The 114883-nt window shown below is 41.0% G+C and overlaps 2 protein-coding genes, 1 long non-coding RNA gene and 1 other non-coding gene across 8 annotated transcripts; 3 read left to right on the top strand and 1 right to left on the bottom strand.

Moving 5' to 3' along the window:
- Positions 1-11293: 11293 nt before the first annotated feature.
- NXPE3 (neurexophilin and PC-esterase domain family member 3) lies at positions 11294-64772 on the top strand. 4 transcript variants are annotated; one of them, XM_019923228.3, is made up of 9 exons: positions 11294-11425; positions 12174-12305; positions 14626-14813; positions 15458-15569; positions 16871-17159; positions 38018-38772; positions 43025-43098; positions 59882-60088; positions 63227-64772. In XM_019923228.3, exons 5-9 carry the CDS (start codon positions 17067-17069, stop codon positions 63775-63777), a joined length of 1680 nt encoding a protein of 559 aa, XP_019778787.1. In that variant the 5' UTR covers positions 11294-11425; positions 12174-12305; positions 14626-14813; positions 15458-15569; positions 16871-17066; the 3' UTR covers positions 63778-64772. The 4 variants fall into 4 exon arrangements, with proteins under 4 accessions (XP_019778787.1, XP_019778788.1, XP_033711762.1 ...); XM_019923229.3 differs by lacking the exon at positions 15458-15569; XM_033855871.2 differs by lacking the exon at positions 59882-60088.
- TRNAR-CCG (transfer RNA arginine (anticodon CCG)) lies at positions 37323-37395 on the top strand. Its single transcript has one exon. It is a non-coding gene; the product is annotated as a tRNA-Arg (tRNA).
- A 1679-nt stretch (positions 64773-66451) lies between the features above and the next one.
- Positions 66452-68764, bottom strand: LOC141278594 (uncharacterized). The gene is made up of 3 exons (XR_012331543.1): positions 68651-68764; positions 68403-68528; positions 66452-67507 (listed from the first exon to the last, which is right to left on the bottom strand). It is a non-coding gene; the product is annotated as an uncharacterized lncRNA (long non-coding RNA).
- An 18767-nt stretch (positions 68765-87531) lies between these two features.
- NFKBIZ (NFKB inhibitor zeta) lies at positions 87532-99240 on the top strand. 2 transcript variants are annotated; one of them, XM_004328768.4, is made up of 12 exons: positions 87532-88037; positions 90383-90522; positions 91045-91075; positions 91198-91301; positions 91399-92177; positions 93117-93222; positions 93612-93758; positions 93951-94014; positions 94305-94474; positions 95363-95473; positions 95604-95771; positions 98070-99240. In XM_004328768.4, exons 1-12 carry the CDS (start codon positions 87749-87751, stop codon positions 98121-98123), a joined length of 2163 nt encoding a protein of 720 aa, XP_004328816.1. In that variant the 5' UTR covers positions 87532-87748; the 3' UTR covers positions 98124-99240. The 2 variants fall into 2 exon arrangements, with proteins under 2 accessions (XP_004328816.1, XP_019778325.1); XM_019922766.3 differs by lacking the exon at positions 87532-88037 and adding an exon at positions 88083-88884.
- Positions 99241-114883: the final 15643 nt, after the last annotated feature.

The raw sequence follows: 114883 nt of genomic DNA, 5'->3' as shown, positions 1-114883 counted from the left end.
TATCACTTGTATTCATTGATTAGTTCTAATGGCTTTTTGGTAGCATCTTTAGGGTTTTTTTTTTTTTTTGTATAGGATAATGTCATCTGCAAACAGACTGTTTTACTTTTTCCTGATTTGGATACTTTTTTTTTCCTTTTTCTTGCATGATTGCATTGGCTAGGACTTCAGTATTATGTTGAATAGGAGTGGTGAGAGTGGGCACCCTTATTCCTGATGTTAGAGGAAAAGCTTTGAGCTTTTCACTATTGAGTATGATGTTGGATATGGGCTTGTCATACGTAGCATTTATTATGTTGAGGTATGTTCCTTTTTTAAAAATAAATTAATTAATTTATTTAATTTTTGGCTGCATTGGGTCTTCCTTGCTGCACGTGGGCTTTCTTCAGTTGCGTTGAGCATGGGCTAATCTTTGTTGCAATGCGTGGGCTTCTCATCATGGTGGCTTCTCTTGTTGTGGAGCACAGGCTCTAGGCATGCAGCCTTCAGTAGTTGCAGCACGTGGGCTCAGTAGTTGTGGCTCACGGGCTCTAGAGAGCAGGCTCAGTAGTTGTGGTGCACGGGCTTAGTTGCTCTGGCATGTGGGATCTTCCAGGACCAGAGCTCAAGCCCGAGTCCCTTTCATTGGCAGGCAGATTCTTAACCACTGCCCCACCAGGGAAGTCCTGAGGTATATTCCTTTTATACTCAGTTGGTTGAGAGTTTTTTGTCATGAATAGATGTTGATTTTGTCAACTGCTTTTTCTGCTTAAATGATCATCTGATTTTTGTCTATCATTCTATTAATGTGATGTATCACATTTATATTTTAAATTATATATTATATATGTTTATATATATAATATATATTTGTATATATTTATATATAATTATTATGTATATCATATGTAATATATAATTATTATATACAGTTGACACTTGAACAACACAGGAGTTAGAGGTGCCAACCCCCCTGCAACGGCAAAAATCCTGGTATAACTTTACAGTCAGCCCTTTGTATCCACAGTTCCACCTCGGAGGGTTCAACTAACTGAGGATTGCGTAATACTGCAGTATGTATTTATTGTAAAAATCCTGTGTATAAGTGGACGGACGTATGCAGTCTAAACCCGTGTTGTTCAAGGGTCAACTGTATATATAAACGTGAAGTATCATATTTGTATTTTATTCTATTCTATTTTTATTTTTTTGGCCACGGTGTGCAGCATGCAGGATCTTAGTTCCCCGACCAGTGGTCAAACCCATGCCCCCTGCAGTGGAAGTGCAGAGTCTTAACCACTGGACCACCAGGGAAATCTCTTATATTTGTATTTTAAATTATATAGTATATATAAATTATATATTTGCATATATCATTTAATTATATATTATACATTATATAATACATATAATTATTTAATAATATATAATTATAATAATGTCAGGTATATATACATACATATTATATATTTGTATGTTATATAATTATATTTATGTAATATTTATGTAATATATAAATAAATATCTATTATATATAACTTATATATATTTGTGTTTGTTGAAAGATCATCCTTGCATGGTGTATGATCCTCTTATTGTACTTTTGAATTCAGTTTGCTGGTATTTTGTTGAGGAAATTTTCACCTATATTCATTAGGGATATTGGCCTGTAGTTTTCTTTGCTTGTATTCTTATCTGCATTTGGTATCAGCACAAAGCTGGCTTCATAAAGTGAGCTTAGGAGTGTCTTCTCTTCAACTTTTTGGAAGAGTTTGAGAAGGATTGGAATTAATTATTTAAATGTTTGATAGAATTCACCAGTGAAACCATCTGGTCCTAGACTTTTCTTTGTTGGGAGGTTTTTGATTACTGATTCAATCTCCTTACTCATTTTTGGTCTTCTCAGATGTCTTCTTAATTCACTCCTGCTAGATTTTATGTTTCTAGGAATTTCTCCATTTCTTCTAGGTTGTCTAATTTGTTGGTGTATAATTGTTCATTTTAGTCTCTATGATCCTTTGTATTTGTGTGGTATCAGTTGTAATAAGTTTTGGTATTTTGCCTTTTCATTTTCATTTGTCTCAAGATATTTTTTAATGTGCCTTTTCAGGAGTGTGTTGTTTAATTTCTATATATTTGTGAATTTTCCAGCTTTACTCCTGTGCTTGATTGCTAGTTTCATTTCACTGTGGTTGGAAAAAATACTTGATATAATTTCTATCTTATTTAATTTGTTGAGAATTGTTTTGTGACCTAACCTACGATCTATCCTAGAAAATGTTCCATGTGCACTTGAGAAGGACGTGTGTTCTGTCACTGTTGGATGGAATGTTCTCTATGTCTGTTAGATCTATTTGGTCTATAGTGTTGTTCAAATCTGCTGTTTCCTTATTGATTCTTTCCATGGATGATTTATCCATTGTTCAGAGCAGAGTATTAAAATTTCCAACTATTATTGTACTATTCTTTATTTCTCTTTTTAGTTCTGTTTGTATTTGCTTTATATATTTAGGTACCACGAAGTTAGATGCATAAATACAGTTATGTCTTGGTGATGAATTGACCCCTTTATCATCATATAATGAACTTCTTTGTCTCTTTTGACCATTTGTATCTTAAAGTCTATTTTGTCTTAAGTATAGCTACTTGTGCTTTCTTTTGGTTACCATTTGCTTGAAATATCTTTTTCCATTCCTTCACACTGTGTGTGTCCTCAAAACTAAAGTGAGTCTCTTGTAGGCAGCATGTCATTGAATCTTGTTTTTTAATCCATTCAGCCATTCTTGGTCTTTTTTTTTTGGCTGCACCTCGTGGCATGTGGAACTTCCCCGACCAGAGATTGAACCTGTGCCCCCTGCAGTGGAAGCTTGGAGTCTTAACCACTGGACCACCAGGGAAGCCCCATTCTCTGTCTTTTGATTAGAGAATTAAACCATTTATATTTAAAGTTATTATTGATAGGTAAGGACTTATTATTGCCATTTTATTAATTGTTTTCTAACTGTTTTGTAGATTCTTTTTTCCTTGCTTCGTCTTTCTATCTTCCTTTGTGATTTGATGACTTTTTTTGTGGTGGTGTGCTTTAACTCCTTTATTGTAATCTTTTTTGTGTTTACTACAGTTTTTCTTTTGTGTGTGATTACTATGAAGCTTACATAAAGTGTCTTATATTTTTAACATTCTGTTGTAAGCTGATAATCATTTTGATAGCATATAGAAACTTTATACTTTTAGTATACTTTTAGGTAACCTCACATTTAGGTTATTGATGATACATTTTTAACATTGTATATCCAATAAGAAATTTTGGTACTTACGGTTTTTGTATTTTTTTTTTGTTACAAAGCATTTAATTTCTGGCACATTGTAAGAATTGACATTTAAAAATGAAATTATTATAACATTTTTCTAAATGTCTCATGAGAAATCAAATGCTATAATTTTATAACTACCATAATCCATTTAAAATACATTAATACACTCTTTCATAAGAATTAGAAAATTTCCATTGTTCCTTTTTTATTAATTCATATTTCTATTCCACTATACTCCCAAAGATATTTATCCTAGAATAATATATTTTGTGTTTGAAAATATTTTGTTGATCATCATATCATGCTTATCTGTAACAATATATGCATATAAGTTTAAATTTTAATTTTTAATTTTCTCTAACCATGAGAATTTAAATATTCTGAATTTTTTTCTGGATTAAGTTACCATTATCATTTTTAGTAATGCATTCTTTTTCATTTATTTATTTTTAAAATTTACTTAATTTTTTATTGATGTATAGTTGATATACAATATTATATAAGTTGCAGGTGTACAATATACTGATTCACAATTTTTAAAGGTTATATTTCATTTATAGTTATTATAAAATATTTGCTATATTCCCCATGTTGTACAGTATCCTGTGGCTTATTTTATACCTAATAGTTTGTACCTCTTAATCCCCTACCCCTATATTGCCCCTCCCACCTTCCCTCTCCCCACTGGGAGCCACTAGTTTGTTCTCTGTGAATCTGCTTCTTTTTTGTTATATTCACTTAGTTTGTTGTATTTTTTAGATTCCATATATAAGCGATATCATACAGTATATATCTTTCTTTGTCTGACTTATTTCACTTAACATAATGCCCTCCAAGTCCATCCATGTTGCTGTAAATGGCAAAATTTCATTTTTTATGGCTAAGTATTCCAGTGTGTGTGTGTGTGTGTGTGTGTGTGTGTGTGTGTGTGTGTATGTATGTACATATAAACTTCTTCTTTATCCATTTATCTGTTGATGGACACTTAGGTTGCTTCTGTATCTTTGCAATTGTAAATAATGCTGCTATGAACATTGGGGTGCATGTATCTTTTCGGATTAGTGTTTTTGTTTTTTTCAGATATATACCCAGGAGTGGAATTGCTGGGTCATATGGTTGTTCTATTTTTAGTGTTTTGAGAAACCTCCGTACTGTTTTCCACAGTGGCTGCACCAATTTACATTCTCACCAACAGTGTAGGAGGGTTCCCTTTTCTCCATATCCTCACTATCGTTTGTTGTTTGTGTTCTTTTTGATGATACCCATTCTGACAGCTGAGAGGTGATAATCTCATTGTGGTTTTATTTCTCTGATGATTAGTGACCTTGAGCATCTTTTTATATGCCTGTTGGCCATCTGCATCTCCTCTTTGGAAAAATGTCTATTCAGTTCTTCTGCCCATGTTTTAATTGGTTTGTTTGTTTGTTTTTTGATGTTGAGTTGGATATTAATCCCTTATTGGTCATATCATTTGCAAATATTTTCTCCCATTCAGTGGATTGTCTTTTTGTTTTGTCATTATGGTCATTTTTAGTACATTTCCTTTTTCACTTTTTTTTTTTTTTGGCTGCACCACTCAACTTCTGGGATCTTATTTCCCTGACCAGGGATTGAACCCAGGCCATGGCAGTGAATGTGCTGAGTCCTAAACACTGGACCACCAGGGAATTCCCTCCTTTTTAACTTTTAAACTACAGTTGTAAGTAAATTACACAACAACATTGAAATATTAGAGAATCTTATTTTGACTATAGCATTACCAGTGAGCTTTACACATTCATGTTTTTACGATGTCAGCATCTTTTTGTTTCTGCTTGAAGAATACCCTTTACTATTTCTGGTAAGGCAGGTCTCGTGGGGATGAACTCACACACCTTTTGTTTGTCTGGAAAAATTTTTTTCCCAGTTTTATTGAAATATAATTGACATATAACACTGTATAAGTTTAAGGTATACAGCATAAGAATTTGACTTAACATTTATCGTGAAATGATTGTCACAATAAGTTTGGTGAACATCCATATAGACACAAACTTCAAGAAAAAAATTTTTTCCTTGTGATAAGAACTCAAGATTTACTCCTTTAACCACTTCCGTACATAACATACAGCTGTGTTCACATTACCTCCCTGGTACTTATTTATTTTATAACTAGACCATCTTTATCCAGCACCCCCTCCCCTGACTTCCCACCTCTGGTAACTGCAAATCTGATCTCCTTTTCCATGAGTTTGTTTTTAAAATATAACTAGATTCTATTCTATTCCATTATTTATTTGTTTATATCAGTACTACACTATATTGATTACTATAGCTTTACACTAAGTCTTGAAACCAGGTTATTTATTTATTTATTGCCATCAGAATAAAGCTCTTTATTCATCTTCCTTGTTTCAAAGAGTCATGGTAGTTCTTACAGTACAGATATCATTTATAGCACATGGTAGCACAGAGCCAAGGCACGCTCAAACACGCTGAGCCCCAGCATCTCCCTGGAGGCGGTCAGTTACAGAAAATCCAAATAGGGACAGAGGGGAAATGCCAGTGAAATGAGAACCCTAGGTCAAGGCTCGGCTTTAGACCTGGGCTGTGATCCTGGGACATCCAGGCAGGACCAAGCTCAAGCCAGAGAGCAGGTCATTCCCAGGAAGTACTGTGACTGGCCTGGATACAGGCCCCCACAGAGAAGACTCATTTAGGAGTATTCAGCAGGCTGAGAGTGCAAGCCACAGAGGGACACAACTTGCTTCTCCCTTGGGGAAACTTGCTCTGGCCTCTCAGCTCCAGAAGGCCAAGGCCTTTGGCTCCTTTGTTCATTCAGCATAACTTTACTGTTGTCTACTCTGTGCCAGGCCCTGTGCCGGGTGCAGTGGACAAAGAGAGGAATCGGACACAGTCCTTACTTGCAGGGAATTCAGAATATAATAGAAAAATATATTTATAAATAAGTTGTCGTGATTCAAGGTAAAAAGGATGCAGAAAGGAGTCAGACAAACTTGGCCCTCAAGGAGTTCACAGCCTAGCAGAGGCCTAGGCTAGGTCAGAACATGGACAATAACACAGGGCAGCCTGTGATAAGGACCAAAGAGAGGCTCAGGCCATGTGCTCTGGCAGCACAGGGAAGGATGACACAACAGCCACTGGATGACGCAGTGGAGAAAATTCACAGTTTATCAGAGAAGACTGAGCAGCCTAATCTGGCCAAAGTGGAAGTAATGAATCCTACTGCCTTGGGGAGGGGATTGTGCAGCCTCAGGCTGACCTTTGTGCATCCCTTGGGCTACCCAACAGGCAGGGTGCAAGGTCTCTTACCCATGGATGCAGCTGCATGATACCCTGTGGATATCTGAGGGGAGACTGGTGACCAGGGGGAACAGGTCCAGATAACAAGGGCCCATGGTAAAAGTTAGGAGCCTAGGAATGAGTGAACCAGGAGGGCCTCGGGGGTCAGAGGACCGCAGCCTACACAGATCCCACATGTCATGGAGCAACTAAGCCCGTGCGCCACAACTACTGAGACTGTGCACCACAACTACTGAAGCTCATGAGCCCTAGAGCCCGTGCACTGCAACTACTGAGCCCACACGCTGCAACTGCTGAAGCCCACGTGTCTAGAGCCTGTGCTCCGCAACAAGAGAAGCCACCACAATGAGAAGCTCATGCACTGCAACAAAGAGTAGCCCCCACTCACTATAACTAGAGAAAGCCCACATGCAGCAATGAAGAACCAGCACAGCCAAAGAAAAAAAAAGAAAACAGAGGGGATTGAAAGCAAGTCAGCAGAATAACACGGCTTTCTGTGTACTTTCTCTTTTGTCTTTGAAGGAAAAGAAAATCTTTTTGCACCTCAAAAAAGATTCTTCTAGGGGCTTCCCTGGTGGTCCAGCGGTTAAGACTCCACACTTCAACTGCAGGGGGCACAGGTTCGATCTCTGGTTGGGGAACCAAGATCCTGCATGCCACATGGTGCGGCCAAAAAAAAGATTCTTCCAAATTTAGATAATTTAACATACAGAGCTGAGAGAAGAGTCCTTTTAAAATGCTGTAAATTGAAGCTGACTCCCAATTTGGTGATTAGGTGGATATTGGTAATTGTTTTAGATATATCTGAATCAGCAAGAGTAATCGTTTCCAAACTTTTGCTAATCAAAATATTGGGAGTACATATTGCATGATTCCATTTATATGACATTCTGGAAAAAGGCAACACTATAGGGAGAGAAAACAGGATTAGTGGTAGCCGAGAGTTGAGGGCAGGTGAGGCTGCTCGTGGGAATTTTTAGGTGATGAAACTATTCTATACAGTACTGTGGCTGTGGATACACGATTCTAGATATTTGTCAAAACCTATGCAGCAGTACACAAAGACTGAAGTTTTACTATATGCAAATTTTACCCCCCATCTTAACTAGGATATCAGGGGATCTCAAGATGCAATGAGGACTATGACAAATGAATATTTTTTTTTTTTTTTTTTTTTTTTTTTCGGTACACGGTCCTCTCACTGTTGTGGCCTCTCCCGTTGCGGAGCACAGGCTCCGGACGCGCAGGCTCAGTGGCCATGGCTCACGGGCCCAGCCGCTCCGCGGCATGTAGGATCTTCCCGGACCGGGGCACGAACCCGTGTCCCCTGCATTGGCAGGCGGACTCTCAACCACTGCGCCACCAGGGAAGCCCCAAATGAATATGTTTTACAGATGTATGACATAAACTCACTGAAGGGGATAGGAAAAAGGGAGATGACCTAAGTAACTTTGGAAAATTGTTTTGACTGTATACTGTGTCAGTCCGTTTGGGCTGCTATAACAGAATACCATAGACTGGGTGGCTTATAAACAACAGAAATTTATTTTTCAGTTCTGAAGGCTGGAAATCCAAGAACAAGGCATTCAGTGTCTGGTGAGGGCCAGCTTCCTGTTTCATAGATGGCCATTTTCTCACTGTGTCATCATATGGTGGAAGGGGTGAAGGAACCCTCTGGGGAGAGTGGAGCAAAGGAATACGCATTAAGTCTGAAACAGGGAAAAATACTCCCAAACAAGGCAACAAGCTCAGCACAAGCCACAGGCTTTTATCTCTTGGTCAGGAAGTGTTCCAAGCCAAAGCCTCATGCCTGAAAGACTGCCTTTCCCAACAAGAGGCAATTAAGGTTAAATGAGATCATAAGGCTGTGGCCCTAACCTGATGAGAATGGTGTCTTTATAAGAGGAGGCAGAGACACCAGAGAGTTCTCATTCTCTCTGCCATGTAAGGACACATTGAGAAGGCTTATCTACAAGCCAGGAAGGGAACTCTCACCAGGAACTGAATCAGCTGGCATCTTGAACTGGGGCTTCCAGCCTCCAGAACTGTGAGAAAATAAATTTCTGTTGTTTAAGCCACTCAGCCCATGGCACCCTGAGCAGACTAATACAGGCACCAAATACCTCTTCTAGTCTCCACCCTTGGCAGCATCCTCTCACTGTCTGTGGTGTTTTGGAATAAGGTGGTTGGTATCCAATGTGACAGCAGTCACTTATTTTGAACAATGGCTTGATGGTTCTTCTGGCCCAAATTTCAGTCACTTGTTCAAAAAGAGGAAGCAAAGGAACTGAATCAGGAGCTGACATGGACTCAGGAGTGCTTATGCAGCAAGCTTCTGCCATCAGAGATGGAGCCAGACTTGCTGGTGAATACCTCTCAAGTTAGCTGCATCATAAACAAGCTTAATTTGCTTTTGTTTATCTAAACTTAGAATCCGTTCTTTGTTTTACTTAGAGAAATAAAATTTAGTAACATTAGCATCTAAACCATTTCTGCAGACAGGTCAGAAATGACCAGTTCCTTTGGTTTCATAACAAAATGTACAAACCTATGTTCTCATTTTTTTCTCCCAGCTCAAAGTTAGGTTATCATAAATGCAACATTTAGAAATTCCTTATGCTATGTCATGACCTGAGATAGGGAATTCAACAGGAAGAGATTTGGGACACTCTTTTAGGTACTTTTCATTTGTCTTCTCACTTATTCCTAAGTGCAGGTGGTGTTGCCCCTAATTTACAGTTGAGGAAATGAACTCAGAGAAGTTAAGTACTTTGTTTGGGATGGCACTGCTAATAAGAGACAAAGCTGTGAATTAGACTGAGTCAGGCTAGGATCCAAAGTGCATGTTTTTTTGTACAGTAGTACTCTCCACTGGGAGTGTGGTGGCTTTGCAGTCAGAGATCTTTTAAGAATCTAGTAGTGATGGACAGGCATCTCTGGTCCCTGCCACTCTTGTTTGTGTCTGTAATAACTGTAAAATATAAGATCACTAAAATGCCTTAGGGTTCTGAGTGCCTGTGTGAATGGGGGTTAATAAGGCTCACCAATGGTCCAAATTCATGACTAGGAGCCAGCATGTCCTATTTAAGTATTAGCCACTTGCCAGACAGCCAGACTGTGAAAGACAGGTGGCAGGGAGTCCACCTACTGGAAGATGGGACTTAGAGCAGAAGCCTATTATATGGGGCTGTTGATCATTAGGCACAGAGGCAATGGAAACCACCTTTTACGAGTCCAAAAGGCTGATCCTCGAGAAAGAAGAATGAAATGATTACTCCAGAAGAGACTGCCCCACGTAGAACCTTTTATTCCAGTCATATGGGTTACCCATGCATGCAGGTCTGACATGAAAACTTCTGAATGAGCACATAGAGTCCGTTGTGGTCAGTAAATGTCAAATATTTTGACCTTGGAACAATAGTCTTGGGCAGTCTACTTTTTTTTTTGTTGTTGTTGTTTGTCTTTTTGGCTGTGTTGGGTCTTCGTTGCTGTGAGCAGGCTTTCTCTAGTTGCAGCGAGTGGGGGCTACTCTTCGTTGTGGTGTCCGGTTTCTTGCTGTGGTGCCTTCTCTTGTTGTGGACCATTGGCTAGGGCCAGGGCTTCAGTAGTTGCAGCACACCTGCTCAGCAGTTGGCAAGGGAGGGCCCTAGAGCGCATGGGTGGGCAGTCTACTTTTAGAGGCTGCGTTTTGCTGGGATAAACTGGGGTTAATCCCACTGTGTTCCCAGCCCTGAGGAACACAGAGCACCCCTGCCATCTCTTCCGGTTTCCTGAGCAAGTGCTTCTGTCTTCGAAGGACTCTCAGTTCCTGAATTTCACATAGTTGCTACAGATGTTTCACTGCTTAGAAGAAAGTCCAAAAAGGATTACCTAGAATTCGGGTGTGTGTGGGGTGAGTATTCAGGTCTTTTTGCTGGAAGACCCATGTCACGTACAGGGCGAGTAAAAGCAAAAGGGTTGTTTTAAGGGCTAACAGAATACGTCCACTAATTTCAAGCAAGGAAAGATTCAAGGACCCAATGGCTCTCTGCTGGAGCTTGGCAAATCTTTTTTTTTAATTAATTAATTTTGGCTGCCTGGGGTCTTCATTGCGGTGCGCAGGCTTCTCATTGCAGTGGCTTCTCTTTGTTGTGGAGCATGGGCTCTAGGCACGCAGGCTTCAGAAGTTGCAGCACGCGGGCTCAGTAGTTGTGGCTCACAGGCTCTAGAGCGCAGGCTCAATAGTTGGGGTGCACGGGCTTAGTTGCTCTGCAGCATGTGGGATCTTCCCGGACCAGGGCTGGAACCGTTGTCCCCTGCACTGGCAGGTGGATTCTTAACCACTGCGCCACCAGGGAAGCCCCAGCTTGGCAAATCTTATTTCTCTGTTGCAGGGAACAAAACATTGCGCCACTGAGCGGAAACACGGCCCAAGTAGGGGCATCTGGGGTTTGGTCACTTAGGCAGAGAAGACAAAAGCTTCGAAATGGATGCTCCCTGGGGAAACCCTGATGTCTGAGGGCGACAGGAGCTGGGGTCCTGATAGGGGCCAGAGCTCAGACCACAGGGCGACAGCAGCAGGACACCCTCGTGCGTGAGCCCAGTGGTGCGGAGCCCGACAGGCGCCAACTCTGCGTCCTTGCTCCGGGGGACGCTTGCGCTCCAAGCCCGCGGCTGTCAGTCAGCGCCCTCGGTCCGCCCCTCCCAGAGCTTAACCAATCGCAGCCGGGGGTCGGGGGTGAGGCGACACAGCTGGTCCCGGAAGCCGGGGCCAGGCGGCCTGGTGCAGCTGCGGCGGGCGTTGGGGTACCCGGCAGCCGGAGAGCGCACGTCGGGAGGCCAGAGCGGAGGTGAGTGCCAGCTTGCGGCTTGTGCTCCAGGGCCGGGCCGGGCCGAGCCTCTGCCGCCCGAGCGAACCATTGCCTGGCTCCTCCCGGGCGCCTCTCGGCTGCTAAGCCCCTTCCTCCGCGCTTTGGCTCTCGAGCTCCCGGCCCGGTGCAGAGGAGCTGCAGCCCCGGGGTCATGGCTGGGGCATCTGAACCTGGAACGGGAGGCTCCGGCCCAAGGCGGGGCAGAGTTAAAGCCACCGGCTGCCGCAGCCTTGGTCCGGAGTAGCCCGAGCTGTAGCCGGTCCCTGGGCGGGGCTGGGCGCGAGCATCTCCATCCTCAGCTTTCTCGACTTGCTGCAACACCCGCAGGAGCAGCCGCAGCGCGGCGGAGCCCAGACTTCCGGGCCGCTAAAGACCCCTTCCCCTAACCCCTTTTCTAAGCGAGTGCGGGGCACTTGGAGACGCCTCCCTCCTCTGCCCGCATCTCCAGTCTCATCGCTGCTCCGAGACCCAGCTGCCTCTTGGCTGGCGGTCCTCTAATGCGTTGGACTATTCTGGTTTTACTGAGCTGCCGTTTTGGGACATCAGATTGAGGTCACTTGGGTAAAGTGTGATTCTACAAGGTGTGATGTGGAGACTCTGCCTGGCCTGTCGCTCATCTCCACTTGATCAAAGACCACTAGTGTGGTGGTAAGAGGGATTCACAGGATTTATACAAAATTTGTAATTGTCCGTAAAATTTTCCTTGCTTTCATTATTTATTCTAAAGGAGGATTGTTGCCACGTTTTCTAAAGAATAAAGGATCTCGCTGCTCTGATGGATCTCTCCCCTTCTCACTGTGGTTAATTATCATTTGGAACATCAGCGTGCTCTTGAAGCTGGCGGCACTCCCAGACCCTGGTAACTGTCTCAGTCCACGCAGTAGAACAGCACACTGTTCCTCCATAGTGTTTGGGCTCCGCTTTCCTTTGACTGTGTTTAACATCTTCTGTGTCTTTCATCCTCACAATCTCTCTGGGCCTGATACAGTGCAGTTATTTGTTATTGAGAAAGGAAACGAAGGGATAGATCCCTGAAGTAGGGTTGGCTATCCCCATTGACCCAGAATCGGATTGTCCTGGAGGGACAATGTAAGTTACAATTCAAGCATCATTTCTGAAAGGCCATCCCTGAGCAATTTGTACAAATAAGACCCTCTGGCCACTCTATACCATTGGTTCTCCTACCTGGCAGTGTATTATAATTATCTGCAGACCTTAAATAAAAACTGTTTCTCGGACCCTACTCCTATGGATTCTGACCCAGTTGGTTGAGTGGAATGCAGGCATTGGTATTTTTATAAGCTTCTGGGATGATAATTAATGGGCATGCAAGGTTAAAGACCACCGCCTATCAACATGCCCTATTTTTTTCTTATAGCACTTATTGCTTTGTGACTTATTTAACTGATTTGTTTACTTCTCTACCCTACTGCCCCCGGGTATTATGAAAGCATTGGGGTGCTGCTTTGAAAGAAGAGCAGCCCTAGGTGAGTCAGCATTTTGGGCATGTGAGATGGGGGTACATGAAAGAGAAATGGAATGGAATATGGGGAAACAAGTCTTGTAGACTTCTGTCCCTGTGTAAACTCCTGTCCCTGCTTCATTTTTATCCAAGGATTGATCTTATTTGGTTGACCCATCATCACCATGGTCTTGGATGAGTCTCCAGTTCTTTCTCTAGACGTTCCCCTGTTAAGTTTCAAGGTTTTACTCAGCACCCTATGAAATACAGCTGATCTTTGGAAAGTTCAAGATATGAACATTTAAGTTGGGATATATTCCATGTAAATCTGTGCTTTTGTCTTTTATGTGTGGGGTCCTTGTATTCTGAATTAAAATTCCAGATACTTGCTCTGACAAGTACATCTATGTGGCTGGCAGGTCAGAGTATTTAGGATGGGGACTATTCCAGAAACCGGGTGTGTGGTTGTTCAGTAATGTATTGTTTTTGTGTAGTGCTTGTCTAAGAACGTTAGCACCCCCGGAGGGTGGGGTTGCTGCCTAATTTTTATTTATTTATATTTGGCTGCGTTGGGTCTGTGTTGCTGAGCGCGGGCTTTCTCTAGTTGCGGCGAGCAGGCTTCAGTAGTTTAGCACGCGGGCTCTAGAGCGCAGGCTCAGTAATTGTGGCACACGGGCTTCATTGCTCCGTGGCATGTGGGATCTTCCCGGACCAGGGCTGGAACCCGTGTCCCCTGCATTGGCAGGCGGATTCTTAGCCACTGCGCCACCTGGGAAGCCCCTAATTTTCTTTTTAGTACTGAACTCAAGTATTTCATTTGTGTTACTGACAATTGTAATTCCAAGTGATATAAGCAATCACTTTGTAATTCTCTTGTGAGATGGGGGTAGGAGGTCAGGTACCTAATGGCAGTATAGGGTTGTTGCCACAGGCCATAAAGAATTTAGATTGGCTGGTAAATAGTCTTAATCAAAATTTGGCAAAACAGACCCAGCAGACCATGGATTTTACTTTTTGCTTGTCATTTGAACATAAATATGAAGCATGAATAAGTGGTGCTCTAACATTTCAGAAAGATTTGAAAACAAGACTGCTCAAGTTGAGATTCCTCATGGAGTGATCACAACTTTTAGATGTGTCCATATACTTCTTGTTTTCTCTAGTGGTAGGATGGGTCATTGAACTACATGATTATTCTAGTCTATAAGAAAATAAGGACCTACTGTATAGCACAGGGAACTCTACTCAGTACTCTGTAATGGCCTATATGGGAAAAGAATCTAAAAAGGAGTGGATATATGTATATGTATAATTGATTCACTTTGCTGTACCCCTGAAATCAGCACAGCATTGTAAATCAACTATACTCCAATAAAAATTAAAAAAAAAAAAGAAAAATAACATATGGAGCTTTTATCTGTGGTTTATATTTTTTCCAGTTATGTTGCTATTTATAAGGTTTTGACCTTTAGCTCAGATCTGAGAATAATTTGCCCTATGTAAGTTCATGAATATAAATAGCCACTTATTGTTGGTTTTTTTTTCTATTTATTACTAGGAAAGGAAATGTTCCTATCCTTATTCCGCCCACTACTTTGTACTGAAATCTATGTACATCTCTTTGCTATAAAATTGTATTCTTGATTTCAAATATATTTTCCTTTGCTTCATTTTCAGTATCTTTAACCTGTATTTCATGTGCTTATCTCTGTTGCAGCAGGAAGAATGGTATAAAAATGAAAAACTTCAACATGTGCTTCGAATGTGACAAGAAAAGAATAAGGGCTCTCACGATTGCTTGAGTTCAGATTTTACACTGGAAGGAAAGTTAGATGTAAACCCTAATTTCTTAGTTCTAATAAGTATCTCTTCTTGGGAACTGGAAATGTCCAAAAAAAAAAAAAGGTAAATTAAATTCAATTATATTTTTTTATTTTTTGGTTGATCTAGGAAACTTTTTTTTTAGAGTCATTCCTATCTAGCACTGTTGTTCTTACTCAATTCTAAGGCAATTTGAGATACCAAATGATATTTTCCTGCTCTCTTTGCAAATAGATTTCTTGCTATAATGCCTAGGTTTTATACTTGTAGGAAAAACCCAGAAATCTGTTACAGATTTCTTTTTTCACTTTGGAATCTTTCATTTTAAATTTGTTTTCTCATATCTGATTTAATGCCTTGTTTCTCCTTATAAGCCCATCTTTAATTATTACTTTTAGAAACCAGCTTTTTTCTTTATATTTGTGAGTTTTATTTCCTGGTGAAGATGAAGGAGAAAAATAAAAACCACCCAGAGGTGACAACCATCAACATTTTAGTATGTGTCTTTTCAAAGAGAGGTCTGTCTAGTACACCTCATCTAGTAGTACACCTGTATCTATTTAGGTGTACAGATGGATCTCTCAATCTCAGTGTTCCACCTACTTGTAGCAGGAAGTCAGATCTTTTCCTGGCATGACCTTCCATAATGATTTTTATAAGAAGTCCCTGGCTGTGAGGGGCTTCTTGCATGTTTGCATTGCTGCCTATAAGGCCTTTCGTTCCTTTAGCTCTGAAGTCTGCTGCCCTTGGGCCGTCCTTCTGCGCCACTGACCATTGCTGTGCTGCTGCTGAACAGCTCTGAACCACACTGACGTCCTCTGAGCTGCTGGCCTTTCCACAGTACGTAGACCACGGCTACCGTGGTGCAGTGGAGTATTATCTTTGGTATATCATGTAAAGAGCTAAGTACTGGGAAGGAATCAAAAAGTATGATACATTGTTATCCTTAAGTTGCTTTTCTCTGATTTATAGTTTCTGTTTTTTTTTTTTTTTTTAAATATAGTCTTAATTGGTATAGAGTAGTTGGGGAGATGAGAAATGCATAGAAGTACAGAGATCAGCTGAGAAGTGAAAAACGTAAGTGTTGTGGGAATTCTGAGGATGGAAAGCATACTGGAGTAGCTTAGCCTTGTCTCCTTTATGAAGCTGGGGTGAGGAAGTGTTGTTGTATGTCCTTGTGGTATGGGAACGTATTAGACCAAAAGAGTGGAGGAGTGAGGGAAGAGGGGGCTTGCCAGGTCCAACACAAAACTGTAGGAGTATTGGTGCAGCTGAGGGAGTCTGAGGTCCTCTGCACCGTGGTTATGCACCCTTTTCACCTTTACCTCTCTATCCTGCCTTGCATGGAAAGCCTCACTGGGAACTAAACACTAACATTTTCACTGCTTACCTATATCATAAAAGCAGCTGGGGAGAGCATTTTAAAATAATTACGTGGAAGAACAGTTAGGAGCCACATACTCTCAAGACTTCTGCCTCTAGCAGGTGTGATGAAGGATTTCGGTGAGCTGTTACTCCTGAAGCTTAGCTTTCCTCTCCTACATCTTCAGGGCAGGTGTCTTTCCTCCTGTGCCTTGTTACTCAGCTGAGGGACCATCAGAACCACATGTGTGGTGAGGGAGCCAGAAACCCAAAGGGTGTTTCCTGTCTCCTGCCATACAGAGGGATGGCATCCCTGTTTTCCAGAGGTTATCAGAATGGTTTGCACCTAATCCCAGATCTTCTCATAAAATCACAGGTTTTCTTCTTACTGCCTTTAAATATAATTACTCTAGTAATGTAATAAAACTTAAACTGTAAGGGAAGGGAAGTGGTTTTATTTACTTAGACCTCTTTAGAAAATTAACACTTGAATTTTGTAATTTCTAAGGGTTTGAAGATATTCTTCTTTGCTCTCTTAAAAGTTAAAACCTAAATAGGTAGTAGGACAAATATCTCTGTATTTACACAGAAGCCTGGAGCTGGGTTTAAGTAAATTGTCCGGATATGGAATAGATGTTACTGTGCTCTGTTTCTTTGCTTTCTCTTATGACTTTGGGTCTTCAGTAAGGTTAAGGAAGAGGAAATATGGTGTCTTTCCTTTTACTCCACTCTAAGCTGTTGTAATTGGTAATCTGTTTTCTCATCTCCCCTCTTCGAAGGAGTCCTTTGGAGAAAAATGTGCTTCTTAAATCAACCTCAGTTGCTCTTTTATACAAAGAACTCGTAAGTAAACTAGCAGAAAAGAAGCAAGTCAAACTGAAAGCTCATCTGCAGCTCAGAAAAACAAAGACATGGCGTTTTAAGGACTGAAGGGAGCATGGTGTCGGCCATGGGTGATCAAGACACAGCCAGACAATGTGGATCAGTTTCTTCAAACTACGTTTTTTCTGCTGTCTGCTTGCAGTATTGATGGTGGTAGTGCTGGTCATCAATGTCACTCAGGTGGAGGTGAGTACTCAGCATGCTGCTTCATAACTAAGGGAACCAAGTCGAGGGATTTGGGGCTAACTAGCCTGGAAAATGTTGATCATCCAGAAACTTAGTCACAGTTCCTGTTTTCATTCATTCAATAAGTGTTTGAGTGCCTTCAACGGTTATATACTGTGCTAGTCACCAAAGGTGCGGTGGTTTCTTCACTATGGAGTTCGTATTCTAAATGTGCATGGGAGAAAATAAGAGTAATAAGTAATCATAGAATATAATAATAAATGATAATTAGAAATTGTGAGAAGTACTGTAGAGAAAAGAAAGTGGGTTCTCTAGAGTAGCTTTAGAGTGATGAAAGAAAGTCTTTTCAAGAAGGGGACCTTTTAGCCGACTCCTGGCAGAAAGCTGGAGTATTTCAGGGGAGGGAGATGATGATGTCTGTTTGTTTTTTGTTGTTTTTAAATTTATTTATTTTTGGCTGCTTTGGGTCTTTGTTGCTGTGTGCAGGCTTTCTCTAGTTGCGGCGAGCAGGGGCTACTCTTCCTTGCGGTATGCGGGCTTCTCATTGCGACGGTTTCTCGTTGCGGAGCACGGGCTCTAGGCATGCGGGCTTCAGTAGTTGTGGCATGCGGGCTCAGTAGCTGTGGCTCACAGGCTCTAGAGTGCAGGCTCACTGGTAGTTGTGGTGCACAGTAGTTGTGGTGCACGGGCTTAGTTGCCCTGCGGCATGTGGGATCTTCCCAGATCAGGGCTCGAACCTGTGTCCCCTGCACTGGCAGGCGAATTCTTAACCACTGCGCCAGCAGGGAAGTCCGATGAGTCTGTTTTGAAGACTGGGTGTGGTGCTCAGGACAGGGACCATATCTTATTGAACCCTCACAAGTGCCTGGCACCGAGAAGGTACTTAGTAGTAGTCGCCTCTCCCCCTCTCTTCCATTCCCTTCATGAACTCACATATCACCAAAATTTGTGGAGTATTTTTTATCTAAACTGATGCTGTACTTTTAATTTTGTTGGCTTGTGGTACTTCTTAGGTTATAGGTCGAACTTAATTACAGTATTTTTTTGGTTTTTGGATTTTGCTGTAAACTGAATGTTTGTGTCTCTCAAACATCCTGGCCCTGTGGGAGCTCAGGTTACTGTTTTCTCTCATGGTTTCGTGTGGTTCTTTCCCCAGCCTCCAGGAGTTTCCTTACACACATGTGCTCTTCAGTACTCTGCTGAATACTTAATTAGGACTCTCTGTAGATCTCCTGAGTTCTGTGTGCAGCTGTCTCCTACTGTTACTGTCCTGTGGATTCTAATCAGCTTGGTCTTCTAAGACTCTCAGCTCATCTCCTCAATTTAGGGGGTTCTCCAGGCTCCACCTGCGTTCCCCTCTTGCTGCTGCAGCCTGGAGATGCTCTCAAGGCTGTAAGCAAAGGGCAATCAGTCATAGGGATCACTTCCTGTATTTCCATCTTTCAGGCATCATGTCTTTTGTTGTCTGATGTGCAGTGTCTGGAAAACCACTGTTTCAGGTGGAGGAGTGGATCTCACTGTTTCTGTATCTTGGCTGCAAGTGGAAGTCTGAGGGACTTGCATTTGAGGGGAAAGAGTTCATAGAGGAGCTGGAGAGAAGGATTAATGGACCAAGGGGAGGAGGAGAGGATGGGACCTAGAGTACAGATGGAGCAATAACTATGTAGAATGAGGGACATGGTACATTGTGAGTGTTCTTGTTATCATTTTATTATTAATTATGTAGGAGGAGCCATGCTCCTTCCTCTGACCTAAGAGGGAAAAATGTCATAATGGTTGGCAATGTAGATACATTTGCTGCTGGAAGGTAAGACATTGAGGGAGTTCTTGCTTAGACAGGAGGTGGAAGGTGGAAGGAGGGTGGAGCCCAGGAGGTTGGTACATAGGGGCTTGAAAGAATGGGGGTGGAAGATGGAGCTGACCCTGCACGATGATAGAGGGGCAATAACTTTCAAGATCATATGTGTGCATGGCGCTTACTTGCGTTGGTTTTGTGAGTGTGTGTTTTGTTTTACCACGTTCAACAGCCTGGGTGTAAGAAAAGAGAGGATAGTTGTGTAGGTCTAGGATGGCCGAGGAGGTAGGAGAAAGAGAGACTTGAGAGGTTAGGCCATAGTCCCACATCGTTATTGTCATTATACTCAGGAAGAAATGTTAGGAATTATTCTTAGGAATTCCCCTAATAGCCCTGCTGTAGTTCTTGGAAACTTCTGGAGAATGTCCGCTAACAGCTGTAGCTATCTGCACGAACACAAACTGAACAATAATGGAGAAGGGAGGTACCAGTAATATAAATGATGTAGGACAATTTTAATATTGAAAATATAAATAGATCTTTTAGTGGAGTGTGGTGAGACACTTCCCCTCGTCTAAAGAGGTTATCTTGTCCAGGCTGAGAGTACTGTTATGACTTTTAAACTGTTCAATTTATTACTATGATGATAATTGTTAAAGAAGCTTGGGGTGGGGAGTGGGGAGTGGGAAAGGCTCTGAACCTTGGCCGTCTCCCGTCCCTTAATCCCTGGTCTGTCCTAGGCTTCTGATCCTGATTGTACTCTCCTTGCAATTACAGTATCTGAGTATTTTCTAAAAAGCACAGATTCAATTTTAATTAAAAATATCACATAAGAAAATTAACCATCACAGGTGGTAAGGGGAGAAAAAGCATTTTCAAATATGCCAAATTCAGAGTTGGTTAAGATAAACAAAGAAAACAAACAAACAACACTAAATGCAGCAAATATTCTTTCCATTGGTAACAGGTCTCTTTCATGTTTTTGTTTCCTCATCTCATGCTCACGTTAGTCTCCCTTATATTGTATATGCGGAGTTTTTTGAAATTTAAGAAAGGAATATTTCCTTTGTCACGACTATTACATTTTTACTTAGTTTTCCAACATAAAATGTGGTTAGATACTTTAAATTCTTCAGCTTCTGAAACATTAATAAAGATTTATTGAATGAAAGTTGAATAAATTTGAAATAATTCATGGATGTTTAAAAAATACAAATCCTGGGGCATCCCGTCTGCTCCATCTCAGATGTATCACACCAAAATCCCCACATTTCCTAAGATTTGGCCAAATTCAGTTAAACAAATAGAGGAACAAATAAGATCCACAAACTAGCAAAACCTCTCTAGTTAGGTGATTGTGAGTAGAGCAACTACTATAGTGAATTCACAGATTTCTGAATTTCTAGACGTCTCCGAATGTAAAGGACTTATTATCATGTTGGTATATACGGTAGGCTGAATAAAGCCCACAAAGATGTCAGTGTTTGAATTCTCAGAACCTGTGAATATGTTATCTGATAAAAGAGACTTTGCAGACAAGTTTAAGTTAAGAATCTTGAGATAAGGATATTATTCAGGATTATTTGGGTGGGCCCAATATAATCACATGGGTCTTTATAAGAGAGTGGCAAGAAGGTGGCGGTGATATGTTGATGGAAGTGGAGATTAGAATGATGCAGGTAGGAACCATGGGAGAAAAAATATCACATATGAGAAGGAGATGTATATCAACATCTAGCAAAAGTTTGTAGGGAGAATTCTCTGTTAGTTCTCTGTTAACCTCTCATTGAGCATGGCCTGTATTTATTTGTTTTTTCCTTATTCATTGATATTTTAAATATATATGTTTTCTGATTATGAAAACAATACCAGTGTATTAGGGCTTTTGGCTGCAAATAAAGCTGATTCAATCTGGCTTTAATATTAAGGAATAATATTCATTTAGAGTAGAAGTCAGGAGGTATAGTTGGGCATAATTCATTTTGCTACGTTGAGCATAGTTCAGGCTCCATTTCTCTGTAAGTCTCTCTCAGCTGTGCCCTCTGTGCATTAGCTTTGTCTATGGCATCCTCTTTCATGGTTGGATTTTAGGTTGCTGCCACAGCAACAGGTGGTTGCTTTCTTGTACATGTCCAGCTTGAGATACAATTTTTTCCCCAAAAATATTCTCAAGAGTTACTTGCATTTTTTTCATTGGCAAGTAAAATTCAGAGAGCTGTTCCCAGAGTACTGGTGGTGTCTGGATTCGGGTGCATGAATCCATCAGAAACATGCAGCAGCTTTTCATAGAACAGAATTGGGTCACAGGCCCATTCCTGAATCAGTCACTTGGGATTATTCTTTGATCAGTCAGGCCCGCCCCTGAGCTGACAGGTCAGTAAACAGCAGTGTTGTGTTTCAGTAGACAGGAGTAAAACAGGCCTGTGGAACAGGCAAGCATAGTGTTCATTCCAGTCCACACCTTACAGTGGCTCCAGGAGTGACCATTAGTGTTTCCTCTTGGCTCTGAATCTAAAAAGATGGCAGACCTTGAAGCTGCCCTTGTTACTGGCCTAGAATAGGGTTATCATTTGGGAAAATTAAGTAAATTGACATTTTTGCATTCTTTTTCATTTTTAAGTAAAATTCAGGTGACTTAGCACCAAGCATCTGGTGATTCTTGGATTGGGCTGTATGGGTCAGTTTGCTGGCCTTGAGTTGGTAGCTGGTGGCTACCCAAGGAACAAGAGTGACCATGGGAGAGGAAGAGAGGAAAAAGAAAGGAGAAGGAGGCATGCTGTGAGCACACAGTGCATGGTTTGGTCCTTAGTGGTTTGTCATAGCCTCACAACAACTAAAAAGGAGAGGGAGGCTGGAATATTTCCTAAAACGTAATCAGTAGGTAAGGGAAATTTTTCTGTTTTTAAAAAATTGAGATATAATTTACATATAACGTTGTGTAAGTTTAAGGTGTATGATGTGTTGATTTGATACATTTATATATTGTAATATGATTACCACTATAGTGTTAGCTAGCACTTCTATCATGTCACATAATTATCATTTCTTTTTATGGTGAGAACAATTAAGATCTTGTTTGTTAGCAACTTTGAAGTTTGTTACATAAACTTATTATATTTATATTAATACAATAATACACTATTGTTGACTACAGTCACTACGCTATGCGTTTGATCTCTAGGACTTATTTATCTACTAGTTGCAAGCTTGTACCCTTAAACAATATCTCCCTAATTCCCCAATCCCCTAGCCCCTGATAATCATTTTATTCTTTGTTTTCACGAGTTCAGCTTTTTTTTTTTAACACTTTATTCCTTTTTTTTTTTGGCCGCACCATGTGGCTTGTGGGATCTTAGTTCCCCAACCAGGAATTGAACCCGGGCCCTTGGCAGTGAAAGCATGGAGTCCTAACCACTGGACTGCCAGGGAATTGTGGAGTTCAGTTTGTTTAGATTTCACATATAAGTGATAGTGATATGGGGTATTTGTCTTTCTCTGTCTGACTCATCTCACTTAGCATAATATTCCATTGTGTGTGTGTGTGTGTATATATATATATATACACACACACTGCATTTTCTTTATTCATCCATCAGTGGACTTAGGTTCTTTCCATATCTTGGCTATTGTGAATAATGCTACAGTGAACATGGGTGTGCAGATATCTTTTTTTATACCTTTTTTCATTTCCTTAGGATATACACCCAGAAATGGGATTGCTGGATCATATGATAGTTCAATTTTTAATTTTTTGAGGAACCTTCATGCTGTTTTCTGTAGCAGCTGAACTAATTTACATTCCCAACAACAGTGTATAAGGGTTCCCTTCTCTCCCTATCTTCTTTATCTTCCTTATGGTAGCCATTCTAATAGGTGTGATGTGATATCTTATCATGGTATTGATTTGCATTTCCCTGATGATTAGTGATGTTGATCATCTTTTCATGTACCTGTTCACCATTTGGATGTCTTCTTTGGAAAAAATGTCTATTTAGTTCCTCTGCCCGTTTATTTATTTATGTATTTTTGGCTGTGTTGGGTTTTTGTTGCTGTGCACAGGTTTTCTCTAGTTGTGGCAAGTGGGGGCTACTCTTTGTTGCAGTGCATGGGCTTCTCATTGTGGTGGCTTCTCTTGTTGCGGAGCACGGGCTCTAGACACGTGGGCTCAGTAGTTGTGGCTCGTGGGCTCTAGAGCGCAGGCTCAGTAGTTGTGGTGCATGGGCTTAGTTGCTCCACGGCATGTGGAATCTTCCCGGACCAGGGCTTGAACCTGTGTCCCCTGCATTGGCAGGCGGATTCTTAACCACTGTGCCACCAGGGAAGTCACCCTCTGCCCATTTTTAAAATTGGATTTTGTTGTTATTCTTATTGAGTTGTATGAGTTCTCTATATATTTTAGACAGTCACCCTTTATCTGATATATAGGTTGCAAATATTTCTCCCATTCCATAGGTTATCTTTTCATTTTATTGGAGCTATCTATTGCAGTGCAGAAGCTTTCTAGTTTGATATAATACCCCTTGTTGATTTTTGCTTTTGTTGCTTGTGCTTTTGGTGTCATATCTAAAAAAATCATTGCCAAGACCGATGCCAAGACACTTCTTCTTCTAGTATTTTACAGTGTCAGATCTTATGTTTGTTTTTAATCCATCTTGAGTTCATTTTTGTGAGTTGTGTAAGATAGGGGTTCAATTTCATTTGTTTATTTGTGGTTAACCAGTCTTCCCAGCACCATTTTTGAAGAGACTATGCTTTCATCATTGAGTATTTGTTTGCTCCCTTATCAAATATTAGTTGACTGTTTATGTGGAGGTTTATTTCTAAACTCTTGATTGTATTCCATTGGTCTATATGTCTGTATTTATGCCAGTACCATACTGTTTTGATTACTATAGCTTTGTAGTGCAGTTTGAAATCAGGACGTGTGATACCTTTAGATTTGTTCTTTTTTCTCAGGATTGCTTTGGCTATTTGGGATCTTTTGTTGTTCCACATAAATTTTAGGATTGTTTTTTCTATTACTGTGGAAAATGCCATTGGAATTTTGATAGGGTTTTCACTGGATCTATAGATGACTCTGTTAGTATAGGTGTTTTAACAATATTAATTCTTCCAATCTATGAACATGGGCTCTCTTTCCATTTGTTTATGTCTACTTCAGTTTCTTTCATCAAAGTTTTCATTGTATAGATCTTTCACTTCCTTGGTTAAATTTATTCCTAATTATTTTACTGTTTTTGATGCTACTGTGAATGGGATAGTTTTCTTTATTTTTTTCCAGATGTTTTGTTGTTAGTGTATAGAAATGCAATTTATTTCTGTATGTTGATTTTATATCCTGCAGCTTTACTGAATTTGTTGATTAGTTCCAGCAGGTTTTTGATTGAGTCTTTAGGATTTTCTAAATACAGGTGACCCTTGAACAAGATGGGTTTAAACTGTATGGGTTCACTTATACATGGATTTTTTTCAGTAGTAAATACTACAGTACTACATAATCCACAGTTGGTTGAATCTATGGATGTGGAACTGCAGATATGGAGACATTGTGTATAAGGAGGGCTGACTATAAGTTATATGCAGATTTTCTACTGTGTGGAGGGTAAGTGCCCCTAACCTCTGCATTATTCAAGAGTCAACTGTATGAGATGATATCATCTTCAAATAATGACAATTTTACTTCTTCATTTCTGATTTGGATGCCTTTTATTTCTTTGTCTTGCCTAATTACTCTAGCTGACACTTATAGTACTATGTTGAATCAGAGTGGTGACTGTGGACATCCTTGTCTTGTTCTTGATTTTAGAATAAAAGCTTTTAATCTTTCACCATTGAGTGTGATATTAGCTGTGGGTTTGTTGTAAATAGCCTTTATTAAATTTACCTTCTATACCCAGTTTGTTGCGATGTTTTTATCACGAAAGGATGTTGTATTTTATCAAATACATTTTCATTCTATTAATATGGTGTATCACATTTATTGTTTTGTGTATGCTGAATCATACTTTCATCCCAGGGATAAATCCCACTTGGCCATTCTACTTCCCTGAGGTGTAAAGTTAGGTTGCATGAGATAGATCTGTTTTCTTAATATATACATTTGTTGCTATGAACATCCCTCTCAGAACTGCTTTTGTGGTAGGTTTTCCATAGGTTTTAGTATGTTATTTCCAGCTTCATTTGTTTTGAGATATTTAAAAATATTCTTTTTCAACTTATTCTTTGATCTATTGGTTGTTCAGGAGTACGTTGTTTAATTTCTACATATTTGTAGATTTTCCAGCTTTCCTCTTGTTGTTGATGTCTAGTTTCATACCACTGTGGTCAAAAAGGATAGTTGGTATGATTTCATTCTTCTTAAATTTGCTAAGACTTGCTTTGTGGCCTATCATGTGATCTAAAGTGGGGCATGTTCCATGTGCACTTGAGAAGAATGTGTATTCTACTGCTGTGATTGAATGTTCTATAAACGTCTCTTAGGTTCATTTGATCTAATATATGTTTCCAGTCCAATGCTTCTTTATTGATTATCTGTCTGGGGGATCCATCCATTGCTGAAACTGGGGTATTGAAACCCCCTACTATTACTATATTCATGTGTATTTTTCCCTTCAGTTTTGTTGGTATTTGTGTAATAGATTTAGGTGTTTTGACATTGGGTAGGTATAGATTTATGATTGTTATATTTTCTTGATGTATTGACCATTTATCATCATATAATGATCTTTATCTCTTGTTACTGGTTTTGGTTTAAAGCCTATTTTGTCTCATATAAGTATAGATAACCCCCTTTCTTTTGGTTTCTATTTGCATGTAATGTCTTTTTCCATCCCTTCATGTTGAGTCTTTTTGTGTCATGAAATCTAAAGTGAATCTAGGCTGCATGTAGTTGGGTCTTATTTTTTTATTCATTCAGCCACTCTGTGCCTTTTGGTGAATTCAGTCCACTTACATTTTGAGTATTTATTGATACATTAGGACTTATTAATGCTAGCTTATTAATTGCTTTCTATTTGTTTTGCATTTTCATTGTTTCTTTTCCCCTCTGTTTGTGCCTTCCTTTTTTTGTAAATTAGTGATTTTCCATGGTGGTATGCTCTGTTTTCATTTCTTTCGCTTTTGTGAATTTTCTTTATGTTTTTGTTTCATGGTTACATAAAACATTTCATAGATAAAGCAGACCATTTTAGGCTGATAACAGCATAACTTCAATTGCACACAAAGCTCCACCTTTTTATTCCCTCCCTTTTATATTTTTGATGTCACAGTTTACCTCTTTTTGTACTGTGTATTTGTTAACAAGTTATAGTAGCTGTAGTTATTTTCTTTAACCTTTATACTATAGTTAAGTGGTTAACACACCATCCTATTACAGAATTAGAGTTTTCTAAATCTGTATATTTATCTTCACCAGTGTGTTGTATACTTTTGTATGTTTTCATATCACTAGCATCTTTTCATTTCAGCTTGAAGAACTCCTTTCAGCATTTCTTGCAAGGCAGGTCTAGTGGTGATGAACTCCCTCAGCTTTTGTCTGTCAAGGAAAGTCTTTATTTTTCCTTCACATCTGAAGGATAACTTTTCTGGGTATTCTTGACTGGCAATTTTTTTCTTTCAACACTTTGGATATGTCATCCACTCTCTCCTGGCCTGTAGGTTTTCTGCTTAGAAATCCACTGAGAGCTGAATGGGCATTCTTTTGTAGATTACAATAATTTTTCCTTTGGCTGCGTTTAGGATTCTCTCTTTACACTTGTTTTTTGACAGTTTCATTATAATGTGTCTTGGAGAAGGTCTTTTTGCATAGAGATAATAGGGTGATCTCTTAGCTTCTTGAACTTGGTTGTCCAAGTATATCCCTAGGTTTGGGAAGTTCTCAGCTATTATTTCTTGAAATAAACTCTGCCCCCTTTTCCCTCTCTCCTCTCTCTCAAACCCTGATTATTCTAATATTTGTACATTTGGTGGCATCGCATAGATCATGTAAGCTTTCTATGCTCTTTTTCATTCTTTTTTTCCTGCGTTCTCTTCTGATTGGTTTATTTCAAAGTTCCTGTCCTCTAGCTCCCTTATTCAGTCTTCCATTTGATCTCCTTTGCTATAGATGCTCTCTATTGCATTTTTTTCATTTTATTCATGGAATTTTTCAGCTCCAAAATTTCCATTTGCTGCTTCTTTATGATTTCTATCTCTTGGTAAGTTTCTGATTTTGTTCATGTATATTTTGACTTGTTTGTCTCTGTTTCATTGTAGCTCATTGAGTTTCCTCAAACAGCTATTTTGAATTCTTTATCTTCTAGGTTGTTAATTCTGTGCCTTTGAGCTTGGTTATTGGAGGATTATTGTTGTCTTTTGGTGATGACATGTTTCCTTGATTCTTTATAGTTCCTTGTACATTTGCATTGCTGCTTTCACACTTGAAATAGCAGATACCTCCTCCCGTCTTACTAGTTGCCTTTGGATGGGATGAAATGTTCACTAGTCCTGTTTTATCTGTGGTTTTTTCTGCCCTTGTACGGGTACACTTGCTTCCCATGTCTTGCTTCTTCTTGTGGCGCAGTTCTTAACCTTTTCTTACAATCCACCAGGCTAGCTGCTGTTAAGCTTTTGTTTTCCAGAAGGAGGCACTATGGCTTAAGTTTGTATTTCTCCCTTGTCCACAGAGACTGATAGTGTCCTGTTTAGCAGAGTCTCACTTACTGCCTCATTTGGGAGCATGCACAGGAGCTGCTGGTTCCAGAGTGTGGGGAGGTGTGGGTTTAGCACTCAGGGCATTGGGAGTGCCCGTGGGCTCTGTGGAAAGATTGTCGGGTGAGGGTCTCCCATGGGCTCGTGGGCGGACTCCCTGCTAAAGTCCTGAGCACAGTTAGCAGGAACTGCATCCCTTCAGTGCCCTTTGGTATTCTTATCTGCCTCTTTCCTGATCCCTTCCCTCCCTCCAGTCATGGAGATCCCACCTCAGTACTTGGGGTGCTGCTGAGTTAAGTGGGTTTCTCTCATAGTGGGGGTAGCTGGGCACTAACTTGCCACTCTCCTTTTCCCTCTTGGAAGAGAGCGCTCCTGGGTTGTTCAGCCCTGGGCTTGTTATGTGTGGGGAGGGGCAGTGCTGGCAAAGTTCCTCGTACCCTCTTAGTCACATCCAAACTTGTATTTTTTTTCTTTCTGGGATTTCCCCTTGGGAAGACTGGATTTCTACAAATTCTTTCTCATCTGTTGGTATCTGCCTGGGTCAGCACTCTCCAGGTTTTCCCTGACTATGGCCAAGAGGGATTGGGACAAGTTCACTGGCTATGCTGTCTTCACTGAGGTTTATCTGCCTGTTACCAGATACACATGTGGTCGAGACTCCTCCTAGGTCCCTTGGCATGTGGTACTGGATCCCTCAATTCCCACAGAGGCACTTTTGTCTTTTGGATGGGTGCCTAATTTGTTGTTAAAAAGGAGGACAAAAAAGGAGGAATGTCTTATGCCATGTCATGGCGCTGATGTCAACTCTGCCAGGGAAAAATTTTCAAAGTCATTATTACCCTTTTTTTTTTTTTTTTTTTTTTCTGTACGCGGGCCTCTCACTGTTGTGGCCTCTCCCGTTGCGGAGCACAGGCTCCGGACGCGCAGGCTCAGCGGCCATGGCTCACGGGCCCAGCCGCTCCGCGGCATGTGGGATCTTCCCGGACTGGGGCACGAACCCGTGTCCCCTGCATCGGCAGGTGGACTCTCAACCACTGCGCCACCAGGGAAGCCCCATTATTACCCTTTTTAATGAACAAATAATACTGTGTGTTCCTTTAAAATGAAGGAGCCCAATGAAATTCTTCCAGTTGAGAGTGTCTGGATACAAGTGTAAAATGAAAGGGAAAAAAATACAGAATCTAAGAAGATCATTAAAAATCCTTTTGTATTTTGGGATTATTTTTACCTTGTTTGGCATTACGTTTACCTCGTATAGGATTTTTTTTTTTTACATCTTTATTGGAGTATAATTGCTTTTCAATGGTGTGTTAGTTTCTGCTTCATAACAAAGTGAATCAGTTATACATATACATATGTTCCCATATCTCTTCCCTCTTGCGTCTCCCTCCCTCCCACCCTCCCTATCCCACACCTCCAGGCGGTCATGGGGAGCCTGAGGCCTTGTTTAAGTGGTTTATAACAGGTAATACTAGCTATTGAGGAGAGTGATTTTCAGTTTTGCTTTGCTGTTGTTGTTTTCCCTTGCAATTTAACTTATTGCATAATGTCAGATGCAGTTCCCTGGGTTAGGTACTAAAGAGGTCCTACACCCAATTTCCAATGTGGGTAGGGGAGATTTTTCCATACCACCAGGCAATTCTTGGACACCAGCAGGGTGACCTACAGTTCAAATCAATTCTGACACTGTAACTGAGCAGGACCCTATGGGCCCTTCCTGGACAGACCCCCTCCCCCAGGTCCTCTGCCTGCCTCTCCTTTGTAGAAAAGCTGTAGTTTCTCAGGCCTCCCGAGAGTCACAAAAGCCTGGCCCAAGAATTAATGATTGAAAGGACAATATAGTGACAAAAATAGCAGTTGGGCCAGGAGAACTGGTAACAATTGAAACAATAAATCAGCCACATGGCAGTCCATAGTTCCTCCCTGGAATACATAGATAACAGTATCTGATCCACATTCCTGAGTTGTTTTACAGATGCTAAAACCCCCACCAGATGGAAGAAGTTAACTGTTTGATGATCATGAGCACATAGCCCCCAGACCATCTGGAACCTGAAGATTGGTAACGTTAACCTCTGTGACACCACCTTGCTACCACACCATCAGCCAGTCAGAGAATTGTGCACGAGCGGATCATATACTCTGTGACTCCCCTCCCTCACCTTTCCTTTAAAAATGCTTTCCTGAAACCCATTCGGGAGTTGGGGTGTTTCTGAGCACTAGCTGCCCTGGACTCCTAGTTGGGCGCTTTACGATAAACGCTGCACTTTACTTCCCCACAACCTGGTGTCAGTAGATTGGCTTTACTGTGGGCAGGCGAGTGGACCCAAGTTTGGTTTGGTAACAACACTGTCTATCTGGAGATGGCATCAAATCCCACAGGTTCAGGGCTCAGTCCTATAAGACTCTCCCCCAAGCCCAGCTTCAGATGCCAGTCACAAGTCCAGGTTGTCACCTGTGCTTCTGACTGACTGTAGATCAGAAGTTCCAATGGTCTCTGCCTTGGCTTCAGTTGATTTGCTAGAGCAGCTCACAGAAATCAGAGAAACATTTTACTTACAAGATTACTGGTTTATTATAACCAATTATAACTCAGGAACAGCCAGGAGGAGGAGATGCATAGGGCAAGGTATATGGGAAGGACATAGAGCTTCCATGCTCTGAGTGCACCATTCTCCTTGAATCTCCATGTGTTCACCAACCCGGAAGCTCTCCAAACCCCATCCTTTTGGGTTTTTATGGAGGCTTTATTCCATAGGTGTTATTGATTCAGCCTCCAGGGATGGAGGTCCAGGATGGGACTGAAGGTTCCAACCCTCTAATCATGGTTGGTTCTCCTGACAACCCAACCAGCCCCCATCCTCAGGAGCTTTCCAAAAGCCACCAAAGTAACATACACCCTGCTGTGGTGGAAAGGGGCTTGTAACGAAGAACAAGGCACCCATTTCCCCTTTATGACTCTGAAGTGTTTTCAGGAACTGAGGACACGAAACCAAATATTACAGCAAAAGATGCTCCCATTGCTCTTATCGCTGCCAAGGATTTTGGGAGCTGTGAGCCAGGAACTGTGGATGAAGACCAAATGTATATTTCTTACAAATCACAGTATTGCAGGTACATAGCTATTTTTCCCATCCATGTGTTCACCTGTCCTTCTGTCTATTAAGAAAATAATTAATGAAAAGTATAAACCACTTGAAAAAATAGAGAGTGGTATTAAGTACATAAATGAATTCCCTCCCCAGTCGTCACTCTCAATGTTGTTTCTTGGATGTAACTGCTTGTTTTTAATTATTTGCTTAGTTAGTGCTAACTACACATTACACAGTTATATCTTGTTTTGTCAGCTTTACACTGTACCTTCTGACCTTTCCACATCAGGCAGTACAGCATGGATGGTTAAGTTAAAACACAGACCGAACTCAGACTGCTTGGGTTCTAGTCCAGGTTTGCTGCTTCTAACCTATGTGACCTTGGGCAAATTATCAAGCCATTCATTGCCTCAGTTTCCCTGTCTATCATATGGCATAATAATAGGACTTATCTCATGGGATAATTTAAACATTGTATTAAAAGATTTATGTAAAGTCTTCAAAAGAGTGTCTGGCACATAGGTGCTTAGTACATGTTGGTTGATACTGCTGTTCCTGTTAAGATAATGAAAGGTGAGGTCTTCTGCTGACTCACACTTTCTGTCACTCTCTTTCTAAACTTTATAAAATTATTTTTATTTCTGTGCATTAGAATAATGTATTTAGACCTTTTCTTTCCCTAATAGCATTAGATAGCACATTTTAACTCCCTCCTGTAAGTGAGGAAGAAAATCACTTCTGCATTATTTTACATTTGACTTCCGTTAGCTAGCATATAACTTTTGCATCATCAGGCTTTATAACCTTTAGTTTTGTTGCTCTAACTATAATTAAGGCTAACGTGTAGCCTTAATTATATCAATCTTTATGGATTGATTCTTTTTTTTTTAAAATTAATTAATTTAATTTATTTATTTTTGGCTGCATTGGGTCTTTGTTGCTGCACACGGGCTTTCTCTAGTTGCGGCTAGCGGGGGCTACTCTTTGTTGCGATGCACGGGCTTCTCATTACGGTGGCTTCTCTCATTGTGGAGCACGGGCTCTAGGCACGCGGGCTTCAGTAGTTGTGGCACGCAGGCTCAGTAGCTGTGGTTCACGGGCTCTGGAGCACAGGCTCAGTAGTTGTGGCACACAGGCTTAGTTGCTCCATGGCATATGGGATCTTTCCAGACCAGGGATTGAACCTGTGTCCCCCGCATTGGCAGACAGATTCTCAACTACTGTACCACCAGGGAAGCCCTGGATTGATTCTTATACTTAAAAAAAATAACATTATGATAATCATGTAAATGTTAGTCAATATAGAACATGATCCTTTGAAACCAAATCTATATCTCTTGGTGGAGAATTTCCCAAACATCAAGGTCAAATGGATCTTTTTTATACACTACCTCAGTGGCTTAATCATGCTGCATTTTAATTTGCTTCATATTTTAATGATGACTTTCTTATGCTTCTTCTTGTTTTTTTTTTTTCTGGAGTGCTAATTGCTTTTTTTTTCTGATGAGAGAGAATACCACCTTCTGTAACATGTCATGAGGATTTTCCTTCATATGATTTGTTGAATTGAATCCACTTGCTTCTTCTCCTTTTTTTTTTTTTTGCGGTACGCGGGCCTCTCACTGTTGTGGCCTCTCCTGTTGCAGAGCACAGGCTCCGGACACGCAGGCTCAGCGGCCATGGATCTCGGGCCTAGCCGCTCCGCGCCATGTGGGATCCTCCCGGACTGGGGCACGAACCCGCGTCCCCTGCATCGGCAGGCGGACTCTCAAACACTGCGCCACCAGGGAAGCCCCTGATGTGGACCATTTTTAAAGTCTTTATTGAATTTGCTACAATATTGCTTCTGTTTCATGTTTTGGTTTTTTGGCCGCGAGGCATGTGGGATCCCAGTTCCCTGACCAGGGATCAAACCCACACCCCCTGTATCGGAAGGCGAAGTCTTAACCACTGCACTGCCAGGGAAGTCCCTCCACTTGCTTCTTCAAGGCATTTTGGTTCTTTTTCCTCAGAGCCCTCTATCTTCCTGTTTCAGTGTTCACTGATTATTGTCTTGACCTGTTGCCCAGCTGTTATTCTGAGTTTGCTTTTCATTGAATTCCTCGGTTGGTTACACTCTTGCTCATGTCTTTCACTTCCTTGGATTTTTCTTTCCATTTTACTGGGTTAAATCTTCAAATAATGTTTTTCTGAAAGGGCACATGGGAACAAAGCTTACATGTCTGAAACTGTCTTTATTTTGCCCTCATGTATGATTTGTATTTAGAACGCTGTATTCAAAATCCTTTTCCCTCAGAACCTTACAACTTTGCTCTACCATCTTCTAGTGTCCAGTGTAGCAAAAGACAAGGCTAATGCGAATCTAATTCTTGTTTTTTTATTGGTAACATTGTTCTCCTTTCTGGAAGCTATTAGGACCTTTTCTTTACCTGTGAAATTTTACAAGGCTCTAAGGTGAGGTTTTTTTTTTTTTTGGTAGAAAACTTTATTGTCAAACAGGCAGATCTGCTCACTAATAAGAAAAGAGCTTAAACATCTGAAATTTAGAGATAGAGTATAAAATTTTGAGATACAAAATATTAGAAAGCCATTGTGTTGTACGATATATAGAGCAAAATGCCACAATATAAATAGCAATTAATGTCCAAACTAGAAAAGACTGAAGTCCTTATAAGGTTGTCTTCTAAGCAGAAAGGCCAAAGTGAAGATTAAGGACCAGTTCTAAGAGGGTGTAAGACATGGTCTTTGGGAAGCACTGGAGTTCTATTAAGGCACTTTCTTGCATACCTGGGATAAATCTCACTTGGTCATGGTGTATAATTCTTTTTACACATTGTTGGATTTGATTTGTTAATATTTTGTTGATGATTTTACATCTGTGTTTATGAGGGAAATTTGTCGTTTTCTTGTAATGTCGTCTAGTTTTGGTATTAGGGTAATGCTGGCTTTATAGAAAGAGTTGAAGTATTCCCTCTGCTTCTGTATTCTGACAGAGAGTGTAGAGAATTGATACAATTTCTTCCTTAAATATTTGGTAGAATTCATCAATGAATCCCACCTGGACCTGGTGGTGTCCGTTTTGAAAGGTCATTAATTATTGATCCAGATTCTTTACTAGAGATTATAAGCCTATTCAGATGATCTGTTTCTTCTTGCATAAGTTTTGGCAGAGTGTATCTTTCACGGAATTGGTGCATTTCATCTCAGTTATCAAATTTGTGGGTATAGAGTTGTTCGTGGTATTCCTTGATTACCTTTCTTTAAAAATTAATTAATTTATTTACCGATTTATTTTTGGCCGTGTTGGGTCTTTGTTGCTGCGCACGGGCTTTCTCTGGTTGTAGTGAGCGGGGACTACTCTTGGTTGTGGTGCGCGGGCTTCTCATTGCGGTGGCTTCTCTTGTTGTGAAGCATGGGCTCTAGACATGCAAGCTTCAGTAGTTGTGGCTCGCGGGCTCTAGAGCGCAGGCTCAGTAATTGTGGCGCATGGGCTTAGTTGCTCCACAGCATGTGGGATCTTCTCTGACCAGGGCTTGAACCCATGTCCCCTGCATTGGGAGGCAGATTCTTAACTACTGCACCACCAGGGAAGTCCCTTGATTATCCTTTTAATGTCTATGGAATCTATAGTGATGTCTCTTCTTTCATTTCTGATAATGGTAATTTGTGTCCTGTCTGTTTTCCATAGTTAGCCTTGCTGCAGGCTTATTGATTTTATTGATATTTTCAAAGAACCAGCTTCTGGCCTCATTGTCTTTCCTCTATCGATTTCCTGTTTTCAGTTTCATTGATTTCTGCTCTAATTTCTAATTTCTTTTCTTCTCCTTACTTTGGAGTTGATTTGCTTTTCTTTTTCTAGTTTCCTAAGGTTGGAGTTTAGATGATTGATTTTAGATCTTTCCTCTTTTCTAATAATGTGCATTCAGTGCTGTAAATTTCCCTCTAAGACCTACTTTTATGGCATCCCATACATTTTGATAAGTTGTGTTTTCATTTTCATTTAACTAAAAAGATTTAAATTTTCTATTGATATTTCTTCTTTGACCCTTGTTTTATTTAGAAGTGTGTTGTTTGTTTTATTATTTATTTATTTATTTATTGGGCACCCCTCGTGGCTTGTGGGGTTTTTTAAGTTCCCCAAGCAGAGATTGAACCTGGGCCCTCATCAGTGAGAGCATGGAGTATTAAGCACTGGACTGCCAGGGAATTCCCAGAAGCATGTTGTTTAATTTCCAGGTATTTCCAGGCTTGTGGGGTTTTTTAAGTTCCCCAAGCAGAGATTGAACCTGGGCCCTCATCAGTGAGAGCATGGAGTATTAAGCACTGGACTGCCAGGGAATTCCCAGAAGCATGTTGTTTAATTTCCAGGTATTTTGGGATTTCCTAGCTATCGTTCTGTTATTAATTTCTACTTTAATGCCATTGGAGTCTGAGAGCAGACATTGTATGGTTTCTGTTCTTTTCAATTTTTTATGGTATATTTTATGGCCCAGAATATGATCTGTTTTTGTGCATCTTTCGTGTGAGCTTGAGAAGAATGTGTATTCTGCTGTTGCTAGGTAAGTAGTTTATAGATGTCCATCATATCTAGTTGATTGGTGGTGCTGTTGAGTTCAACTGTGTCCTCACTGACTTTCTGCTTGCTGGATCCATCCATTTCTGATAGTGGGGTATTGAAGTCTTTAACTACAATAGTGAATTTATCTATTTTTTCTTGCAGTTCTATCAGTGTTTGCCTCACATATTTGACTTTCTGTTGTTAGGCACATACATGTTAAAGATTGTTATGTCTTCTTGGAGAATTGACCCTTTTATTATTATATAATATCCTTCTTTATCTCTGATGACTTTCCTCGTTCTGAAGTCTACTCTGTCTGAAGTTAATATAACTATTCCTGCTTTCTTTTGATTAGTGCTAGCCTGGTATATCTTTCTCCATCCACTTACTTTTAATCTATATAAGTCTTTATATTTAAAGTAAGTTTCTTAGAGACACCATATAATTGAGTCTGACAACCTCTGTCTTCTAACTGGTGTCTTTAGTCCATTGGTGTTCAAGGTGATTATTGATATAGTTGGATTAATATCTACCATAGTTGTTACTGTTTTCTATTCATTGTCCTTGTTCTTTGTTCCTATTTTTGTCTTCTGCTCTTTTTCTGACTCTTGTGGTTTTAATTGAGCATTTAAAAAAAATACTTATTTTATTTATTTATTTTTATTTTTGGTTGCATGGTGTCTTAGTTGTGGCATGAGGGATCTTTCGTTGCTGCACGCAGGCTCTTCTTGCAGCACGAGGGCTACTCTCTAGTTGTGGTGTGCGGGCTACTGTCTTGTGGCGTGCGTGCGGGCTTCTCTCTAGTTGTGGTGCATGGGCTTCTCTCTAGTTGTGGTGCGCAGGGTCCAGAGCGCGTGGGCTCTGTAGTTGTGGCCTGCGGGCTCTCTAGTTGAGGTGCTTGGGCTCAGTAGTTGTGGCCATGGGCTTAGTTGCCCCGCAGCATGTGGGATCTTAGTTCCCCGACCAGGGATGGAACCTGTGTCCCCTGCATTGGAAGGCAGTATCTTAACCACTGGACCACCAGGGAAGTCCCTAATTGAACATTTTATAGATTCCATTTTGTCTCCTTTCTTAGTGTATCAGTTATACTTCTCATTTTGCTTTAAGTGATTGCCCTAGAGTTTTCAGTATGCATTTACAAGCAACTCAAGTCCACTATCAAATAATACCATACTGCTTCATGGGTAGTGCAGGTACATTACTAATAACAAAATATTCCTAATTCCTCCCTCCTGTCCCTTGATAATTGCTGTATTTTTTTCCTTTTAGTATGTCTTGTAATTTTTGTTGAAAGCTGGACATGACGTACTGGGTAAAACGAACTCCAGTAAATAGGCTTTTAGTGGTGTGGGGGTGAGGTGTAAGGGAGGTGAAACATTTTATAGTCCTATGATCCTCAGTCCTTTAGTGAGTCTGTGAACTTCAGAATTGTTTTTTAGTCTTACCCCCAACCCTTAAATTGGATAGAATGGTTAGAGTGGGCTGGAGTTGGGTATGTTCCTTACCTCAGTTTGGTTAGGCTCTGATAAAACCTCAGTAGGTTAGGCTCTGGTAAAACTTCAGTAGGTTAGACTCTGGTAAAATAGTTTGGCTTGAGGGCAGGCCTTGTTAAGAAGAATGGAATACTCTGGTATTCAGTACTCCCTCCATCCACTGTCTTGCTTTCTGTGGTGTCATTTACCCATGGTCAACCATGATCTGAAAATATTATATGGAAAATTCCGGAAATGAACAACTTACCAGTTTGAAGTTGTGCATTGTTCTGAGTAGCGTGATGAAATCTTGTGCCGTCCTGCTGTTTCCCACCCAGGATCCTCAACCACTGACATCACTGTAGCTCAATCCACGATCACCTGACACAGATGATCCTTCTTCTGATGTGTTGTCAGAAGGTCAGTAGTAGCCTAACACTACGTCACAATGCCTACATCATTCACCTCACTTCATCTCATCACGTAGGCCTTTTATCCTTTTACGTCATCACAAGAAGAAGGACAGTACACCAATAAGATGTTTTTGAGAGAGGGACTTCCCTGGTGGTCCAGTGGCTAAGACTCTGTGCTCCGAATGCAGGGGGCCCGGGTTCGATCCCTGGTTGGGGAGCTAGATCCCACATGCATGCTGCAACGAAGACTTCGCGTGCTGCAACTAAGAGTTTACATGCTGCAACTGAAAAATCCTGCACACGGCAATGAGGACCCTGCACACGGCAACAAAGATCCTGCATGCCGCAACTAAGACCCAGCGCTGCCAAATAAATTTAAAAAAAAAGATATTTTGAGAGAGATCTCATTCACATAACTTTTATTCTAGTATATTATTATAATTGTTCTATTTTATTATTATTGTTAATTTCTTACTGTGCCTAATTTATAAATTAAACTTTATCATAGGTATATATGTATAGGAAAAAGCAGTATATATAGGGTTTGATGTGACGCAGTTTCAGGCATCCACTGGGGGTCTTGGAAATATCTCCTGTGGATAAAGGGGGACTACTGTCCTTCAAAATGATTCCTTTTCCCTTTCTCCTTCTGGAAGCACCAAAGGGATTTTTCTCTGATATTTGCTGTGGGAATCTGTAAAACTGGTGAGCTGTGGTTTTTGAAACAATGTCATCTCAAGTAAGTTTTATTAAAATTTAAGCTGAAGCAGGGATTTATTTGTTGACTATAAGGAGATTTATTGTAGCTGTGGTTTCTGTTGTTTGTGTCTTTCTCTTCAGTACTTGGACCATGAGACTGCATCAGCCACATTCATTGACAGTGGTGGACAGTTTGTTTTCTCCCAGGTGACAGGAATTAGCCGGAATCCTTACTGTGGCTATGAGCACCAGACTCTGTCCAGCCGGGAGCGCCTGGAGGAGGACTCCTTGTTGGCCGCCTTACAGTGGCAGGTGCCTGATGTGGGCCCAGTCCCCTTTTTGAAGAGCACTGACCCTTCTTCCAGCTACTTTGTCATCTTGAACTCTGCAGCCTTCTTCAAGGTGGGAAGCCAGCTAGAGGTGCTGGTTCATGTACAGGATTTTCAAGGAAAGCCCAAGAAGTATGGTGGAGACTACCTGCAGGCCAGAATTCACTCCCCTAAGCTGCAGGCAGGGGCCGTGGGTAGAGTGGTGGACTACCAGAATGGGTTTTACAAGGTCTTTTTTACTCTGCTCTGGCCAGGCAGAGTTAAAGTGTCCATATCTCTGGTCCACCCCAGTGAAGGAATCAGAGTTCTTCAGAATCTACAGGAAGAGAAACCAGACAGGGTCTATTTCAAGAGCCTCTTCCGTTCAGGAAGAATTTCTGAAACTACAGAGTGTAATGTGTGTCTTCCTGGGAGTCTTCCCCTGTGCAACTTTACAGATCTCTATACTGGAGAACCCTGGTTCTGCTTCAAACCAAAGAAGCTCCCTTGCAGTAGCAGAATTAACCATTTCAAGGGCGGATACCTGAAGGGCCTCCTAACTGCTGCAGAGAATGCTTTCTTCCAGAGGTACGTGCTCCTTGCTCTAGGGGGTAATTTAAGAGGTCCCTTTTCATTGTCTTTGTCCTACTTAGGAGACTTTCTTGTTTTGGTTATGTGCTTCTTATATCTTTCTGAACTTGGCCCAATTCAAGAGAGGTGGTAAGAAAATAAATATATTTTGTGATTAGTGTGCTTATTTCAGTTCAAATTAATGACCTTAAATTTTTGTTCTTTTACCCTAATATCTTTAACTTCAGAATTGCATAGTATATCTGTATAAGCAAGATCACTTATTCACAGAACAGATAAAAAAAATCATCCAAGAACAGGGCTGCTAGAGGTCTTATAGTCAGGGTAGTGTTTTAGCTTCATGTCTAATAAACTGAAAAAAGTTTTATATAGTCAGGGTAGTGTTTTAGCTTCATGTCTAATAAACTGAAAAAAGTTTTAAGTGACATATTATTAGTTGTTAAAATCATATAAACATTTATGGATAGGAAAAAGACTATGAATATGGTAACATTGCTGGACTGATATAATGATAAGCATGGGAAGCCAGGAATACCACAGCAAACTGTATTTTTGAAGGTTAATAGTTGTTGAAATTATTGCATTCCATATAGTTCTGAAATAAAATAACATTCTTAAGGAATAAAAAGAAAAATAACATAGAAAGTACAATTACTTGAGAGAATGTAAAACATTTTTTATTTTTAAATGAAATCTGTACTTTAAAAATATTCCCTTGGGCTTCCCTGGTGGCGCAGTGGTTAAGAATCTGCCTGCCAGTGCAGGGGACACAGGTTCGAGCCCTGGTCCGGGAAGATCCCACATGCTGCGGAGAAACTAAGCTCGTGCGCCACAACTACTGAGCCTGCGCTCTAGAGCCCATGCTGCACAAGAGAAGCCACCGCAAAGAGAAGCCGGCGCACTGCAACGAAGAGTAGCCCTCGCTTGCTGCAAGTAGAGAAAGCTCGCACGCAGCAGCAAAGACCTGACGCAGCCAAAAATAAAATAAAAATAAAAAATAAAAAAATTTATATAAATAAAATTCCCTTGTAGAGAGGGATCACATAAGATGTGTGGTCTGTATGAGCTTCTAAAATAAAACTCTGATTTTTTACTCCCTGAGTCAGCTTTTGGTGGTAACAGTTTTAAGTACATATTTGATGCCATGCTTTCAGAAGGCCAGCAGAGGGAGCACTACTCCCAGTGTATTCACTGTACTCTTGAGGGGACTGCCTAGCTTTTTGTGGCTCCGTACAAAAGGACTTTAGGTTTATTCTTGGGTTCAGATCTTAGACACATTATTTATCAATGACTATGAGCAGATGATTTTATTTCTGTGTACTTTTTGCCTATGTATGAAGACTTTTCAGTTACCCCCTTTTATTTTATTTTAAATAACTTTTTTTAAAGTTTTTTTTTTTTTTTATGTGGACCATTTTTTAAAGTCTTACTCCCTTTTAGAGTTGCGTTGTCAGTCTACTTAGTGGCTTAGCAAAGAGGAGGAAGCATAGCATGTAATTTACTGAAATTCCACGTGGAAAAAAGTGGGAAAAAGGTTAGAGAATTAAGTTCGTGTAAAATTTAAAATGTTCCTAACACTAAATCCTACCATTAAAACCAAAGAACACCTGTGAATCCAGAAGGATAAAATAATGTCTGCCCCTGCCTTTACTTGCATATCCTGGATGAGGCTGGCTGAGGGTACTTTGTAGTAGAATCATTAAAAAAGGTTCTACTTACCTGGAAGTTTTCCGGGAAAGCATTTGAGGTGGCATAAGTTTTTGGAAACCAAACATTTGACAGAGTCCTGATACAGATTTTTTTTTTGCATTGTTTGCTCTGTTAAAAATCTGAAATTTTGCATTAGGCTAACTGAAAAGAAAAAGAGAAAGATTGAAATTGATCATTTGAGGGATCTTTGAGTGCAGTATTTTGAGCTCATGGCCTGAATATGTTAAGCTACGCTCATTTTTACCTCTCTTCCTTGGTGGCTCGTAATGTTTAATTCAGAAAGGATTAAGAAGCTTAGCCTTGGTCTTTGGTTCCCAAATGACAGTTGGACAATTAAGGTGATCTAATCTCTCGAGGAAAAAAAAAAAGTGTTGGTTTTAGAAAGAACCATAATACTTTGCTTAAAAGATTCTGATAATAAGAGGACGTCTTTTGAAAGAATGAGCTTATCACATTAAAAGCTTCCCTTTTATTTTAGCATGATTTATACTCTTTTTTTCTTTCTAACTTTGTATTAAAAATGTTCAGGGGCTTCCCTGGTGGCGCAGTGGTTGAGAGTCCGCCTGCCGATGCAGGGGACACGGGTTCGTGCCCCGGTCCGGGAAGATCCCACATGCCGCGGAGCGGCTGGGTGCGTGAGCCATGGCCGCTGAGCCTGCGCGTTCGGAGCCTGTGCTCCGCAACGGGAGAGGCCACAACAGTGAGAGGCCCGCGTACCGCTAAAAAAAAAAAAAAAAAAAAAAAAATGTTCAAATCTGTAGAACCCCTGCAGGAATAACAACAGTGAGCACCCATATACCTTTAACTTAGACTCACCATTGTTATGTTTTGCTGCATTTGCTTTCTCTCTTTCTATGTGTTTATATGTGTGTATTTGTGTATAATTCTTTCCCCTCAGACCATTTGAGAGTAAGGTGCAGACATCATGGCACTGCACCCCAGGCGTATGCATCTCCTAGGACCTTCTCCAACGTATAACCATGACACAGTGATCACACTTGGGCCTTTTATCATTGACACAACATTGTTATTTAATATGCAGTCTATATTCAAGTTTATCCAGTTGTCCCAATAATATCCTTTATTGCTATCTCTTTTATTTTAACTGAGTCTCTGATCACACACAATCTTTTTAGTTGTCTCTTTAATCTTTTAGTCCAGAAGAGTTCTCTAACTTGTTTTGGTTTTTACGACATTGACAATTTTGATGTTGCTGTTTTTGTAGAATATTGCTTAAATTGGATTTGCTGCTTTATTGTTTCTGCGTGATTAGATTGAGAGTAAACATTTTTACAAGCAAATTACAGTGGTGAAGGTTTCTTCTTTTCCTTACCTTAAAGCTTTAAACTCATGAAAGTAGTTTATATGTGCTCTCTTAAAGTCATGTATATTAATTGTCTCTTTTATAATCTATGAAATGCTGTTATTCTCTAACATAGCCCCCTATAATTCTCCCTCATTCATTAGAATGTCAGTGCCATGAAGGAGGAGATGCTGTTTTTTTTTTTTGTTTGGCTGTGCCACTTGGCTTGTGGGATCTTAGTTCCCCAACCAGGGATCGAACCTGGGCCCTCGGCAGTGAAAGCCTAGAGTCCTAACCACTGGACCTCCAGGGAATTCCTGATGCTATGTGTTTTGTTTACTGTTATATCCCTAGTAGCTAGAATAGTGCCTGGCACATAGTAGAAGCTTAAGAATTATTTAAGAACAAACCTGTTTTGAATTGATTTTTGATGAAATGAAATATCGTGACTGCAAGTTCCCATATCGAGTTTGGAAAGTTAACATTTTATTGTTTTGTTTGTTTTTGGTCTAAGTGCAAGAGGCCTAATTATTATGAGCCAGTTTCTGGAATAGTTACACCATGTTTTCAGTATACTTCTCCTGGACTCCACTGTCCCCCACCTTTTCACACAGCCCTCTATCAGATATTTTCTGAGCATGGACTCTAGTCCAGGGCCTGTGCTAAGTACTGAAGATGAAAGATGAATGGGACATAATCCATGTCTTTGAGGAGTACATGTTTTATTAAGGGGAACAGACACTACAGAGCCATAGTAATGATGAACAGAGTACATGCATGAGCACATATCTGGGGACACATGTCCCTAGGTAGGACTCAGCTCTGGGCAAGGCCTAAGGAATCTGACGTATTACTTAATGCTCCGTAGTCTTGCAGCCTGAAAACTAAGTAGTGACAAAATAGACATTCTCATCAGTGTGAGCCATTCTCTGAGTCCAAGGGAGGTAAGTAATTCAAACAGAATTTGTCATTTTGGAGTTTGCACTCTAAGGGTGAAGCAGTGAAAAATTAAAAACTTGTTTAATTCTTATTCAGTTTATGTATCCATATAACCTGCTTATTATAATATACCTAGTTTATTAATTATCAATTTTATTGAGTAACATTTATAAGAATATTTCATCTTAGTAAAGCTTTGTGAAATCCTGTCCATTTAAAAATTTGAAAATAAAGATACATATTAGAAAATAAATGTTCCTGAATCTAAGCTTGTACTCTTTTTATTCCTCTTTCAAGTGGTGTCAATATCAAAATGCCAATCAACTCCAGTGGACCTGATTGGGTGACTGTGATTCCCAGCAGTATAAAAGGTAAAAAGGAATGAGCTTGATGATTTGTTGTTTTTCCTGCTAAGTGTGTTGAGGCTCTGTAGTTACACTGATGTTACAAAGCCCTTTTTTTTTTTCCTTTTTTAATATGTCCCGGTTACTGCTGGGCACGGTTTTAACTGTGTTTTAACAAACGTTCCAGGTGATTCTGATCCATTGTGTAGGATACTATTAAGAGTAAAAGAATGAAATTTAGAAGAGTAAATGTATGTGTTTTGTTTTTGCATAATAGGTATAATGAGCTATAGTGACTTGTAGAAAGAAAGGATGAACATTATTAAGGAGGTTATGCAGATGGAAGGTGATCACTCCTTGGCCTTTTGGCTAAGATCAAGTGCAGATGGCAGACGAGGTCCTTTTAGCTGTTGAAAGCATGTATGTAGTATCCTACAGAGCAGATAGTGCCAACACCAATGCCACAGGGATGAGGTATATAACACATATGAACCCACCAGTGTGGGTATTGACCCACACTGGAACTGCAGAGCAAGGGCCATCTAAAGGGGGAGCTGCAGAGCAAGGACCATCTAAAGGGGGAACTGCAGAGCAAGGACCATCTAAAGGGGGAACTGCAGAGCAAGGACCATCTAAAGGGGGAACTGCAGAGCAAGGACCATCTAAAGGGGGAACTGCAGAGCAAGGACCATCTAAAGGGGGTGTCCGCTCAGTTCCTATGTTGCTATGCAAACATTGTTGCTATGCAAAAATGTAGACCCAGCATAGCCAGATCTATAGATTTTTTCCATGAAAAACCAGAAATCAATTTTTGAATGTTAATATCTCCAGATTTCAAAACATTGGCATCCAGTTAAAAACTTTAAAACTATTGTGTGGGCTAAATAAAATTTGAGGCCCAGATGCAGGCAGGACACTGTCAGTCTGTATCTCTGGTGTTCACTGTCATGTGCCACAAGAAATCCTGATCTTTTCCTAGTGAAGAGCTGTATTTGATTTACTTGAACCCAGTAAGTTACTAATTTTAGAGGGTACGTATGCGAAACTTCGTTAATAGAAATTGCTTACCTTTTATCTGCCTGGCCCTTAACCCCACAGCCGAGATATCAGTAAACATGGGATCACCCAGTAGTGCTCAACCCTTCATATCCTCACATCTGACACCTCCGGAGACCCCGTCCCACTACCAGATCTATCCCCCTCTTCCACAGCCCTGGTTATCTGGCTCACCCACCTTGTGATTCCCTGGCTGTCCAGTGGGAGGAGCTTTGGGTGGTTTACTTGCACCTGACAGGTCTTGGGATTCAGCCAGGAAGTGGTTGTGGGTTTGTGATGTACATTCTGTTTAGAGAGAAGAAAGATTCAGTAACTAGTGGGGCTTTTGATGGATTTTTAGAGGAAGAAAGAAACCATGAATCAGTAGGAGCAGGGTAGCCTGGCTTTGATAAAACTGTCTCAGAGCAGGTAAATAATTGGAAAGAAAAGAGGAGGACAATTACTTTATAAATCAACGAAGTCCGGCTTGGGGGAACTTCACCTAAATTCACCTTAGTGACCAGCAGGGGGCACTCAAAGATGCTAAACGAAGGGCTCACATTCTTCCTTCTTTAATTCCTTCCTTCTTCCCTCTCTCCCTGCCTTCCTCTCTTAATTCCTTCATTCCCTTTGTTCTCTTTTTAAAATCTTTTGTTTTCAGATAATTTTAGACTTAAGGAAGAGTTGTGGAAATAGTACAAAGTGCCCATATAGCCTTCACCAAGTTTCCCTTATGCTAATTTCTGATTAATCGATTAATTGCTTGGCTGTGCTGGGTCTTCATTGTGGCATGCGGGCTCTCTAGTTGAGGTATGTGGGATCTTAGTTCCTGACCAGGGATCGAACCCAGGCCCCCTGCACTGGGAGTGTGGAGTCTTAACCACTGGACCACCAGGGAAGTCCCCCCTTATGCTAACTTCTTAAGAAATCACAGAACACTTATCAAAACCAAGAATTTAACATCCATATAATGTTATTAACTAAACTATAGAGTTTATTTGGATTTCATCAGTTTTTCCACTAATGTCCTTTTTTGTTTCAGAATCCAGTGCAGATCTCACATTGCATTTAGTTGCATGTTTCCTCAGTCTTTCCTCTGTGACAGATCCTCAGGCTCTTATTGTCTTCCATGACTTTGACACTTTTGAAGAGCATTGGTCAGATAGTTTTTAGAATCTCTCTAAACTTGGGTTTGTCTAGTGTTTTCTTTTGATTGGAATGAGGTTATGCATTTTTGGAAAGAATAGGACAGAAATGATGTTGTATCCTTTTGAGGGGGTACATGATGTTGATATGTATTGCTAACAATGTTAACCTTGATCACTTGGTTAAAGTGGTGTCTACCTCGGTTTTCCACTGTAAACTAATTAGTTTTCTTTCTTTCTTTCTTTCCTTTTTTTTTTTTTGGCTGTGCCTCTCGGCTTGTGGGATCTTAGTTCCCTGATGAGGGATCGAACCCAGGCCCTCAGCAGTGATAGCATGGAGTCCTAACCACTGGACTGCCAGGGAATTCCCTAAACTAATTATTTTTATCTTTGTATTTACTCAGTATTCTGGGGAGGTACTTTGAGACTGTGGTAGGCTGAATAATGGCCCCTAAATATATCCAGATCCTAATCCGTTGAATTTGTGAATGTTACCTTATATGGCAAAAGAAACTTTACAGATGTGATTAAGTTAAGAGTTTTGAGCTGTGGGGGAGATTATCTGGATTATCTGAGTGGGCACTAAATGCAATCACAAGTGTCCTTTTAGGAGGGAGGCAGAGGGAGATTTCATACAGAAGACAGAAAGCCATGTGAAGACGGAAGCAGAGAGAGATTTGAGGATGCCATGACATTGGCTTTAGAAATGGAGAAAGGGGCCATGAGCCAAAGAATATAGCTCTAGAAAAGGCAAGGGAACAAATTCTTCCCTAGATCCTCCAGAGACAGTGTGACTCTCCTAACACCTTGGTGTTGGCCCAGCGATACTGATTTTGGACTCCTGGCCTCAGAACTGTAAGAGAATAAAGTTGTGTTGTTTTAAGCCACTAAATTTGTGGTAATTTGTTACAGCAGCTACAGGAAACGAATACAGAGACTATGTAAACATTCTGTTTCTGCTTAACCTTTCACCTACTAATTTTAGCATTCATCATTCGATCTTCCCTGCAGCAGTTATTTCTGTGGTGTTCTAATGGTGACTTGCTCTGTCTCTCATTTTTAAGACATTTATTAATTGAAATTTTTCTGTAAGAAAGAGTTGTCCCTTCTTCACCATTAATTTAATTTTATCAGCATAGACTCCTGACTATTTCATTCTTTGGATTATAATCCAATTCAGTTGTTCAAATTGTTCCACTTTTGGTAGTTGAGAACTTTTTTAGTTGGGCTTCTGTGCCCTTTTGACATGCTCTCATTCTTTTTTTTTTTTTTTCCCATTCACGTATGTTTTAATTCAATGCAAATAACTTACATTTATCTATCACTTATAATTTTATTTTCAATGTGATAAGTAGGACAGGGATTGTTATTTCCATTTTATTTTATTTTATTTTTACATCTTTATTGGGGTATAATTGCTTTACAATGGTGTGTTAGTTTCTGCTTTATAACAAAGTGAATCAGTTATATATATACATATGTTCCCATATCTCTTCCCTCTTGCGTCTCCCTCCCTCCCACCCTCCCTATCCCACCCCTCCAGGTGGTCACAAAGCACCGAGCCGATATCCCTGTGCCATGCGGCTGCGTCCCACTAGCTATCTACCTTACGTTTGGTAGTGTATATATGTCCATACCTCTCTCTCGCTTTGTCACAGCTCACCCTTCCCCCTCCCCATGACATGCTCTCATTCTTTTAATTAATTAACTTATTTTTTTTGAGCACTTCCTTACTTTATGGTACCACAGGATATTTCAGGTCCATCTTATATTTTCTTTGCCCAGGCCTTGGAAGTGTTCATAATATTTACACTTATATTATTTCACTTATGAATCCTATATTTTGAAGGTTTTATTTTCCCTATGACACTTCATAATTTATATATTAGTTAATTGATTTTTGTACAAGGTAAAACTCTTCTCAGGTGCATGTTTAGAGTCTGGTGGATTGCTTGAGGCTGCCAGTGCTACCCCCATGCACACATAATTCCAGTCAAAAGCAAAGAAACACAGCTTTCAATTAGACTAGACTATCTTATCAAGGGCAAGCATCTGGTTTCTGACAGGCTTTTCCAGTGTCAGAATTACTACTGAATTTTCATAAGCATCTGCACTGTGGTCCTCAGACCATTATAGCCTAATGGTGTGGGACCTTGATGGCTTCTAAACTCATCAGCAACTAAACTAGAGCTCATATTTTTGGGGGAGTTTACTGAAAGTTTAGGATAGGACTAGATTTAATAGCAATAGGATAAATATCAACATCTTTATAGCTTTTTACTATTTTCTCTGTTTATTGAAATTTATCTCATATGCAATAGAGCACACAGATCATAAGCATACAGTACGACGGAGTTTTACATGTGTACATATCTTTGTAGGGTGAATTCTAAGATGACTCCCAATGATCCATGCCCTTATATAAACCCGTCCCTTCAATTATATGACAAAGTTGACTTTAAAAAAAGATAGATTGGGCTTCCCTGGTGGCGCAGTGGTTGAGAGTCCGCCTGCCGATGCAGGGGACGCGGGTTCGTGCCCCGGTCCGGGAGGATCCCACATGCTGTGGAGCGGCTGGGCCCGTGAGCCATGGCCGCTGAGCCTGCGCGTCCGGAGTCTGAGCTCCTTAACGGGAGAGGCCACAACAGTGAGAGGCCCGCGTACCACAAAAAAAAAAAAAAAAAAAAAGATTTTCGTGGGTGGATCTGACCTAACCAGATAAGTCCTTAACAGGGACCAGGTTCTTCCAGAAGAAAGAGATTGAAAGTGTGAAAAGGATTCCATGTGAGGGAGATACTTCATTGCTGGCTTTCAAGATGAAGGAGGCCATGGGGCAGGGAATGTAGGCAGCTTCTAGGAGCTGAAGGGCATTCCCTGGCTGACGACCAGCAAGGAAATGAGAAACTCAATCTTATAACCACAAGGAACTGAATTTGGCTAACAACTTGAACAAACTTGGAAGCAGATTTTTCTCCAGAGCCTTCAGAAAGGAACACAGCCCTGCTAACATCCTGATTTCCACCTGTGAGATCCTGAGCAGAGAACCTAGCCATGCCACGTGCAGATTCCTGACGTGCAGAACTGTGGGAAAATAAATGCCCCTTGTTTTTAAGCCGTTAAGTTTGTGGTGATTTGTTACACAGCAATAGAAAACTAATTAACTACCACCCAGATCAAGATATAGAATGTTTACAGTGTATAGAATATTTCCAGCATTCCAGTATGGCCCCTTATTGTGACAACTGCACTTTCACACTATTACAGTATCGAATTTTCACAACAGCCCTTCAGAATAACTAGTAGTTTGTCCGTTTTACAGATAATGAAACCAAGGTCCAGGTCCAATTAACTTAGGAAATCAAAGGACTCACATCCTACACATAACATCCAGCAAACTGATATCATTTGGGGAAAGGAAGCCCACAGCCATTTCAATAATAAATGTAGGTCTCTGTAAATGGTCCCATCTCTGCTACCTCCTGTCTCTTCAACTCTGAGAAACGTTGGCAAGTCACTCTGACTTGCTTTCTTTACCTCTAAAAGATATTTGGACTAGCTATTCTCTGAGGTCCCTTTCAACATTCTCTGAATCTACAGGTATTTCTACCTCACATAGCATTTTTATCTTTCCTTTGTAAAATGCATAGTTTTAGGGGACTAAAATAGAATGGAAAAAAATCAATTTCCCAAGGTTTTGTGGGGGGAAACTCAAACCAGTATGGTGGCTGAGTAGCTAGGACCTCCTCACATTCCCAGCACTGGACGGGGCATGCCCAGAGCTTGGCACGCTATCCTTACTCCTTACCTCCCCGAGGTGGTGCCCGGGCACTCCTGTGCTCATGTTCCCTGGCCAGGGAATTGTTTGCCTCGATTTCTTCTCTGACTTGTCTTTCCTTCCCCTCATGAACCACGTTCTCCCTTTGGTCAGCCTTTCACTGTTCTTACTTCTAACTCCATGCCAGAAAATTAAGGGACCTGTGTTCACACCTCCAACCCTTAATTCACACAGTATCCCTCTCGTCCAGCTCTTTCTAGATCATTTAGGAAAATTTATCTCTGCCTTTTTCGCTCTCGTTTTGTCACATTTGTGGTCCAAATAGCCCTTATTATGGCTAATGAATGATATGGGATGATGCCCTTTGGAGGAAAATGTAAGCTGTCGGCTTTTAAAGAGAAGCCAGGACATTTTATTTTATTTTATTTTATTTATTTATTTATTTATTTATTTATTTATTTATTAAGCCAGGACATTTTAGAGAAGCAGGGACCTTACTTGCAAATAATCAAAACTGTCCCTCCTGATTTTGCATAAAGATCTTTATATCTGCTCTTACAATCGCCTGCCTGTAAACTTCCTTCACCATCAATGTTCAAGACAACCATAAAATTGAGTAATAACTCATTTTTGTTTTTTAATTATTTTCATTCCACTTGTACAGTACATTAAGAATTATATTATTGATTTAAGGGGCTTTCATATCTCAGATATCTTATGTGAAAATGCATTCTGAGCTCCAAGCAACACTGACTTTTTAAACAACTTCAGACTGCTTGAAATCATATTAGTCAGGAAATGTTTTTGTCCCAGTTGACCATAAGAGGGCAATGTAGGTAAACACATTTCACTTTAAAAATATGTTCTGTTATCTAGCGCTGCATGTTTAAAGAATTAATGTCAGGTTCAGTAATTGATTTGCTTTGCTTGACTTAACTCTGATAGTAAATATAATTAACATTTGAATGGAAATGGTAATTGTTTCCTGTATGATATACCCGTTTCTTTATGACCCTTATTTGACAGTAGACTCAGCTACTGAGTCTACAGACTTAACTGTGGTAAATATTGTGACTTCAAAATCACTTTTAATTCCCATTCCAGTAAATGTTTTCTTTATGCCCCAGGTGTCTGCTCAGGAGCTCTCTGGCCTGTGCAGCCTTGATGTGATGATACAGTGAGGAGCTCTGGGCAAGGTGTGGTGACATGGTAAAGCCACACTTGGTAGCATGTTGAGAAATTGCTTTTGAATAAGCCAAGCGAGTGTTTACCCTAACCCTCATTTTTCTTTGATAATCACATTGGCCAAAAGAGCATTTACAATTCTGTGTACTTTTCAATTTAGACCCTGAACCTGCAAAGCATTAGCAGATACCTAAGAAAAAAGATTAAGTATGCACTGTCAAATAGGGCATCTTCTTTGAAGGGAGTAAAACCAAAATAATTTTTTTCTTTTTTTTTCTTTTTTAACACCTTTATTGGATTATAATTGCTTTACAACGGTGTGTTTCTGCTTTATAACAAAGTGAATCAGCTAAACATATACATATATCCGCATATCTCCTCCCTCTTACGTCTCCCTCCCACCCTCCCTATCCACCCCTCTAGGTGGTCACAAAGCACCGAGCTGATCTCCCTATTTCCCAATAGCTATCTGTTTTACATTTGGTAGTATATATAAGTCCATGCCACTCTCTCACTTTGTCTCAGCTTACTCTTCCCCCTCCCAGTGTCCGCAAGGCCATTCTCTGCGTCTGTGTCTTTATTCCTGTCCTGCCCCTACGTTCTTCAGAACCTTTTTTTTTTAGAATCCATACATATGTGTTATATATGCGGTATTTGTTTTTCTCTTTCTGACTTAATTCACTATGTATGACAGACTCTAGGTCCATCCACCTCACTACACATAACTCAATTTTGTTTCTTTATATGGCTGAGTAATACTCCATTGTATATATGTGCCACATCTTTTTTATCCATTCATCTGTCGAGGGACACTTAGGTTGCTTCCATGTCCTGGCTATTGTAAATAGAGCTGCAATGAACATTGTGGTACATGACTCTGTGAATTATGGTTTTCTCGGGGTATATGCCCAGTAGTGGGATTGCTGGGTCATATGGTAGTTCAATTTTTAGTTTTTTAAGGAACCTCCGTACTGTTCTCCATAGTGGCTGTATCAATTTACATTCCCACCAACAGTGCAAGAGGGTCCCCTTTTCTCCACACCCTCTCCAGCATTTATTGTTTGTAGATTTTTGATGATGGCCATTCTCACTGGTGTGAGGTGATACCTCCTTGCAGTTTTGATTTGCATTTTTCTAATGATTAGTGATGTTGAGCATTCTTTCATGAGTTTGTTGGCAATCTGTATACCTTCTTTGGAAAAATGTCTATTTAGGTCTTCTACAAATTTTTGATTGGGTTTTTTGTTTTTCTAATATTGAGCTGCATGAGCTGTTTATATATTTTGGAGATTAATCCTTTGTCAGTTGTTTCATTTGCAAATATTTTCTCCCATTCAGAGGGCTGTCTTTTCGTCTTGTTTATAGTTTCCTTTGCCATACAAAAGCTTTTAAGTTTCATTAGGTCCCACTTGTTTATTTTTGTTTTTATTTCCATTTCTCTAGGAGGTGGGTCAAAATGGATTTTGCTGTGATTTATGTCATAGAGTCTTCTGCCTATGTTTTCTTCTAAGAGTTTTATAGTGTCTGGCCTACATTTAGGTCTTTAATCCATTTTGAGTTTATTTTTGTGTATGGTGTTAGGGAGTGTTCTAGTTTCATTCTTTTACATATAGCTGTCCAGTTTTCCCAGCACCACTTATTGAAGAGGCTGTCTTTTCTCCTTTGTATATTTTTGCCTCATTTATCAAAGATAAGGTGACCATATGTGCATGGGTTTATTTCTGGGCTTTCTATCCTGTCCCATTGATCTATATTTCTGTTTTTGTGCCAGTACCATATTGTCTAGATTACTGTAGCTTTGTAGTATAGTCTGAAGTCCAGGAGCCTGATTCCTCCAGCTCCATTTTTCTTTGTCAAGAGAAAAGAATTTGGCTATTTGGGGTCTTTTGTGTTTCCATACAAATTGTGAAATCTGTTGTTCTAGTTCTGTGAAAAATGCCAATGGTAGTTTGATAGGGATTGCATTGAATCTGTAGATTGCTTTGGGTAGTAGAGTCATTTTCAAAATGTTGATTCTTCCAATCCAAGAACATGGTATATCTCTCCATATATTTGTATCATCTTTAATTTCTTTCCTTAGTGTCTTATAGTTTTCTGCATACAGGTCTTGTCTCCTTAGGTAGATTTATTCCTAAGTATTTTATTCTTTTTGTTGCAGTGGTAAATGGGAATGTTCCTTAATTTCTCTGTCAGATTTTTCATCCTTAGTATATAGGAATGCAAGAGATTTCTGTACATTAATTTTGTATCCTGCTGCTTTACCAAATTCATTGATTAGCTCTAGTCATTTTCTGGTAGCATCTTTAGGATTCTCTATGAATAGTATCATGTCATCTGCAAATAGGGACAGCTTTACTTCTTCTTTTCCGATTTGGATTCCTTTTATTTCTTTTTCTTCTCTGATTGATGTGGCTAAAACTTCCAAAACTATGTTGAATAACAGTGGTGCGAGTGGACAGCCTTGTCTTGTTCCTGATCTTAGAGGAAATGGTTTCAGCTTTTCACCATTGAGAACAACGTTAGCTGTGGGTTCGTCATATATAGCCTTTATTATGTTGAGGTAAGTTCTCTCTATGTCTACTTTCTGGAGGGTTTTTATCGTAAATGGGTTTTTTTTTTTTTTTTTTTTTTAAGATGTTGGGGGAAGGAGTTTAGTAATTTATTTATTTATTTTTTTGCTGTGTTGGGTCTTCGTTTCTGTGCGAGGGCTTTCTCTAATTGTGGCAAGTGGGGGCCACTCTTCATCGTGGTGCGCGGGCCTCTCACTGTCACGGCCTCTCTTGTGGAGCACAGGCTCCAGACGCGCAGGCTCAGTAGTTGTGACACACGGGCCTAGTTGCTCCGCGGCATGTGGGATCCTCCCAGAACAGGGCTTGAACCCGTGTCCCCTGCGTTATCAGGCAGATTCTCAACCACTGCGCCACCAGGGAAGCCCATGGGTGTTGAATTTTGTCCAAAGCTTTTTCTGCATCTGTTGAGATGATCATGTGGTTTTTCTCCTTCAATTTGTTAATATGGTTTATTTCATTGATTGATTGATTGATTTTGGCTGCGTTGGATTTTCATTGCTGGGCATGGGCTTTCTCTAGTTGTGGTGAGCGGGGGCTACTCTTTGTTGTGGTGCACAGGCTTCTCATTGCAGCATTGGCTTCTCTTGTTGCAGAGCATGGGCTCTAGGTGTGTGGGCTTCAGTAGTTGTGGCACGCAGGCTCAGTAGTTGTGGCTCGCGGGCTCTAGAGTGCAGGCTCAGCAGTTGTGATGCACGGGCTTAGTTGCACCGCGGCATGTGGGATCTTCCTGGACCAGAGCTCAAACCTGTGTCCCCTGCATTGGGAGGCAGATTCTTAACCACTGCACCACCAGGAAAGTCCCTATCACATTGACTGATTTGCATATATTGAAGAATCCTTGCATTCCTGGGATAAATCCCACTTAGTCATGGTGTGTGATCCTTTTAATATGCTGTTGGGTTCTGTTTGCTAGTATTTTGTTGAGGAGTTTTGCATCTATGTTCATCAGTGATATTGGCCTGTAGTTTTCTTACTTTGTGACATCTTTGTTTGGTTTTGATATCAGGGTGATGGTGGCCTCATAGAATGAGTTTGGGAGTGTTCCTCCCTCTGCTATATTTTGGAAGAGTTTGAGAAGGACAGGTGTTAGCTCTTCTCTAAATATTTGATAGAATTCGCCTGTGTAGCCATCTCATCATGGGCTTTTGTTTGTTGGAAGATTTTAATCACAATCTCAATTTCAGTGCTTGTGATTGGTCTGTTTATATTTTCTATTTCTTCCTGGTTCAGTCTCAGAAGGTTGTGCTTTTTTAAGAATTTGTCCATTTCTTCCAGGTTATCCATTTTATTGGCATATAGTTGCTTGTAGTTATCTCTCATGATCCTTTGTATTTCTGCAGTGTCAGTTGTTACTTCTCCTTTTTCAATCCTAATTCTGTTGCTTTGAGTCTTCTCCCTTTTTTTCTTGATGAGTCTGGCTAATGGTTTATCAATTTTGTTTATCTTCTCAAAGAACCAGCTTTTACTTTTACTGATCTTTGCTATTCTTTCCTTCATATCTTTTTCATTTTTTTCTGATCTGACCTTTATGATTTCTTTCCTTCTGCTAACTTGGGTTTTTTTGTTGTTGTTGTTGTTCTGCTTTCTCTAATTGCTTTACGTGTAAAGTTAGGTTGTTTACTTGAGATGTTTCTTGTTTCTTGAGGTAGGATTGTATTGCTATAAACTTCCCTCTTAGAACTGCTTTTGCTGCATCCCATAGGTTTTGGGTCGTCATGTTTTGTCATTTGTTTCTAGGTATTTTTTGATTTCCTCTTTCATTTCTTCAGTGATCTCTTGGTTATTAAGTTGTGTACTGTTTAGGCTCCATGTGTTTGTACTTTTTACAGATTTTTTCCTGTAATTGATATGTAGTGTGATATTGTTGTTGTCAGAAAAGATACTTGGTACAATTTCAATTTTCTTAAATTTACCAAGGCTTGATTTGTGAGCCAGGATAGGATATGTCCTGGAGAATGTTCCATTAGCACTTGAAAAGAAAGTGTATTCTGTTGTTTTTGGATGGAATGTCCTCAAAATATCAATTAAGTCCATCTTGTTTAATGTATCATTTAAAGCTTGTGTTTCCTTATTTATTTTCATTTTGGATAATCTGTCCATTGGTGAAAGTGGAGTGTTAAAGCCCCCTAGTATGATTGTGTTACTGTCGCTTTCCCCTTTTATGGCTGTTAGCATTTGCCTTATGTATTGAGGTGCTCCTATGTTGGGTGCATAAATATTTACAATTGTTATATCTTCTTCTTGGTTTGACCCCTTGATTATTATGTAGTGTCCTTCTTTGTCTCTTGTAATAGTCTTTATTTTAAAGTCTCTTTTGTCTGATATAGAATTGCTACTCCAACTTTCTTTTTATTTCCATTTACATGGAATATCTTTTTCCATCCCCTCACTTTCATTCTGTATGTGTCCCTAGGTCTGAAGTGAGTCTCTTGTAGATAGTGTATATATGGGTCTTGTTTCTGTATCCATTCAGCCACTTCTATGTGTTTTGCTTGGAATATTTAATCCATTTACATTTAAGGTAATTATCGATATATATATTCCTATTACCATTGTCTTAATTGTTTTGGGTTTGTTATTGAAGGTCTTTTCCTTCTCTTGTGTTTCCTGCCTAGAGAAGTTCCTTTAGCATTTGTTGTAAAGCTGGTTTGGCGGTGCTGAATTTTCTTAGCTTTTGCTTGTTTGTAAAGGTTTTAATTTCTCTTTCGAATCTGAATGAGATCCTTGCTGGGTAGAGTAATCTTGGTTGTAGGTTTTTCCCTTACATCACTTTAAGTATGTCCTGCCACTCCCTTCTGCCTTGTAGAGTTTCAGCTGAAAGATCAGCTGTTAACCTTATGGGGATTCCCTTGTATGTTATTTGTTGTTTTTCCCTTGCTGCTTTTAATATTTTTTCTTTGTATTTAATTTTTGATAGTTTGATTAATATGTATCTTGGCATGTTTCTCCTTGGATTTATCCTGTATGGGACTCTCTATGCTTCCTGGAGTTGATCAACTATTTCCTTTCCCATATTAGGGAAGTTTTTAACTATAATCTCTTCAAATATTTTCTCAGTCCCTTTCTTTTTCTCTTCTTCTTCTGGGACCCCTATATTTCGAATGTTGGTGCGTTTACTGTTGTCCCAGAGGTCTCTAAGACTGTCCTCAATTCTTTTCATTGTTTTTTCTTTATTCTGCTCTGCAGTAGTTATTTACACTATTTTATCTTCCAGGTCACTTATGTGTTCTCCTGTGTCAGTTATTCTGCTGTTGATTCCTTCTAGAGAATTTTTAATTTCATTTATTGTGTTGTTCATCATTGTTTTTTTGCTCTTTAGTTCTTCTAGGTCCTTGTTAAACCTTTCTTGAATTTTCTCCATTCTATTTCCAAGACTTTGGATCATCTTTACTATCATTACTCTCAATTCTTTTTCAGGTAGACTGACTATTTCCTCTTTGTTTGTTTGGTCTGATGTGTTTTTAGCTTGCTCCTTCATCTGCTGTGTGTTTGTCTGTCTTCTCATTTTGCCTGACTTACTCTGTTTGGGGTCTCTTTTTCACAGGCTGTAAGTTCGTAGTTCCCGTTGTTTTTGGTGTTGGCCCGCCGTGGGTAAGATTGGTTCAGTACATTGTGTAGGATTCCTGGTGGAGGGGACTAGTGCCTGTGTTCTGGTGGTTGAAGCTGGATCTTGTCTTTCTCATGGGCAGGACTGTGTCCGGTGGTGTGTTTTGGGGTGTCTGTGACCTTATTATGATTTTAGGCAGCCTCTCTGCTAATGGGTGGGGTTGTGTTCCTGTCTTGCTAGTTGTTTGGCATAGGGTGTCCAGCACTGTAGCTTGCTGGTCGTTGAGTGGAGCTGGGTCTTAGCGTTGAGATGGAGATCTCTGGGAGAGCTCTCAGTGACTGATGATATTACGTGGGGCTGGGTGGTCTCTGGTGGACCAATGTCGTGAACTCGGCTCTCCCACCTCAGAGGCTCAGGCCTGACACCCAGCCGGAGCACTGAGAACTTGTGAGCTACACGGCTCAGAAGAAAAGGGAGAAAGAAAGAAAGAAAGAGAGAGAGAGAGAGAGAGAGAAAGGAAGGATGGATGGAAGAAAAAAGGAAGGAAGGAAGGAAGGGAGGAAGGAAGGGAGGAAGGAAGGAAGGAGGGAAGAATTAAAATAAAAAATTAAAAAGTAATTATTAAAAATAAAAAAATTAAAAAGTAATAAAAAAAACGAAAGAAAGAAGGGAGCAACCAAACCAAAAAACAAATCCACCAATGATGATAAGTGCTAAAAATTATACTAAAAAAAAAAAACAACAGAAAAATGGACAGAACTCTAGGACAAATGGTAAAAGCAAAGCTATGCAGGCAGAATCACACAAAGAAGCATACATACACACTCACAAAAAGAGAAAAAGGAAAAAAATATATATCTATATATTAAAAAAAAAAGAGGAAGAGAGCAATCAAATCAATCAATAAATCTACCAATAATAATAATCTCTAAATACTAAACTAAGATAAACATAAAGCCAGAAACAAATTAGATGCAGAAAGCAAACCCCTAGTCTACAGTTGCTCCCGGAGTCCACCACCTCAATTTTGGGATGATTTGTTGTCTGTTCAGGTATTCCAGAGATGCAGGGTACATCACGTTGATTGTGGAGATTTAATCCGCTGCTTCTGAGGCTGCTGGGAGAGATTTCCGTTTCTCTTCTTTGTACACACAGCTCCTGGGTCCAGCTTTGGATTTGGCTCCACCTGTGCATGTACGTCACCTGAGGGCGTCTGTTCTTCGTTCAGACAGGACAGAGTTAAAGGAGCAGCTGATTAGGGGGCTCTGGCTCACTCAGGCCGGGGGGAGGGAGGGGTACAGAATGCGGGGTGAACCTGCAGCAGCAGAGGCTGGCGTGACATTGCACCAGCCTGAGGTGTGCCGTGCGTTCTCCCGGGGGAGTTGTCCCTGGATCACGGGACCCTGGCAGTGATGGGCTGCACAGGCTCCCCAGAGGGGAGGTGTGGATAGTGACCTGTGCTCGCACACAGGCTTCTTGGTGGCGGCAGCAGCAGCCTTAGCGTCTCATGCCCGTCTCTGGGGTCCGCGCTGAGAGCCGTGGCTCACGGCCATCTCTGGAGCTCGTTTAGGTGGTGCTCTGAATCCCCTCTCCTCGCGCACCCCAAACAATGGTCTCTTGCCCCTTAGGCAGTTCTAGACTTTTTCCTGGACTCCCTCCCAGCTAGCTGGGGTGCAGTAGGTCCCTTCAGGCTGTCTTCACGCAGCCAACCCCAGCCCTCTCCCTGGGATCCGACCTCCGATGCCCGAGCCTCAGCTCCCAGCCCCCGCCCGCCGCAGCGGGGGAGCAGACAAGCCTCTTGGGCTGGTGAGTGCCGGTCGGCACCGATCCTCTGTGCGGGAATCTCTCCGCTTTGCCTTCCGCACCCCTGTTGCTGCGCTCTCCTCCGCGGTTCTGTAGCTCCCCCCTCCGCCTCCCGCAGTCTCCGCCCGCGAAGGGCCTTCCTAGTGTGTGGAAACCTTGCCTCCTTCACAGCTCCCTCCCACTGGTGCAGGTCCCGTCCCTGTTCTTTTGCCTCTGTTTTTTATTTTTTCTTTTGCCCTACCCAGGTATGTGGGGAGTTTCTTGCCTTTTGGGAAGTCTGAGGTCTTCTGCCAGCGTTCAGTAGGTGTTCTGTAGGAGTGGTTCCACACATAGATGTATTTCTGATGTATTTGTGGGGAGGAAGGTGATCTCCACGTCTTACTCCTCCGCCATCTTGAAGGTCTCTCCAAAATAATTTTTAGTATAGAGATAATATCAAGAAGTCAAAGAAGCTGAAAATAGTCACAAATAGGAGACTCACTTAAATTTAAATTTCTGAGTCATATTTAAATTTAAATTTCTGAGCATTTGGATTTTAAATTGTGGTTTAACAGGTGAGACTCTAAAATTACTGGAATATGATCAAGATTTCAACTTTGGGCTGTGTAGGGAGTGATATAAAATGATTGGTGGTTATTTGAAGATTGCAGGTTTGAATAATAAATGTTAGAAATGAATAAATGTAGTCTTTCAGGAAAAAAGCCAAAAAGAAAGATATCTATTAACATCTCTTTTTGAGAGACGATGTAACGCAGTGGTTAAGAGCATGGGCTTGGGGGCTCACCGGCTTGGATTAGATCCTGGCTTTGCTACATTACTATCTCTGGATCAAGTTGCTTAAATGTTTTGAAAGGTAGGGATAATAGGACTACCTTAAAGGGTTATTGTGAACATCCCATGAGATAATAAATTTAATTGCTCAGAACGGTGTCTGGTGCAGAGTAAACCTGCAAGAAATATTAGGCATCCCTGTTGAAGCACGTAAAGCGTGCCATTTTTGCAGTGGCATTTTCTGAGGGAGGTGTTAGGGCAGAAAGGTGTTGAGTTTCTCTGAAAGGTATCCCGGCACTTGTGTTATCATGTGTAGCTAGGCTACAACCATGAGTACACACTGCTGATACAATTTGAATATTGTTCATTGTGCATAAAGACTTCTGAACCTTTTGTGTTGTGGGCAGTAAATCTTTAGAATGTGTGTCATTGGTTTGTTTTCTGTATTCAGTGGTGGTTTTCCGAGTTAATATTTGATTGTAGGACCCATGGATTGAAACTTTTCTTTTTAATGGGCTGAGAAACAGTGTGGACTAATATTATTATGCATATGTAAAATATGAATTTAAATTTTTACTTGCCTCACAGGCATTTGGATGAGAAGTTCTTCTCCTGTTCTGGGATAATGCTGGACAATGCTTACATCTACACATTTCCTTAGTTTTGGCCTGCCTTTATTTTTGGCTTTGAGAAAAACATGCGTAATCTGAGGGAATGATCAACGTCCCCTTTCCCCTTTGAGCGTGTCCACAAACACCCTCACACCCACTTCAGATCTTCCTATTTTTGTGCAAAGGAGAACTTTTTGTAGGAGGGGGGAAGTCTGGGATTTCTTTGAGATGTGATGGCAGGAAATGTTATCCGTAGCCAGCAAGCTAACAAACATAGGGGCATAATTGTGTTTCTTGGAACATTTTTTAGGTATGGTTTGTTGGAGGAGAATTTCAGAATATCTTTTTTTTTTTTTTTTTTTTTCCAGAAACCAACAACCTAGAACTATCTCAAGGCTTAGGAACTTTTCCTTCTGGCTATTATTACAAAAATCAGTGGAGGCCCAGAAAGTTTAAGATGCGCCAGTTTAATGACCCTGACAACATTACAGAATGCTTACAGAGAAAAGTGGTGTATTTGTTTGGTGACTCGACAATCAGGCAATGGTTTGAATACCTCACTACATTTGTTCCAGGTTGGTACTTTGCTTTTTGTTTCATAACTCTTTCCCACACATACAAAATTCAGCTTTGAAATAAGCAGACCCAGTCCGGTGCCTGAAGAAAGGCATCAGGTGAGGAAGCAGTTATTTCTCTGTAGGACTGAAGAGGTGTCCTAACCTTGGAGAGATGAGTGATAGTTTCTGATCAATGGTGGGGCTGTGACGCATCGATGAAAGCACTGGCTGCTTGTTGAAGTTCATACCACTCATGAGCTGTGTGACCCTGGACGAGTCTTCTACTTCTCAGGGCTTCACTTCTCCAAGTGTGAGCTGAGGCAGCAGGACACTATCACCTCACAGGTGTCTTTCACTTCTAGCATTCTGGGCTGTGAGATAGAAGTGAACATTTCCAGTTGTTTCTCTTCTAGTTCTGTTTGGTCCAACTCCAAGTCTATCATAGATTTAAGTGGAAGGAGGCAGCGAAACTGTCGTGCATTTTAATGCATTCATGCGGCAGAGCCATCCCTGCTCACCCCTTGGGCCGTCCATTGGTGTGACTCTGAGGTGGAGCTGCCTCCCAGCAAGGGAGATTCTGGTCAGTCCCAGTCTTCTTAGCTTCTTGGTCTCCCTGCTGGGCTCTGGGGAAGCTCTCCAGACTTGGAATAAAACCCCACTCATGGGAGGGCCATCCCTTATTCACAGTGGGCCTTTTCCTCTTCCTGGAAGTGGTGTGGATGGAGTGAGGAGGGATGGATTTGGGGCAGCAGGACTAAAGGCCCCACTTAGAGTTTAGAGAGCTGATGAATAGTTCTGTGGGAACTGGGTTTTTTTGTTTGTTTGTGTGTTTTAAATTTTTTTTTTAAACTTTTGATTTTTGGAGTATAGCCGATTAACAATGTTGTGATAGTTTCAGGTGTACCGCAAAGCGACTCTGCCATACATATACATGTATCCATTCTCCCCCAAACTCCCTTCCCATCCGGGCTGCCACATAACATTGAGCAGAGGGAACTGTTTCTGATGGCTGTTTATGGACAGGGCTTTTCATAAAGCAACTTCCCACAGTTGGGAGTGGTTGTGTGTGATGTTTTTCTTTTTTCTCTTTTATTTGTTACATCAACTTAGTTTCAAATTTAATTTTTAGAAGGAAGGAAAGGAGGAAGTAGATATGACCCCCCAAAATAGAAAGTTAATTCCGGTTTTGATTTGCTTGCTTTTTTTTATTGAAACAGACATAGCAGAATTCTAGTTGATGAAGTGTAAGTTCAAAAGCAGGAGAAGGGAAATCATTTGTATGACATGATGCTAGGCATAGTTCGGTGTTGACCAGGCAGGGCCCTCCAGGAGCCTGCAGTTGCTTGATTCTTTTCTTTTTTTTAATAGATTTATTTTATTTATTTTTTTTGGGTGCGTTGGGTCTTCCGTTGCTGCATGTGGGCTTCCTCTAGTTGCAGTGAGTGGGGACTACTCTTTGTTGCGGTGCGAGGGCTTCTCATTGTGGTGGCTTCTCTTGTTGCAGAGCACAGGCTCTAGGCACATGGGCTTCAGTAGTTGTGGCACACGGGCTTCGGTAGTTGTGCTCGTGGGCTCTAGAGTGCAGGCTCAGTAGTTGTGGCGCACAGGCTTAGTTGCTCTGCGGCATGTGGGATCTTCCCGGACCAGGGCTCGAACCCGTGTCCCCTGCATCGGCAGGCGGATTCTTAACCACTCTGCCGCCAGGGAAGCCCCAGTTGCTTGATTCTTAAGTTCTAATGACGTAGCTTGGTATTTCCTTTCATAGCAATGATCACATTGTGTGTCTTGAGCATTTTCCACCCTACCCTTTGCAGACAGATCTTTACCCGATAAAGCCTTGTGTTGGGCTTGATCTTAATCAAAAGAAAGAATGGTTAATTGAGCTTCTATTCAATTTAAGGGGGGCCACATGCTAAGTAGTAATGAATTAGGTATGAGAATTTAGAAGAGGAGCCTGGGAACTCATGGAGAAAAAAGTGAAACCTTGACTTTAACCCTTAAGAGTAAATAATATGGGACAATTATAGTTTGATGGTACTTCTTCAGAATTGACTATAAACTCCTTGAGGGCAAGGACTGTGACTTACCCATCTGAGCATTGCTGGCTTTTTTTTTTAAAGCTGGGAAACGATTCTAATTTATTTTATTATTTTTTTATTCTATTTTTTTTTCTTTTTGGCCGTGCCATGAGGGATCTTAATTCCCTGACCAGGGATTGAACCCATGCCCCCTGCAGTGGAAGTGTGGAGTCTTAACCACTGGACCGCCAGCAAAGTCCTGCATTGCTGGCTTATAGCACAATAGTGCTGGCACGGAAGAGGTGCTTAGGAAATGTGAATTCAGTTTGGCTGCCAAGGGTTACTTAATCTGGTCTGTGTAAGGCACTTATAGGAATATTTAGGGATATGACACAGACCCTCTTTCCTCATGGGGTGAATGTTCAGTGATGAATTGTACAGCCTTTTTGAGGAGTAATAAGGGAGAATAATCATTGATTCCTGGGATCTTCAGAGGAGCAGGACTTGGAAACACAACCTAGATAAAGTAGAGGGAGAGAAGGGAATTCTAACTTATGCTGCTGTGTTTGTTACGACAGAGAGAGAGAAGTTTTCTAAGACATAAACAGGGTTTTCCATCCATAGGGTGAAATTGAAAGTCAAAAGAAGCGTGGTTGCTTCTTTCTTTTGCTTATTTCAAAAAGAGGTATTTGGTTACTATTATGTGTTTGTAAAAAAGCAGAAGTTATATAGTTCTTGACCTGGAAGAAATAATTTTGATCTGTTAGAACAGTAATGTGTAAATGCCAAATCAATGTTTAGATATTTAACAGTCAGTGCAAACAGGAAGATTTCTTGGCCTAATAATTAGAGGTAAACAGGTTATTTTGCTTCTCAGGTCTAGAATCAATTGCTGATGGTATTACTTGTAATTTCATGCTTATGGAGTGATTTAAGTAATAAATATGTTAAAATATAAAGGTCCATTGAAGCCAAGGGGGCCAAAGTGACGTGCAATAGGTGTTTCCTTTACATTTGTATTGTACCTTTTTGTTATTTTATTTTAAAAAATTGTTCTTTGAAGCCACTAACTAAAGAATAATCAAAATATATCGCTTGGTTTAAACATTCTTATGAATCTGAGTTTCCCTTGTTTCAGATTTAGTGGAGTTTAACTTGGGTAGCCCGAAGAATGTGGGTCCCTTCCTTGCGGTGGACCAGAAGCACAACATCCTGCTCAAATACCGCTGCCACGGTCCACCGATCCGCTTCACGACCGTCTTTAGCAATGACCTCCGTTATGTGGCGAATGAGCTGAATGGCATCGTGGGAGGGAAGAACACAGTCGTTGCCATAGCTGTGTGGTCTCATTTCAGCACCTTCCCCTTGGAAGTGTATATCCGGCGGCTCAGGAACATCCGTCGAGCCGTGGTCCAGCTCTTGGATCGAAGCCCTAAGACTGTGGTAGTCATCCGGACAGCCAACGCCCAAGAGCTGGGACCTGAAGTGAGCCTTTTCAACAGCGACTGGTATAACTTTCAGCTGGACACCATCCTTCGGAAGATGTTCTCAGGAGTTGGGGTATATCTTGTTGATGCCTGGGAGATGACCCTGGCCCATTATCTGCCCCACAAGCTACATCCAGATGAAGTTATTGTGAAGAACCAGCTGGACATGTTCTTGTCCTTTGTGTGCCCCTTGGAGAGCTAGTCTGCCCTGCAGGAGACTGGAGAAATCACATTCAGTGACCTTCTCTATCACCTGCACTACGGAAAGTTTATGGGTGGCCCTATGGAGAGATGGCTGCCATTGATATGTATTTAAAATTTTAAAAAAAGAGATGGACTTTATATAATGACTTGTAAGGAGCTTAGAAAATGCAGATTACATTTATACCTACCTATAGGATTTTTTCCCATCTTGACTTATCTATGGGGGAACGATTATTAACAGCATTTACACACTATATTGCCCTCGTAACCAAAGATACTAATGAGTGTGTTTGAACTAGCTTCTCCTGGGAGGGGAGGGGATACTGTGCTAAAAAGTGTGAAAAATGTTGTGACCTAAGTGGAAGGGGCAAGTTTGGTTGGCAGTGGAGTGTTTGTATCTTGTCTGGTAAAGGAAATTGAGCACATCTACATGAATAGCATAATTGGTACATCTTCAGCGGGAAGTGAATTAACCCCAAGGCTTTTAGTCAGTGGCTCCCGTAACACACTGAAGACTGCTGTGTCTTAGAAGTTTATCTTGATGATCCAGTTTTTTCTGGATTACTTGAAAAGGCCAGTGTCCTTGGTCAGAACTTTGTAATGAGAATATTTACAGTGTCTGGCTTTTATCTAGAAAAGAAGCAAAAGGGAAATATGAAAGCAGTATATATAAAATCTGTGCATTGAATTGATATTTGCATTGGGTAATTGCTACTTATCTGATTCAGCTAAATTTTACAGGATGAATACTTATTCTAAAATAACCACTTTTGGAGCTGGAAGGGGAAAATCTATAAAGGAAAATTTATTTTTGTGTTCTGAAGTTTGAGGGTTTTAAGAATTGACTTTTATGTAAAGATTGGTATTGTTTGTTATAAAGTTGTAGAAATTATTTCCATCAATTTTGAGTATTTCTTTTTTGGTTGTTATTTTGAATTGCATACCCAAATTAGAAATTAAAATCTAATTAAAAATTAAATTTAGATATTGAAATCTGTGATGGGTTTATTTGGGCATAAGGTACACACATTCTGTCATGCTTGGAAGTAAAAGGTGCTGTTCCTATTGGCTCTCTTAAAATAATTGAATTATCAATTTTACTTGACTGTCTTTACCTTATTAATTTTAAATAAGTTTAAATTAATTTGTGCCATTTTAGTAAGTACTCTTTTCTTTTTGAGCTACAATATAGTTTTGTTTATCCCTAAGTGAACATGTGAAGAAACTGGGGAGGCTTTAGAGATGAAGACAGATGCCTAAAGCATGAAAAAATACACCCTTAGAAGAATGGGTCAAAGAATCTGGGTTTTGGGCTTCTCTGGTGGCGCAGTGGTTGGGAGTCTGCCTGCCGATGCAGGGGACGCGGGTTCGTGCCCCAGTCCAGGAAGATCCCACATGCCGCAGAGCGGCTGGGCCCGTGAGCCGTGGCCGCTGAGCCTGCGCATCCGGAGCCTGTGCTCCGCAGCGGGAGAGGCCACAACAGCGAGAGGCCCGCGTACCGCAAAAAAAAAAAAAAAAAAAAAAAAAAAAGAATCTGCGTTTTTAACTTAAAACAGAGAGTTTAAGATCTTTCTTTCCTAGCCTTGAGGGCCACCTTCAAGTTTATAAAATAAATAAATATGATTTTAAATTATTTTCTGAGTCTGAAGTGGAGCAGGTAGTTAAATATATTAAGATGGCTTAATTTTAATGGCCTTTAACCTTTAGAATGTCTAAGGATCACTCTGAATATTTTTTTTTAAGTTTTTTTTTAAATTAGTTTTTTTTGGCTGCGTAGGGCCTTCATTGCTGCGTGCGAGTTTTCTCTCGTTGCGGTGAGTGGTGGCTACTCTTTGTTGCGGTGCACGGGCTTCTCACTGTGGTGGCTTCTCTTGTTGCTCAGTGTAGGCTCTGGGCGTGTGGGCTTCATTAGTTGTGGCACATAGGCTCAGTAGTTGTGGCTTGCGGGCTCTAGAGCGCAGGCTCTGTAGTTGTGGCGCATGGGCTTAGTTGCTCTGTGACACATGGGATCTTTCTGGACCAGGGCTCGAACCCGTGTCCCCTGCACTGACAGGCGGATTCTTAACCACTGCGTCACTAGGGAAGTCCCTCACTTGGAATATTTGATAAAAATGCAGAATTAGGAGCTATGCCTCTGGGAATTGTGGAATCAACCTTAGTGACAAATGCCCAGGAGTTCTGATGCAATGGTGGTGTTCTATGTTTTGAGAAACACAGAGGGAAGATAGAACTAAGGAAATAATATTTTTTGTCTATTATTTTAGGAGCTTTTCCCATAACATTTAATTCTGATCATGGTCTAATAGTGCAGATAATAGTTCCATTTTATAGATGAGGAACTTGAGTTTAGATTTGAACTAAGGTATGTGAGAGTCCATAGCCCTTTTCAACTAGAATTTTTTGGATTTTGTAAAGAGGTTTTATTTTTTAGGAAAGAACTTTTGAGCATTTACTCAAGGATCGTTGGAGGAGGCTGAGTCATGTCTTCCCAGGAGAGTTTCAATTTCTACTGCCTCTTCAGAGCTTCGGAGTGGTACTACTTGTTTGTGCAAATGATTTCTCACGATCTCATACCATTAATTTTTTTTTTTTTTTTTTTTTTTTTTTTGCGGTACGCGGGCCTCTCACTGTTGTGGCCTCTCCCGTTGCGGAGCACAGGCTCCGGACGCACAGGCTCAGCGACCATGGCTCACGGACCCGGCCGCTCCGCGGCATGTGGAATCTTCCTGGACCGGGGTATGAACCTGTGTCCCCTGCATCGGCAGGCAGACTCTTAACCACTGCGCCACCAGGGAAGCCCCATCCCGTTAATTTTTGATTTAGTGACATGTCCTAAAGATCTGATGACACAGTTTCTTAAAGTATTCTCATTCACTCTGTCCTTCTAATGTGTCTTTCTATGCTCGTGTGGAAGTTAAAAAAAAGCCTAAGTGTAGAGTTTGGAATATTACCTAAATCATTCTCAGAACGATTTTAATTTCTTCTGAAAAGTTTATTTTAAGCCAATACCACAGAGTTGTGTTTCCATTATAAATGTAAAGGATATTAAATAAACATATTGTAAAATCTAGAAAAAGAAAATCTATGGATAGAATCCATAATTCTATCATCTGCGATGAGCATTAGCAGTTTGGTTTATTTTCTTCTAGGTTTTTTAAATCACACAGCTGTAATCACAGAGAACATGTAATTTTTATCTGTGTTTTTAAATTTAACATACAAATATTTTCTATGTTTTCATGACTTAATTATAAAAGTCTGCCTAACAGTTTAGCTAAATGATATCATTATTTACATAGGTTGGCCATTTAGATTTATAATAAAATATTAAAATGGTGATTAATATATAATTTCATTGGGTTAAAATATGGATTTTTATTTTGGAATGGCAGCATTAACTTCATTTAGTGGATCTCCTCATATTCTAGAACTCAAATGATTGATTTGATGCTACTTATGAAAGGGAGAATCCATAAGGCTCTTCTGTGAAAATTATATTTTATAAAAGTTAAGAGTAACTTTTCTTTAGCAAATATAAGTTTGTTGTTCCAATATGATCCATTTTACCTTTCTGAACAACCATCATTTTGTTAAATACCAACTGACTGATACTTCCCAGCTTCAGGTATTAAGTTTCAGATTGATCCATCTGGGCACTTGCCAAGAATGTGTATGGTAAGCCTTTATATCCGTGTGTTGCAAGCCAGAGGTGAGTCTGCTTCTGGGCCCTATTAAAGGAAATAGCAGTTACCCAGAAAGTACTAGGAAATAAATCTCCAAGGGAAACAACAGAAATAAGACCTCCCCACTCTGTTCCCACCCCCCTCCCTTCCCCCCTGAAAAAAAAGGTGCTCAGCATTATCTTTGTAGATCTGGGTAAATTCAGCTTTTAAAGATTAGCTAGTCGCTCATGCCAGAAATCCAAGTGTATTCATTCTCTAGTGTTAAACATTATTCTCTCCAGGTTTTATGTCTTCAGTGGAGTGCATTTGCCTGACTCCTCAGTGTGCAATAAATAAATAAGTTCTGGAAAGTGTTCTTTTCCTCTCTGAAAGTGAGACCACAGTCCCAGAGTGCTAGGGGCACCTAGGAATCCTGGGGGAGGGCGGGGGTGAGGGTGGAAAATCAGAGGGTTGTTGAGGGCATCAGTTTATAGGACGCAGGAGGTAGAAGGGCACAGAATGCACTTCAAGTTCACTTTGTCTCAGAAGTGCAGTTACAGCTTTTTAGAAAACGTGTGAACTTAAGTGTGTTACATTTTGCTTTTCAGTATTCTGCGTGAAATGAGAGGAAGTCAGGCTTCTTATAAGAAGGACGGTCTGCTGTCTTAAAGTTTTAAGGATCTTCTGGTGTTTAGGTCTAGATGCCCATTCCTATTGGAGAAGCAGGTATTTCCTGTCTAATTCTAAAGCTGGATTGTAAGACTGCCTTGGGGGGGCGGGGGAGTGGGAAGCAGTACAGAGATGACAGTCGAAAGTGTCTTAAAAGAAAAAGAAGCCACAGTGAAACCTAATGTCGTAGAAGATATCCTTTCACTGTTGCGCAATGGTTCATTCTCTGTTTAAATTCACCCCACATGAAAATAATGTAATCTTCATGTTACGGGACCACTGCTTTACTTACATCGCAGATTCCTTGTCCTTTAGTTTGTCAGTGAAGGCACACCATGGGGACACTACTTTCTGATTGCCATGTTTGAAAAGCTTTGCTGTAGAAAGCATCCCCCTCCTCAGCCCCCGCACTTAAAGGCTGTACAGAAAAAGCGAAAGAAGCAGAGAAGGTGAATCTAAGGAGGGGGCAAGGCCAATGCAGGCAGTAAATTCACTGAGACGTTTAAAAAAGGCATCCCTAAAAAAAAAAGTTTTGCTTACAGATTTGCTTCTGATTCCTCTGCGGGGTTCCAGTCCAGGTCTTGGAGCCGACCCTTGAGGGGAATGTCCGGGACTAGGGTCGGTACCTTTCTGGCCTGGGAATTTCCAGGGTGCAGAAAAAAAAGTCCACGAACAAAGTCCTTGCTGCTCCCTTCCCGCCGTCTCCGCCCCTCCTCTGTGCCCACGCAGACCCTTTCGAATGAGAGTTGGACCGTATTCTGTATTTTAGGAAACAGGTCCTTAGCGTCCCCCGCCCCCATCCCTTTCTAGAACGGTGAGCAGCAAGCGAACGCTATAAAGGGGGCCAGGGAGAGGGCCTGGCCTTCTCTTGCCAAGAGGTCAGACGCCGGCGAGTTCTTAGAGAAAAAGGCTGCTTAACTGTCGCTGCTGCTTATCATGTAACCTCAAAAGGAAACTGATCATCTTTCTCGTGCTCTCACGTACTTGGGTTATTATCGCTGATTACAGCTGGAAACAGTTGATTTGCCTTTACGTATTTGTATGACTTGACTCTTCAAACACAAAGGTATATTTTTATTATTTTATATTTAGTATGAAAAAGTATCTTAAAAGCTTTTTTTTTTCTTTTCCCATATTCAGATTCTTTACTTTGGAGTCACTTTCTGATATTTGGGTGATCATACTTGTTTTGGGGCAAAATATTAGGGGGCAGTATTTTGGGGAAGGAAAATTTGGGATGTTTTTATAGTTTGGTAATGACTATGAATTGTTTCTGTTCGCCTTGAAGGCCCAGGAAAGACTAAGATGCTGATGGAAGAGGTTGGTAGGATGGGTGATGAAAGTATCATAAATCTAATGTAAAAACTTTTATTTAGCCAGTGAAGTAGCCTTTGATACTCCTAGTTAGAAATCTCCCAGGAAGTTTGAGTGTGGGCTTAGAGGTATACTTTCTCACCAAGGGTAGGCATAGAACTATATCTTTATGGAAAAATATATCTGAGTAGATCAAAATGTTGTATAGCATGTAGTTCTTATATTACCTTTGTAAAATGAAAGACATGTATTACAAGACCATTGTATGAACAAAGGAAATCTTGAAGTTTGATGACTTGGCTGAACCCCCAGATCTATTACAATCTGGGATTTTGTGTGAATAAAAGTGCTTTTCTAGGTAGGATGGATTGAGATTGTCTCCAGGAGGATTAGGGAACTGATGTATGGGGTGGAGGTGTCTCAGAGGATGACATTTATTATGTAAATTTTAAGCACTTTGTAATATATATTCCCTCACTTTAAATCTGGCATCTAAAGAAACACGTTATTGATCAGGTGGAATAATTTTTTTTTTTTTTTGGCCTCTCCTGTCAGTAGGTTGTTTAGACAATAAAAGAAGAGAAAAATTTCAAAGGCTTATTCATTCCCCTCAACAATCCCTGATAGAGATCAACCACACAGATCACCTAAACATCCAGATAACCCTAAAGTCTTTTTATTTGGCTTCAGAGTACAATGTGTGATCTACCACCTCTCTTCATTATAACATCAATTTGCTTTGGTTAAAGACACAGTTGGATAGGGTACAGAGGCTATAAGAGAGACAGTCTGGGAAGAGTTAGCACAAGAGCTGGGTGCACGGAAGTCCCCTGGTAGCCTAGTGGTTAGGATTCCAGGCTTTTAATGCTGGGGTCTGGGTTCAATCCCTGGTCGGGGAACTGAAATCCGGCAAGGCATGCAGCGTGGCCAAAAAAAAAAAAAAAAGTAGGCGCACAACAAACCTCGTGTTAAACGTTTAGCACTGTCCTTGCCAGCATGGAGGTGATGACCATGCTCAGTATAATTTAGTCGTCCAGCTACAGACTTTTCCTCATTGAGGAAGTTGAGGCAAACCTCTCTCATTTCTACTTTGCCCCGAAAGAAGTCTGGAACCAAAGGAAACCCTCTCAGAAGTTAAAGAGCTGTGGAGAGCACTACTGAGAGGGAAGATTTTCTAATTATTCTGAGATGCACAGTGAACTGCTCCTGAGAAAACCATTTACTTTTGGCTCTTAGCTGACATTGATCTGGTGGCCTCTTGATTTTCCCCCCCAGGTTAATAGGAAGATCAGGAGGCTGACTTCACCTTTTGGCTTTCTTGGCCTGATGCTGAGCTCCTGATGGTGTGAAAGGTGGATATTCCTAATTCCAGATGTTACCTGGGCCTTGGCTGATGTAGTCAAAGTGGGCAGTGGGATGTTTCTAAAATTTCTATGGTTCTTGGATCCCTTAATCAAATTTTGAAGTTGCCTCAAAGTTACTATGAGCTTTGTAGGCATTGTACTGTGATTTCTTGTGAACTAAGATTTTTTTGATGGTTTAGCATCTTTTTAACCATTTTGAATTTCCACTATTTTCCACGAGAAGAGGACGCGTGCATACATCTAAGAGGGGAATTCAGCTCTCTGCTGACTGGCAGTTTCGGGGTTATGTAATCTCTAACAGGCTCAGAGAGCATCATGCTCTCTACGGTTTTGGTGAAGCCCGTCATTAAAGCTTGCATACGTGGTTTCTGATTAAAGCACTTCCTGTTCCTTTAATTTGGGACTGTCTGTGAGGTAAAACAATTTCTTTCCAAACTAAGTGGATGAAAATACGCTACTGCTTCCTGGGGGAGTTAGTGGATAGGGAATTAACATTTATTAAACACTTGTTTTGCGAGTTGACCAGCAAGATCTCATTCAGCCCTCATAATGGCATCGGAGGCAGGCATAATTAGTCTTATTTTATAGGTGAGGAAATTGAGGCTCAGAGGGATTGACAGCTGGTTCAAGATCCCCCAGATCGTAAGTGGCAGAGCTTGGATTTGAATCTGAGGGGCCGTGTCCCCATAGCCAGTGCCCTTGCCACCAGGCCACTGGGATATTAGCGGAGGTACAATGGGGAGAGGTCAACCTCTTTCCAGGGCTCTGATTTCCCTAGGGTCCTTCCTTTTCCCTAGCTCACACCTGGCTACCATCTACTCCCTGTTCAGTTTTAACTGGTAGTTAGTTAGGGTAGTTAATAACCACCATAACCCTTCATATTTTAAGAAGACCACAGGGAAAATCTTTCAGACCAAAGAGTGAAGCTATATGGTGGAATTAATGCGAGTGGTTGGGCTAATGTTTGGGGAGAGGCAGCCTCTTAGTTATTGAGTCAGTTTTGGACACAACAGCTGGGATTATAAAGAAAGGGGAATCCTGCTGCTTGCTCACATTACTCCTCGCAGGATGTTTTCTTCCATGCTGAAAAGCTAAGGCTTGAAAGAGCATTCCTAATCACACCGCTGGTGAAGGGCCGTCTGCTGCTGCTTCTGAAGAGAGGAGCTGCGGGCATCTGGCAAACCCGTTCACCTGCTCTCAACCATCCCTGCTATTTTTTTTTTTTTTTTTTTTTTTGCAGTACGCGGGCCTCTCACTGTTGTGGCCTCTCCCATTGCGGAGCACAGGCTCCGGATGTGCAGGCTCAGCGGCCATGGCTCACGGGCCCAGCCGCTCTGCGGCATGTGGGCTCTTCCCGGACCGGGGTACGAACCCGTGTCCCCTGCGTCGGCAGGTGGACTCTCAACCACTGCGCCACTAGGGAAGCCCCATCCCTGCTATTGCAGAGTGAGTTAACTACCTGAACTAACTTCTTTGAGGGGGTAGGCCCCAGGATAGAAATTTGCGTGTTTTGTATCTGGTGATTTTTAAAAATTTTTGCATGATTCTTTTCCAGTTTACGCTTCCTAAAGGCTCCGTAGTATAGGATGAGTGGAGTAATAAATAAATCTACTTGGATGGTATTTGTCTTTTAAGGCAGTGTTTCTCAAACTTTAATGTGCATAAGAATTACTTGGCGATCTCATTGAACTACAGATTCTGTTTCAGTCAATCTAGGGTGGAGCTTGTAATTCTGCATTTATTTATTTATTTTTTTTGTGGTACGCGGGCCTCTCACTGTTGTGGCCTCTCCCGTTGCGGAGCGCAGGCTCCGGACGTGCAGGCTCAGCGGCCATGGCTCACGGGCCTAGCCACTCCGCGGCATGTGGGATCTTCCCGGACCGGGGCACAAACCCGCGTCCCCTGCATCGGCAAGTGGACTCTCAAACACTGCGCCACCAGGGAAGCCCTAATTCTGCACTTTTAATAAACTTCCATGTGATGCTGATGTTGCAAGTTCCACACTCTGAGTAGCAAAATCATAAGGCTCCTTAAATTCCAGGTAATAAGAAAAATTATGGAGTTTTTCTATAAAATCTGCATATGTCATTTTACCAGGTAGAAAAATAAACTATGTCATGGTTATGTTACCATTACAATGGTAATGCTACATTCTCTATACATGATATCAAATATCTGAATTAAACTTCTCAAAAACCTGTTAATCAATTCGATATTATATCATCTCTACAATGGCAATTTCTGGATACTTGGAGACACTAAAAATGGATTTCTCACTTTTTGTTCAGATGTTTAGTAGTGTGCAGATACTTTTAACATTGGCGATAGACTTTTGGACACATTTTAGTGTTAGTTAGTATGTGTGCATTCCCAGCTCTCTATTTCAGTCAGATTTGCTATTTGTCATGACACCCATTTTTTAGAGTGGCTAATACTGCAAGTCATGCCTTCTCAGACAGGGTGATATTGCATACAAGAGGGCAAAATTGGTTCTTGGGGGTCAATGTCTCAGATATCACAATAGTTTGTGGTCCTCTAAAGGACCATTGTACATAAACAGATATATAGTGTATCTGTGGTTTTATTTATTTATTTTTTTGGCTGCGTTGTGTCTTCGTTGCTGCGCGTGGGCTTTCTCTAGTGGCTGTGAGTGGGGGCTACTCTTGGTTTTGGTGTGCGGCCTTCTCATTGCAGTGGCTTCTCTTGCTGTGGAACACGGGCTCTAGGGGCATGGGCTTCAGTAGTTGGGGCACGCGGGATCAGTAGTTGTGGCTCACAGGCTCTAGAGTGAAGGCTCAGTAGTTGTGGTGCACGGGCTTTGTTGCTCCGCGGCATGTGGGATCTTCCCGGACCAGGGATCGAACCCGTGTCCCCTGCATTGGCAGGCGGATTCTTAAGGACTGCGCTACCAGGGAAGTCCCTATCTGTGGTTTTAAACTTTCATCAGGAGACAATTAGGGAAAAAAATATCTACAAACTACCTTAGTGGGTATGATAATGAAAGAAAGGTTGAAACACACAGCTGTGAATGCTCTTACACATACTTATTCAATTGAGGTCAAAAAGATTTTCCCCTGGCCTTTTGTCTCTTTGTGTTTTGCTTTGTGTCTGCATCATTGCCATGGATTTTTAAAGCACCTGCTTCTAGAAGAGGGATGATTCCTTTTTTTCATATTTCTTTATTTCAGGAACATTTTCTTCTATTATATCCTTAAATATTTTTAATATTTTAAGAAATTGTGATAAAGTATACATAACATGAAATTTACCATCTTAACCATTTTTTATTTTTGCGGTACACGGGCCTCTCACTGTTGTGGCTTCTCCCGCTGCGGAGCACAGGTTCTGGACGCGCAGGCTCCGCGGCCATGACTCACGGGCCTAGCCGCTCCGCGGCATGTGGGATCTTCCCGGACCGGGGCACGAACCCGTGTCTTCTGCATCGGTAGGCGGACTCTCAACCACTGCGCCACCAGGGAAGCCCCATCTTAACCATTTTTAAGTATACAGTTCAATGGCATTAAGTACATTCACATTGTTGTGCAATCATCATTACTATTCATCTTTAGACATTTTTCATCTTCTCAAACTGAAGCTTCACATCCATCGAAAAATGACTCTCCATTCATCCCTTCCCCGGCCCTTGGCAACCACTGTTCTACTTTCTGTCTCTGTGAAGTTGACAACTCTACGTACTTTATATAAGTGGAATCATATAATATTTGTCCTTTTGTGACTTGCTAATTTCACTTAGCATAATATCCTCAGGTTTCATCCAAGTTGTAGCATGTGTCAGAAATTCCTTCTAAGGCTGAATGATGTTCCATTTTATGTACATACCCTGTTCTGTGTATCCATTCTTCCCTCGATGGACACTTGGGTTGCTTCCACCTTTTGGCTACTGTGAATAATGCTGCAGTGAACATAGGTGTATAAATAATCTGTTTTTAGTCTCTGCTTTCAATTCTTTTGGGTGTATACCCAGAAGTGGAGTTAGATCATCTGGTAATTCGATGTTTAATATTACCATTTTCTATAGCAGCAGTACCAGGTTGATTTCTTTTTAATACATTTTGTGCAGTGTTTGGCCGAGTGCAGTGAATATATGACAGAAAGTGATATGAAGTTCAGGGTAAATAATCTGCTGAATGATTCAGCACCATGACTATTAAATCAGCCTCTCCTACACACTCACCCTTGCATACCCACGTATTACAATGTGTGCACTTTTCAAACAAGTTCATGGCTGGGAATTTAGAAAATATGGGTCAGATCCTTTTGAAAATGTGGACTATTTACCATGGAATCCCACATTTAAAAGAAACCTAGAAAGGCTTGTGGGAGATTTAAAGGGGTCAGAGCTACAAAGGTGATCCACAGATGTGAATGAAGATTAACCGAACCGAGAACATGTTGAGGGTAGGAATTGCAGGAGTTTGGATTTTCATCCTCCTTTCCTTTCCTCCATCTCTTTCCCTCACCTCTGCAGTGTATGTGCATGGTCACTCCGTGAATTTTGGTTGAATAAATAACCCAGAGTGGAAAAAAGAAGTGAAAGAATTGTTTGTTTTCTAATCTGTGAAAAGCTATTTTGAAGACTGTAAGAAATTTCTATTTTATACCTCTGTCCAGGGTAAAGGAGGTGGGTTTGATTAGTGGTGGAAGACAAGGTTTGGAGAGATGGAAAACGAGCACTGGGCAAGGCTGCTGAATTTACCCTTGGCATCTCTAGTGCCAGGGTAGAAGAACTGGAACTATCTGAAGGATGGCTGATGCTGATGTATCATGGACCTTCCCAGCCCTGCTGTTCTGTGCTGATGTGTCTCAGCTTTTAAACAGCCAACGAAAACAATTTTGTTTTTTTTTGCAGTGTTGAACAGCATCCAGCATTAAGATAAGAAAGTGGTTCTTAAACACAACACTAATGTCAAAATCTAGGGATGGCACCAGATTGCAGCCAAAGTGTTCGTAGCAGCAGGAGGCGGAATGTGTAATGATAACATTTGGTAAAGGACATGCTGTCTCCATCCCATACCTCACTTATGTTTGTCAATTATCCACGTTTCTTGTTGTTCATCTTTGGAGCAGGGGCTTTCTTAAAATGAAGATTAGCCCTTAAGAAAGGTTACAGTTTATATCTTTGTGTAAATTAATTTTGAAATCCCTTCTTGCAGTTTTACTGGAAAAGAAGGGCACCTGATCAGACTGCAGATATGGGGTGAGATGCAGTGGCAGGAGCAGCACAGGGAATGAAATGTGAGGGTTGAAATCAAGCTTGATGCCTCCCCTGTGCTCCTGCATCTTCACCCAGCCCCCATGTTTCTGTTCATGGTGCTAGCACTCAAGCAATCTCAAGGCCTTCCTTGGGGAGACTCTGACGCTGTCCTCCCTTTCAGTGTTCAGTCTTGTAGACTACATGTCTGAAATATTTCTCTAAACAATTCTCCCCTCTTTACGTTCCTATAAGCACCACTCAAGTTTAGTTCTTTATGACCTGTCACCTCTAGTATTGCATGGTGTCTGTCCTGATCATCTACACGCAGCTGTCACTTTATCCTTCCCAAAGCATGGCTTTGATCATGCTTTTCCTTGGTTCAAAAACCCTGACTGGCTCCCCGTGGCTTATCACATTAACTCCAATGTTCTCAGGTGGCATCAGGCCCTGTAGGGTAGGGCTCCAAGCTTCTCTCCATGATTCTCCTCTTCTATATTCTCTTCAGGTTGGGCTGGTGGTCCAAAGAGGCCAGAATGCTTAACAATCTGGTATTAAATGGAGCTTTGAAAAATGAATATCAACTACAACTATCACCATTGAATGTATGCTGTGTACCAGGTGTTGTGTTGGGCATGTCATGTACACTACCTCATTTAACCTACATATTGACTGAATTTGAATTCAGTGATGTACCCATTTTATGGATGAGAAAACAGAGTCTTAGAGAAGTTAATTAAAGCCACATGGCTGTTAAGTGAATGAAGCTGGGATTTGAATCTAGTTTGTTTGACTTCAAAACGCTGTGCTTTTAAGAAGGGGTGAAGAATATTACAGGCAAGAGTTCTAGCTTGGATAGAAGTTTGGGACAAGAACTAGTGTAGTGTTTTCCAGGATCGTTTGTAAGACTGCATGTTGAGTAGTAGATAGAACTATGAAGGGATAGTGCATTAGTCTGCTAGGGCTGCCATGACAATATTACAGACTGGGTGGCTTAAATAACAGAAATTTGTTTTCTCACAGTTCTGGAGGCTGGAAGTCCAAGATCAAAGGGCCAGCAGATTTCTCCTGAAGCCTCTCTCCTTAGCAGATGGCTGCCTTCCCACGTGTGCACATACGGCCTTTCCTCTGCACATATGTCCCTGGTGTCTCTCTTTTAATAAGGACATAAGTCAGATTGGATTATGGCACATCCTAATGGCCTCATTTTAACTTAATTATTTCTTTAAAGGCCCTTATCTCCAAATACAATCACACTCTGAGATACTGGGGACCAGGGCTTCAACATATGAATTTTGGGGGTACACAATTCAGCCCATAACACATCTGAGGCAGCTGGATTTTGAAGGGTATGAAAACGAGGCATAGAGATTTAGTTTTGATATGGGAGGTCATAGGGTCCAATTGTGGTCGAGCAGGGCTTTCCCAAACAAACTTCCAGCTGTTCTTAAATGTGATGCTTTTGAGAATGAGGACTACAAGATATGTGGAAAGCATTTTGGAGAAGGAAATTTTAGTACTTTTTTTTTTTTTTTACAGTGGAATAAAGGAGCAGAAAGAGACAAAACATTAAGTCCTCTAGACAGGTCTAGAAAAATGAAGATAGTCTTTTGGTGGGGGGTAAAGGAGCCAAGGGGGAGCTAGTTTGGTTTTAGTTCTGTCTATTATACTCTTGGCATCATGGAATTAGAACTCAGAGGAAAGGTCAGAGCTGGAGATAGGGATTTGGAGTTTTTAATACAGGTCAGAGTTGAACCTGTGGGAGTGGGGAAGCTTGCTCAGAGTTCAAAACAGACAGGAGACAAGAACTCTCAGGTCTCAAACTGCTTTGCCATCACATAGGTTTGGAAGATAATACAGAAGTTTTCCAGGACCTCTTTGGCTAAAATAGAATCTCTGGCTGTCTCCCTTTGCCTCGCTTTGTTTTTCTTCACAGCACATTATCACAACGTGGCTTTATACATATTTTTTTAAATTTTAAATGTTCTTTTTCTTTTTCTTTATTTTGTTTTTGGCCGTGCCATGTGGCTTGTGGGATCTTAGTTCCCTGACCAGAGATAGAACCCTGGCCACCGGCAGTGGAAGTGTGGAGTCCTAACCACTGGACCACCAGGGAATTCCCGTTTATATTTGTATAGCTATTTTATTATTGTCTGTCTTTCCAAGTAGAATGTAAGCTCCATGAGGGCATAGACTGTTTTTGTTCAATAGTTGTGGCACATGGGCTTAGTTGCACTGTGGCATGTGGGTTCTTCTTGGAACAGGGCTCAAACCCGTGTCCCCTGCATTTGCAGGCAGATTCTTAACCACTGTGCCACCAGGGAAGCGCTGTCCAATAGAATTTAAACTGATGATAGATTGCTGGATATTGCATTTTTATCTTCTCTTATAATAAATTTTTTTTCCTTAACAAATATCTTTAGATAAATGAACACACAGACGCATGTATTTGAGACTCTTGAAATATACAGGCTAAAAACTTAGTTTTGTTTCTGTTTTTCCTTAAATTCTGCTTTCCACAAATCATGATCACATAGTCCCTTCTCTGCAGTAGAATCTCGTTATGAGAAAGTAGGTGTGACTTTCTTTAAAAATCCAGGTGTTTTAGCAATCTGGTTACTCTTATCGGATTATCTGTTTGCATCTACTCTTTTTGTTGTAATTTTCATTAAGGTTACTTGTCGAGTCCTTGGTTTCTGTCAGATCTCTCTTCCTTTTTCTCATCACACCTGTATTTAAAAATTCACCTCTCATTGTACCTATGTGGGTGCTAACAGTCCATTCAAACATAAGCCTATCGCCTTTCTCTATAATTTTCTCCAGGAGGGCTGCTGGTTATGGTATCGTGTCTCATAAAATACAACTATAGGTAGGCTAGGCATTGAAACCAAATCCACCCTCCTTCTATTTTCTAAGGAATCATAATCAAAGGTAAACCTGAATCTGCTTGTATTTCATACAGGCGAAGACTCTTGTTAGATCTAGTCCCTCTTTTTCAAGTAGTCTGAGTGGTATAAATGGCACTAGAATTTTTTTTTAAACATCTTTATTGGAGTATAATTGCTTTACAATGGTGTGTTAGTTTCTGCTTTATAACAAAGTGAATCAGTTATACATATACATATGTCCCCATATCTCTTCACTCTTTTTTTTTTTTTTAAATTATTTATTTTTGTCTGCATTGGGTCTTCGTTGCTGTGTGCAGGCTTTCTCTAGTTGCAGTGAGCAGGGGCTACTCTTCGTTGCACAGGCTTCTTATTGTGGTGGCTTCTTGTTGCGGAGCATGGGCTCTAGGCACACAGGGTTCAGTAGTTGTGGCTCGTGGGCTCAGTAGTTGTGGCACGTGGGCTGTAGAGTGCAGGCTCAGTAGTTGTGGCACATGGGTGTAGTTGCTCTGTGGCATGTGGGATCTTCCCAGACCAAGGCTCAAACCCGTGTCCCCTGCATTGGCAGGCAGGTTCTTAACCACTGGGCCACCAGGGAAGCCCTCTCTTCCCTCTTGTGTCTCCCTCCCTCCCACCCTCCCTATCCCACCCCTCTAGGTGGTCACAAACCACCGAGCTGATCTCCCTGTGCTATGCGGCTGCTTCCCACTAGCTATCTGTTTTACGTTTGGTAGTGTATATATGTCCATGTGACTCTCTCACTTCGTCCCAGCTTACCCTTCCCCCTCCCCGTATCCTCAAGTCCATTCTCTAGTAGGTCTGTGTCTTTATTCCCGTCTTGCCCCTAGGTTCTTCATGACCACTTTTTTTTTTTTTTAGATTCCATATATATGTGTTAGCATATGGTTTTTGTTTTTCTCTTTCTGACTTACTTCACTCTGTATGACAGACTCTAGGTCCATCCACCTCACTACAAATAACTCAATTTCGTTTCGTTTTATGGCTGAATAATATTCCATTGTATATATGTGCCACATCTTCTTTATCCATTCATCTGTTAATGGACACTTACGTTGCTTCCATGCCCTGGCTATTGTAAATAGAGCTGCAATGAATATTGTGGTACATGACTCTTTTTGAATTATGGTTTTCTCAGGGTATATGCCCAGTAGTGGGATTGCTGGGTCGTATGGTAGTTGTATTTTTAGTTTTTTAAGGAACCTCCATACTGTTCTCCATAGTGGCTGTACCAATTTACATTCCCATCAACAGTGCAAGAGGGTTCCCTTTTCTCCACGCCCTCTCCAGCATTTAGTGTTTGTGGATATTTTGATGATGGCCATTTTGACCGGTGTGAGATGATATCTCATTGTAGTTTTGACTTACATTTCTCTAATGATTAGTGATGTTGAGCATTCTTTCATGTGTTTGTTAGCAATCTGTATATCTTCTTTGGAGAAATGTCTATTTAGGTCTTCTGCCCATTTTTGGATTGGGTTTCTTATTTTTTTGATATTGAGCTGCGTGAGCTGCTTGTAAATTTTGGAGATTAATCCTTTGTCAGTTGCTTCATTTGAAAATATTTTCTCCCATTCTGAGGGTTGTCTTTTGGTCTTGTTTATGGTTTCCTTTGCTGTGCAAAAGCTTTTAAGTTTCATTAGGTCCCATTTGTTTGCTTTCATTTCCATTTCTCTAGAAGGTGGGTCAAATTGATCCTGCTGTGATTTATGTCATAGAGTGTTCTATGGCACTAGGATTATTGGGTAAAGTAATTTAAAGCAATAATTGTCCAACAGATCCAGAATTCCTCCTTAATGGTCTATCACAATCACTGGGGAGGTGTTTTCAAGGGCCATACAACCCCATTTTGAAGATCGTAGTGGCCAGAGAAAACCTTACTGGTGGGAGTGTATCATACCTCTCAGGTGTGCTGGGGGAAGAAAGGGGTTGAGAATCACTGGTCAAAGATTCTGAGAGTTAGAACAGAACACATGAAACTAAAAGATAACTTTGTTCCTATCTATTCTCTACTCTTTATCACAGGTTGGTCTTTTGGTCCCCTGGACCCTGTTTGCTAGCATTTATGGAACGTTTAAACTGTATAGGATGATGTAGGCTGATGGGAACAGGAAACTCTGCAGGGCAACATGTAATCCAGAATGAGGTTAAGAGATGAAATTTGAGCATGGTTGTTGGAAATAGAGAAAAGTGGAAGGATGTTAACAGGAGAATCTGTCTACTGAACCTCATGTCTAATTTAGTGCATCTTTGTTCATTATAATAGTTTTCTGACCTACAACTTCTACAGTTATGATTTTAAAAAAAATACATTGAGTTTCTTCCTAACAGTTGGATTGCACAAGTGGGAAAGTGCTCTAGGGGGGAAATGCTATGCAGACAAAAGGTATGAAAAGTTTTTGTTCAATATGTAATCTATTCTCCCTGCTTCTCTCAGCCACACACATACAAGTAGGTTGGAGATTCACTCAATGGTCAAAATACTTTATGGGAACTGGAAGGGAACTAACATGAAGTGTCTAGGATGTGTCAGATAATTTACACACGTTGTACATTACCTCATGTGGTCTTAGCAATTTGATTTAGATACTAATAGTCCACTTTATATGTGAGTAAACTGAGGCTCAGAGATGAAGGACTTGCCCCAAAACACATAGCTGGTCAGTGCTAGAGCTGAGTTTGCAGGCTTCAAAGCCATGACATTGCAGTGCTTCTGAGCACTTTTGCTTAAAGCAAGGGTTCGTAAACTTTTTCTGTAATGAGCCAAATAGTAAATATTTTAGGTTTTGTGGACTAAGAGACAAGATAGAGGATATTATGTAAGCACTTATATAACCATTTAAAATGTAACTTTTAAAAAATGTAGAAACCATTCTTAAGAGACAGGCTGTGCAATAGGCCAGATTTGTCCTGCAGGCCATAGTAGTAAGCAAAATCAATTTTGGGGGAGGTGAGGTGATTGTTTGAATGAATAATTGTCATTAATGTTATATGAAATTTGCATAGTCTTTTAGTAACTGAGAGTTCAGATTTCCTCATTAATGCATTCCAATGTTAAATTCTCCTTTCAATTCACAACAATCCATGTTTGACCTAAGTGCCCATCATCGGATGAATGGATAAAGAAGATGTGGCACATATATACAATGGAATATTACTCAGCCATAAAAAGAAACGAAATTGAGCTATTTGTAATGAGGTGGATAGACCTAGAGTCTGTCGTACAGAGTGAAGTAAGTCAGAAAGAGAAAGACAAATACCGTATGCTAACACATATATATGGAATTTAAGAAAAAAAAATGTCATGAAGAACCTAGGGGTAAGACAGGAATAAAGACATAGACCTACTGGAGAACAGACTTGAGGATATGGGGAGGGGGAAGGGTGAGCTGTGACAGGGCGAGAGAGAGGCATGGACATATATACACTACCAAACGTAAAATAGCTAGCTAGTGGGAAGCAGCCGCATAGCACAGGGAGATCAGCTCGGTGCTTTGTGACCACCTGGAGGGGTGGGATAGGGAGGGTGGGAGGGAGGGAGACGCAAGAGGGAAGAGATATGGGAACGTATGTATATGTATAACTGATTCACTTTGTTTTAAAGCAGAAACTAACACACCATTGTAAAGCAATTATATCCCAATAAAGACGTTAAAACAAACAAACAAACAAACAAAAAAACAAGTGATGATCCACTGCATTCATATGTGAGCTCGAGCTATGGGATCCTGGACAAGTGGTGCTATCTGTTTTAGTTTTCATATCTTCACCTATCAAATGTAGGGAACAATTCCCACATCATAGAATCATGGTGAGAACGAAATGAAATAAATGATTTGCATGTGTTAAAAAAAAAAAAACCCCAAAACTGACAAATACCCAAATCTGAATAACCAGTTTGTCAGTCAAGTAAAATTGGTATTCCATAAAAAATAGAGACTAGTTCAGCTCACAACTCAAACAGTATTTGATTAGAACAAATGGCATTGTCATATCATATCATTCAACCTAGTAGACAAAATGCCTTTCCAGACAATTGTCATAAAATATTAAAGATATATATATTTCAAGGGTCAAGTCTTAATAAAGTTAGTAATTATTACTGTTTCATCTATGACTTTCTTAAGTGAAACTGGCTTCTTTCTCTTTTTTTTCCTTTTTTCTGCAAATGGGTAGTGGTAAAGAATACAATGATGACTAGTTCATTTTGTTGCCGTTGCCTTCACTTGTTGTAAGGCACCAGCAATTTTACCCACCATTGCTTTAGTACCATCAGTGCAAATGTCAACACAACTGTTCCAGGATAAATGATGAGATTCAAAAAAATTATTGTATACTTCAAATGATTCAGCACCTCTTTTTTAAAAAATGTATTTTATTTTATTTATTTTTGGCTGCGTTGGGTCTTTGTAGCTGCAAGTGGGCTTTCTCTAGTTGCAGCGAGCAGGGGCTACTCTTTGTTGTGGTGCGCGGGCTTCTCATTGCTGTGGCTTCTCGTTGCGGAGCACGGGTTCTAGGTGCACAGACTTCAGTAGTTGTGGCTCGCGGGCTCTAGAGCGTGGGCTCAGTAGTTGTGGCACACGGGCTTAGATGCTCCGCGGCATGTGGGATCTTCCCGGACCAGGGCTCGAACCCGTATCCCCTGCATCGGCAGGCGGATCCCTAACCACTGCGCCACCAGGGAAGCCCTGATTCAGCACCTCTATGTTTGTTGTCAAACATTCATATGAAAGATCTTTGATAATTAGTTGGTGCTGATACCTGATGAATACAACCAGAATAGCAAGTCCAGACAGTCAGCACATCTATCCATTTCTAAGGCAAAAGTGCAGTTCTGCAGAAAAGACCAGTTTTAAAGTTTGCAGTCAAATCTTTAATTTGATGAGTTACTATAACATTGAAAAGTGGCAGTGCCATGGTTTCTTTTGCTGACTTTTCCTCTAGAAGGCATTCAGCAAGATAAACTCTGTCAGGCTTTACTATTCTCTCACCTATGATGTTCACTTCTTCAGCCAGTTATGCTGTAAGATACTTCACTGGATTTTTCTCCTCAGGTTTGAAAAGCTGCACCAAATAATTTTTGGCTTCTCAAAAGTTCATTACATCTTCATTTAAAACGTCAGTTCCTTTTTAAAAACTCTGAATGACTGGTCTCAAAATGGTGTTGCAACTTAACTGGCATCATATTACTATGCAGAAATGTTCTATTGCATAAGACACAATAAGGTAAATTATTAACATCTATAAAGCCAAGGAAAAGAGCATCATCATATTTTTATTTTATACTTACAGTTCCTTCCAATTGCTTTGGAATAGTTTTCTTCCTTTCCTGAGTCAGGGAACTCTCTGATCTGTCATTTTCATCTTTTCCTATATCTTTAGATGTAGACCGTGCATCTGAGCCTTGAGGAAATGAGTCTTCTGATCTCCCTTTCTAAAGCAAAAGATTGGGCTCCAGACTCAGACAGATAAGGATTTTAATCTCTTCTCCACCTATGATGAGCAGTGTAAACTGTGTAAATTCTCAAAGGCTCATTTTTCAAATACTGTTTCTGTGGTCAGGAATCTAGGAGTGGCTTTGAAAGGGGTTTCTAACTCAAGGTTACTCATACGACTACCTTCAAGATGCTGGTCAGTGCTGCAGCCATCTGAAGGCCAGATGTGGAGCTGGAGGATCTGCTTTTGGAATGGCTCACTCACATGGCTAGCAAGTTAGTGCTAACTGTTGGCCTCAGTGGACTTTTCCAGAGAGTCCTCATAACATGGTTAGCTATCTCCACAGAGTGAATGGTACACAATGTTTGATTAGAACAGTGGCAGTGTCATATCACTCAACCTAATAGACCACACTGAGTTTATATTTCAACATTTAAATGAGCATTTAAAGTTAGTTTTTGTAGTGATATTAACAAATAACCATCTTGACTGTGTGTTGTGGTCTTTTTTTTTTTTTTTTTTTTTTTTTGTGATACACGGGCCTGTCACTGCTGTGGCCTCTCCCGTTGCGGAGCACAGACTACGGACGCGCAGGCTCAGCGGCCATGGCTCACCGGGCCCAGCCACTCCGCAGCATGTGGAATCCTCCTGGACTGGGACATGAACCCGTGTCCCCAGCATCGGCAGGCGGACTCCCAACCACTGCGCCACCAGGGAAGCCCAAGGGGGGGGGTGGTTTGTGGTCTTTTAAAACAGTATGATTGCTTTGATATTTCGTAGAAAACTTTATTTTGAAACATTAGTCTACTGACCGTATTTATCTATATTAAGTTCTCCAGAAGCCATGATTTTCAAGTTTGAATTTTTATATACCAAGTGAAACAGGAAATAATTTTAGGGGGAGAATTAATTTTTTTTTTTTTTTTTTTGCGGTACGCGGGCCTCGCACTCACTGTTGTGGCCTCTCCCATTGCGGAGCACAGGCTCCGGACGTGCAGGCTCAGCGGCCATGGCTCATGGGCCCAGCCACTCTGCGGCATGTGGGAATCTTCCCGGACCGGGGCACGAACCCGTGTCCCCTGCATCGGCAGGCGGACTCTCAACCACTGCACCACCAGGGAAGCCCAAGAATTAATTTTGTAAAAACAAATATTGGCCGTGAATTTATTTGGATGGCCATTTAAGGCCTTTATTATACATAAAATGTTAGTGGGAAGGAAAAAAAATCCGAATAGATTTTATTGAGAAAGCCTAGTATCTCATTTGGAGCATCTTTTAAGTGATTTTGGTTTCTGAGGAACTGCAATTACTGGAGCCTTGTTTTCTGCAGATACATCAAGGGAGCTGTTTTCTTTTTATTTTTAAAAAAATTTACCAAAACTCAAAAACTGGCAGGAGGGAAAGGCAGCAAGAAGTTCCTGGGGCAATACAACATTTGTGAGAAACAAGGAAATATTTACTTTAGCACCTGCACCAGGGTCTTGTACCACCTATCAATACTGAATAACAATTCAAGCTCTTTGTCTCCCTCCTCCCCTGCCTCCCTCATTTCTTCCTCTCGGGACCCTAACAGTCTACTTTCCCTGATTCCCCTGTGATCTGAAGTTGGCATCCCTATTCACATGGTCATCCAGCCCCAAACCATAGCCTGGTTGGGGACCCCTTCATTGCTGCCCACCTCCAACCCGGTGCGACCTGAGCATTCTGCTTTAGCAATGCTGCGCAGGCCTATTTTCTTTCTGCTTACTTTCTTCTTTCCCACTGCCTCTGCCCCAGGGTCACGTCAGTTCTCTCTTGGGCCATTTCAGTGGTTTCTCTCCTCCTTTGAGCTGCTTCCGGATTAATTTTGCGTGCCCCAAATTCTTTCATGTTCACTCAATGTTTATTAAAGACCAGTGTGTCAGCCTGTTACTGGAGGTGCTCCACCCAAAAACACCAAGTTACCTTTCACATTTAATGTTATGGTCTTCCCTTGACTATCCTAGAAGGGACTGTAAGCTTTCATCTGACACCTTTTCTTTAATTCTTTGCTCATTGTTGTTCCCTCTTCCTATAAATGCTGTGGATTGAAACCTCATCCATTCTTTGGGGCCAACCTCAGATGTCACCTTCTTTGCAAAGATTTTCCTCATGACCTCATCTTGCCCTTCACTAGAAGTTCTTTTTAGGACACCCACTGAACTTTGTATCCCTCATGATATTTAATCATAATTGGTTTCTTTTAATATAGCATGTGTGTACTTACCTTATCATTCTTAAAAGATTATAATGTACTTGAAAGGACAGACATAATCATTCATCTTTAGTTCCTGCTAACTCCTAGCCATGGTTTTAGCAAGTAATTGGACTTCACTACAAAAATTGTGTGACTCCATTAAAGTATTTAAGATAGGAAAGAGCAAAATTCCTGTGCTTATCCGACACAATGGACAGTTGTGCAGCATAAAGAAATTACATATATGTAAATAGGCACATACATGTATGTATACTTGTCATTTTGCTAAGACGTATTTGTTTCAGTATGGAAGTTTACAGGACACCGCTTTTTATTCCTGGGCTGCATCCAAAAAAAAAAAAAAATTGTTGCCCGTATTATAATTTGAGGACAGAAAAAAATGGCTTCAACATCTCTTTCAGTTTGGGATTTGGCCAAAAGGTACGTTGGCAAACGCTTACTAAACTGAGAGGAGACGGGCCTTTAAGAACCTCCCGGAGACTCCTTGGCTGGGAGACGCCTTGGCTGGGGCTGGCGAGAAGCTCGGCGCAGGGCGGCGGGAGGGCTGCGCGGCGCGCACCTTCCAGCACTTTCCTACGCCACGGAACCAGGCCAACCTGTTCCCACCGCCGCCTCCCGCCTCCTCGCCGCCCAATGAGGGCGAGGCCCACGCTACGCGCCCTCTTCCCGGGCGCCTAGGCCAGGCTGGGAGCGCGCCGAGGCTGCGCCGGCCCCGACATCCGTCGGCTGGCGGCCGGGTCGGGGGTCCGAGGGCCAGGAGGCCGCATTCCCTCGGGGTTTCTAGGTGAAGGGCAGGAAAACAACCGGTCGGTCTGGGCGGGGCCGGGAGGGCGGAGCGAGGGCGGAGCGAGGGCGGAGGGCACATTGCCTCATCCTGTACATTTTACTGGAAACGGGGCGCATCCGGAGGAGGGGCCGGGAGGCTACCCCGACGCCGCCAATGGGCCGGTCGGGCGCGGGGGAGGCTGGCAAGGCGGTGGCCTCTTTTCTCCGCCCCTGGCCTCGAAGGCCGGTTAAATAGTCCGGCAGCCCGGGGCCACGCCCGTGCCCGCGCAGTCCTCCAGCCGATAAGTCCCCGAACCCATCACGGCCACAGCCGCAGTCGGGAGGCAGCCGCGCGCAGCGAACCGGTGGCGCAGGTGTCTGGGGTCCCCGAGCACCGATCCCGGGAGTATGATCGTGGACAAGCTGCTGGACGACAGCCGCGGCGGAGAGGGGTTGCTGGACGCGGCCGGCGACTGCCGCCTTATGACCAGCCCACTCAACCTGGCCTACTTCTACGGCGCGTCGCCACCCGCCGCCGCCCCCGGTGCCTGCGACGCCGGCTGCTCGTCGTCTGGGCCCTCGGCGCCCGGCTCGCCCGGCTCCGACTCGTCCGACTTCTCTTCTGCCTCGTCCGTGTCCTCCTGCGGGGCGGTAGAGTCCCGGCCGAGAGGCGGCGCCCGTGCCGAGCGGCTGCAAGGTACCCACCGGCCCCGGCGGGGCGGCCCCAGGACCCCTGTTTGCGGGCGGCCCACCCGCGGGGAGGGGGGGTCTGGGCCGCCCAGAAGCGAAGTACCTCGGCCAGGTGTTAGGTGGCCTCGGCGCCTGCTTTAGAGGAGGTACATAATCACACTGGCCGTTATTATTAGGCCACTACTGGATGCCTTGCCCCGTGCTGGGCGTTGAATATCACTCGATGCCCTTTGACCGTCTGTGAAATCTGGGCGCCTTCTAGCTGACCTGGTAACTTGAAACACAGAGCTCTGACTTCGGGTGGGGGGAATGGACCACGTTGGGTTTTCTCTTTTTTTTAAAAAAAACTTTTCTTAAGGTATAATTCACATGCTATGGCGAGATTTTGGATCTGATGTAGGTGTACCTTTTTCTTGTGGCTGTTTTAGTGAAAGGCTGTAGCCGGCGATAAGGGTTTGGGTACTGGGTTGAAGGTCGTGATTTATTTCTTTCTAAGTACGTATTTGTGGAAATTTTAAGTAAAAGGACCTTATAAAGAAAAGAAACCGATATTATTAAGATGTAAGGTGAAGCTGGACTGAAAACCTGTTTAGAGTCTGTGATTTTCCGAAATCTGCCCAGAATTTCTTCGGTTTTTGTTTTGTGTGCTTTAGAATGGTTGAACCGTCTGTAGCAGAGAAAGGCGTAACGTTTCCGTTCTGCGGCTGTGAATTGTTAGCTTCTTTTCTTAATGAACGGAGTTGCATAATTTGGGGGAAAACAGGATGTCGCTGTAGGTGAACCAAAGAACGTCTAGATAATCTCAAATTTTGGAAAATCTATTCAGCATGATTTTAAAGAGCGTTCTCTTTCAGGTATTCCCCACGGCTGGCCACTCCTGTTTTTTGCTTGTGTTTTAGTTTAAAATGTGATTTGTCATTTTTATTTAAAAAAGTGATTTAAACCACTCGGTTGTATAACATGCTCCCTGTATGTTAAGTGTGTAGCAAATGCCAAAGTTGTGTGTGTATTTAGACCCTTTTTCTCCTCCACATTTGGCCTTCATCTGGCTGAAACTATTTTGTTAGTTCTTTGGTTTACCATAGGGGATTTCTGAAACTGAATTTTTCTCCCTGTGACGCTGAGTTATTAACTACTGTCATTCCAGAGAAATGCCGTGTTAGATTCTGGCAAGATATTCTTAGACTTAAACATAAAATTAACTAGTGTTTAGTTTGCTCTATCATTGAGTTGTTTCTCTCATGTATTTGATTATATATATATATGTGTATATATCTATATATTTAAAATTATGCCTTGTTTTTTGTCCCATCTTATTTTTTTCCATTCTCAATGGGGTTGCTGAATTATTCATTTCCTGACTCTTTGTGTGTTTACTTTGTGTTCAGCTCATCCCAAGAGGTTGTGACATAGTAGTGGTCAGAGTAGAATGCTGTACTCATGTACTGCATTTTTTTTTTTGTGTGTGTGATACACGGGCCTCTCACTGTTGTGGCCTCTCCCATTGCGGAGCACAGGCTCCGGACGCGCAGGCTCAGCGGCCATGGCTCATGGGCCCAGCTGCTCCGTGGCATGTGGGATCCTCCCAGACCGGGGCACGAACCCGTGTACCCTGCATCAGCAGGCGGACTCTCAACCACTGCGCCACCAGGGAAGCCCTCATGTACTGCATTTTAAAGTGTATTTTAAAGCTTAAATATGAAATGAGATTATTTCCTTTCTACTTAGAAGGCCTATGTGATCAAAAACAGTCGATGAGGGGAAATCCTGTGTGCATATGTGGAAGTGCGTTTAAGCTCAGTGAATTTAGGTAGCTTTCTTGGCGTAGCTGAACAGAGGGAAATAATAAACTGAGACATTGTTAAATGTTAGGCTTTGGTACATTGAGATCTTTGGGAGAAGTTTGTTTTGTACCTTCTTAAGTGAGTGGAATTGATAGACTTTAAAATTTCTATGTGGACATAAAGCCTTTGGTTTGAAAAGCTAAAAATTCATCATTTATTCCTTGCTCCCCCAAGGTTTTTCAAAAGTCTAGAATAATTACAGATTTATGAGAGTCAGGGTGGCAAAATCTGTGATCCTGTCTCATGGGTGGATAGGGCTGAGAGACAGAGAATTAATTTGGGTTTATCTCTCGGCTCTGGGGTTCCCTGAAACAATATTTTTATGAGCTTTAATTCATTAGGCTTCCTGGTGGGGAAAGGTATGAGGCAAGCGAGTTGAAGAGGCTTTGCGGTCTGTGAGTTGGGAACTTTATCACGTTGGATAGCTATGCTTTTGAGATTATTAATATTCATGTCTGTGAAGACACTTAATTGGGATATGTTTTGTTTTGTTTTGTTTCTTGAACAGTTGAGCCCCATATGGGGGTTGGAAGGCAGCAGAGAGGACCCTTTCAAGGTGTTCGCGTGAAGAACTCGGTGAAGGAACTCCTGTTGCACATCCGAAGTCATAAACAGAAGGCTTCCGGACAAGCCGTCGATGATTTTAAGGTGGCACGTAATTTATTTGTTTTGGGTTGGGGGATAGGGAGGTTAGCCTGTCAGTGTTATTACTCTCTGCTAACCTAGGTTGGGCAAGTCTTTTGTAGACCACGAAGTCCATAGTACAGAGAACATATTTGTCCTGCTGTCTGCTATATTGCTGTCACTTGGCCCACTGCTAGGTACTTGTTAAGTGTGCAAGAGAAATTTAATGAATAAATAAATGAAGGCAAGTTGGGGGCAAGGAAATTAATGTGGTTCAGTTAAAATGGAACATTTTGACTAGAAAGGGAAAACTCAAGTGGCCTTATTAATTTTATGTTAACCTGAGTTGAACTAAGGTGAAAGTGCAAATGGGGGAAGTTGCAAGATAGGATGGAAATTAACATAGAAAATAAATATTGCTAAAATAGCTATGTCAAAGGTTTATGGTGAACTGTAAAGAGGGGTAGAGATAAGTCTGTTTGTTGATGTATGTTAATCAGGAAACCATTTATCACACACTAAATTGGAAACTTTTTTTCCTTATAGACACAAGGTGTGAACAGAGAGCAATTCACAGGTAAGAGTTACCTCTATTTATAATATCATGGGGGCTGTAGGGTAAAACAGTGTAGTGTGATTATGGGTAAAAATTTGTGAAATAAAATTATCACAGATTCCATATTCCTTTCTTGGGTATAGAATTGAAGAACACAGTATCATATAGTGGGAAAAGGAAAGGCCCTGATTTATCATCTGATGGACCAGCTTGCAAAAGACCAGCTTTGTTACATACCCAGTTTTTGGTACGTATCTCACTATTTCCCTCTGAATACTCATTGGAAATTATTCCTGGAATAATTTTGGAAGGAAGTGCGCAACTTATTTTTTCTCCCTTTCCAGACGCCACCTCAAACACCCACACCCGCGGAAAGCATGGAAGATGTCCATCACAATGAATCCAAACAGGACAGCAGTGCTGATCTGCTTCAGAGCATTATCAACATTAAGAATGAATGCAGCCTGGTTTCCCTGAACACTGTCCAAGTTAGCTGGATGCGCCCTGGGGTCCCTCCAAGCTCCCCCCAGGAGCAGTGTCAGGACTTCCACGGAGGGCAGGTCTTCTCTCCACCTCAGAAATACCAACCCTTCCAAGTCAGCAGCTCCCCACACATGATGGATCAGGCTTCCATGTACCAGTATTCTTCACAGAACCAGAACGTGCAGCAGCTGCCGCCACAGCACTACACCCACAACCCGGCTCTGGAATACAGTCCTTATTCCAGAACTTCCCAGTCCCCCAGCTATGAACCAAACATCTTTGATGGTCAAGAACCACAGTTCTGCCTGAACCAAAGTTTTGCATCCCTTCTAAGTGGTCCCAGGGAATCTGAGAATATTGCTGTTCCCCCACAGACTGCCCCCAGCGTTCAGCAGCAAAATGATGCCCACGTGCAGGACTTCAACATGATGTCACACAGTGCCTGTGAGGCCCTGGCGAGGCATGATGCAGGCTCTGCCCCTTTAAACACACCACTGCCCTTCCCGAACATCGTCGGAAATCCAATGAACACCACACAGTTAGGGAAGTCATTTTTTCAGTGGCAAGTAGAGCAGGAAGAAAGCAAATTGGCACATATCTCCCAAGACCAGTTTCTTTCAAAGGATGCAGATGGTGACACGTGAGTATATCCCTTTATCTCATTGAGCTGATTTGGTAAGCCATGCTTGCTGGACATAGTGGGCACAGAATTTCTCTAAGGGATGCCAGCTTAGATCTGAGTGAGTGGTTGGCTAAACAAGATGACTAGTGGGCGTAGAATGATAGCTCATATTTCAAGCGAGAGTTTTCCTTTCTTTTTTTTTCTGGCTGAACAAATTACCTGTTCTAAATTAATAAAAATGTACATGTCTTTGAATAATTGGTTTTGAAAGATTAGCATAGATTGTGTCTGTAGAGCAAAATCAGATCATGGTTAGTTGGTCATGATCAACTGTGAGTTGATTTGTAGATAGAATACTGATCTGTCCTGACATCTTTGTGGTGTTGGGCAAGTTGTTTTTGTTTTTGTATTTGTTTTTGTTTTTTGCGGTACACGGGCCTCTCACTGTTGTGGCCTCTCCTGTTGCGGAGCACAGGCTCTGGACATGCAGGCTCAGCGGCCATGGCTCACGGGCCCAGCCGCTCTGCAGCATGTGGGATCTTCCCGGACCGGGGCACGAACCCGTGTCCCCTGCATCTGCATCGGCAGGCGGACTCTCAACCACTGCGCCACCAGGGAAGCCCTGGGCAAGTTGTTTAACCTCTCTATGCCTCAGTTTCTGGGCATGTAAAATGATAATACCTCCCTCAGTGGGTTTTTATGAACATTAAGAATAATGGATTTAAAGCAATCAGCATGGTGCCTGGCGTACTTATTTTTTCTGGTAACCTAATTCATCTTGTTGCAACTCAGATGTATTGTCAGCATAGCAGAAAAGACAAATTATGCTCTGTACTGTTTGATTTGAGTACACCAACATATCAAGAAGGGGGCTAAAGGAAGAATTTTTTTAAAAAAAGGATGAACTTAGTGAAATAAATAATTCACTTCTTTTCTTTTCCTTTTGTTTTTCCCCAGGTTCCTCCATATTGCTGTTGCCCAGGGGAGAAGGGCACTTTCCTATGTCCTTGCAAGAAAGATGAATGCGCTTCACATGCTGGATATTAAAGAGCACAATGGACAGGTGAGGATCTTGACAGAGGGAAATGGCAAAGTGTGGTCATGGGGACAAGATGACGGCCGGTCTCATATTTATGTGTAGATCATTTCAGAGTTCCAGACCAAGAGAGTTTAGTTAATATTAACTTCTGGATGTTGACTCTTTGTCACTGCCAACCTTGAAGTTATTAACTTTAACTTTGTAGTTATTTGACCAAAGACTAACTGGGTATAATAAAGCTGCACCCTAAGCTTATTTTAGTTTCCTTGTGTTACGGTATCTTATTGCTTATTAACAGGATTTATCCTCTCTATGTGGGGTTTTCTCCCCTCAGTCTTAGTTTAGGTTCATATTCTTTGTTACTATAGTGTTATGGGTTTTAAAAAATATTTTTTTCCTCTGAATGTCCACAGAGTGCCTTTCAGGTGGCAGTGGCTGCCAATCAGCACCTCATCGTGCAGGATCTGGTGAACCTCGGGGCCCAGGTGAATACGACTGACTGCTGGGGAAGAACCCCCCTGCATGTTTGTGCTGAGAAGGGCCACTCCCAGGTGCTTCAGGTAAGAGGCAGCGAGCCAGGCTCCCATTACCATAGGGCCAAAGGGGTACAGCTTGGATATTAGGAGTTGGATGTAGATTGCCTGTTGCAATGCTCTCTTTTGAGTTGACTTACTCCTTTCTTGGAACACTAGTAGATAAATATTTGTGTAGTTTGTCTTTTGCTGATAGATGTCTGTTTTTAAATTCTGCAGGCAATTCAGAAGGGAGCAGCGGGGAGCAATCAGTTTGTGGATCTGGAGTCAACTAACTATGATGGTAAGTGATTGATGCATTATTGGGTGAAGAAACATTCAGAGAGAGGGGCCCATTAATTCTAAGGGTATTAAGTTCAATACCAATAAGGAAGGGAGGTAATTAAAGCTAAAATATTCTATAGATAAAATTAGCACTAAGACCCAATGGAGGGATTACTCAGATTACCTTACTAGTTCTTGTGGAGCCCATATGTAGGTCATGTGAGAGGCCACCCTCAAGGTTTGTAATTATAGAACAACTAAAAGAATTGATGGGATGCTTGACCACTGCTTTCTTATGCTTTTTTCTAGGCCTGACCCCTCTACACTGTGCAGTTGTGGCCCACAATGCTGTGGTTCACGAACTCCAGAGAAATCAACAGCCCCATTCACCTGAAGTTCAGGAGCTTTTGCTGAAGAATAAGAGTCTAGTTGATACAATTAAGTGTCTGATTCAAATGGGAGCCGCAGTGGAAGCTAAGGTAAAATTCACAGAAGAGTTTGGAAATGGGATGTGGGAGAGACGTGGTTATAGCCGAAGACCTTCTTCCCAAGTGTAGATGAAAACTTCTCCCCCTTTTTATTTTATTTCTGCCATCTTTTTAAATTAAGGGAGTAGCAATGTATGGATAGTTAAGCTTAGATTTTAAAAGATCACCTCATCTGCTTTCTTGATTTGCTTTTAATCTATGGATTATTATTCAAAAGATCATTTAGCTGTGAAACGAGTGTCTTTATTTGAAAGGAAAAGAAAACGCTTGAAATTGATATTTTCATTTTGCTTCCATTGTTATACACAGATACTAAAGGTAGTGCATTTTGTAAGGGTTTCTTCATTGTTGTTGGATCTGGACTTAATCTTCTGTTTTTTAAACTGGAAAATATTTTATTATCTTTAAATTTGAGGTTTATTTGCTGAGTATTTGCTGTGTACAAGGCTGAGGTACTGAGTTAGGGGCGCTAGAGGAAAATACCTAAATCATAAGCCACTTGGGTCCTTGGGAAGCTTACTGTCTAGTAGAAATGGTGACAGATATAGCTAATTTTAAGTCTACAGGGTGGCCACCAAGTCTGGAAACATAGGCGAATACACAGTAAATGATTTCCTATATTACAGCACATGATAAAACAGCATAATCTATGTTTCTATATTTTATGGCCACCCGGTATACAAGGGTAGATGTGATAAAAGGGAATTAGGAGGAATGAGAGATTCCATGGAGCTTGGGTTGCAGTAAGGGTTTGTGGAGAAGGGGGCACTCCGAGTGAGTCTCCAAGGGTGAACCAGACATATGAGAGACTGGGTGAGAAGCATATCCAGGGCATGGTTTCTGGATGTTCATTTTTTTCCCCCTCTTGCCTTTGACAAGGATCGTAAAAGTGGCCGCACAGCCCTGCATTTGGCAGCTGAAGAAGCAAATCTGGAACTCATTCGCCTCTTTTTGGAACTGCCCAGTTGCCTGTCTTTTGTGAATGCAAAGGTACTTTTAGAAGTGTTCAAGAACTGCACAAGATTTGGAATAACCTTCTTTATACCTTCTTCAAGCTTTTGAGCTGCTTTCATGAAAGTCTCCCTTCCTGATGGGTGTCGTTTTGTCTCTTTGTCTTTAGGCTTACAATGGAAACACCGCCCTCCATGTTGCTGCCAGCCTGCAATATCGGGTGACACAGTTGGATGCAGTCCGCCTGTTGATGAGGAAGGGAGCAGACCCAAGTACTCGGAACTTGGAGAATGAACAGCCAGTACATTTGGTTCCTGATGGCCCTGTGGGAGAACAGGTGAGGGCCACAGAAGGGAGAAGAAATACTTTGAGGCATTGTTCCGAAACATAAGGGGCAGGGGCCAGCTGGCACTCTCCAGGTGGGCTTTATTAACATCTGTGTCTCAACAGTGGTCACTGTAGCCCTTTAGAGTCAGTTGCTTTGTCTCCAAAGGAAAAGTAAGAAATTTGAGGGTTTATGCATGGACCCCAAATGGTCAGAAGTCAGGTAGTCTTTCTTTTTCTTCCAAGACACAAACTTGGGTTTGGGCTAAGTCAGAATGGTTTGACATTTGGAAGTTGATGAAAGAGGAGGAACCAAGGTTCCTGCACACACTAAAGAAAGAGAATCTTAGTTTTGTGAGTAAGTGATGATCCGTCAAATATTGTGCATATTAAATGAGTCAGTATTTATAGAGTATTCAGAATAGTCCCAGGCACATAGTGGGTGCTGCTCAGTAAACATTAGCTGTTAACAATGATTTCTGTCTACTAACTGATCCTAAATAAAAAATGGGAAGGTTATTTATATAATTTAGAACCTAGAAATATTTTATACTTTAAATAAAATTATGCTTTTCTCATCATATGGTTCTACTGGATTGGCCAGAAAGTTCGTTCAGTTTTCGCTGTAAGCTGTTATGAAAAAGTTGAATGAACTTTTTGGCCAACCCAATATCTTATATTTGGGGATTGAACAGTTTCATATGACTAAACTTTTCTTGATAACAAGAACTGACTCTTTTTAAGAACTTATATATTTTTAATTTATTTTTTTAAGCAGCAGGTTCTTATTAGTTATCCATTTTATGCTTATTAGTGTATATATGTCAATCCCGATCTCCTAATTCATCCCACCACCACCAACCCCCCACTGCCAGTTTCCCCCTTGGTGTCCGTACGTTTGGAAGAACTTAAAATATTTTTGATGAAACTCTTTTCCTGGAGGAAACGAGATTGTGGCTGTGGGTTGTTACATACTTTAATAATCACAAAATAAAATATATGGAATGCAATTTAGCCTTGCCTTTGATTTACAGCCCTCGCTATGACCATAATATTATAGTAACTCATATTTGTGGAGCTCTTTATAGCTTAAAACGAATCACTTGATGATTTGTAGAGTTTTCCTGTATATTATACCACTTAATAGTTAGGAAAACTTTGCAGGGTGAAGGTTCACCTGGGAAGACTGAGCCTCAGAGTGGGTCCAGCCATAGGGACCATCATTAAATAGTAAATGGCAGAGTCCTAAGCGCACTGTTCACTTCTGGTTTGCTGTTTGTGGTGTGCAGTCATAGAGTGATGTTCTCAGGGAGTATTGAGCATGGAGAGCTGCTTGACTCTTTGCTAAATGTTCTTGGATTACTCTCCTTCCTGCTTTTGTATTTTTTGTGTCTCTGTGTGTGGAGGGAGGGTCTTTTCCTTTGCTTTTATTGTCAGACCATGGTCATTGTGTCTCCTAGCAGCTGTCAATTTCATCCCCTACTCCAGTCTTCTTTCTTCTAATTTTTTGCTTCTTATCTGCTGTGGGCTGAGAGACAGATCATAAAATTTGTCAGGCTGGGGTATAAAATCAATTACTAGACTCTGAATGAGCCTGGGGGTTTCCTGTGATCCATATAGTCATGCACAGATGCTTTAATTCTTGGATGTCACAGCTATCTTGACTCGAAGGGCATTATAATTTACTTGTGTGTGTAACGTGGGCTCTCGGTTCTTGGTTGAGGCTGACATCAAGGTAGGTGAGATATTATAATAACCATGATTACTGCATTATATTAAATGTTCTCACAAATAACAGGAGTAAAGATTAGGAAAAGAATATAGGTCTTAGTTAAACTTTTGGAGATTTTCAACCTCAGATTATTTTTTTATTTTTTTGCCGTACGCGGGCCTCTCACTGTTGTGACCTCTCCGTTGTGGAGCACAGGCTCCGGACGCGCAGGCTCAGTGGCCATGGCTCACGGGCCTAGCCGCTCCGCGGCATGTGGGATCTTCCCGGACCGGGGCACGAACCCGTGTCCCCTGCATCTGCATCGGCAGGTGGACTCTCAACCACTGCGCCACCAGGGAAGCCCGGCCTCAGATAATTTTTAATGGAGATGCTTTACTTTCTTGTACTCAAAAATCATTATAGCAGGTCTGTAGTAAACTTTAAAAGGAGTTGTAGTATTTTTATTTGTCCCCTTAAAATCTTGACACATACTGTTGCATATTTCTTCATATACTTACTTACAAAGAAACTGAAGGAGATGTGGTACTTTGATCGTAGAAAAAAAAAAACCCTTACAAATCCTATTGGTTTCCTTTCCAGATCCGACGTATCCTGAAGGGAAAGTCCATTCAGCAGAGAGCTCCACCGTATTAGCTCCATTGGCTGGGAGCCTGGTCAGCAATACTCACTGTCAGTTAGGCAGTCCTAATGTATCTGTACATAGACCATTTGCTCTGTATTGGCAAATGTAAGTTGTTTCTATGAAACAAACATATTTAGTTCACTATTATATAGTGGGTTATGTTAAAAGAAAAGAAGAAAAATATCTAATTCCTCTTGGCAGATTTTAATATTTCATACCCAGGTATCTGGGATCTAGACATCTGAATTTAATCTGAGTGGTAAAATTGACTTCAATTTAACAGTAGCTTTTGGGTAGGAGAAGGCTTTGATTTGTGGCATAAGGCATTGCTTATGTAGCTATTGCCAGTTTAAAAGGAGGTGAATTGTAAACTTTTTCTTTAAAGAAAAATGAAAGCATTTGGAAGTTAAAAAAAAAATCTGGACATAGTGTTGAGGCTTCGTTTGGCCTGATGCAGTACCTGATAGTTATTGGTGTTGGAAAGTCTCTAGTCGTTGGACTAGATGGAGGGTACCATGGTTAAAGTTTGATCTTTGCAAACTGTATATAATTGTTATTTTTGTCTTTTAAAATATTTATACAAATATTTGTACATTGGTCATTAACATGGCCACATTTGAAATGTGTAAATCAATAAACTAGAAAAGAACAAGTGGATTTTCACTATTTTTAAAAATCATATGCATTCAGAGGAGCTGTGTAATCACCGTCTCTGTAGATGAAACAGATGGAGAGTTGTTCCTTTAGTGGCTGGCAGAGCTCTGTTTGAATTGTAAATATGCTTTGAGATGAGATACATTATTTGTAGGGAATTGCATGCTGTTAAAGAGAACACCTTTTTATGACTCACTTTCTAGAGTTTATGATTTACTTGCTCTGTTGGAATGTTTGTTTTACCTTTATAAGAACAACAAAAAGTCAATATTGAAACATGTTTTACTGGTTTTCTGTTGTCAAATAATGATAACGTACCATGATGTTTCATATTACCATTCAGAAAAAAAATGCCTAATTTTTTAGTAACTTTAATTCTAATAATATTATTTTGCTTATTTCTGGCATACCCCGAGGAATGTATTTGGCTTTGATTGTGCATCATTCTTTGTAATAAATTTGATTCATGAAAAACCCTTCTTTATTTCTTTTCTTTAAAAAAAATTTTTTAACATCTTTATTGGAGTATAATTGCTTTACAATGGTGTGTTAATTTATGCTTTATAACAAAGTGAATCAGTTATACATATACATATGTTCCCATATCTCTTCCCTCTTGTGTCTCCCTCCCACCCTCCCTATCCCACCCCTATAGATGGTCACAAACCATTGAGCTGATCTCCCTGTGCTATGTGGCTGCTTCCCACTAGCTATCTATTTTACGTTTGGTAGTGTATATATGTCCATGCCACTCTCTCACTTTGTCACAGCTTACCCTTCCCCCTTCCCATATCCTCAAGTCCATTCTCTAGTAGGTCTGTGTCTTTATTCCCATCTTGCCCCTAGGTTCTTCATGATCATTTATTTATTTTTTTTAGATTCCATATATATGTGTTAGCATACGTTATTTGTTTTCCTCTTTCTAACTTACTTCACTCTGTATGACAGACTCTAGGTCCATCCACGTCACTACAAATAACTCAATTTCATTTCCTTTTATGGCTGAGTAATATTCCATTGTATATATGTGCCACATCTTCTTTATCCATTCATCCGTTGATGGACACTTAGGTTGCTTCCATGTCCTGGCTCTTGTAAATAGAGCTGCAATGAACATTTTGGTACATGACTCTTTTTGAATTATGGTTTTCTCAGGGTATATGCCCAGTAGTGGGATTGCTGGGTCATATGGTAGTTCTATTTTTAGTTTTTTAAGGAACCTCCATACTGTTCTCCATAGTGGCTATACCAATTCACATTCCCACCAGCAGTGCAAGAGTGTTCCCTTTTCTTTACATCCTCTCCAGCATTTATTGTTTCTAGATTTTTTTTTAAACATCTTTATTGGGGTATAATTGCTTTACAATGGTGTGTTACTTTCTGCTTTATAACAAAGTGAATCAGCCATACATATACATATATTCCCATATCTCCTCCCTCCTGCATCTCCCTCCCTCCCACCCTCCCTATCCCACCCCTCCAGGTGGTCACAAAGCACCGAGCTGATATCCCTGTGCTATGCGGCTGCTTCCCACTAGCTATCTACCTTACGTTTGGTAGTGTATATATGTCCATGCCTCTCTCTTGCTTTGTCACAGCTCACCCTTCCCCCTCCCCATATCCTCAGGTCCGTTCTCCGGTAGGTCTGTGTCTTTACTCCTATCTTACCGCTAGGTTCTTCATGACATTTTTTTTTTCTTAAATTCCATATATATGTGTTAGCATACGGTATCTGTCTTTCTCTTTCTGACTTACTTCACTCTGTATGACAGACTCTAGGTCTATCCACCTCATTACAAATAACTCAATTTCATTTCTATTTATGGCTGAGTAATATTTCATTGCATATATGTGCCACATCTTCTTTATTCATTTATTGTTTCTAGATTTTTTGATGATGGCCATTCTGACTGGTGTGAGATGATATCTCATTGTAGTTTTGACTTGCATTTCTCTAATGATTAATGATGTTGAGCATTCTTTCATGTGTTTGTTGGCAGTCTATATCTTCTTTGGAGAAATGTCTATTTAGGTCTTCTGCCCATTTTTGGATTGGGTTGTTTGTTTCTTTGTTATTGAGGTGCATGAGCTGCTTGTAAATTTTGGAGATTAATCTTTTGTCAGTTACTTCATTTGAAAATATTTTCTCCCATTCTGAGGTTGTCTTTTGGTCTTGTTTATGGTTTCCTTTGCTGTGAAAAAGCTTTTAAGTTTCATTTAGTCCCATTTGTTTACTTTTGTTTTTATTTCCATTTCTCTAAGAGGTGGGTCAGAAAGGATCTTGCTGTGATTTATGTCATAGAGTGTTCTGCCTATGTTTTCCTCTAAGAGTTTGATAGTGTCTGGCCTTACATTTAGGTCTTTAATCCATTTTGAGTTTATTTTTGTGTATGGTGTTAGGGAGTGTTCTAATTTCATACTTTTACATGTACCTGTCCAGTTTCCCCAGCACCACTTATTGAAGAGGCTGTCTTTTCTCCACTGTATATTCTTGCCTCCTTTATCAAAGATAAGGTGACCATATGTGTGTGGGTTTATCTCTGGGGTTTCTTTCCTGTTCCATTGATCTATATTTATGTTTTTGTTCCAGTACTATACTGTCTTGATTACTGTAGCTTTGTAGTATAGTCTGAAGACAGGGAGCCTGATTCCTCCAGCTCCATTTTTTGTTCTCAAGCTTGCTTTGGCTATTCGGGGTCTTTTGTGTTTCCATACAAATTGTGAAATTTGTTGTTCTAGTTCTGTGAAAAATGCCAATGGTAGTTTGATAGGGATTGCATTGAATCTGTAGATTGCTTTGGGTAGTAGACTCATTTTCACAATGTTGATTCTTCCAATCCAAGAACATGGTATATCTCTCCCATCTATCTGTATCATCTTTAATTTCTTTCATCAGTGTCTAATAATTTTCTGCATACAGGTCTTTTGTCTCCTTAGGTAGGTTTATTCCTAGATATTTTATTCTTTTTGTTGCAATGGTAAATGGGAGTGTTTTCTTGATTTCACTTTCAGATTTTTCATCATTAGTGTATAGGAATGCCAGAGATTTCTGTGCATTAATTTAGTATCCTGCTACTTTACCAAATTCATTGATTAGCTCTAGTAGTTTTCTGGTAGCATCTTTAGGATTCTATATGTAGAGTATCATGTCATCTGCACACAGTGACAGCTTTACTTCTTCTTTTCCGATCTGGATTCCTTTTATTTCTTTTTCTTCTCTGATTGAATTCACCTGTGAAGCCATCTGGTCCTGGGCTTTTGTTTGTTGGAAGATTTTTAATCACAGTTTCAATTTCAGTGCTTGTGATTGGTCGGTTCATATATTCTATTTCTTCCTCATTCAGTCTCAGCAGGTTGTGCATTTCTAAGAATTTGTCCATTTTTTCCAGGTTGTCCATTTTATTGGCATAGAGTTGCTTGTAGTAATCTCTCATGTTCCTTTGTATTTCTGCAGTGTCAGTTGTTACTTCTCCTTTTTCATTTCTAATTCTATTGACTTGAGTTTTCTTCATTTTTTCCTTGATGAGTCTGGCTAATGGTTTATCAATTTTGTTTATCTTCTCAAAGAATCAGCTTTTAGTTTTATTGATCTTTGCTATCGTTTCCTTCATTTCTTTTTCATTTACTTCTGATCTGATCTTTATGATTTCTTTCCTTCTGCTAACTTTGGGGATTTTTGGTTCTTCTTTCTCTAATTGCTTTAGGTGCAAGGTTAGCTTGTTTATTTGAGATGTGTCCTGTTTCTTAAGGTATGATTGTATTGCTATAAACTTCCCTCTTAGAACTGCTTTTGCTGCATCCCATAGGTTTTAGGTCATCGTGTCCCCATTGTCATTTGTTTTTAGGCATTTTTTGATTTCCTCTTTGATTTCTTCAGTGATCATTTGGTTATTAAGTAGTGTATTGTTTAGCCTCCATGTGTTTGTATTTTTTACAGATCTTTTCCTGTAATTGATATCTAGTCTCATAGCGTTGTGGTCGGAAAGGATACTTGATACGATTTCAATTTTCTTAAATTTACCAAGGCTTGATTTGTAAGCCAAGATAGGATATGTCCTGGAGAATGTTCCATTAGCACTTGAGAAGAAACTGTGTTCTGTTGTTTTTGGATGGAATGTCCTATAAATATCAATTAAGTCCATCTTGTTTAATGTATCATTTAAAGCTTGTGTTTACTTCTTTATTTTCATTTTGGATGATCTGTCCATTGGTGAAAGTGGGGTGTTAAAGTCACGTACTATGATTGTGTTACTGTCGATTTCCCTTTTTATGACTGTTAGCATTTGCCTTATGTATTGAGGTGCTCCTATGTTGGGTGCATAAATATTTACAATTGTTATATCTTCTTCTTGCATTGATCCCTTGATCATTATGTAGTGTCCTTCTTTGTCTCTTGTAATAGTCTTTATTTTAAAGTCTATTGTGTCTGATATGAGAATTGCTACTCCAGCTTTCTTTTGATTTCCATTTGCATCGAATATCTTTTTCCATCCCCTCACTTTCATTCTGTATGTGTCCCTAGGCCTGAAGTGAGTCTCTTGTAGACAGCATATATGTGGGTCTTGTTTTTGTATCCATTCAGCCAATCTGTGTCTTTTGGTGGGAGCATTTAATCCATTTACATTTACGATAGTTATCAATATGTATGTTCCTATTTCCATTTTCTTAATTGTTTTGGGTTTGTTATTGTAGGTCTTTTCCTTCTCTTCTGTTTCTTGCCTAGAGAATTTCCTTTAGCATTTGTTGTAAAGCTGGTTTGGTGGTGCTGAACTCTCTCAGCTTTTGCTTGTCGGTAAAAGTTTTAATTTCTTCATCAAATCTGAATGAGATCCTTGCTGGGTAAAGTAATCTTGGTTGTAGGTGTTTCTCCTTTATCACTTTAAATATGTCCTGCCACTCCCTTCTGGCTTGCAGAGTTTCTGCTGAAAGATCAGCTGTTAACCTTATGGGGATTCCCTTGTGTGTTATTTGTTGTTTTTCCCTTTCTGGTTTTAATATGTTTTCTTTGTATTTAATTTTTGACAGTTTGATTAATATGTATCATGGTGTGTTTCTCCTTGGATTTATCCTGTATGGGACTCTGTGCTTCCTGGACTTGATTAACTATTTCCTTTCCCATATTAGGGAAGTTTTCAACTATAATCTCTTCAAATATTTTCTCAGTCCTTTTCTTTTTCTCTTCTTCTGGGACCCCTATAATTCGAATGTTGGTGTGTTTTATGTTGTCCCAGAGGTCTCTGAGACTGTCCTCAGTTCTTTTCATTCTTTTTTCTTTAGTTTGCTCTGTGGTAGTTATTTCCACTATTTTATCTTCCAGGTCACTTCTCCATTCTTCTGCCTCAGTTATACTGCTATTGATCCCTTCTAGAGTATTTTTAATTTCATTTATTGTGTTGTTCATCGTTGCTTGTTTCCTCTTTAGTTCTTCTAGGTCCTTGTTAAATGTTTCTTGCATTTTATGTATTCTATTTCCAAGATTTTGGATCATCTTTACTATCATTATTCTGAATTCTTTTTCAGGTAGACTGCTTATTTCCTCTTCATTTGTTAGGTCTGGTGGGTTTTTATCTTGCTCCTTCATCTGCTGTGTGTTTTTCTGTCTTCTCAGTTTGCTTATCTTACTGTGTTTGGGGTCTCCTTTTTGCAGGCTGCAAGTTCATAGTTCCTGTTGTTTTTGGTGTCTGTCCCCAGTGGCTAAGGTTGGTTCAGTGGGTTGTGTAGGCTTTCTGGTGTAGGGGACTAGTACCTGTGTTCTGGTGCATGAGGCTGGATCTTGTCTTTCTGGTGGGCAGGTCCATGTCTGGTGGTGTGTTTTGGGGTGTCTGTGGCCTTATTATGATTTTAGGCAGCCTCTCTGCTAATGGGTGGGTTGTGTTCCTGTCTTGCTAGTTTGGCATAGGGTGTCCAGCACTATAGCTTGCTGGTCGTTGATTGAAGCTGGGTGCTGGTGTTGAGATGGAGATCTCTGGGAGATTTTTGCTGTTTGATATTATGTGGAGTGGGGAGGTCTCTTGTGGAACAGTGTCCTGAAGTTGGCTCTCCCACCTCAGAGGCACAGCACTGAGTCCTGGCTGGAGCACCAAGAGCCTTTCATCCACACGGCTCAGAATAAAAGGGAAAAAATATAGAAGGAAAGAAATAAAGAGGATAAAATAAAATAAAGATAAAATAAAATAGTTATTTAAATAAAAAATAATTATTAAGAAAGAAAGTATTTTTAAAAGTAAAAAAAAGAACAGAAACAAATCGGACGGACAGAACCCTAGGACAAATGGTGAAAGCAAAGCTATACAGACGAAATCTCACACAGAATCATACACATACAGACTCACAAAAAGAGGAAAAGGGGAAAAATAATATATCTTGCTCCCAAAGTCCACCTCCTCAATTTGGGATGATTCGTTGTCTATTCAGGTATTCCACCGATGCAGGGTACATCAAGTTGATTGTGGAGATTTAATCCGCTGCTCCTGAGGCTGCTGGGAGAGATTTCCCTTTCTCTTCTTTGTTCGCAGAGCTCCCGGGGTTCAGCTTTGGATCTGGCCCCGCCTCTGCGTGTAAGTCGCCCGAGGGCGTCTGTTCTTCGCTCAGACAGGACAGGGTTAAACGAGCAGCTGATTCGGGGGCTCTGGCTCACTCAGGCCGGGGTTAGGGAGGGGCACGGTTGCGTGGCGAGCCTGTGGCGGCAGAGGCCGGCGTGACGTTGCACCAGCCTGAGGCGCGCCGTGTGTTCTCCGGAGGAAATTGTCCCTGGATCACGGGACCCTGGCAGTGGCGGGCTGCACAGACTCCCCGGAAGGTGGGTGTGGATAGTGACCTGTGCTCGCACACAGGCTTCTTAGTGGCGGCAGCAGCAGCCTTAGCATCTCCTGCCCGTCTCTGGGATCCGCGCTGTTAGCCGCGGCTCGCGCGTCTCTGGAGCTCCTTTAAGCAGCGCTCTTAATCCCCTTTCCTCGCGCACCAGGAAACAGAAGCAGGAAAAAGTCTCTTTCCTCTTCGGCAGTTCCAGACCTTTTCCCCGGACTCCCTCCCGGCTAGCTGTAGCACACTAACCCCTTCAGGCTGTGTTCACGCCGCCAACCCCAGTCCTCTCCCTGTGCTCCGACCAAAGCCCGAGCCTCAGCTCCCAGCCCCGCCCGCCCCGGCGGGTGAGCAGACAAGCCTCTCGGGCTGGTGAGTGCTGGCAGCACCGATCTTCTGTGCGGGAATCTCTCTGCTTTGCCTTCCGCACCCCTGTTGCTGCGCTCTCCTCCGTGGATCTGAAGCTTCCCCCTTCAGCCACCCGCAGTCTCCGCCCGCGAAGGGGCTTCCTAGTGTGTGGAAACTTTTCCTCCTTCACAGCTCCCTCCCTCTGGTGCAGGTCCCGTCGCTATTCTTTTGTCTCTGCTTTTTCTTTTTTCTTTTGCCCTACCCAGGTACGTGGCGTGGGGGGGGGGGCAGGGGGGAAGTTTCTTGCCTTTTGGGAGGTCTGAGGTCTTCTGCCAGGTTCAGTAGGTATTCTGTAGGAGTTGTTCCACGTGTAGATGTATTTCTGGTGTATCTGTGGGGAGGAAGGTGATCTCCGCGTCTTACTCTTCTGCCATCTTCCTCAACCTTCCTTTTTTTCTTTTAAATGAGAAGTCTCATAAGCAATTTACTGACTAGTCATCTTTGTAGCTAAGTGCTTAAATCCTTTGAAGAAAAGATAACCTTTGGACCGATCACATTGTTTGACCCAGTATGTCTTGTGGACAAAAGTTAGTTATAGTTATTTGGTATCTGAAAGTATGGCTGTGATGTGAATCTGTCCATTCACACTCACGGAAAAACTCATGCATGTCTTTAAATAAACATTAATTCAGTAATACTGTTCTTCTTAAGGATATGCATTTTCTTTTCCTAGTCCCTTATTTATGTTTCCCAAGGTTGAAAAGTGCTATTAATTACTAATCTAAATCCTTTAAATTAGCCAATATATATTAATTTGGGTTTTTTTGAGAATGAGTTTCCTGAAGTTATATAAGATTTAACATGAAAAAACTCTTTGCCAAGTTCTTTAGTAGAGATTTACTAGGTTCTGAAAATATCATGGAAGATTAAAAGCTATTGTTGATCTATAGAAGTTTATGTGCTAAAAAAGATGTCTTTATGTTTATGACTGTATTTTTCATACTTTATTTTGTGGGAGCAGTGAACTTAGAAAAAACGATTTAGAGATTACCAGGATCATTCCGAGAGATGTAAACCTGGGAAGAGCAGTAAATGGGGTCCCTCCATTTCCCAACATCCCATTTTGACAAGTGAGAATAAACACGTCAACATCTGTCAACATCAGTCAATCACTGCACATGTATTCTAGTTCCTGTAAACTCTTTTGAGAATCTGGTGTGCGTATACGCACAAATGCTGTTTACGATATCGGGGTTTCACAACCACCAGAGGCCCATGACTCACAGGTTGAGAATGTACTGTAGGGCTTCCCTGGTGGCACAGTGGTTAAGAATCAGCCTGCCAGTGCAGGGGACACGGGTTCGAGCCCTGGTCCGCGAAGATCCCACATGCTGCGGAGCAACTAAGCCTGTGCGCCACAACTGCTGAAGCCTACATGCCTAGAACCTGTGCTCCGCAACAAGAGAAGCCACCACAGTGAGAAGCCCGCGCACCACAACAAAGAGTAGACCCCGCTTGCCACAACTAGAGAAAGCCCGTATGCAGCAACGGAGACCCAGTGCAACCAAAAATAAATAAAATAAATAAATTTATTAAAAAAAAGAGAATGTACTGTAGTTGTATTTCTGTACATCAAGTATAATTTTTCTTCTCTCATATAAGTGAAATCTCAAGAGCAGTTTGTATTGCAAATGCAACCTGATTACCAGAACAGTGGAAATGATATACCTCCATTGAACATAGATATACTGTGAGCTTTTTCCCAAGTGAGCTTATATGTTCTCTCTTAATCTCAAATTCTCTCATAATTATTAACTGAACCAGTGCTTAGCAAGTATGTGATTGTGTGTGTGTGTGTGTGTGTGTGTGCGTGCACGTGCATGCAAAGCTGTCTGATAGATAGTATGAGGTATTCGAAGACATAAAAGGCATATTTCTCATCCTTAAGATACATATGTGGGAGACATAGCATGTACTACATTAGAAAAAAGAGGAAGAAATATAAAGATTCTAAAGAGGAAGTCTTTATATCTGAAAGGGGAGCACTAGGGGGACTTCAAGGTAGAGCATTTGAGCTGTATCTTCAGAAGAGTCAATTTGAATGTTCATACAAGCGGAGAGGGAGGTGAATGAAACAGAAAACGACATGAACCAAGGCAATAGTATTCTGGGAGAAACCACAAGTGATTCATTGTAGCTTGGTTAGCATTTGGATGGCCAGTAAGTTTCATCTTGTGTTCTACCTCTAACTGGTAATATTCTCATGAGTAGCACGTTGAGAAAGATCTTCAGGCAGTCTAGGGGTTTGGCAGGAGAGGGTACTGTAATTGATTAGCGAATATCTGCTGTGTGGGTATAGAGGGTGGTTCTTGATGGAATGTTCCTTAAAGAATGATCCCCATAGGGCTTCCCTGGTGGTGCAGTGGTTGAGAACCCTCCTGCCAATGCAGGGGACACAGGTTCGAGCCCTGGTCTGGGAAGATCCCACATGCCATGGAGCAACTAAGCCCGTGTGCCACAACTAGTGAGCCTGCGCTCTAGAGCCCACGAGCCATAACTACTGAGCCTGCATGCCACAACTACTGAAGCTGCGCACCTAGAGACTGTGCTCCGCAACAAGAGAAGCCACCACAATGAGAAGCCTGTGCACCGCATCGAAGAGTAGCCCCCGTTCACCACAACTAGAGAAAGCCGTGCACAGCAACAAAGAACCAAAGCAGCCAAAAGTAAATAAATAAAATAAATACATTTATTAAAAAAAAGAAAAAAAAATGACCCTCATAGAAGCCAAGACTACAAACTCATTGCTGCAACATCAGTGCCTAGCAGAGTGTCTAGCATAGAGTAGGAACTTAGAAAATACTGGTTAAATGAGTGAATGAATGTATGCCAATCCTGGTTGGGATCATTGGTTTTGGGGGAAGTGGTGTTTCAAGCCAGAGATATACTATAAAGTACTAATGAGTTAATGACTATCATGGTTCTAACTTAGCCATATAAGAATGATATCAATGATATGTTAATGAAAAGTGGCATAGCTCGCACTCTTTTTTAAAAAAAATCAGGTAGTCCTTCTGTGCAAAGGATTAATTCTAATAATGTAGTTTGGTGTTTCACTAAGGAATTCCCTCAAGTGTCAGAGACCAAATCTTCAGCTCTATTTGTTAATCAAATCAGTCGCATTTAATATCCTTTCTATATTCTTACTTAATCAGGAGTGGAGAATTTCCTCAAATTCCTCTAACCTTTAGTAAATGTCAACTTCTTAAACTCAGTACCACCGACTTTCATTTTCTGATAACATCAGTTCTGTATTGAACACGACTCCATGAAGAAATCAACTTCAATGACTAAGTTCTTGTTTGTCTCTCTGAGATCAGGCCTGGGTACAAGGCTTTACATTAGTTAGAACCAGACTACTGGGTTTTTGGTTTTCCTGCTAGTGCCCTGGACTTGTCCTTGAGAGGAGGCAAATGGCCATCTTATTCATCAGAGGCTCCGCACCTAGCACAGTATCTGACACATAGGAGATGTTCAATAAACACTTCTTAAATTGAATTTAATTTCATGACTTCCTTTTTAATTTATATTTTCACAGTATATTTTATACCTCAATGTATAAACACTTTATCATTCACATGGAGTTTATGATTTAATCCCAGAAGACTTATCTTCAGCTATACACCAAGTCTGGTTTCACTTTATCTTCTCAGTCCCCTCACTCTACCTTTGCCGACTCAGAAACATTGCATGGGTGGCACATTTCCAGGAGGACTAAGTGGAGATTTCTCTCAGTGTGTCTAGCTTTCCTATGTGTGTCCTTTTTCCTCCAACCCCTTGCCCCCTGCTCCCTCCATCACACTATTCCCCTTGCCTATCAGCCCAAGAAGATTTTGGGGTAGAGTAGCTAGACAGCTAGTCCAAGATTTTGTGAAGCTTGTTAATTGTGCAAATGCCTTGGCTCCACCCCAGATGCCCTGAATCAGAATCTCCAGGGTTTTTAGGGCTTCCAACAGGTACATGTGAAGATGATTCTAGTGCACAGTTTAGTCTAAATTAGTTAGGAAATGCAGACTTTGGAGAGTACCTGTGGCTGGGCGGTAGCTGTATGGTGGTAACAGAATGGGTTGCTGAAATGCCCATGGGGATGAGGCGGCAAACTGATGAATGCCTGCTACGTGCCAGACATGTTTGATCCTGTGTTATAGAAACTAGCTGTGAAGGAGAGATCATGAGTCACCTAAGCTGTTTTTTTTTTTTTTTTCTCTCAGTAAACACTTTTCTAAGGTCATCTGGCTTTTAATCCACAGGTTTTAGTCCTGGGACTATGTAACAAATTACCACAAACTTGGTGGCCTAAAACAGAGAAATTTATTCTCTTAACAGTTCTGGAGGCCAGCCATCTGAAATCAAGGTGTGTCAGAACCGTGCTGTCTCCAAATGCTATAGGGGAGAATCCTTCTTTGCCTCTTTCAGTTTCTGGCAGCCCCAGGCATCCCTTGGCTTGTAGCATTATAACTCCAATCTCTGTCTCCATTTTCATATGGCCTTTTCCTCCTCTCCCTGTTTTTTCCACTGTGTGTCTCTTTTTTTCTCTTTTAGTCTGCACCGTGCAGCATGTGCGATGGAACCTGCGCCCTGGAAGTGGAAGCCCTGAGTCTTAACCACTGGACCACCGGGGAAGTCCCTCCACTGTAGTGTCTCTTATAAGGACACTTGTCATTGGACTTAGGGCCCACCTAGATAATCCACGATGACCTCATTTTGAGATTCTTAATTACATGTACTAAGACCCTTTTTCCAACTGAGATCACATTGACAGGTTCTGAGGATTAGGACATGACCATATCTTTTTTTGGGGGGGTACCATTTAACCCCTAGGGAAAGAGCCTTTATAATCTTTTCTGCTACTATTATTTCTCTCAAAGTGATTAAGATGACTACTTCTTTTTGAGCAATCCTGTAGTGTGTCTTCAGAATCTATGAGTATCTCTTATACATAATTTTTGATTTAATGTATGATATGTCATCTCCATTTCATTTATTACCTGTAACACCTGGCATTGACCAGGAGACTCATTTACCATTGATAAACTTTAATAGAAACAATAAAATAATTATTGAGATAAAATTTTAAAAATTACCATAATGATTTAAAGAGCTTTAATTGTTTGAAACTTATAACAAATCTTTGATGATCATTAGTCATTTTATTCTCTGGCACACATATGAATAAACCTGCTACTCTTCACCTTGGATCACACTATCTAGAGTTGTCCATGTGGGAAGCAACATGATCACAGATGAAATGCCTACATTTTAGACCATCTGACCCTGTAATGATAACACCAGAGTAAGCACTTACTGGAAACTGCAGAAGCTTGGAAGTGAAAAGTATCAAGGAAATCCACGGTTTCAGACAATAAATATTGATCCATTTTGCCAAATTCCATTAAAATATACTTTTTTAGGCCTAGATATTACTTTTCTAAGTGAAAAGGATTCTGCCTATTAATCTGAATAAAGATTTCAGTAGTTCTGTGGACGTGGTAATTAGATCCAGCATGTACTTCCTTTTGCAACAGCTTAGTATCTTTGGGCTTGACAATAGGGACACATTTCAGACTGTGAAATACTACTAGATTCCTTAGCTTAATTGATTTGGGGCTCAAGCTTGAAATTGCTATTTATTTTCTCAGTTCATGGTATCTTAATTCACATGTCCTTCTCTCTGTATTTGCAGCCAATATCTCTCAGGCAGGATTTTAGTTTCAAGTACTTGTATGAGAGTGTGGAGTCCCTCCTGACTGGCTTTCCTGGAAGTCTCTGGGGACTCACCACTCTGCAAGTGAACTGCTCCTCTCTCTGTGGATTTAAGTTTCTTTAGTTTGGGCAGTCATCTCAGTGGGATCCTCCCCAAGAGACCTGTCTCTTTCCAAATTGGCTCTCTTTCCAAATCGGCTCCAAATGTTTTTTACATTAGATATCACTTTCATTCATTTTTTAAAAAGTCTCTCCCTTTCTGCTCCTAAGAAGCATTCCTTCCAGAATTACTTTAAAATTGTCAAAAAATTATCCTTGTTAGGCTCTTGCATATATGGAAATGAGAATTATTAATCTTCAGGATAGCAATTTTGTCTGGCGTAACTTCTTATGTCTATCTAAAAAAATTTAAAATATATCACTTGGGAAAACAAGCAAGGATTTGAACCTTTTGGGTGCTTCTACGCAAATCTTTCCAGGTTCCTGGAAAATTTTTATTTTTTATTTATTTTTTTAAAAAATTAATTAATTAATTAATTAGACTACGCCAGGTCTTAGTCGCAGCATGTGGGATCTTTGTTGCTGCGTATGGGATCTTTGTTGTGGCGTGTGGGATCTTTAGTTGTGGCATGAGAACTCTTAGTTGAGGCATGTGGGATCTAGTTCCCTGACCAGGGATCAAACCCAGGCCCCCTGCATTGGGAGTGCAGAGTCTTAGCGACTGGACCACCAGGGAAGTCCTTGGAAAACTTTTTTTGTTTGTTTGTTTTTTTTGCAGTACGCGGGCCTCTCACTGTTGTGGCCTCTCCCGTTGCGGAGCACAGGCTCTGGACGCGCAGGCTCAGCGGCCATGGCTCACGGGCCCAGCCGCTTCGCGGCATATGGGATCTTCCCGGACTGGGGCACGAACCCATGTCCCCTGAACTGGCAGGCAGACTCGCAACCACTGCGCCAACAGGGAAGCCCTGGAAAACTTTTTAAAAAGGTAAATTCCTGAGCTCAAATTGTAGAAAATTGAAAAATAATATACATTACCTTAAGAATAAAAATAAATGAATGAGACAAACCTAGGGTCCCACAAAATGATTTTTTGTATAGAGCAAATGGGGCTATATTAGATAGGTAGATTTTTCCAAACAGACCCTCTAAATTTGATGAAAATCTGTCCAGTTTTTTCATGTGGTGCACTAGACAGAGTAAGAGGTCCATAGACAGAAATTTAACTTACATAGTTTATTAATTTCCATACACATTCCAATCATACAGTCCAATGAGGTACATTGTTTAAAGTTCAGGAATTTATAGACAGTTGACAAGTTCTCTTTTATGACATTATTCTATTTCCAAGGCTATAGAAATCAGTCAGTTTTGTTTCTTCCCTCAGCTGAAGTTGTTATATCAAATCTGTTATCAAGGTCAAATGTATGCTGAATGAGTCAGTCTTTTTTTTTCTTTCTATTTTTCCTGTCACCACCCATGTCTAGGTTTTCCCAGATTACTACAATTGGCTTTTTAAAAACCCCATTTTATTATGGAAAAATTCAAACATACTCAAAAGTAGAGAGAATATTATACTGAATGCTCATGTACCTGGCATAAAGCTTCAACAATTATAAACATTTTGCCATTCTTCTCCTTTATTTTCTTTCTGGAATATGTTAAAGCCCAACCCACTCATCATAGAATGTCAGTGTGTGTCTCTAATAGGTAAGAAATTTGTGTCCCCCATAGCTTTCTAATTATTCTTTCTGTAATCTCATTTTTCTCACCAATCCAAAAATTTCCAACCATTTAGCATACTCCTACAGAAACCTAAAAGGGTTTTCAAAGGCTCAGTATTTCTCGTTGAATCAAGTGCACACTCTTGTCCTGGTTCACAAAGCCATCTTACTTTAGCTTCCCTCAGCTGTTTAACCTTACCTTCCGTTATTCCCCAACAAGCTATCAGGTGGGTCTCCTCACTGCTCAATAGATGCACTTTTTATTCCTGTCTCTAGTCATGCTCTTGCCTCCCCAAATTAAGTGCATTCTTGAAAGCTCTGCTTGGCTGCCACTTCCTTTATGAAGTTTTCCCCAGTTCATACTGACTTCTCTCTTCTCTGAACTCTTGGAATTTAAACTCAGTTCCTATAACTTTAAATATGATATTTTTATGGTATCCCAGTCTTAATTACTGTAACCTGGAAAGTGAACTCGGAATCACTGACTAGCAGCATTTGTTTTTAAAGACAACTTTACAATGTTTGGGTGAATAGTATCACTAGGGATACAATGAAGGTCAGTGGTGCTGGACAGATGAAGCATCAGTATGGTAGACAGAATTCTAGATGCCCATGACCTCTGCCCCTGGTGTTACTCCTGTGATTATATTATGTTACGTGGCAAAAGTAATTTTTCAGTTGTAATTAAGATTGCTAGTCAGTTGACCTTAAGCTAAGGAGACTATCCAGGTGCACCTGATCTAATCACCTGAGCCCTATAAAAGCAGGGAGTTTTCTTTGACTGGTCATAGACGAGGGAGTCAGAAAGATTCTAGGTCTAAGAAGGATTCAACCCACAATTATTGGCTTTGAAGATGGAGGAAGGCGCCCATAGGCCAAGAAATCCAGGTAGTTTCTAGATAGCCAGAAAGAAAATGGGATCTCAGTTCTACATGCCCAAGGACATGAATTCTGCCAACAACCTGAATAAGCTTGGAAGCAGCTCTTCCCCAGAGCCTCAGATAAGAGCTCATCCCAGTCGACACTTGAGTTTGTCTTTGTGATACTCCATGCAGAGAACACAGCCAAGCCCACCCAGACATCTGACCTGTGGAACGGTGAGATAATAAATGGGGGGTGGTATAAGCTTCTAAGTTTGTGGTAATTTGTTACGCAGCAATAGAAAACTAATACAGTAGGTAACACAGGGTTTGAGCTTGTAGTGAAATTTTACACATTTCCTGCTATTCTTTCTTTTTTGGTTTTAGTTTTATTGGGGTATAATTGGTATACAGCACTATATAAGTTTAAAGTGTACAGTATACTGACTAAGACGTACATATATTGGGAAATGATTATCAGAATAAGATTAGTTAACATCCATCACCTCATATAGTGATAAAAAATTTTTGGTTTCCCTTGAGATAAGAACTTTTGAGATCTACGCTCTTAGCAGCTTTAAAATATATCATACAGCAGTGTTAACTATAGTCATCATGTTGTAC

This window comes from Tursiops truncatus, chromosome 4 (assembly GCF_011762595.2).
Source record: "Tursiops truncatus isolate mTurTru1 chromosome 4, mTurTru1.mat.Y, whole genome shotgun sequence".
NCBI classification, from domain to species: Eukaryota; Metazoa; Chordata; class Mammalia; order Artiodactyla; family Delphinidae; genus Tursiops; species Tursiops truncatus.
The sequence above is the reverse complement of the archived record's forward strand: the minus strand, read 5'-3'. Positions and strand labels throughout refer to the sequence as shown.

Excerpts from the sequence above, each read along its gene's own strand:
- NXPE3 (XM_019923229.3), top strand. The coding sequence starts at position 17,067 with ATGTGGATCAGTTTCTTCAAACTACGTTTTTTCTGCTGTCTGCTTGCA. Across the intron at positions 17,160-38,017 it reads TCAATGTCACTCAGGTGGAG|TACTTGGACCATGAGACTGC; the intron begins GTGAGTACTCAG and ends CTTTCTCTTCAG. Across the intron at positions 38,773-43,024 it reads GAGAATGCTTTCTTCCAGAG|TGGTGTCAATATCAAAATGC; the intron begins GTACGTGCTCCT and ends TCCTCTTTCAAG.
- NFKBIZ (XM_004328768.4), top strand. The coding sequence starts at position 87,749 with ATGATCGTGGACAAGCTGCTGGACGACAGCCGCGGCGGAGAGGGGTTG. Across the intron at positions 93,759-93,950 it reads GCCACTCCCAGGTGCTTCAG|GCAATTCAGAAGGGAGCAGC; the intron begins GTAAGAGGCAGC and ends TAAATTCTGCAG. Across the intron at positions 95,474-95,603 it reads TGTCTTTTGTGAATGCAAAG|GCTTACAATGGAAACACCGC; the intron begins GTACTTTTAGAA and ends CTTTGTCTTTAG.